Source organism: Ranitomeya variabilis, chromosome 4, assembly GCF_051348905.1.
Source record: "Ranitomeya variabilis isolate aRanVar5 chromosome 4, aRanVar5.hap1, whole genome shotgun sequence".
Taxonomy (NCBI): domain Eukaryota; kingdom Metazoa; phylum Chordata; class Amphibia; order Anura; family Dendrobatidae; genus Ranitomeya; species Ranitomeya variabilis.
Window position 1 is genome coordinate 763,192,983 of NC_135235.1, and position 144,179 is coordinate 763,337,161.

General features: G+C 45.8%; 3 protein-coding genes across 3 annotated transcripts; 2 read left to right on the forward strand and 1 right to left on the reverse strand.

The window, feature by feature from the left end:
* Positions 1-1,947: 1,947 nt before the first annotated feature.
* On the reverse strand, positions 1,948-72,526 carry LOC143766892 (uncharacterized). Its single transcript, XM_077254895.1, has 3 exons — positions 72,516-72,526; positions 4,261-4,318; positions 1,948-3,500 (listed from the first exon to the last, which is right to left on the reverse strand). The coding sequence occupies exons 2-3, from the start codon at positions 4,304-4,306 to the stop codon at positions 2,146-2,148; spliced, it is 1,401 nt and encodes a 466-aa protein (XP_077111010.1). The 5' UTR covers positions 4,307-4,318; positions 72,516-72,526; the 3' UTR covers positions 1,948-2,145.
* Positions 72,527-126,906: 54,380 nt separating this feature from the next.
* LOC143767114 (uncharacterized) lies at positions 126,907-131,594 on the forward strand. Its single transcript, XM_077255136.1, has 3 exons — positions 126,907-126,948; positions 127,461-127,551; positions 129,969-131,594. Exons 1-3 carry the CDS (start codon positions 126,907-126,909, stop codon positions 130,988-130,990), a joined length of 1,155 nt encoding a protein of 384 aa, XP_077111251.1. The 3' UTR covers positions 130,991-131,594.
* Positions 131,595-131,619: 25 nt separating this feature from the next.
* LOC143767115 (uncharacterized) lies at positions 131,620-136,107 on the forward strand. The gene is made up of 4 exons (XM_077255137.1): positions 131,620-131,675; positions 132,428-132,509; positions 132,801-132,891; positions 135,313-136,107. Exons 1-4 carry the CDS (start codon positions 131,620-131,622, stop codon positions 136,020-136,022), a joined length of 939 nt encoding a protein of 312 aa, XP_077111252.1. The 3' UTR covers positions 136,023-136,107.
* Positions 136,108-144,179: the final 8,072 nt, after the last annotated feature.

Sequence of the window (144,179 nt, forward strand, 5' to 3'; positions counted from 1 at the left end):
CTTAGAACTTCATAGCTAGGTGTATGCAATCATGAGAAAAGCTACTTAAAGTGGCCACTTGCAAATTGTTCTCCTGTTTGAATCTACTCCGAAGAGGGGCATCGTGGGCTCCTCAAAACAACTGTCAAATGATCTGAAAACAAAGATTATTCAACATAGTTGTTCAGGGGAAGGATACAAAAAGCTGTCTCAGAGATTTAACCTGTCAATTTCCACTGTGAGGAACATAGTAAGGAAATGGAAGAACACAGGTACAGTTCTTGTTAAGGCCAGAAGTGGCAGGCCAAGAAAAACATCAGAAAGGCAGAGAAGAAGAATGGTGAGATCAGTCAAGGACAATCCTCAGGCCACCTCCAGAGATCTGCAGCATCAACTTGCTGCAGATGGTGTCACTGTGCATCGGTCAACTATACAATGCACTTTGCACAAGGAGAAGCTGTATGGGAGAGTGATGCGAAAGAAGCAGTTTCTGCAAGCATGCCACAAACAGAGTCGGCTGAGGTATGCAAAAGCACATTTGGAGAAGCCAATTTCTTTTTGGGAGAAGGTCCTGTGGACTCATGAAACCAAGATTGAGTTGTTTGGTAATACAAAAAGGCGTTATGCATGGCGGCAAAAAAAACACAGTGCGTTGTATAGTTGATCGATGCACAGTGACACCATCTGCAGCAAGTTGATGCTGCAGCTCTCTGGAGGTGGTCTGAGGATTGTCCTTGACTGATCTCACCATTCTTCTTCTCTGCCTTTCTGATGTTTTTCTTGGCCTGCCACTTCTGGCCTTAACAAGAACTGTACCTGTGTTCTTCCATTTCCTTACTATGTTCCTCACAGTTGAAATTGACAGGTTAAATCTCTGAGACAGCTATTTGTATCCTTCCCCTGAACAACTATGTTGAATAATCTTTGTTTTCAGATCATTTGACAGTTGTTTTGAGGAGTCCATGATGCCACTCTTCAGAGGAGATTCAAACAGGAGAACAACTTGCAAGTGGCCACTTTAAGTAGCTTTTCTCATGATTGCATACACCTAGCTATGAAGTTCAAAGCTCAATGAGGTTACAACAACAAAAAAAGTGCTTTAGTAAGTCAGTAAAAAGTAGGTAGGAGTATTTAAAACAAGAAAATGATAAGGGTGCCCATAATTATGCACCTGTCAAATTGTGTTTGAATGCAGATTACACATTTTCTGTTAGTACAATAAACCTCATTTCAAGGCAGAAACATTACTGTGTCCATCAGTTATTAGATATATGAAACTGAAATAGCTGTTGCAAAACATACATTTTTTATAAAACATTAAGCTTAAGAATAATAGGGGTGCCCAAATTTTTTCATATGACTGTATATAGTTTCTCCCAGTCTGAGGAAAATACGATTTTGCTCTAATTCATTTCTCACCCTCTAGGTATAATAATGACTTTTCCCTGTGTGGGATTTTCGCTGTTTATAAAGGTTGACAACTAGTTGGACAAGCCCTTCTCATTCCTCATGTTTGGTCCTGTTAAAATAGAAATCCTCATACAAACCTCCCATGGTGGCAGTGATGTTGGCGCTTGTGTTCTTGGGGCTCTTTTGAGGTTTTTACGTCATGTGAGCCCTGTGCCCAATCAGCGCTGACGTCACTGTCCCCACCTTCAGACAAATCAAGCATCATGAGGCAGAGAGCAGCTGCGGCCCTGGCTTCCTGTTCATGTTCATTATGTCCGAAGGAAGGAGCAGTGAAGCTGCCGCTGATCGGGTGCAGGGCTCGTGTGGTGTAACAACCTCACATAAGCCCCGGGCCAGTGCGTCTCCAGACCGCTGAAGTGGAGCCGGCCACCAGCGGAGTATGAGTGTTTTTATTTTAATGAGGCCAAACATGAGGAATCAGTTCACTAAGAAAAAAAATTCTAAGATACAATTATATATAAAATGATCCCTTGATTAGAAGATTCACTGACAAAGGGATAAAACTAAACTTTATTAATTCCAAATGTACAAATACCCATAATTCACCCCCTGAAGGTTAGTCAGTAGGTGACTAATAGAAAAAACATGTACCCCACAGTTCAGTATATAGGGTGAGGTGACGTATACACACTCACTCTCCAAGCCTCTCATGTCTACGGGTTTCATCGTCCTCACCAAAGGCGACTCATCAGGAGACTATTTAATATAAGGCTTCTCCCCTGTATGAGTTATTTGGTGTGTAACAAGGTTCCCTTTCAGGTTAAAACATTTCCCACATTCTGAACAAGAAAAAGGCATCTCCCCTGTGTGAACTCTATGGTGCCTAACCAAATTTGATTTCCTCATAAAACATTTCCCACATTCTGAACAAGAAAAAGGCATCTCCCCTGTATGAGTTCTCTGGTGACTAACAAGAAGCCATTTCCAGTTAAAACATTTCCCACATTCTGAACAGGAAAAAGGCTTCTCCCCTGTGTGAGTTATTTGGTGTGTAACAAGGTTCCCTTTCAGGTTAAAACATTTCCCACATTCTGAACAAGAAAAAGGCTTTTCTCCTGTGTGAGTTCTCTGGTGAATAACTAGACTCACTTTATAGTTAAAACATTTCCCACATTCTGAACAAGAAAAAGGCTTTTCTCCTGTGTGAGTTCTCTGGTGAATAACTAGACTCCCTTTCTGGTTAAAACATTTCCCACATTCTGAACAGGAAAAAGGCTTTTTTCCTATGTGAGTTATTTGGTGTATAGCAAGACTCTCTTTGTGGGTAAAACATTTCCCACATTCTGAACAGAAAAAAGGCTTCTCCCCTGTGTGAAGTCTATGGTGATCAACCAAATTTGATTTCATCATAAAACATTTCCCACATTCTGAACAGGAAAAAGGCTTCTCCCCTTTATGAGTTCTCTGGTGACTAACAAGAAGCCATTTCCAGTTAAAACATTTCCCACATTCTGAACAGGAAAAAGGCATGTCCCCTGTATGAGTTCTCTGGTGACTAACAAGATGCCCTTTCTGGTTAAAACATTTCCCACATTCTGAACAGGAAAAGGGCTTCTCCCCTGTATGAGTTCTCTGGTGACTAACTAGATTCCCTTCATGGTTAAAACATTTCCCACATTCTGAACAGGAAAAAGGCATGTCCCCTGTATGAGTTCTCTGGTGACTAACAAGATGCCCTTTCTGGTTAAAACATTTCCCACATTCTGAACAGGAAAAGGGCTTCTCCCCTGTATGAGTTCTCTGGTGACTAACTAGACTCCCTTTCTGGTTAAAACATTTCCCACATTCTGAACATGAAAAAGGCTTCTTTGCTTTAGGAGCAGTTTGTTTTTTACTGCCTCTTTTGTGACTTTGATTTTCCTTAGTAGTCAGTAATGAATCAGAAGATGGAACCTGTTTCATAGGATCAGATGACAGATCTTTGCTGTGAATGGATGTCGATATATCTGGAGTAACAGCAATCACTTTAGTTGTATCTTGTAGTATCTCAAGGTTATCAGATTTAAACATTGAAGATGTCAGCTGTCCCTCTGATCTCCTGGTACAGTCATCTGCCAAGACAAAAACATTTTTTTTTAATAAAATATCCTTTAATATTTTTGAACATTTCTACTTAAACAGTCCATAAAAATGGCAAGCTATGTAAAAAACTTTAAAGGGAACCTGTCACCCCCAAAATGGAAGGTGAGCCAAGCCCAGTCATCAGGGGCTTATCTACAGCATTCTGTAATGCTGTAGATAAGCTCCCGATGTTACCTGAAAGATGATAAAAAGAGGTTAGATTATACTAACCCAGGGGCGGTCCCGCTGCGGTCCGGTCCGAAGGGTGTCGCTTGTCCAGTACGGCGCCTCCTATCTTCATTCCATGACATCCTCTTCTGGTCTTCACGGCGTGGCTCCGGCGCAGGCGTACTTTGTCTGCCCTGTTTAGGGTAGAGCAAAGTACTGCAGTGCGCAGTCGCTGGGACTCTCTGACCTTTCCCGGCGCCTGCACACTGCAGTACTTTGCTCTGCCCTTAACAGGGCAGAGAAAGTATGCCTGCGCCAGAGCCGCGGTGTGAAGACCAGAAGAGGACGTCATGGAATGAAGATAGCAGGCGCCGGACCGGACCAGTGAAGCCCACCGCAGCGGGACCGCCCCTGGGTGAGTATAATCTAACCTCTTTTTATTATCTTTCAGGTAACATCGGGGGCTTATCTACAGCATTACAGAATGCTGTAGATAAGCTCCTGATCACAGTGGACAGCTTACCTTCCATTTTGGGGGTGACAGGTTCCCTTTAATTATTCATCAAGACAATGACAGTCCACCTTGTTGGATGAGCCAGTAGTGCGTGGTGTTCAACTGTTTGTTCATTCTGCCTCCCAACTATCGAATAAAAAGAAACCAATCAATGTTATGTAGGCGAAAATAATACCTATTCTCATCTCACAAAAAGCCAAGTCCCCACTCAGGTCCATCATCTGTCAATGTAGAAACAGAGGTTCCCACACTACTAGTGGCTCAAAGGCTGTTGAAAAGTAACAGAGTTTCTATAAACCAATTCAGCAAAATCCGCTCTCACTTCTGAGTCTTGCAGTGTGCTCAAACAACATTTAGGATCTCTGTATTTAGTAATATTATATAGTGAGATGAATCCACTTAATTTGCGGTGTGTGTCTCCTGGAGCACAATCTGGGCACTATGTGCTGGGTAATAAAATGGCAAATTGTAATTTTCACTCTCCAACAACAACTTCGTGCTGATTTCCAGAAAGTGGTTGTGGAGTCAAAATATTCATTCCTCCTACACACGTGGTCAAAACTGTTGGTATCCCTGGTTTAATGACAGAAAAACCCACAATGGTCACAGAAATAACTTGAATCTGACAAAAATAATAACAAATCAAAAATCTATGAGAATGAACAAATGAAAGTCAGACATTGCTTTTTAACCGTGGTTCCACAGAATTTAAAAAATAAATAAATAAATCATGAAATAGGCCTGGACAGAAATGATGGTACCCTTAACTTAACCACTTCGTGACCGCAAACGATAGATAAACATCGGCGCTAGCTATAACGACGGGATTCCAGCGCACAACCCTTACTGTGACCCCCGACCTTATCGAGACCCGATTGGTTCAGGTCCTGATGACATCAGCATCACACCAGCCAATGAGACAAATCACTATGAAAGTGTGTTGTAGCAATGAACTTTCCCGGGCGATCTGCCTCATAAAAACGCTGTTTCTCCTCAGATGTCAGTGAGACATTAGAGAAGAAATAGAGTTACAAGTGCTGCTGGCAACAGCTGTGTCAGTCAGCCATCTTGTTAAAAAGTAAAAAAAACAGATAAGGCAGGTTAGGGTTAGTGCTATAGTTAGGATTAGTGTTGGGACTAAAGTTAGGCCTCTTTCACACTTCCGTCGGTACAGGGCCGTCGCTAAGCATCGGCCCGACGTACCGACGACGTGCAAATTCGCCACAACGTGGGCAGCGGACACAGTGTTTCAACGCGTCCGCTGCCGACTGTAAAGTCCCGGGGAGGAGGGGGCGGAGTTCCGGCCGCACATGTGGTCGGAAATGCAGGACCCGACGTGCGAAAAAACGTTCTCTTGAACTTTTTTTGCAACGACGGTCCACCATATACCGACGCATCCAGTGCACGACGTATGGAACGTGTGTCCATAGGTCACGGTGCGTCAGTAATACAAGTCTATGTGCAAAAACGCATCCTGCGGGCAACTTTGCAGGATGCGTTTTTTGCACAGAACGACGCATAGCAACGTTCACATTCCGATGGAAATGTGAAAGAGGCCTTAGGGTTACTGTTAGACTAAAGTTAGGGTTACCGTTAGGGTATGTGCACACGTTGCAGATTTGCCTGCAGATTTTTCTGCACTGAATCTGCATCTCTTGGCAGAAAACGCAGGTGCGTTTTTGATGCGTTTTAATTTGTTTTTGAAAGCTAAATAAAGATGTATTATTGAACAAAAAAAAAAAGATTTATATGTCATTTCTTGTCCAACCTCCTCTTTTACATTTGTCCAACCCACACTCCATTATACACACAGATAGATAGATAGATACATGTAGATGATGGATAATAGACATAAACAGGGCCGGACTGGCCATAGGGCTCTTCTGGCAAATGCCAGAAGGGCCGGTGCCAGTGGTGGGCCGCTCAATCCGCTGCCCCCGCCGTCGTATTCAACTATACCGGCGTATAGACGCCGGTACAGTTGAATGCAATGATGGAGGAGAGAGCGTCTACAGACGCTCCTCTCCCATCATTCTCCGCTCTGCCTCTGACACTGCGGGTGCGCGATGACGTCATATCATCGCGCACCTGCTGTGTCCCGGGCAGACTGCAGCTGCTGAGACAGGAGCAGGAACCAGGAAGCAACGCTGGGCACGAGGAGAGGTGAGGAGAGTTTTTTTTTTTTCTGGACTGTGGGGCCATTCTCGGAGGAGGTGAGGGGAGGAAGAGAAGAGATGTGGGCTGTATATAGTTCTCTGTGGGCTGTGCTCTGTGCTGTATACTACTGTGGGCTGTATATAGCTCTCTGTGGGCTGTGCTCTGTGCTGTATACTGCTGTGGGCTGTATATAGCTCTCTGTGGGCTGTGCTCTGTGCTGTATACTGCTGTGGGCTGTATATAGTTCTCTGTGGGCTGTGCTCTGTGCTGTATACTGCTGTGGGCTGTATATAGTACTCTGTGGGCTGTGCTCTGTGCTGTATACTACTGTGGGCTGTATATAGTTCTCTGTGGGCTGTGCTCTGTGCTGTATACTGTGGGCTGTATATAGTTCTCTGTGGGCTGTGCTCTGTGCTGTATACTGCTGTGGGCTGTATATAGTTCTCTGTGGGCTGTGCTCTGTGCTGTATACTACTGTGGGCTGTATATAGTACTCTGTGGGCTGTGCTCTGTGCTGTATACTACTGTGGGCTGTATATAGTTCTCTGTGGGCTGTGCTCTGTGCTGTATACTGTGGGCTGTATATAGTTCTCTGTGGGCTGTGCTCTGTGCTGTATACTGCTGTGGGCTGTATATAGTACTCTGTGGGCTGTGCTCTGTGCTGTATACTACTGTGGGCTGTATATAGTTCTCTGTGGGCTGTTCTCTGTGCTGTATACTGCTGTGGGCTGTATATAGTTCTCTGTGGACTGTGCTCTGTGCTGTATACTGCTGTGGGCTGTATATAGTTCTCTGTGGGCTGTGCTCTGTGCTGTATACTACTGTGGGCTGTATATAGTTCTCTGTGGGCTGTGCTCTGTGCTGTATACTACTGTGGGCTGTATATAGTTCTCTGTGGGCTGTGCTCTGTGCTGTATACTGTGGGCTGTATATAGTTCTCTGTGGGCTGTGCTCTGTGCTGTATACTGCTGTGGGCTGTATATAGTTCTCTGTGGGCTGTGCTCTGTGCTGTATACTACTGTGGGCTGTATATAGTTCTCTGTGGGCTGTTCTCTGTGCTGTATACTGCTGTGGGCTGTATATAGTTCTCTGTGGACTGTGCTCTGTGCTGTATACTGCTGTGGGCTGTATATAGTTCTCTGTGGGCTGTGCTCTGTGCTGTATACTACTGTGGGCTGTATATAGTTCTCTGTGGGCTGTGCTCTGTGCTGTATACTGCTGTGGGCTGTATATAGTTCTCTGTGGGCTGTGCTCTGTGCTGTATACTGCTGTGGGCTGTATATAGTTCTCTGTGGGCTGTGCTGTATACTGCTGTGGGCTGTATATAGTTCTCTGTGGGCTGTGCTCTGTGCTATATACTACTGTGGGCTGTATATAGTTCTCTGTGGGCTGTGCTCTGTGCTGTATACTGCTGTGGGCTGTATATAGTTCTCTGTGGGCTGTGCTCTGTGCTGTATACTACTGTGTGCTCTGTGCTATATATAGTACTCTGTGGGCTGTGCTCTGTGCTGTATACTACCGTGGGCTGTGTGCTATATATAGTACTCTGTGGGCTGTGCTCTGTGCTGTATACTACTGTGGGCTGTATATAGTTCTCTGTGGGCTGTGCTCTGTGCTGTATACTGCTGTGGGCTGTATATAGTTCTCTGTGGGCTGTGCTCTGTGCTGTAGACTACTGTGTGCTGTATATAGTTCTCTGTGGGCTGTGCTGTATATAGTACTCTGTGGGCTGTGCTGTATATAGTACTCTGGGCTGTGCTGTATATAGTACTCTCTGGGCTGTGCTGTATATAGTACTCTCTGGGCTGTGCTGTATATAGTACTCTGTGGGCTGTGCTGTGTATAGTACTCTGTGGGCTGTGCTGTGTATAGTACTCTGTGGGCTGTGCTGTATATAGTACTCTGTGGGCTGTGCTGTATATAGTACTCTCTGGGCTGTGCTGTATATAGTACTCTCTGGGCTGTGCTTTATATAGTACTCTGGGCTGTGCTGTATATAGTTCTCTGTGGGCTGTGCTGTATATAGTTCTCTGTGGGCTGTGCTGTATATAGTACTCTGGGCTGTGCTTTATATAGTTCTCTGTGGGCTGTGCTGTATATAGTTCTCTGTGGGCTGTGCTGTATATAGTTCTCTGTGGGCTGTGCTGTATATATTACTTTGTGGGCTGTGCTGTATATATTACTTTGTGGGCTGTGCTGTATATATTACTCTGGACTGTGCTGTATACTACTGTGTGGACTGTGCTGTATACTTCTACGTGGGCTGTGCTGTATACTACTGTGTGGTCTGTGCTGTATACTACTGTGTGGTCTGTGCTGAATACTGCTGTGTGGGCTGTGTTATCTACTACGCGAGCTGTGCTATAGTATGCAGGCTGTGCTGTATACTATGCGGTTTGTGCTATATAATATGCGGGCTTTGCTATATACTATGGGGAGTATATTATATTCTATGGGGGAGGCCATGTTATGTACTATGTGGCTGTGTTATATACTATTGTGGGGGTATATTATATTCTATGGGGGAGGCTGCGTTATATACTATGGGGGGCTGCATTATATTCTATGGGGGGCTACATTATATATTATGGGGAGGTGGGCTGTATTATATTCTATGGGGGTTACATACTCTGGGGTGGCTGCATTATACTCTGTGGGGTGGCTGCATTATACTCTGGGGTGGCTGCATTATACTCTGGGGTGGCTGCATTATACTCTGGGGTGGCTGAATTATACTCTGGGGTGGCTGAATTATACTGTATCGAGGACTATGGGGACTACGTTATACTATATGAAGAACTATGGGGTGCATTATACTATGGGAAGTGAATTGTACTACATGGATGACTGTGGCGGTGCATTATACTATATGGAGCACTATGAGGATTGTATTATGCTATATGGAGGACTATGAGGATTGTATTATGCTATATGGAGGACTATGAGGAGTGTATTATACTATGTGGAGGACTGAGCAGTGTATTTTAATATATGGAGGACTATAGGGAGTGTATTATACTATATGGAGGACTATGGAGCACATTATAATATATGGAGGACTATGGGGTGTATTTTACTAAACAAGTAAAATGCTGCATATTCGGATTGTTTTTGCTGGAACAAAAAGCCTTGTTGTCAGCAGCACATTGCCAGTGTAAACTGTAGATGTGCTGCTGAAAACATGATACTGTATGGTGATCTGTTAGTGATCTATTAGTGATCGTTCTGTCTCATCATTATTCCTCAGCTGGTGGAAAGAGGCCGGGAAACAAGCGTTGAACAACTTCAGTATTGTCGATCAAACTCATTTAGCGGCCTGAACTCAGCGCACGTAAATACAACAGAAAGGCTTCTGTGTGATGTGCAATATGTTAGCATTTGGGGACCCATTTTAAACTTTGCCTAGGGCCCCACTTTGCCTAAAATCGGCCCTGCCTACAAGTGTACAAAGATATTATACAGTCACCATGTGACAAGTGGGCCTGTGTAACTTCAAATGCCAGGGCTGAATTTTAGTCCCAGTCCGGCCCTGGACATAAATATAGATAGATAAATAATAGATAGAAAGAATGAGATGGATAGATAGATAGATCTATACATAGATAACAAAAATGTATATTCTTCCTACAGGTATGTTGATCCACCCAGCTCTCCTTCTCCTGCTCGGTCTATGAAGTGCATATACTACATCACCCAGCTTTGCACAGACTCGCCCCTGCACCTAGCATTCACATGGTATGTTGATCCACCCAGCTCTCCTGCTGTCTATCTATGAAGTGCAGGTAGTGTCATCCATCTTTCCACACAGACTTGCCTCTACCCCTATCTTCCACTTGGTATGGCTCTCAACCAACCCCAGCTTCACCCAAACAACCCCTCCACCCGTGCTATTTATGACCTTGTTTACTTTGGCTTGATTATATGCATTGGTCCACTCTTAATTCTCTGACCAAGATGAACAGAGACCGCTCCTCTCTGGTTCAGACCTGAATGCACTTTGTGGCAGATATATTGCATAGCTCAAGTCTGCAGAGACTTTAATCTGCAGTGTGATTCCTATAAGTGTGTCCTAGAAGTGTGAAGATTACAGTAGAATTAAAACCAGAATGGAACTAAAGATAACTGCCCAGTCACTGTTTGTTTTCACTCTCACCCCTATAATCCTTAACTTTCTGCTAACTCCCCTAATCCCTACACTAAGTAAGGAACTGTTCATCTCTTCCTCAATCCTCCCCCATCCATCTCACCTCCTTCTCAGAACTGTTCCTCAACATACAATCCTCTGTCTCCAAACACAGACAGCCACCTCATGCCCTCTCCTGCTCCCACCTGCTAACACTTTCTCTGCTCCTTCTCACTGCTGGTGATATCTCTCCAAATCCTGGCCCTTCTCACCACATCCCCAGTCATTTCTACCCCCTATCCACGCTCTATCACAAACTTCCGTAACCTCTCTAACCTTATACCCATTCACAGCCCCTGCTTCCCCAGTCCCACTAACAGGAGCTCTGTGGAACGCTTGCTGTCTGCAACAAGCTTTCTTACATCCATGATCTTTTGTTGCTACCAAACTTTCCTTCCTCGCCATCACCGAAACCTGGCTCACCCCTTCTGACACAGCCTCCCCTGCTGTACTTTCATATGGTGGCTTCCACCTTTCTCACACACCCCGCACTAGCAGCAAACATGGGCGAGGAGTTGGTTTTCTCCTGTCAGATAACTGCTCCTTCACCCCAATGCCACTGCCACCCTCTGTTACCCTCCCTTCCTTTGAGGTGCACTCTGTGCGCATCTACTCCCCCTCCAACTGGCTGTCATTTACCACCCTCAAGGCCAGCCACCACCTTCTTTGACCACTTCACCACCTGGCTATTTAATTTCCTTTCCACAGACATCCCCACTATCATCATGGGCGACTTCAATAACCCCATTGACACTTCCCTCTCAGCTGCCACTAATCTTCTATCTCTCACTTCCTCGTTCGGCCTCACTCAATGGTCTTCTGCAGCCACCCACAAAGACGGTCACACACTGGACCTCATCTTCCCCGCCTCTACTCCCTATCTAACCTCTCTAACTCACCTCTTCCTCTTTCTGACCACAACCTTCTCACATTCTCTTCCCTCTCCACTCCATGTCTACAATCCCCACCCCACAAACTTTCACACCCTCGCAGAAATCTTAAACACCTTGACCTACACTCATTCTCTGAATCCCTCCTCCCTCTCACAGACATAAGTTCCCTACACAATGCGGATGACGCTGCCACTCTATATAACACCACAATACCTATAGCTTTGGAATCTGCTGCCCCACTAACACATACCAAAGCTCGCAAAATCGACAGACAGCCCTGGCACACCAGCCTGACCAAAGAACTGAGGTGAGCTTCCAGGGTTGCTGAGCAGAGATGGAAAAGATCCCGCTCCAACGAGCACTTCATCGCATTCAAACAGTCCCTCACTACTTTCAAGACCACACTCGCCACAGCTAAACAAACCTACTTCTCATCTCTCATATCCTCCCTGTCTCACAACCCTAAACAGTTATTCAACACCTTCAATTCTCTCTTCCGTCCCCCAACACATCGTCCCTTCCCACTCATCTCAGCTGAAGACTTTGCCTTATTTTTCAAGCAGAATATTGATAACATCAGAGACAGTTTTGGTCAACAACAACCAGAGCCCTTCCTCCCGACTTCCCAGCCCTCCACCTCCAAACCAACTTCTCCACCATTACAGAAGATCGACTCTCCACTCTACTCTCAATATCGCATATCACCACCTGTGCACTTGACCCCATCCCACTTCATCCCAAACCTCGCCACAGTCTTCATCCCAACCCTAACCCATCTCTTCAACCTATCACTAGTCTTGAGCGATACCTCCCGATATTCAAAAGTATCGGTATCGGATTGGATCAGCCGATATTCAAAAAATATCGGATATCGCCGATACCGATACCAATGCAAGTCAATGGTAAACAAATATCGGAACGTAAATAAGCCCTTTCTGTCCTTCTATATGCTGTGCTAGAGGGAGGAAGAGTGTGGGCGGTGCATGGGCGGACACTGAGTGTCTGTGGGCGGGGCCTGTGCGGGCCTGCCAGGAATCTGAACGTGCCTTCCGGGGCTGTATGCGGCATGCCGGGGCTGCCCGGGCTCTATGCGGCATGGGGGGAGGGCTCTATGCGGCATGGGGGGAGGGCTCTGTGCGGCGTGTCTCTGTGCGGCGTGTCTCTGTGCGGGGTCTCTGCGGCGTGTCTCTGTGCGGGGTGTCTGCTGCGTGCGGGGGGGTGTCAGTGCGGCGTCTCTGTGCGGCGTGTCTCTGAGGCGTGCGGGGTCTCTGTGCAGTGTGCGGGGTCTCTGTGCGGGGTGTCTGCGGCGTGCGGGGTGTCTGTGCGGTATGCAGGGTGTCTCTGCAGCATGCGGGGTGTCAGTGCGGGCATCGTCCGATGGGACTACAAGTCCCATCGGACGATGCCTGCTACACTGACAGTGATTGACACATTAGCCAATGATGGGACAGTAGTAGTCCCATCATCCGGCTAATGTGTTGAATGAAAAAAAAAAAATACTCCATACATACATTCTACATACATGCTACATACAGGCTACATACAGGCTACATACATATATGCTACATAAATGATACATACATACATGCTACATACATACATGCTACATACATGCTACATACATGCTACATACATACTGCATACATACTACATACATACTACACACATACATGCTTCATACATACTACACACATACATGCTACATACATGCTACATACATACTACATACATTAATACTGCTGTAAGACTATTCCTACTGAGAGTGTTGGGGGACACTCACTTGGCCACGATATTCAAGCACACGGGCACGGGTTCTTTAAAACAAAGCAGTCCATGCGGTTTATTAAGCCTCATAAACCGGGTTACGCACAGTTCATAGTATATCTCATGAAACACAACAGGCACCAACTGGTGATATTAACTTGCATCTTCAAACACTTCAGTGTACGGCTTTGCCTCACGGACACTAACGTGCTGGGCCTCTCACTTCGCCCAGTTACCAGGGTGTCCGTACGCCGTACACTTCACCAATGTCCCAAGTCGCAAACAGCACATACGACTCTGGGTCACAGTCTCTTAATCACGCTGGTCCTCCCTTAACCAGTTCCCAAGGGAGACCACACAGTTCATAGAACTTCACAAGCACTACCGGCCTGTACGATACCTGACGGGAGCTCCGGCTCCACCTGCTGACTCCTTGCCAGTCCACACCTCCGGGTAAGCTGCCTTACAGGGATCACCAACTTGCCTGGCCGGCACACACTAGTCAGTCCAGAGCCACTGAAGGATTGTAGCTTCCCCAGTTCCACTGTGCACTGCTCCGGGATCCGGTCCTCCTCCTAGGACCTCCCACGCCAGCAGGTGCTTTCCAGGAAGCCTCCTCCCAGGCTTCCAACACAGGAACACACCGAGCCCTCAGGAACTCCCTCAGGGATTTTGCACTTGGACCCTTCAGGTCCAAACACTGGAACCACACAGGAACATGTGACCCACACCCTGGTCACGTTATGTACCTGTAACCACACCCACAGTAATGGATCACATGGGCTGGTCACGTGATCCTGACATCACTGCAGGTCAATTCTCACGGCCTCAATACAACTCCGTGCACATCCCGGGGAGACCACGCAGCGCCCCCTACCTGTTACAGGGGTTACTGCATCACATATATCACTTATCCCCCCCTCTGTTCACACCTGTAGGGTTGAACACCTGTCATACACGTGGGATCACGGGATATGTCACGCCCGTTGCCTTGCCCTACCTGTCGAGAGAACCGTCTCAGTTGGTTTTGAGCATCACACAGACCCATCCAGTTGTTGAGTTTACCCCGCCCCCAGCGGTCAACATGTAGGCCTTGAGCTTTGGCCCTTAAGTTACAGTCTGTCCGTGTCACCAAACCTTTAGTCAAGTTTGTCTCTTTACTCGACCTTTCTCTCCAGGGTCGCCACCCACGGTTGGTACGGACATTAGTCCCACTTACAGTCGAGACTAGCAACTGATCAGAGTCTGATCCTCCATCACTACGTCTACTACTGTACATGTCCTTTTTGTTTCCTTTTCCTTGGGAAGAAGACGGCCGCCACCTTATGTTCTGCAGCTGTTTATTGACCTGCCGTCTGTACAGTCTTAGCTGCTCTATTTCTCTCAGGTAGGCCACGCGATACCTCAGGAGCATCCGGATATTCGCTAGACTCTCCTTGGACCCGACAACCAGGAATGACACCATTCCATCTTCACCCACCTGGGCCTCGTCTTCAGCCGGAATCCTCAGTCTCTTCACACCGGACACATCCACCATCTCCTGCATCGCTTTTCCAAATCGGCCAATGAGCTTCGCTACCAGAGCTCTGGGCACTTGGACTGTGTCCTCTACCAAGCCCAGACGACTTTGAGCTTTCCTGGCTTGCTCCAAACAACGAGTGGCCTCACCATTCCCCAACAGGACCCTCTGTTTCGTGCGGAGGCACCGTAGGTGCATGTCCCTCAGGACAGCCACCCTCTTCACTGTGACTTCCTTAGTAGACAGTATCACCAACTGTATCGTCTCCAGTGCACACTACACGCTTCGACTGCCTTTTTAAAGGCCTCATGCACACCCTCGCGGGTACATGCATCTTGCGCCTCTACGGGTACATCTATCACGCACTTGAAGAGCGGAGTCTCACTTTCTTCAAGAACAGATGGCTCCTGCCTTGCCATGGACCTTTCCATCAAGACACCTGTCACACCCGGGTGGCCATCTTGTTCTGCTTTTAGCGCCAACTCCTCTTCAGCTTTACCCTCATTACCACTCTGGTACTGGCACGAGAAGTCCGCGACCACCACCTCTTTTCCTTGTAGAGGGCCTTTTAGTGCTTCTCTAAGCACTACAATGTCTTCCTTTCGGGTCTGATACACACTTTGCCATCTGAACAGGTGACCTCTGAGCTCAGAGACTTCCTTCTCCAGCTCATCCACTCTGCGCTCAGCCGCTTGTCTCAGGACCCTTTCTCGTTCAACATGGTCGTTCACCGTCTCTTTTACCAATTCTATTTCGCTTCTCCCATCCTCTGGATTGGTGAAACATCCATCACTTGAGGAGGTATTTACTTCCGGCACCATTTCCTTGGTGGCCTCCTCCACTTCTGCACCCTCCGACTCTGCACTGTCAGGGTCGGCCCTCTCTTGGGTCTCAGCGGTGACGTCATTAGGTTCGTCCCTTTTCCCTGGGACTTCAGAGTACTTCATACACCCCAGGTCCTCAGCATCTTCCGTCAATTCCTCACACGGAACAACCGGCTCAGCCCCTTTGGCTCTTTTACGTCTCCGGCGACGGGAGGAAAAATTGCCTGAGTCAACCTTATTACACTCTTTTCCACTGGTATCACCGTCTGAATGGGAGTCACCACCAATCGTCACCACAGGTCCTGGACCCCGTCCTCCACCCGTCACCACAGGTCCTGGACCCCGTCCTCCACCCGTTACCACAGGTCCTGGACCCCGTCCTCCACCCGTTACCACAGGTCCTGGACCCCGTCCTCCACCTGTCACCAGGGCATATGCGCTTGTTACTGGCCATGACTTGTCACAGTCACCCCCAGAATCTGTGTCACACCTTACAGTTCGATGACCCTGCAAGTCACTCTCTGTCTGGGTGTCAGCTTCACTTGTTTTATCCAGCAGACCACTACCAGTCATATTGTGGCACCCTTCAAGTGATGTCAGGTCAGTTAGTTGGGCAGTCGAACCTTTCCCTCTGGTCAGGCCTGCCTTCTCAACCTTACTAACTGACATCCACATTATATCCACAAACACTTCAGCCTTTTCCCACAGTGCTACCAAATCTTGTCCTATTACCATAGGAAACGGCAAGATCGGGTCTACAGCCACCTCATAGTATGTGGAAACCTCCGCTGCAACAATGTAGATAGTGGCTACCTGGAGATATTCAGTGTCGCCAGGTGACACAGAATCTCCTGGACGGGTTCTCAGGACAGACGCTTCTCTCCCCGGGTCTATCAACCCCCACACACACTTTCCATCCAGCCAAAAAGGACACAGTCGTGACACCTCACTGATTGCCGCCCCTTTTTTGGCTCCGCCCCCTTTTTGGGCAAGTGCGCCGCTTTTTGACACCACCCCGGTTCGGGATTCAGCCCCCCTTCGGGATTCCACCCCTTTTTGGGCCATTACCCCTATTCGGGTTACCGCCCCTTTTTGGGTCTCCGCCCCCTTTTGGGCAACCATCCCCGTTTGGGCCACCGCTCACTATTAGGGATACTCCCCTCCCTGGGATACACCCGGTGGACTCCCCCACGGCACCCGGGCCCCAGTTCATACAGTACACCCCTTTGTCTCTGGGCTTGTACTGGCCCTTTAAGAGGCTGCACAACCTGAAAGGAAAAAAAAAATTTTTTTTTTTTTTTTTTCCTCTGTCACTTTGCCAGCTCCTGCTGGTACTGCCACAGCTCCCGCTGCAGTCATATACAACCGGCACCTCCGGCTGCCAACCACAAGCCACTGTTGCTGCCGCTGCAGCTCCGCCTGCTGTGGAACCTCTTTGCCGCCACCGCAGCCACGCTCCACAAGGCTCCACCGCCGACTTCGGACCCGCCAATCCACAGGACGCCGCTTGTCCCCTTCGTAACCCCGCCGAGTTACAGCCAGACGCTTGTCAGCTTCGTAACCCCGCCGAGTTACAGCAATCAACTCCACGTGTGCGTGCTGGATCGTTGCCAAAATTCTCCACCAAATGTAAGACTATTCCTACTGAGAGTGTTGGGGGACACTCACTTGGCCGCGATATTCAAGCACACGGGCACGGGTTCTTTAAAACAAAGCAGTCCATGCGGTTTATTAAGCCTCATAAACCGGGTTACGCACAGTTCATAGTATATCTCATGAAACACAACAGGCACCAACTGGTGATATTAACTTGCATCTTCAAACACTTCAGTGTACGGCTTTGCCTCACGGACACTAACGTGCTGGGCCTCTCACTTCGCCCAGTTACCAGGGTGTCCGTACGCCGTACACTTCACCAATGTCCCAAGTCGCAAACAGCACATACGACTCTGGGTCACAGTCTCTTAATCACGCTGGTCCTCCCTTAACCAGTTCCCAAGGGAGACCACACAGTTCATAGAACTTCACAAGCACTACCGGCCTGTACGGTACCTGACGGGAGCTCCGGCTCCACCTGCTGACTCCTTGCCAGTCCACACCTCTGGGTAAGCTGCCTTACAGGGATCACCAACTTGCCTGGCCGGCACGCACTAGTCAGTCCAGAGCCACTGAAGGATTGTAGCTTCCCCAGTTCCACTGTGCACTGCTCCGGGATCCGGTCCTCCTCCTAGGACCTCCCACGCCAGCAGGTGCTTTCCAGGAAGCCTCCTCCCAGGCTTCCAACACAGGAACACACCGAGCCCTCAGGAACTCCCTCAGGGATTTTGCACTTGGACCCTTCAGGTCCAAACACTGGAACCACACAGGAACATGTGACCCACACCCTGGTCACGTTATGTACCTGTAACCACACCCACAGTAATGGATCACATGGGCTGGTCACGTGATCCTGACATCACTGCAGGTCAATTCTCACAGCCTCAATACAACTCCGTGCACATCCCGGGGAGACCACGCAGCGCCCCCTACCTGTTACAGGGGTTACTGCATCACATATATCACACTGCATATATGCTACATACATGCTACATACATACATAATACATACATACTGCATACAGTACATTCATACATTACATACATGACATACATATAGACATACAGTACATAAAACATAGATTACATACTCACCATTACTTGTCATTTTGATCTCCGAAGCCAGTGTCATCTGTAAAAAATATGAAAAAAACAAACAACCAATATACTCCCTGCTCCCTGTCCGCAGAAATCCACGAGTGTCCCACCACGATCTCCCGTGGAGAATGGCAGCAACAGCTGTTGCAACCGCTCTCCAGGGGCCCCAGGAACACAATGACGGGAGGAAAGTATCCTTCCGCCACTGTATTACTCCGCCGCTGAAAAAAAAAAGTCCCTAGTCTCACTTTATGCCATTGCTGTATGAGAAATTTTCCCAGGCAGCAATTGCCATAAAGTGAGACTTTGAACTCAGGTAACCTCAGTGATACACTGACAGGAGACAATGGCTCCTGCAGTGTGTCACTGAGGGTCCTATAGAGCAGTGACATCACCCGATATCACTATTCTATAGGGGAGATCGTCGTGGGACACTCGTTATTAATTGGACTACGGCGGACAGGTAGTATGCGGTTTATTATTTTACGTATTTTGCAGGCGCTGAAGTATGGTAAGTATGGTGAAATGAAGAATATTAAAATACTTTTTTCTAATGTTTGTGTGTTTTATTAACCCTTTCTTACTATTGGATTAATAACGGATAGGCGTCTTATTGACACCTCTCCGTTATTAACCTGGCTTAATGTCACCTTACAATAGCAAGGTGACATTAACCCCTTATTAACCCATATCCCACCGCTACACGGGAGTGGGAAGAGAGGGGCTAAGTGCCGGAATTAGGGGTGGAGCCGCATATTCATTACTGTAATGATCGGTACCAGTGACCGCTGAACAGGGGAAGAAGCTGCCGGCGCTGGAGACCATTTGTTAGGCAGAAGCTGCCAGGGAACGCGCCGGGAGCAGGTGAGTATTTCATATTCACCTTCACTCGTTCCACCGCCGCTCGGTCTTCTGGCTATGACTGTTCAGGTCAGAGGGCACAATGACGTATTAGTGTGCATGAACAGTCACTGCGGAGAGACGGGACGCTGTGGAGCAGCAGGCAGCGACGAAAGGTGAGTATGTCATTTTTTTATTGCAGCAGCATTATATGTCACACATTGTTATATGGAGCATCTATGGGGCCATAATGAACTGTATGGAGCATTATATGGGGCACATTGTTATATGGAGCATCTATGGGGCAATAATGAACTGTATGGAGCATTATATGGGGCACATTGTTATATGGATTATATGGAGCATCTATGGGGCCACAATGAACTGTTTGGAGCATTATATGGGGCACATTGTTATATGGAGCATCTATGGGGCCATAATGAACTGTATGGAGCATTATATGGGGCACATTGTTATATGGATTATATGGAGCATCCCTGGGGCCATAATGAACTGTATGGAGCATTATATGTGGCACATTATTATATGGGGCATCTAAGGGGCCATAATGAAGTGCATGGAGCATTATAAGTGGCACATTGTTATATGGAGCTTCTATGGGGCCATAATGAACTGTATGGAGCATTATATGGGGCACATTGTTATATGGAGCATCTCTGGGGCCAAAATGAACTGTATGGAGCATTATATGGGGCACATTGTTATATGGATTATATGGAGCATCTATGGGGCCATAATGAACTGTATGGAGCATTATATGGGGCACATTATTATATGGAGCATCTATGGGGCCATAATGAACTGTATGGAGCATTATATGGGGCACATTGTTATATGGAGCATCTATGGGGCCATAATGAAGTGCATGGAGCATTATATGTGGCACATTGTTATATGGAGCATCTATGGGGCCATAATGAACTGTATGGAGCATTATATGGGGCACATTGTTATATGGAGCATCTATGGGGCCATAATGAACTGTATGGAGCATTATATGGGGCACATTGTTATATGGAGCATCTATGGGGCCATAATAAACTATGGAGCATTATTATATGTGACACATTGTTATATGGAGCATCTATGGGGCCATAATGAACTGTATGGAGCATTATATGGGACACATTGTTATATGGAGCATCTATGGGGCCATAATGATCTGTATGGAGCATTATATGTGGCACATTATTATATGGAGCATCTATGGGGCCATAATAAACTGTATGGAGCATTATATGGGGCACTGTTATGATCCTGGTGGTTTAGGATCGCAAAAACTGACCTGATGGGTAAACAGTAATATTGGGACGAGCTCTGGGGATGTGGGAAACTTTACTGACCGCAAGCCTGATCCTATCGACACACACTATAGGTAGCCGTGGAACGTGCCTGAAAATCCTAGACGTCTCTTCACAGCCTGAGAAACTAGCTACCCCTAGAGAGAAAGCAAAGCCTCACTTGCCTCAGAGAAATAACCCCAAAGTTTAGATAGCCCCCCACAAATAATAACGGTGAGGCAAGGGGAAAACACAAACGTAGAAATGAAAACAGATTTTAGCAAATGAGGCCCGCTAACACTAAATAGACAGAAGATAGCAAGGGATCTGTGCGGTCAGTATAAAACCCTATCAAAAACCATCCACGCAGAGAATGCAAGAACCCCCACACCGACTACGATGCGAGGGGAGCAACTCTGCGCCCCAGAGCCTCCAGCAAGCAAGGAAAACACATTTAAGCAAGCTAGACTGAACTCATCATATACAAAGAGATGTTTTCAGAAACATAATGAGCAAACACGAACTAGAAAGACTTAGCTTCTCAAGGAGAAAACAGGTCACAAGGAGTCCAAGAGAGAACAGAACCAGTACTGAATACAACGACAGCAGGCACTCAGTAAAGGTCCAGGTGGCCTTAAATAGGAGGCCAGACTAGCAGATTACAAGGCAGCTGAGCCCAGCTACCAGCCAGTCATAACGCTAAAAGCCACCAGAGGGAGCCCAAGAACAGAACTCACACAATACCACTCACGAACACAGGAGGGAGCCCGAGAACGGAATTCACAACAGTACCCCCCCTTGAGGAGGGGTCACCGAACCCTCACTAGGGCTCCCAGGGCGATCAGGATGAGCCGAATGAAAGGCACGCACCAAATCAGCCGAATGGACATCAGAAGCGACAACCCAGGAATTATCCTCCTGACCATAGCCCTTCCATTTAACCAAGTACTGAAGTCTCCTTCTCGAAATACGAGAATCCAAGATCTTCTCCACCACATACTCCAATTCTCCCTCGACCAACACCGGAGCAGGAGGATCCACAGAAGGAACCACAGGCACCACATACCTCCGCAACAATGACCTATGGAACACATTATGAATGGTAAACGATGCTGGGAGGTCCAAACGAAATGACACAGGTGTTATGATCCCAATGGTAGAGGATCTCAGGGTTTTCAGCAAAGTCTGCAAACATAAAAAACCAGCTCATAGGGAGGTGGTAACTGAGCTAACCGCATACCTGATCCTAGCCCACAACTAATAGCAGCCGAGGAACGTACCTACGTTGGTTCTAGACGTCTCGCGCCAGCCGGAGAACTAACTAACCCTTTCAGAGAAAATCAGACCTCACTTGCCTCAAGAGAAAGGTACCCCAAAGTAAATACAAGCCCCCAACAAATAATAACGGTGAGGTAAGAAGAAAGGACAAACGTAAGTATGAACTAGATTCAGCAAAGAGAGGCCCACTATATAATAGCAGAAATATAGAAAGCGGACTTATGCGGTCAGCGAAAAACCCTACAAAAATATCCACGCTGAATATCCAAGAACCCCCGCACCGACTAACGGTGTGGGGGGAGAATATCAGCCCCCTTAGAGCTTCCAGCAAAATCAGGAATCACATTATGAACAAGCTGGACAAAAAACAGAACAATACAAATAAACAAAAATAAGAAAGCAGGACTTAGCTTATCTTGCAAAAATCAGGACCAGTAGACAGGAGCAACCAGACAAGGACTGATTACATTGATGCCAGGCAATGGACTAAGAATCCAGGAAGTTTAAATAGGAACACCCAGGGTCTAACGAACCAGGTGACTACCAACCTGGGGAAAGAATATCCAAGTGCCATACCGCTAGTGACCACAAGAGGGAGCCAAAAAGTATAGTTCACAACAGTACCCCCCCTTTAAGGAGGGGTCACCGAACCCTCACTACGACCACCAGGGCGATCAGGATGGGCAGCGTGAAAGGCACGAACCAAATCGGCCGCATGAACATCAGAGGCGACCACCCAGGAATTATCCTCCTGACCATAGCCCTTCCATTTGACCAGATACTGAAGCCTCCGTCTAGAGAGACGAGAATCTAAGATCTTCTCCACCACGTACTCCAACTCGCCCTCAACCAAGACCGGAGCAGGAGGGTCAACAGCAGGAACCACAGGCACAATGTACCGCCGCAACAAAGACCTATGGAACACATTGTGAATGGCAAACGACACAGGAAGATCCAAACGAAAAGACACCGGATTAAGGACCTCCAAAATTCTATAAGGACCAATAAAGCGAGGCTTAAACTTAGGAGAGGAAACCTTCAGAGGGACATACCGAGAAGACAACCAAACCAAATCCCCAACACAAAGTCGGGGACCCACACCGCGGCGGCGGTTGGCAAAACGCTGAGCCTTCTCCTGTGACAACTTCAAGTTGTCCACCACATGATTCCAAGTCCGCTGCAACCTATCAACCACGGAATCCACCCCAGGACAGTCAGAAAGCTCAACATGACCCGAGGAGAAACGAGAATGAAAACCAGAGTTGCAGAAAAATGGCGAAACCAAAGTAGCGGAACTAGCCCGATTATTGAGGGCAAACTCAGCCAATGGCAAGAAGGTCACCCAATCATCCTGATCCGCAGAAACAAAACATCTCAAATAAGCCTCCAGCGTCTGATTAGTTCGCTCCGTTTGGCCATTAGTCTGAGGATGAAAGGCAGACGAGAACGACAGATCAATGCCCATCTTAGCACAAAAAGATCGCCAGAATCTGGACACAAACTGGGATCCTCTGTCAGACACGATATTCTCAGGAATGCCGTGCAAATGAACCACATTCTGAAAAAACAAAGGAACCAGATCGGAAGAGGAAGGCAACTTAGGCAAGGGCACCAAATGGACCATCTTGGAAAAACGATCACACACCACCCAGATGACAGACATTCCCTGAGACACCGGAAGATCTGAAATGAAATCCATGGAAATGTGTGTCCAAGGCCTCTTCGGGACGGGCAAGGGCAAAAGCAACCCGCTGGCACGAGAACAGCAAGGCTTAGCCCGAGCACAAGTCCCACAGGACTGCACAAAAGAACGCACATCCCGTGACAAGGAAGGCCACCAAAAGGACCTAGCCACCAAATCTCTGGTACCAAAAATCCCAGGATGCCCTGCCAACACCGAGGAATGAACCTCGGAAATAACTCTGCTGGTCCATTTATCAGGAACAAACAGTCTGTCAGGTGGACAAGGGTCAGGTCTACCAGCCTGAAATCTCTGCAACACACGTCGCAAATCAGGAGAAATGGCCGACAAGATTACTCCCTCTTTAAGAATACCAGCCAGCTCTGAGACTCCAGGAGAGTCAGGCACAAAGCTCCTAGAGAGAGCATCAGCCTTCACATTTTTCGAACCAGGCAGGTATGAGACCACAAAGTCAAAACGGGAGAAAAACAATGACCAACGAGCCTGTCTAGGATTCAGGCGTTTAGCAGACTCGAGATACATCAGATTTTTGTGATCAGTCAAGACCACCACACGATGCTTAGCTCCCTCGAGCCAATGACGCCACTCCTCAAATGCCCACTTCATGGCCAACAACTCCCGATTACCAACATCATAGTTCCGCTCAGCAGGCGAAAACTTCCTGGAAAAGAAAGCACATGGTCTCATCACAGAGCAACCAGAGCCTCTCTGCGACAAAACAGCCCCTGCACCGATCTCAGAAGCATCCACTTCAACCTGAAAGGGAAGTGAGACATCAGGCTGGCACAAAACAGGCGCCGAAGTAAACCGGCGCTTCAGCTCCCAGAAGGCCTCCACGGCCGCAGGAGCCCAATTAGCAACATCAGAACCTTTCTTGGTCATATCTGTCAGAGGTTTAACAACGCTAGAAAAGTTAGCAATAAAACAACGGTAGAAATTAGCAAAACCCAAAAACTTCTGAAGACACTTAACAGACGTGGGTTGAGTCCAATCATGAATAGCTCGGACCTTGACTGGGTCCATCTCCACAGCAGAAGGGGAAAAAATAAAACCCAAAAAGGAAACCTTCTGCACTCCAAAGAGACACTTTGAGCCCTTGACAAACAAAGCATTATCGCGCAAAACCTGAAACACCATCCTGACCTGCTTTACATGAGAATCCCAATCATCAGAAAAAACTAAAATGTCATCCAGATAAACAATCACAAATTTATCTAGATACTTCCGGAAGATGTCATGCATAAAGGACTGAAACACTGAGGGGGCATTAGAAAGCCCAAAAGGCATCACCAAGTACTCAAAATGACCTTCGGGCGTATTAAATGCAGTTTTCCATTCATCTCCCTGCTTAATGCGCACAAGGTTGTACGCACCACGAAGATCTATCTTGGTGAACCAACAGGCACCCTTAATCCGAGCAAACAAGTCCGACAATAGTGGCAAAGGATATTGAAATTTAACCGTGATTTTATTCAGAAGCCGATAGTCTATACAAGGTCTCAAAGATCCGTCTTTCTTGGCCACAAAAAAGAATCCCGCACCAAGAGGGGAAGAGGATGGACGAATATGTCCTTTCTCCAAAGACTCCTTTATATAAGAACGCATCGCGGCATGCTCAGGTACCGACAGATTAAATAATCGCCCCTTAGGGAACTTACTACCAGGAATCAAATCTATAGCGCAGTCACAGTCCCTATGAGGAGGAAGAGCACAGGACCTGGACTCACTAAATACATCCTGATAGTCAAACAAATACTCAGGAACTTCTGAAGGAGTGGAGGAAGCAATAGACACCGACGGGGAATCGCAATGAATTCCCTGACAACCCCAACTTGACACAGACATAGCCCTCCAATCCAAAACTGGATTATGGGCCTGTAACCATGGCAGACCCAAAACGACCAAATCATGCATCTTATGCAGAACAAGAAAACGAATCACCTCCCGATGTTCAGGAGTCATGCACATGGTCACTTGTGTCCAATACTGCGGTTTATTCTCCGCCAATGGCATAGCATCAATTCCTCTAAGAGGAATAGGATTTTCTAAAGGCTCCAGGACAAAACCACAGCGCTTGGCAAACGACAAGTCCATAAGACTCAGGGCAGCACCTGAATCCACAAACGCCATAACAGGGTAGGAAGACAATGAGCAAATTAAAGTCACAGACAAAATAAATTTAGGCTGCAAGTTACCAATGGCGACAGGACTAACAAACTTTGTTACGCGTTTAGAGCATGCTGATATAACATGTGTAGAATCACCACAGTAAAAACACAACCCATTCTGACGTCTATGATTTTGCCGTTCAGTTCTAGTCTGAATTCTATCACATTGCATTAAGTCAGGTGTCTGTTAAGACAACACCGCCAGAGGATTAGCGGATTTGCGCTCCCGCAAACGCCGATCAATCTGAATGGCCAGCGTCATAGAATCATTCAGACTTGTAGGAATGGGGAAGCCCACCATCACATTCTTAATGGTTTCAGAAAGGCCATTTCTGAAATTTGCGGCCAGAGCACACTCATTCCACTGAGTAAGCACGGACCATTTCCGAAATTTTTGGCAATACACTTCAGCTTCATCCTGGCCCTGAGAGATAGCCAGCAAAGCCTTCTCTGCCTGAATTTCAAGATTGGGCTCCTCAAAGCAATCCGAGCGCCAGAAAAAACGCATCAATATTTGCCAATGCCGGATCTCCTGGCGCCAATGAGAAAGCCCAATCCTGAGGGTCGCCCCGCAAGAAGGAGATAACAATTTTAACTTGCTGAGCTGAGTCTCCAGACGAACGAGGTCTCAAAGATAGAAACAATTTACAATTATTCCTAAAATTCCTAAATTTAAATCGATCTCCAGAGAACAGCTCAGGAATAGGTATCTCAGGCTCTGACATAGGACTGCTAGTAACAAAATCCTGAATGCCCTGCACTCGTGCAGCAAGCTGATCCACACTAGTAATCAGAGTCTGCACATTCATGTCTGCAGCAGAGTTTCAAGCCACTCAGAGAAAAAGGGGAAGGAAGAGAAAAGAAAAAAAAAAAAAAAAAACTCAGAACTTCTTTTCTTTTAATCCCACTTCTGCGATGCATTAACTATTCACTTGGCCTGGCATACTGTTATGATCCCAATGGTAGAGGATCTCAGGGTTTTCAGCAAAGTCTGCAAACACAAAAAAAAAACAGCTCATAGGGAGGTGGTAACTGAGCTGACCGCATACCTGATCCTAGCCCACAACTAATAGCAGCCGGGGAACGTACCTACGTTGGTTCTAGACGTCTCGCGCCAGCCGGAGAACTAACTAACCCTTTCAGAGAAAATCAGACCTCACTTGCCTCAAGAGAAAGGTACCCCAAAGTAAATACAAGCCCCCAACAAATAATAACGGTGAGGTAAGAAGAAAGGACAAACGTAAGTATGAACTAGATTCAGCAAAGAGAGGCCCACTATATAATAGCAGAAATATAGAAAGCGGACTTATGCGGTCAGCGAAAAACCCTACAAAAATATCCACGCTGAATATCCAAGAACCCCCGCACCGACTAACGGTGTGGGGGGAGAATATCAGCCCCCTTAGAGCTTCCAGCAAAATCAGGAATCACATTATGAACAAGCTGGACAAAAAACAGAACAATACAAATAAACAAAAATAAGAAAGCAGGACTTAGCTTATCTTGCAAAAATCAGGACCAGTAGACAGGAGCAACCAGAGAGGGACTGATTACATTGATGCCAGGCAATGGACTAAGAATCCAGGAAGTTTAAATAGGAACACCCAGGGTCTAACGAACCAGGTGACTACCAAACTGGGGAAAGAATATCCAAGTGCCATACCGCTAGTGACCACAAGAGGGAGCCAAAAAGTATAGTTCACAACACACAGGGTTGAGGATTTCTAAAATCTTATAAGGACCGATGAAACGAGGCTTGAATTTAGGAGAGGAGACCTTCATAGGAACATAACGAGAAGACAACCATACCAAATCCCCCACACGAAGTCGGGGACCCACACAGCGACGGCGGTTAGCAAAGCGCTGAGCCTTCTTCTGTGCCAACGTCAAATTGTCCACTACGTGGTTCCAAATCTGCTGCAACCTATCCACCACCACAGAATCCACCCCAGGACAGTCAGAAGGTTCAACCTGACCCGAGGAAAAACGAGGATGAAAACCAGAATTACAAAAAAAAGGCGAAACCAAAGTAGCTGAACTAGCTCGATTGTTAAGGGCGAACTCAGCCAATGGCAAAAAAGTCACCCAATCATCCTGATCAGCAGAAACAAAACATCTCAGATAGGTTTCCAAGGTCTGATTAGTTCGCTCAGTTTGCCCATTCGTCTGAGGATGGAAGGCCGACGAAAAAGATAAATGCCCATCTTAGCACAAAAGGACCGCCAAAATCTGGACACAAACTGGGATCCTCTGTCAGACACAATGTTCTCAGGAATACCATGCAAACGAACCACATTCTGAAAAAACAGTGGAACCAAATCGGAGGAGGAAGGCAACTTAGGCAGGGGTACCAAATGGACCATTTTAGAAAAACGATCACAAACCACCCAGATGACAGACATCCTCTGAGAGACTGGAAGATCCGAAATAAAATCCATGGAAATATGCGTCCAGGGTCTCTTCGGGACAGGCAAACGCAATCCACTGGCACGAGAACAGCAAGGCTTGGCCCGAGCACAAATCCCACAGGACTGCACAAAGGAACGCACATCCCGCGACAAGGAAGGCCACCAAAAGGACCTAGCCACCAAATCCCTGGTACCAAAGATCCCAGGATGACCTGCCAACACAGAAGAATGAACCTCGGAAATAACTCTACTGGTCCATCTATCCGGGACAAACAGTCTCTCTGGTGGACAACGGTCAGGTCTATTGGCCTGAAATTCCTGCAGCACCCGTCGCAAATCAGGGGAGATGGCAGACAAAATCACCCCCTCTCTGAGGATACCAGCCGGTTCAGAAACTCCCGGAGAGTCCGGCACAAAAGTCCTAGAAAGGGCATCAGCCTTCACGTTTTTCGAACCCGGAAGGTATGAAACCACGAAATCAAAACGGGAGAAAAACAGCGAAACAGCGACCATCGAGCCTGTCTAGGATTTAACCGTTTGGCAGACTCGAGATAAGTCAAATTCTTGTGATCAGTCAAGACCACCACACGATGCTTAGCCCCCTCAAGCCAATGACGCCACTCCTCAAATGCCCATTTCATAGCCAACAACTCTCGATTACCAACATCATAATTCCGCTCAGCAGGCGAAAACTTTCTTGAAAAGAAAGCACCTGGCCTCATCACAGAGCCATCAAAGCTTCTCTGCAACAAGACAGTCCCTGCCCCAATTTCAGAAGCATCAACCTCAACCTGGAAAGGAAGAGACACATCCGGCTGACGTAAAACAGGAGCCGAAGAAAACCGACGTTTCAGCTCCTGAAAGGCTGCCACGGCCGCAGGAGACAAATTCGTCACATCAGCACCCTTCTTGGTCAAATCCGTCAAAGGCTTAACCACACTAGAAAAATTAGTGATGAAACGACGATAAAAATTAGCGAAGCCCAAGAACTTCTGAAGACTCTTTACCGATGTAGGTTGAGTCCAGTCATGAATAGCCTGGACCTTGACTGGGTCCATCTCAATAGTAGACGGAGAAAATATAAAGCCCAAAAAGGAAACCTTCTGGACTCCGAAGAGACATTTAGAGCCCTTCACAAACAAGGCATTGGCACGCAGGACCTGAAATACCATCCTGACCTGCTTCACATGAGATTGCCAATCATCAGAAAAGACCAAAATATCATCCAGGTACACAATCATAAATTTATCCAGATACTCTCGGAAGATGTCGTGCATGAAGGACTGAAACACTGAAGGGGCATTAGAAAGCCCAAAAGGCATCACCAAGTACTCAAAATGGCCTTCGGGCGTATTAAATGCTGTTTTCCATTCATCGCCCTGCTTTATACGCACAAGATTATACGCTCCTCGAAGATCTATCTTGGTGAACCAACTGGCCCCCCTAATTCGAGCAAACAGATCGGACAAAAGTGGCAAAGGATACTGAAATTTGACCGTGATGTTATTTAAAAGGCGATAATCTATACAGGGTCTCAAAGAACCATCCTTCTTAGCCACAAAAAAGAACCCTGCACCCAAAGGGGACGAGGACGGGCGAATATGCCCCTTCTCCAAAGACTCCTTTATATAACTCCGCATAGCGGCATGTTCCGGTACAGACAAATTAAAAAGTCGTCCCTTAGGGAACTTACTACCAGGAATCAAATCTATAGCACAATCACAATCCCTATGAGGAGGTAGGGCACTGGATTTGGGCTCATCAAATACATCCTGGTACTCCGACAAAAACTCAGGGACTTCAGAAGGAGTAGAAGAAGCAATTGACACCAAGGGAGCGTCGCCATGAATTCCCTGGCAACCCCAACTTGACACAGACATCGCTTTCCAATCCAGGACTGGATTATGGGCCTGCAGCCAAGGCAGACCCAACACGACAACATCATGCAAATTATGTAACACAAGAAAGCGAATCACCTCCTGATGTGCAGGAGTCATGCACATGGTCACTTGAGTCCAGTACTGAGGCTTATTCTTGGCCAATGGTGTAGCATCAATTCCCTTTAGTGGAATAGGAAATTGCAAAGGCTCCAAGATAAACCCACAGCGCCTGGCAAATGACAAATCCATCAAATTCAGGGCAGCACCTTTATCCACAAAAGCCATAACTGAGTAGGATGACAGAGAGCAAATCAAAGTAACAGACAAAATGAATTTAGGCTGTACAGTACCAATGGTGACAGACTTAGCGAACCTTTTTGTGCGCTTAGGACAATCTGATATAACATGAGCAGAGTCACCACAGTAAAAGCACAACCCATTCTGACGTCTATGATTTTGCTGTTCAATTCTGGTCAGAATCCTGTCACATTGCATAGACTCAGGTTTCTGTTCAGAAAATACCGCCAGATGGTGCACAGGTTTGTGCTCCCGCAAACGCCGATCAATCTGAATGGCCAAAGACATGGACTCATTCAGACCCTCAGGCGTGGGGAACCCCACCGTAATATCCTTAAGTGCTTCAGAAAGACCCTTTCTGAAAATCGCTGCCAGCGCACACTCATTCCATTGAGTGAGCGCAGACCATTTTCTGAACTTCTGACAGTAAACCTCAGCTTCATTTGTTAACACAATCGTCAGTAAATATATACACATACGGCGACTCAAAATCATATTATTAATTTTTGGAGGACAGAGAGTCAAAATTGGCCCAAAAGGTAATATTAAACCATGTTTATTAATAGTTAAATTTTGCATATAAGCACATACATAGTACATGTGGAAAAACTTCATATAGTAAAATAACAAATTGTGACTATATCCTTAGGTGCAACCAATACATCAGGATCACAGATCAGGGCACAATAATAATAGTAATATAATTTATATGTTGCAGCAAAGAATGGCAGTAAACTCCATATAAATAGGAAGATGCATGGCAGCCAAAACAAGTATTAACAGCTAACAATAAAGCTGGCCGTATAACCATGCATGCATATATACCTTGCAACATATAGAGTATAAAGGAGTAAAGATTAGTTACCCATAAATATTCTGGTGAGCCCGTCTGGATCCTGGATGAGTACCCCTATTAGCTGTTAATACTTGTTTTGGCTGCCATGCATCTTCCTATTTATATGGAGTTTACTGCCATTCTTTGCTGCAACATATAAATTATATTACTATTATTATTGTGCCCTGATCTGTGATCCTGATGTATTGGTTGCACCTAAGGATATAGTCACAATTTGTTATTTTACTATATGAAGTTTTTCCACATGTACTATGTATGTGCTTATATGCAAAATTTAACTATTAATAAACATGGTTTAATATTACCTTTTGGGCCAATTTTGACTCTCTGTCCTCCAAAAATTAATAAACCTCAGCTTCATCCTGACCCTGAGAGAGAGCCAGCAAAAACTTTTCTGCTTGGTCTACCAGATTAGGTTCCTCATAAAGCAATCCAAGCGCCAGAAAAAACGCATCCACATTTAGCAATGCAGGATCTCCTGGCGCCAGGGAGAATGCCCAATCTTGAGGGTCACCACGCAACAAAGAAATAATAATTTTAACTTGCTGAACAGGATCACCAGAGGAATGAGGTCTCAGAGAAAGGAATAACTTGCAATTATTTTTAAAATTCAAAAACCTTGATCTATCTCCAGAGAATAACTCAGGAATTGGTATTTTAGGCTCTGACATAGGACTGCGAACTACATAATCCTGAATGCCCTGCACCCTTGCAGTGAGGTGATTCACACTAGAGGACAGACTCTGAATGTCCATGTCTGCAGCTGAATTCAGAACCACCCAGAGATTAAGGGGAGGAGAGAGGCTAGACACACTGCAGAGGAAAAAAAAAAAAAAGAACTCAGGATTCCTCTTATCCCTCTTTTGCGATGCATTAACTCTTTATTGGCCTGCTGTACTGTTATGATCCTGGTAGTTTAGGATCGCAAAAACTGACCTGATGGGTAAACAGTAATATTAGGACGAGCTCTGGGGATGTGGGAAACTTTACTGACCGCAAGCCTGATCCTATCGACACACACTATAGGTAGCCGTGGAACGTGCCTGAAGATCCTAGACGTCTCTTCACAGCCTGAGAAACTAGCTACCCCTAGAGAGAAAGCAAAGCCTCACTTGCCTCAGAGAAATAACCCCAAAGTTTACATAGCCCCCCACAAATAATAACGGTGAGGTAAGGGGAAAACACAAACGTAGAAATGAAAACAGATTTTAGCAAATGAGGCCCGCTAACACTAAATAGACAGAAGATAGCAAGGGATCTGTGCGGTCAGTATAAAACCCTATCAAAAACCATCCACGCAGAGAATGCAAGAACCCCTACACCGACTACGATGCGAGGGGAGCAACTCTGCGCCCCAGAGCCTCCAGCAAGCAAGCAAATCACATATAAGCAAGCTGGACTGAACTCATCATATACAAAGAGATGTTTTCAGAAACATAATGAGCAAACATGAACTAGAAAGACTTAGCTTCTCAAGGAGAAAACAGGTCACAAGGAGTCCAAGACAGAACAGAACCAGTACTGAATACAACGACAGCAGGCACTCAGTAAAGGTCCAAGTGGCCTTAAATAGGAGGCCAGACTAGCAGATTACAAGGCAGCTGAGCCCAGATACCAGCCAGCCATAACGCTAAAAGCCACCAGAGGGAGCCCAAGAACAGAACTCACACAATACCACTCACGACTAGTGTTGAGCGATACTTTCCGATATCGGAAAGTATCGGTATCGGAAAGTATCGGCCGATACCGTCAAAATATCGGATCTAATCCGATACCGATACCCGATCCCAATGCAAGTCAATGGGACGAAAATATCGGAATTAAAATAAACCCTTTATAAACTTGTAGGTTCATTCTACATGAAGGAAAACAACTAAGAATAATGTAGGATGTATTGGGGGACGTGGCGGAGACATTAAAGGCACAGAGGTTTAGCCCAATGTAATAGAATAGCAGGTTTTTGTTTTTTTTTATGACGTTCGGCGGTAGAAAGATTTTGACTATGTTAATTTTTTTTTATTTTGTCAGATATTGATGTTTCACTACTTCCACACCCTTCACCTTCTTTTTTACTTCTCCCACACTTTCTTCTTCATTATCCTCATCATCAGCTTCTTTGACATCAACTTCTTCACCTTATTCATCTTCTTCTTCATCTTCTACCTATTATTTTTTTTCTTACATTGTTCATATTCTTTTTATTTTACTATTATCTTCATCATATTCTACTTCTTCATCATATTCTTATTTGTGACAGGCATTCCCGTAGTTGTTATCTATAAAAGTTTGAAGATTACACCTTCCGTTCTGCCTGTCACAAAAGAGTTACATTTGTCCGCGTTCAGTTTGGCCTGCAGCATCAGGCTTTATCCAGGGGCACCACGAGGAGGAACGGACTCACCCCCATACACTGCTTAGTCTTCTTCTGCTTATAATTTAGATAATATTTTTTGCTCTGATATTTAGTGTTATGCTTAATGTTCTTCTGCTCTTTGTTCTGCAGCCTCTTGTTCTTCTGCTTCTCGGTCTTCCAGGTCGTCGTCGTCTCCAGGGTCGTCGTCTCCGGGGTCGTCGTCATCGGGGTGGTCTTCAGGGTCGTCGTCTCCGGGGTCGTCGTCATCGGGGTGGTCTTCGGGGTCATCGTCTCCAGGGTCGTCGTCATCACGGTGGTTGTCGTCTCTGGTGTCGTCGTCATCTTAGGGGTGGTCTTCCGGGTCATCGTGTTTAGTCTCTTGAACTTGGAAATGTAGCAGAAGGTACAAGAAGGCTGAGAAAATGCCGAGAACCAGCTGATGGAACTGGAACTCGGATGGCTACCCGAAGGTCCAAGAGCCAATGGAACTACCGAGGACCAGCTGACGTTACTGGAACCCGGTTACTAAGCAGGAGGTACCCGTGCCTGAAAGCACTACCAAGGACCACCTGACGTTGGTGGAACTCGGATACCCAGAGGGAGGCACCTAAGCCAAAGGCTCTGCCCGGAACCAGCTGACGGTACTGGAACCAGGATGGGGAGCAGAAGGTACAAGAGCAAAAGACACTGCCGAGAACCAGCTGACGGTGCTGGAACCCGGATGGGTAGCCGAAGGTCCAAGAGCCAATGGAACTACCGAAGACCAGCTGACGTTACTGGAACCCGGTTACTAAGCAGGAGGTACCCGTGCCTGAAAGCACTACCAAGGACCACCTGACGTTGGTGGAACTCGGATACCCAGAGGGAGGCACCTAAGCCAAAGGCTCTGCCCGGAACCAGCTGACGGTACTGGAACCAGGATGGGGAGCAGAAGGTACAAGAGCAAGTGTCTGCGTGGCTTTTGCAGGACACGATGCCGGCTGCACAGCAGGGGAACAGCTGGCGGTGCTGAACCCCACTGACACATTGGCTGGTGTTTTTCTCTGTGCAGCTAGCAGTACCGGGCCCCAACTGGCGGTGTTAGAGCCCGGGGTCAGCAGGAGGAGGAGATGGAGCAGAGTGTAGGCCGAAGCCTGCACTGGCGGCAGCTTTGGGTCTGTTGTGCCTGCGTGGCTGTTGCAGGACACGTTGCCGGCTGCACAGCAGGGGAACAGCTGGCGGTGCTGAACCCCACTGACACATTGGCTGGTGTTTGGCTCTGTGCAGCTAGCAGTACCGGGCCCCAACTGGCGGTGTTGGAGCCCGGGCTCTGCAGGGGGAGCAGAGTGTAGGCCGAAGCCTACTTGAACCAATTTCAAAGGTAACCTTTAACCCCCCCTCAGGGGTTACAAAATAGAAGAGCCACAGCTTATGCAGCAGTAGTGCTGCACAAGTCAAAGGTTGCTCTTTTAATTTTGCTCCTTGCACACGCTGAATGAAACACGTATAACATTTAGCCCTTTATACAGTCAAACTGTGTTGGAGGCGTGAGTTCCGTTCGTAAAGAGACGCAGTACAGCTGGCAAAAATGCCACCTTGGTGCTTTGCGCGGCCTCCTGAGCATCGTTATTTGTTGCACAGGAGTCTGCGCTGTCGTGTTATCCCTTGGCCTTGCGCTGTTAGTGCTGCCTGTCCTCTGACATCATTTGATGTCGGCCGGTGCGGTTCGCGATGCCCATGAATCCCAGCCCCGCAGTGTCTTGACATAGTTAAAACACTGCGGGGCTGGGATTCATGGCCTGGCGCAGTACATATGTTCGCCTCTCGCTTGGGTTCTTACACCTGCTTCAGACTATGTGGCGTCAGCTGATCCCTTATCGCATGCCGCGGCCATGAAGCCGCACAGTCTGAAGAAGGCGGAAGGAGCTGAGTGACAGCCTGGCGAAGATATGCACTGCTCATGCCCGTCAATCACACCCTCGCAGTCAAAATAAATAAGACACCGAGGGGCGTTGTGTCGGGCAGGGCGGCCGCAGAGGCGCACCCAGCCAAACAATGATGCCAGAAGACGGGCAGCGTTACCAAGGAGCTTGTTGCGTGTCAATACAAAGGAAAATCACACCTGAGGGACGTTTTAATGGTCACAGAGGACACATTTTAGACGTGTTCAGTTCCACGAGTGCAAGGAGAATACGTTTCTGAGCCACCTTGCACACATGCAGCATTACTGCTGTACAAGGTGGCTGTAAAACATAGAAACACCTGGGGGAGGGTGGACAGGTTCCCTTCAATTTCAGTTCTTGTGTCTGCGTGGCGGTCGCAGGACACGTTGCCGGCTACACAGCAGGGGAACAGCTGGCGGTGCTGAACCCCACTGACACATTGGCTGGTGTTTTTCTCTGTGCAGCTAGCAGTACCGGGCCCCAACTGGCGGTGTTAGAGCCCAGGGTCAGCAGGAGGAGGAGATGGAGCAGAGTGTAGGCCGAAGCCTGCACTGGCGGCAGCTTTGGGTCTGTTGTGCCTGCGTGGCTGTTGCAGGACACGTTGCAGGCTGCACAGCAGGGGAACAGCTGGCGGTGCTGAACCCCACTGACACATTGGCTGGTGTTTGGCTCTGTGCAGCTAGCACATCTGGGCCCCAACTGGCGGTGTTAGAGCCCAGGGTCAGCAGGAGGAGGAGAGGGAGCAGAGTGTAGGCCGAAGCCTGCACTGGAGCAAGTTGAAAGGGAAACTTTAACCCCCCCCCAGGCGTTTGTAGCTGAAAGAGCCATCGTGTACAGTACTAATGCTGGAAAAGGTAAACTTAGCTCTTTTAATTATGGTCCTTGCACATGCTGAACCTAACACTTATAAAAAGTGTCCCTTCCTACCGTGATACCGTCCGGTAGGTGGAACTTTCCTTTGTGATGTGACGCAGCACAGCTGTCATTCTTACCCCCTTGGCGCCGTGCGCCGCCTCCTCAGCGTTGTTTGAATCAGTCCCGGAGCCTGCGCTGTTAGGTTAGCCCTTGGCCATGCACACATTTTGCGCTGCCCGTCTTCTGACATCATTTGGTGTCAGGCTGGCTGCGCCTGTGCGGCCGCGCTGGCAGAGAGCCCGCCTCGTACTGTCTTCTGATTAAATCCCACTGGGGGCCTGAGATCCATGGACATGCGCAGTGCATATCTGAACCTCCACCTCTCACTCATCTCCCTACGGCTTCTTCTGACTGTGCGGTGTCACGGCCGTGGCATGCTATTAGGGACCAGCTGACACCGCACAGTTTGAATAAGCCGTAGGGAGATGAGTGAGAGGTGGAGGTTCAGATATGCACTGCGCATGTCCATGGATCTCAGGCCCCCAGTGGGATTTAATCAGAAGACAGTACGAGGCGGGCTCTCGGCCAGCGCGGCCGCACAGGCGCAGCCAGCCTGACACCAAATGATGTCAGAAGACGGGCAGCGCAAAATGTGTGCATGGCCAAGGGCTAACCTAACAGCGCAGGCTCCGGGACTGATTCAAACAACGCTGAGGAGGCGGCGCACGGCGCCAAGGGGGTAAGAATGACGGCTGTGCTGCGTCACATCACAAAGGAAAGTTCCACCAACCGGACGGTATCACGGTAGGAGGGGACACTTTTCATAAGTGTTAGGATCAGCATGTGCAAGGAGCACCACGAAAAGAGGCACTGTAAGGTTTCTCTTACTGAGAGTGTTGGGGGACACTCGCTTGAGCGCGATATTTGAGCACACAGCACGGGTTTATAAAAGAAAGCAGTCCATACGGTTTATTAAGCCAGATAAACCGGGTTAAGCACAGTTCATTACATAGAATACAACAGGCACCAACAGTCTCTTTGGTACCTGACGGGAGCTCCTGCTCCACCTTGCCGACTCTTCCAACAGCCTTTGGGTAAGCTGCCTAACGGGGATCACCAACTCGCCTGGTCAATACACAGTAGTCAGTCCAGATCTCACCGAAGGACTCCAGCTTCCCCACACTCTGTTAACACTCTTCTGGGTAAGCTGCCTAACGGGGATCCCCAACTTGCCTGTCCGGCACACAGTAGTCAGTCCGGACCTCACCGAAGGACTGCAGCTTCCCCACACCGTAACGGACACTGGCTCCGCAGATCCTGGTCGTCACCTCGTTACCACAGGTCCTGGACCCCGTCCTCCACCTATCAGCTTAGGTCCTGGACCCCGTCCTCCACCTATCAGCTTAGGTCCTGGATCCCGTCCTCCACCTATCAGCTTAGGTCCTGGACCCCGTCCTCCACCTGTCACAACAGGTCCTGGACCCCGTCCTCCACCTGTCAGCTTAGGTCCTGGACCCCGTCCTCCACCTATCAGCTTAGGTCCTGGACCCCGTCCTCCACCCGTTACCTCAGGTTACCAGGATCACGCCAGTGGCCTAGTCCACGTTCTCAGGTGCTCTCCGGACCCTAGTCATTCCTAGGCCAATCCAGCACCATTCGGGACCCTAGTCATTCCTAGGACAATCCCGCACCATTCCCAGGTGCTTGCAGGACCCTAGTCATTCCCAGGACGATCCAGCAACTTCATCGGTCAGGTCCATACACAGGTTCCACACAGGAACCACACAGGACCTGCCGGACACACCTCCCATGTGACCCACATCCTGGTCACATTATATACCTGAAACCACACCCCTGGATGTGTGTGTGGATGTGTGGCTAGTCTGACCCTCCCGTCTCTCATGACTAGCCTAGTAAGTCACCCAAACTTAACTATACACATTACAGAAACTCTTGAGGGACTACAGGTCCCAGCATAAACACAAAACATCAGACTTACTACGCAGACTCCCTCTGCGACACATATCGGCCATTCACAACAGTGCCGATTACAGGTTCACCACGAATATCACCACAACAGATACGCCTCCATGCATATCACGCAGAGCGCCCCCTAGCTGCCACAGGGGTCACTACACCATCACATATATCACATATCCTCCCCCTCTGTTCACACCCGTAGGGTTGAACACCTGACAAACACCTGAAATCTCGAAACAGGTCACACACACTTTCTTGTCCCACCAGTCGAGAAGACTGTCTCAAACGGTTTTGAGCAACACTCATAATCATACTCATACTCTGGTTGGATTACCCCACCCCCAGCGGTCCACACGTAGGCCTTGAGTTTTGGCCCCTAAATCACAGTCTGTGTCACCAAACCCTTAGTCACTACATTTTCTCTACCAGGTCTCCCACCTAGGTCACTCAACACTGAGTTAACTGAGGAGTTACTGCCTCTAACTCTTCCTTGGCGATCAGCCATTCCACCAGGCCCAGGCGATTTTGAGCTTCCCTGGCCTGCTCCAAACGTCGAGTTGCTTCATTATCCCTTAACAGGATCATCTGTTTCATGCAGAAGCACCATAGACGCATATTCTTCAGGACCGGTCCTCGCTTCACTGTGACTTCGTTAGTCGACCGTACCACCAACTGCTTCATCTCTAGTGCCCAATGCCCATTATACGCTTTTACTGTCTTTTTAAAGGCTTCATGCACACCCTCACCGGTACATGTATCTTGCGCCTCTTCGGGTACATCTATCACCCACTTGAAGAGTGGATCCTCACTTTCTTCAGGAACGGACGGCCCCTGTTTTGCCATCGACCTTTCCAACAAGACCTCTGCCACAACCGGGTGACTATCTTGTTCGGCTCTTAACGCCCACTCTTCTTCAGTTGTACCCTCTTCCAGACCCCTGGTCAAAATGGGCATTAGCAGATGTGAGTCTTCGACCAGCATCTTCTTCTCTTGAAGAAGACCACTTAATGCTTCTCTGAGCCCTTTCACATCTTCCCTTAAGGCTTTGTTCACACCTTGCCAGGTTAACAGGTGACCTCTGAGCTCCGAGACTTCCTTCTCCAGCTCATTCACCCTGTGCTCAGCCTCTTGTCTCAGGAGTTCAGCATATTCTTTCACTGGCTCTTTCTCACTGGCATCACCGTCTGAATGGGAGTCCCCACCAACCGTCAGCCCGGCACCTGCCTTTGTTACTGGCCATGACTGGTCACAGTCACCCGTAGAGTCTGTGTCACACCCCACAGTACGTTGACCCCGAAAGGCACTCTCTGTCTGGGTGTCAGTTCCACTTGTTTTATCCAACAGACTACTACCAGTCATATTGTGGCACACTTCAAGTGACGTCAGGTCAGTTAGTTAGGCAATTGCACCTTTTCCCTTGGTCAGGCCTACATTAGGACTGTCACCTCTAGGGGGCGCATTCTCTACATTACTAACTGACATCCAAATTACACCCACAAACACGTCACCCTTTTCCCACAGTGCTACCAAATCTTGTCCTATTACCATAGGATACGGCAAGATTGGGTCTACAGCTACCTCACGGTATGTGGAAACCTCCGGTGCGACAATGTAGATAGTGGCTACCTGGAGATATTTAGTGTCTTCAGGTGACACAAAATCCCCTGGATGGGTTCCCAGCACAGACGCTTCTCTCTCTGGGTCTATCAATCCCCGCACACACTTTCCATTCAGCCAAAAAGTACACAGACGTGGCTCCTCACTGATTGCCACCCCTTTTTTGGCTCCACCCCCTTTTTGGGCAAGTGCTCCGCTTTTTAACACCAGCTTGTTTCGGGATTCAGCCCCCCTTCGGGATTCCACCCCTTTTTGGGCCATTACCCCTATTCGGGTTACCGCCCCTTTTTGGGACTCCGCCCCCTTTTGGGCAACTATCTCCATTTGGGTTCCTGCTCACTATTAGGGATACTCCCCTCCCTGGGATACACCCCGTGAACTTTCCCACGGCACTCAGGCCCCAGTTCACACAGTACACCCCAACGTCTCTGGGCTTGTACTGGCCCTTTAAGAGTCTGCACAAAAAGAGAAACATTTTTTTTTTTTTTTTCTCTATGTCACTTTTCACCAGCTCTTGCTGGTACCGCCACAGCTCCTGCTGCAGTCACACACCACCGACACCTCCAGGTGCTGCCAACCACAAGCCACTACAGCTCCGCCTGCTGTGGAACCTCTCGCTGCAACCACGGCTACTCTCCACACGGCTCTGCACGGCTCCACCGCTGCCGCTTGTCACCTTCGTGACCCCGCCGAGTCACCGCAGACGCTTGTCACCTTCGTAACCCCGCCGAGTTACCGCTAGACGCTTGTCACCTTCGTGGCTCTGCCACAGCAATTAACTCCACGTGCTAGCGGGATCGTTGCCAAAATTCTCCACCAATTTGTAAGGTTTCTCTTACTGAGAGTGTTGGGGGACACTCGCTTGAGCGAGATATTTGAGCACACAGCACGGGTTTATAAAAGAAAGCAGTCCATAAGCTTAATAGCCAGATAAACCGGGTTAAGCACAGTTCATTACATAGAATACAACAGGCACCAACAGTCTCTTTGGTACCTGACGGGAGCTCCTGCTCCACCTTGCCGACTCTTCCAACAGCCTTTGGGTAAGCTGCCTAACGGGGATCACCAACTCGCCTGGTCAATACACAGTAGTCAGTCCAGATCTCACCGAAGGACTCCAGCTTCCCCACACTCTGTTAACACTCTTCTGGGTAAGCTGCCTAACGGGGATCCCCAACTTGCCTGTCCGGCACACAGTAGTCAGTCCGGACCTCACCGAAGGACTGCAGCTTCCCCACACCGTAACGGACACTGGCTCCGCAGATCCTGGTCGTCACCTCGTTACCACAGGTCCTGGACCCCGTCCTCCACCTATCAGCTTAGGTCCTGGACCCCGTCCTCCACCTATCAGCTTAGGTCCTGGATCCCGTCCTCCACCTATCAGCTTAGGTCCTGGACCCCGTCCTCCACCTGTCACAACAGGTCCTGGACCCCGTCCTCCACCTGTCAGCTTAGGTCCTGGACCCCGTCCTCCACCCGTTATCTCAGGTTACCAGGATCACGCCAGTGGCCTAGTCCACGTTCTCAGGTGCTCTCCGGACCCTAGTCATTCCTAGGCCAATCCAGCACCATTCGGGACCCTAGTCATTCCTAGGACAATCCCGCACCGTTCCCAGGTGCTTGCAGAACCCTAGTCATTCCCAGGACGATCCAGCAACTTCATCGGTCAGGTCCATACACAGGTTCCACACAGGAACCACACAGGACCTGCCGGACACACCTCCCATGTGACCCACATCCTGGTCACATTATATACCTGAAACCACACCCCTGGATGTGTGTGTGGATGTGTGGCTAGTCTGACCCTCCCGTCTCTCATGACTAGCCTAGTAAGTCACCCAAACTTAACTATACACATTACAGAAACTCTTGAGGGACTACAGGTCCCAGCATAAACACAAAACATCAGACTTACTACGCAGACTCCCTCTGCGACACATATCGGCCATTCACAACAGTGCCGATTACAGGTTCACCACGAATATCACCACAACAGATACGTCTCCATGCATATCACGCAGAGCGCCCAGAGCGCCCCCTAGCTGCCACAGGGGTCACTACACCATCACATATATCACAGCACTTTTTCCCTTTGCATCATTACTGCTGCACAAGGTGGCTCCTTCAGTAACAAACGCCTGGGGGGGGGGGGGACAGGTTCCCTTAAATTTAACTTGTTGTGCCTGCGTGGCGGTCGCAGTACACGTTGCCGGCTGCACAGCAGGGGAACAGCTGGCGGTGCTGAACCCCACTAACACATTGGCGAGGTGTTTTGCTCTGTGCGGACAGCACTTCTGGACGGCAACTAGCGGTGTTGGAGCCCAGGGACAGGTGGAGAAGGAGGAGGTAGGAGGAGGTAGGAGGGATTGCCACACACACAGCAGGGGAACAGCTGACGTTACTGAACCCCAATAACAGAGGAGGGACTGTTGACTGTGCGTACAGCACTTCTGGACGGCAACTGGCGGTGTTGGAGCCCAGGGACAGGAGGGGGAGGTGGAGGAGGTAGGAGGGATTGCCACACACACAGCTGGGGAACAGCTGACGTTACTGAACCCCAATAACAGAGGAGCGACTGTTGGGACTGTGCGGACAGCACTTCTGGACGGCAACTGGCGGTGTTGGAGCCCAGGGACAGGTGGAGGAGGAGGAGGTTGGAGGAGGTAGGAGGGATTGCCACACACACAGCTGGGGAACAGCTGACGTTACTGAACCCCAATAACAGAGGAGGGACTGTTGACTGTGCGTACAGCACTTCTGGACGGCAACTGGCGGTGTTGGAGCCCAGGGACAGGAGGGGGAGGTGGAGGAGGTAGGAGGGATTGCCACACACACAGCTGGGGAACAGCTGACGTTACTGAACCCCAATAACAGAGGAGGGACTGTTGACTGTGCGTACAGCACTTCTGGACGGCAACTGGCGGTGTTGGAGCCCAGGGACAGGAGGGGGAGGTGGAGGAGGTAGGAGGGATTGCCACACACACAGCTGGGGAACAGCTGACGTTACTGAACCCCAATAACAGAGGAGCGACTGTTGGGACTGTGCGGACAGCACTTCTGGACGGCAACTGGCGGTGTTGGAGCCCAGGGACAGGTGGAAAAGCAGAGGAACACAATGTAGGCCGAAGCCTGAGAAAGTCGAAAGGGAACCTTTAACCCCCCCCCAAGGCGTTTGTAGCTGAAAGAGCCAGCTTGTGCAGCACAAAAGATGCAAAAGGAAAAGGTGGCTCTTTTCATCACGCTCCTTGCAAACACAGAACTAAACACTTATAAAATGTGTCCCCTGAAACCGTGAAACCGTCCCGGAGGTGGGACTTTCCTTCGTAATATGACGCAGCACAGCCGTCATTCCTACCCCCCCGGCGCCGCGCCCCGGCTCCTCAGCGTTGTTTGATTCCGTCCCGGAGCCTGCGCTGTTAAATTATCCCTTGGCCAGGCACACTTAGCGCTGCCCATCTTCTGACATCATTTGGTGTCAGTCTGGCTGCGCCTGTGCGGCCGCGCTGGACGAGAGCCCGCCTCGCAGTGTCTTCTGATTTTATCCCACTGGGGGCCTGGGATCCATGGCCATGCGCAGTGCATATCCTCGCCTCTCACTCCCCTCCCTACGGCTTCTTAAGACTGTGCGGTGTCACGACCGTGGCATGCTATTAGGGACCAGCTGACACCGAACAGTCTGAAGAAGCCATAGGGAGATGAGTGAGAGGTGGAGGTTCAGATATGCAATGCGCATGTCCATGGATCCCAGGCCCCCAGTGGGATTAAATCAGAAGACACTGCGAGGCGGGCTCTCGGCCAGCGCGGCCGCACAGGCGCAGCCATCCTGACACCAAATGATGCCAGAAGACGGGCAGCGCTAAGTGTGCCTGGCCACGGGATAACATAACAGCGCAGGCTCCGGGACGGAATCAAACAACGCTGAGGAGCCGGGGCGCAGCGCCGGGGGGGTAGGAATGACGGCTGTGCTGCGTCATATTACGAAGGAAAGTCCCACCTCCGGGACGGTTTTACGGTATCAGTGGACACATTTTATAAGTGTTAAGTTCTGCGTGTGCAAGGAGCTAAACAAAAATAGCTACCTTTTCCTTATGCAGCATTACTGCTGCACAAGGTGGCTCTTTCAGTAACAAACGCCTTGGGGGGGGGGGGGGGGGACAGATTCCCTTACATTTCAGTTGTTGTGTCAGCGTGGCGGTCGCATGACACATTGCCGGCTACACAGCTGGGGATCAGCTGACGTTACTGAAACCCAATAACACTGGGTCGTATGTTTTGACTGTGCAGACGGCACTTCTGAGCCTCAACTGGCGGTGTTGGAGCCCAGGAATTTAAGTTCAGGTGGTAGAAAGATGAACACAACAGGAGACCTGGATAACGTATACAGTGACCTAATTATTTAATCAGGAGGAGGAGTGGCAAATTCCTGCGAGATCCAGGCCTTGTTCATTTTCAGGAAAGTAAGCCGGTCAACGTTATCGGAGGATAGTCGCATGCGACGGTCAGTTAGTACACCACCTGCAGCACTAAAGACACGTTCCGATAATACACTGGCCGCAGGGCAAGACAGCACCTCCAATGCATACTGGCTTAGCTCTGGCCATGTATCCAGCTTTGAGACCCAAAACTTGAAAGGGGAAGAGCCGTCTGGGAGTACAGCAAGAGGGCAAGACATGTAGTCTGTCACCATCTGACGGAACCGTTGCCTCCTGCTGACTGGAGCCGTCTGTGATGGTGTAGACTTTTGTGGGGGGCACAGAAAACTGTGCCACAGTTGGGCCATACTGGTCTTGCCTTGGGCAGAGGCACTGCTTCTGCTCCCTCTTTGTGCAGAGCCTCCACCACTGCCTGGACGCACTGAGCTGCTTTGGAATGCACTAGCAGCACTTCTCTCAGTTGGAATGGAGAAGATGATGGAATTGACCAGTGTGTCTTGGTACTCCCGCATTTTTCGCTCCCGGTTCAACGGTGTGATGAAGCTTTCTACGTTGTCCCGGTAGCGAGGATCGAGGAGGGTGAACACCCAATAATCAGACATGTTGAGAATGTGGGCGATGCGGCGGTCGTTTCTCAGGCACTGCAGCATGTAATCCACCATGTGCTGCAGACTGCCAACTGCCCAAGAAATGCTGTCCCCTGCTGGAGGCGTGATCTCTGCCCGCTCGTCATCACCCCACCCTCGCTGTACACACTGAGTACTGGACAATTCGGGAACTCCCTCCTCTGGACGGATGTCTTCCTCCTCCATTGACTCCTCCTCATCCTCCTCACAAACTGTCCCCTGCCTACGCGTTTGTGAGGAACCACGTGGCGCTGACTGTCCAGAAGATGATGGAAATGGTGAATCCTCATCCTCCACCTCTTCCACAACATCATCCCTTAGCGCTTGCAGTGATTTTTCAAGCAGGCAGATAAGGGGGACAGTCATGCTGACTAGTGCATCATCTGCACTCGCCATCCGCGTGGAATAATCAAAGGGACGCAAAACCTGGCAGACGTCATTCATAGTGGCCCACTCTGTGGTTGTGAAGTCTGTACGGCGCTGACTGCGACTTCTTTGCGCCTGAAGCAGCTGGTACTCCATTACAGCTTGCTGCTGCTCACACAACCGCTCCAACATATGTAACGTGGAATTCCACCTGGTAGGTAGGTCACATATGATGCGATGTTCCGGCAGGCGGTGTCGGCGCTGCAGAGCCGCAATGCGCGCTTTTGCCGTGCTGGAACGCCGCAAGTGAGCACACTCTAGGCGGACCTTGTGCAGCAGTGCATCAAGATCCGGATAGTCCCTCAAAAAGCTCTGCACGACCAAATTGAGCACATGTGCCAGACATGGGATGTGAGTGAGGTTGCCGAGGCCCAGAGCTGCCACCAGATTTCGGCCATTATCACACACTACCATGCCTGGCTGGAGATTCGCTGGCACAAACCACACATCGCTCTCCTGCTTGATGGCATTCCAGAGCTCCTGCGCTGTGTGGCTACGATTCCCCAAAAAAATTAATTTCAACACGGCCTGTTGACGTTTGGCCACGGCTGTGCTCATGTCGGTCGTAACAGGTACACGTTCATCACGGGTCCATGTGGAGGTGGACTGTGACGGCTCCTGCAGCGATGATTCTGAGGAACTGGTGTAAGAGGAGGAGTCAATGCGTACAGAATGGATTCCTGCAATCTTTGGAGTGGGCAGGACACGTCCTGCGCCACTCGCACGGTCTGTACCCGGCTCAACGACATTAACCCAATGGGCAGTGAGGGAAAGGTATCGCCCCTGTCCATGTTGACTGGTCCACGCATCGGTGGTGAGGTGGACCTTGCTACTGACGGCGTTCAGTAGCGCGTGTTTTATGTGTCCCTCCACATGCTTGTGCAGGGCAGGGACGGCTTGCCTGCTGAAGTAAAAGCGGCTGGGCACATTGTACTGTGGGACTGCCAATGACATCAAGTCACGGAAGCTGTCAGTCTCCACCAGCCTGAATGACAGCATTTCCAGTGAAAGAAGTTTGGCAATGCCTGCAGTCAGAGCCTGTGCTCGTGGGTGGTTTGACGAGAAAGGCCGCCTTTTCTCCCATGCCTGTACTACCGATGGCTGTAGACTGGGCTGGGAGTGTGTGGATGACTGGGAAAGTGGTGCAGCGGGTGGAATTACAGCGGGTCTCTGGACAACAGGGCCAGAGGTTCTTCCACGGCGATCCTGGGAGGAAGCCGAACCAGCTGCGTGTGAGCTAGAGGAAGAGGCAACACGAGCTGAAGAGGTGGTAGCTGCCGCTGTTGGTTGGCCTAGCTCTTCAGTGTGTTTTTCTAACTCCGCCGGGTGCCTGTTGCGCACATGTTTCCACATGTTGGAGGTATTGAGGTTGCTGACATTTCGACCTCTTTTGACTTTTTGATGACACACCTTGCATCTGACATAGCAAATGTCATCTGCAACTGTGTCAAAAAAGGACCAGGCACTGCAAGTCTTGGGAGCGCCCTTTTTGGCTTTTGGAAGAGACATGCTCCTAACGGGTGCCAAAGCGGAGGCTGCAGGATCCGCAGTCTTCCCCCTCCCTCTTTGGGCCGTACGGGGAATCTCTTCCTCAGAGCTGCTCCCACCACCTTCCTGTCCCTCACGCCAAGATGGGTCAAGGACCTCATCATCTACACTACCCTCTGCCCCCAACTGCTCCTCCTGGGTAGTCTCAGCAGCAGAGCACGCACCAGTAAGTGGCACCTGAGTGTCATCATCAGCTGATGCGGCCTGCGATGTGGTGACCGGAGCCACTGGCCCACCCGCCTCTTCAGAGGAAGAGAGAAAACGCTGTTGGGCATCACTGCACCCTGCCTCTTCTTCCATTTCTCCAATGCTGCTTGGCTGGCCCCCTGTTTCCAAGCCAAGAGATTCAGAGAACAGAAGTAGAGACGGCTCCTGTCCTGGGCTCTCTGTCTGCCTGGGCAATTTGGCAGGTGGTGAAGAGACAGATGGCTGCTCTCCAGTGCTCTGTGTCTGAGAGGATGTGGCACTAATTGAAGTTGATGCATTAGCTGCCATCCATCCGACAACGGCTTCAATTTGTTCTTCACGCAGCAGCGGTGTACGGCGCTCTGACACAAAGCTGCGCATGAACGACTGTTGCCTGGTGAATGTGGGTGCTGATGAGTCACCGGTGCCCGCAGCAGGCACAGAATCCCCACGTCCCCTCCCTGCTCCGCGCCCACGCCCACGTGCCTTACTCACTGCCTTCTTCATCTTGGTTGACTGATAAAGATAAGCAGAAAAGTACTAACGGCTTTGTGTGCTTATTCCTGAGCAACTCCTCCTAACAGGTATAAGAAACACTAATTTTCTAAAGTGTGGACTAGACTTTAATATGAGCTAATGTGGCCTACACAAATGTAAAGTGGTGTAACTGGTGTGTTTGGTGAACTTTATTATTTATTTATTTTTTGGGGGCTGAACTGACAACGGATAGAGCTGCAGTCACACGGAGACCGTGCAGACAGACGTAAACGGCGCTGCAAGGCCCAAAAACCCTCCTCTACGTTATCCTATGTAGTGTTTTTCCACAAGTTAGCTGGATACGGGTGGAAAGACACTAATAGGAATTTTTTGAAAAAATGTGCAGCAGCCTGCACTACTTAAAACAAAATGAAAATTGATTTGGCGGTATGACGCAGTGAACAACCCTGAGCTGGAGACAACCAGGCTACGGCTGCTCACAGACTACAGGGCGAGCTGCAGTCACACGGAGACCGTGCAGACAGCCGTAAACGGCGCTGCAAGGCCCAAAAACCCTCCTCTACGTTATCCTATGTAGTGTTTTTCCACAAATTAGCTGGAGACGGGTGGAAAGACACTAATAGGATTTTTTTGAAAAAATGTGCAGCAGCCTGCACTACTTAAAACAAAATGAAAATTGATTTGGCGGTATGACGCAGTGAACAACCCTGAGCTGGAGACAACCAGGCTACGGCTGCTCACAGACTACAGGGCGAGCTGCAGTCACACGGAGACCGTGCAGACAGCCGTAAACGGCGCTGCAAGGCCCAAAAACCCTCCTCTACGTTATCCTATCTAGTGTTTTTCCACAAATTAGCTGGAGACGGGTGGAAAGACACTAATAGGATTTTTTTGAATAAATTAGCAGCAGACTACACTACTTGAAAAAAAAAAAAAAAAGAACAGTATGAGGCAATGAACCACCCTCCCTGAACTGAATACAACCAGCTATGGATGGCCTATGTGGCTGCACTCAGACTAGAGAGTGGGCTGCACTCACACACACACACACAGACCTTACAGATCGCTGTGAAAACAGCGCTACAAGGCAAAAGCAAGGTGAATAGTAGGTGAACACAGCGGTTGCTAAATTAGCCTGTGGAAAGCACAAAGAAGCAAATCGCTATCTCTAAACTGTCCCTCAGTCAGCAAACAGCGTCCTGTCACTAACTGAATTCACAGCAGAGTGATCGCAAAATGGCGCCAGCGACTTTTAAACTGCATCATGACATCATTTCAGCAGCCAATCACAGCCTTACCAGTAGTTTCATGCCCTCCATGCTAAACAGGATGTGCCCACACTTGGAATCATTCTCATTGGCTGAATTTCTGCATTTTGAATCTTGGAACTTCCGATTCCGGTATCCGATACGCGGCAAGTATCGGAATCCCGGTATCGGAATTCCGATACCGCAAGTATCGGCCGATACCCGATACTTGCGGTATCGGAATGCTCAACACTACTCACGACCACAGGAGGGAGCCCGAGAACGGAATTCACAACAGGGCACATTGTTATATGGAGCATCTATGGGGCCATAATGAACTGTATGGAGCATTATATGGGGCACATTGTTATATGGAGCATCTATGGGGCCATAATGAACTGTATGGAGCATTATATGGGGCACATTGTTATATGGATCATCTATGGGGCCATAATGAACTGTATGGAGCAGTATATGGGGCACATTGTTATATGGAGCATCTATGGGGCCATAATGAACTGTATGGAGCATTATATGGGGCACATTGTTATATGGAGTATCTATGGGGCTATAATGAACTGTATGGAGCATTATATGGGGCTCCTGATTCAATATGGATATTTAAAAACACTTAACCTACTGAAGTCTCAATTAATTTTACTTTTATTGGTATCTATTTTTACTTTTGACATTTACCGGTAGCTGCTGCATTTCCCACCCTAGGCTTATACTCGAGTCAATACGTTTTCCCAGCTTTTTTTTGCAAAAATAGGGGGGGGGGGGTCGGCTTATACTCGGGTATATACTATTATTATTATTATTTATTGTTATAGCGCCATTTATTCCATGGCGCTTTACATGTGAGGAGGGGTATACATAATAAAAACAAGTATAATAATCTTGAACAATACAAGTCACAACGGGTACAGAAGGAGAGAGGACCATGCCTGCGAAGGCTCACAATCTACAAGGGATGGGTGAGAATACAGTAGGTGAGGATAGAGCTGGTCATGCAGCGGTTTGGTCGATCGGTGGTTACTGCAGGTTGTAGGCTTGTTGGAAGAGGTGGGTCTTCAGGTTCTTTTTGAAGGTTTCGATGGTAGGCGAGAGTCTGATGTGTTGTGGTAGAGGGTTCCAGAGTAGGGGTGATACGCGAGAGAAATCTTGTATACGATTGTGGGAAGAGGAGATAAGAGGGGAGTAGAGAAGGAGATCTTGTGAGGATCGGAGGTTGCGTGTAGGTAAGTACCGGGAGACGCGGTCACAGATGTATGGAGGAGCCAGGTTGTGGATGGCTTTGTACGTCATGGTTAGGGTTTTGTACTGGAGTCTCTCCGCAATGGGGAGCCAGTGAAGGGATTGACAGAGGGGAGAGGCCGGGGAATAGCGGGGGGACAGGTGGATTAGTCGGGCAGCAGAGTTTAGAATAGATTGGAGGGGTGCAAGAGTGTTCAAGGGGAGGCCACAGAGCAGGAGGTTGCAGTAGTCAAGGCGAGAGATGATGAGGGCATGGACTAGGGTTTTTGCAGATTCTTGGTTGAGGAATGAACGGATTCGTGAAATATTTTTGAGTTAAAGTCGGCAGGAAGTGGAAAGGGCTTGGATATGTGGTTTGAAGGAAAGATCAGCGTCAAGGATTACCCCGAGGCAGCGAGCATGTGGGACTGGGGAGAGTGGGCAGCCATTTACAGTAATGGTTAGGTTCGTTGGGGGGGTCGCGTGAGATGGGGGAAAGATGATGAATTCTGTTTTGTCCATGTTAAGTTTGAGAAATCTAGCGGAGAAGAAGGATGAAATAGTGGACAGACATTGAGGGATTCTGGTTAGTAGGGAGGTGATATCTGGTCCAGAGATGTAGATCTGCGTGTCATCAGCATAGAGGTGATACTGAAAGCCATGAGATTCTATAAGCTGTCCCAGGCCACAGGTGTAAATGGAGAAGAGCAGGGGTCCAAGGACTGAACCTTGTGGGACTCCGACAGATAGGGGGCGAGGTGAGGAGGTGGTGTGTGAGTGGGAGATGCTGAATGTCCGGTCTGTTAGGTATGATGAGATCCAGGATAGGGCCAAGTCTGTGATGCCAAGGGATGAGAGGGTCTGTAATAATAGGGAATGGTCCACTGTGTCAAAGGCAGCCGACAGGTCGAGGAGGAGGAGGACAGAGTAGTGTCGCTTGCTCTTGGCGGTTAAGAGGTCGTTGGTAACCGTAGTTAGGGCAGTTTCAGTGGAATGGTGTGACCGGAAGCCAGATTGTAAGCGGTCAAAGAGGGAGCAAGAAGAGAGATGGGAGGACAGTTCAAGGTAAACGTGTTGTTCCAGTAGTTTGGAGGCATAGGGGAGAAGTGATATAGGGCGATAGCTAGATACAGAGGATGGGTCAAGAGAGGGCTTTTTGAGGATAGGTGTGATGGAGGCATATACGGTATATATTCGTTCCAATAAATACATTTATGTAAATGAAAAAAAAACAAAAGTACACATATTTAGTATCCCCGCGTCCGTAACGACCCGACCTATAAATGTGTCCCACTAGTTAACCCCTTCAGTGAACACCGTAAAAAAAAAAAGAGGCAAAAAACAACGCTTTATCACCATACCGCCGAACAAAAAGTGGAATAACACGCGATCAAAAAGACGGATATAAATAACCATAGTATCGCTGAAAACGTCATCTTGTCTGGCAAAAAAAACGAGCTGCCATACAGCATCATCAGCAAAAAAATAAAAAAGGTATAGCCCTCAGAATAAAGCGATGCCAAAATAATTATTTTTTCTGTAAAATAGTTTTTATCGTATAAAAGCGCCAACACATAAAAAATGATAGAAATGAGGTATCGCTGTAATCATACTGACCCGAAGAATAAAACTGCTTTATCAATTTTACCAAACTTGGAATGGTATAAACGCCTCCCCCAAAAGAAATTCATGAATAGCTGGTTTTTGGTCATTCTGCCTCACAAAAATCGGAATAAAAAGTGATCAAAAATTGTCACGTGCCCGAAAATCTTACCAATAAAAACATCAACTCGTCCCGCAAAAAACAAGACCTCACATGACTGTGGGCCAAAATATAGAAAAATTAGAGCTCTGAAAATGTGGTAACGCAAAAAATATTTTTAGAAATAAAAAGCGTCTTTTAGTGTGTGACGGCTGCCAAACATAAAAACCCGCTATAAATAGTAAATCAAACCCCCCCCTTAGTTAGGGAAAAATAATAAAATAAAAAAATGTATTTATTTCCATTTTCCCATTAGGGTTAGGGCTAAAGTTAGGATTTGGATTACATTTACGGCTGGGTTATGGTTGGGATTAGGGCTAGGGGTGTGTTGGGATTAGGGGTGTGTTTGGGTTAGGGTTGGACTTAGAATTTGGAGGTTTCCACTGTTTAGGCACATCAGGGGCTCTGCAATGCAACATGACGTCCAATCTCAATCCATACAATTCTGCGTTGAAAAAGTGAAACGGCGCTCCTTCCCTTCCGAGCTCTACCGTGTGCCCAAACAGGGGTTTACCCCAACATATGGGGTATCAGCGTACTCAGGACAAATTGGACAAGTTTTGGGGTCCAATTTCTCCTGGTACCCTTGGGAAAATACAAAACTGGGGGCTAAAAAATTATTTTTGTGGAAAAAAAAATATTTTTTTATTTTCACGGTTCTGTATTATAACCTGCAGTGAAACACTTGGGGTTTCAAAGTTCTCACAACACATCTAGATAAGTTCCTTTGGGGTTTGGGGGGTCTAGTTTCCAAAATGGTGTCACTTGTGAGGGGTTTCAATGTTTAGGCACATCAGGGGCTCTCCAAACGCGACATGGCGTCCCATCTCAATTCCAGTCAATTTTGCATTGAAAAGTCAAACGGTGCTCCTTCCATTCCGAGCTCTGCCGTGCGCCCAAACAGTGGTTCCCCCCCACATATGGGGTATCAGCGTACTCAGGACAAATTGTCCAACAACATTTGGGGTCCAATTTCTCCTGTTACCATTGGTAATATAAAACAAATTGGATCTGAATTAAATTTTTTGTGAAAAAAAGTTAAATGTTCATTTTTTTTTTTAACATTCCAAAAATTCCTGTGAAGCACCTGAAGGGTTAATAAACTTCTTGAATGTGGTTTTGAGCACCTTGAGGGGTACAGTTTTTAGAATGGTGTCACACTTGGGTATTTTCTATCATATAGACCCCTCAAAGTCACTTCAAGTGTGAGGTGGTCCCTAAAAAAAATGATGTTGTAAAAACGAGATATTGCTGGTCAACTTTTAACCCTTATAACTCCCTAATAAAAAAAAAATGTGGTTTCAAAATTGTGCTGATGTAAAGTAGACATGTGGGAAATGTTACTTATTAAGTTTTTTGTGTGACATATCTCTGTGATTTAAGGGCATGAAAATTAAAAGTTGGAAAAGTGCGAAATTTTCAAAATTTTTGCCAAATTTCCTTTTTTTCCACAAATAAACGCAGGTAATATCAAAGAAATTTTACCACTATCATGAAGTACAACATGTAACGAGAAAACATTGTCAGACTCATCAGGATCCGTTGAAGCGTTCCAGAGTTATAACGTCAACTGGGTGACATGGGTGACAGTTTATTTAATATATTCCTTTATTTGGTTATACATTAAAAGTTATGTTTTAATTCCTGCTTATGCTATGTTCTCTAGAGTTATAACGTCATAAAGGGTCAGTGGTCAGAATTGTAAAAAGTGGCCCGGTCATTAACGTGCAAACCACCCTTGGGGGTAAAGGGGTTAAAAGTCTGGTTGAACATAACATGGGGACTTGTGGGACCATTCGCAAATACCGTCAGGGGTTTCCACAATCATTGGTCAACGAAAAGTCCTGAAAGGGGCAGTCAGGGGCTTTACGCAATGGAGAGATGCTTGCCCTTAAGTATAAGGATATACGTACGCTACTTACCTGGTAGCAGTGTTTTTTCAGGAGCCATGACAGCACAACGAGAGAGGGGATCCGCCCTTCAGGGACAGGAAACCTACAGACATAAAAGGGCGGTACCTCTCCCTCGCATCAGTTAGTTCCAGAGCATGAAAGGACCCCCTTGGTTAGTAACACAGATGCAGCATAAACTTTGGTACTTAATAAATTGTAAGTGAACATATCAAGAGAAAAAACGAAAGTGTATGAGCCATCCAAGAAAGAATAGGGTAGGGAATATAAGGGTGCTGTCATGGCTCCTGAAAAAACACTGCTACCAGGTAAGTAGCGTACGTATTTATTCAGTCGCCATGACAGCACAACGAGAGACTTTCAGAGAAGTACGGAAAAATTAGGGAGGGATAACAGCCTCAAGTACCCTTCTCCCAAACGTGAGGTCTGAGGAGCTACCCAGATCTAATCTGTAGTGTCTAAGAAAGGTAGATGGAGAAGACCATGTGGCCGCCTTACATATGTCTTCAATCGACACTTCGGATCTCTCCACCCAGGACGATGCTACAGCTCGAGTGGAGTGAGCTTTTATACCCTCTGGGATCTCCACGCCACCTGCTGTATAAGCGAGAGAAATCGCCTCCCTGATCCATGTGGCTAAAGTGTTTTTAGATACCCTAAGACCCTTTCTAACCCCCTGATAAGATATAAAAAGGGAGTTATCTTTTTTCCAGGCATCTGTAACTGAAATGTATTTAAGGAGGAATCTTCTCACATCTAGGGAATGAAATTTACGTTCTTTATCATTAGTGGGATTAGAACAGAATGATGGTAGAACTACCTCCTGTAACCTATGAAATTTTGTAGCAACTTTAGGAAGATAAAGGGGATCAGGTTTCATAAAAACTCTATCCTCTCTAAACTGCATGTATGGCGGTTGTCTAGATAACGCTTGCAGATCGCTAACTCTTCTTGCAGAAGTGAGAGCAACTAAGAGGGCTGTTTTAATCGACAGGATTTTGATTGGAATAATATCAATAGGCTCAAACGGGGCTTCCGTTAAAGCTGAAAGAACCAGATTTAGATCCCACGGAACTATCCTTTGCTTAATAATAGGTCTGGATCTAGTAACCGCCTTGAAGAACCTAGAAATCCAGTAATTGCCGGCCAAATTAGAACTGTATAGTGCCCCTAGAGCTGATACTTGGACCCTAAGAGTGCTTGTGGCTAAGCCTAATTCTAAACCTTTTTGCAAAAATTCTAGAATTAATACAAGGTTCTTGGTCAATTTGTGCCCCTGAAACTGACAAGAATTTTTTCCACACCCTAACATAGATGTTTGTTGTAGGTTTTTCTACTTTTAAGAAGTGTATTTACCAGGTGTTTAGAGAACCCCTTCCCCCTTAGCAGCGACCTCTCAAATTCCACGCTGCTAGGTGTAATTTAGCTACTCGTGGATGGAGTATTGGGCCCTGAGAGAGGAGATCCGGTAATTCTGGGAGAATCCATGGCTGAGTGACGGACATTTTCCTCAGCCAAGGAAACCATGATCTCCTGGGCCAGAACGGGGCTATCAAGATTACCTGGGCCCTGTCTTCCCGAATCTTCCTCAGAACTATAGGTATTAAGTTTAGAGGGGGAAAAGCATATGCGAGAGCGAAGCGCCATGGTATTAGGAGAGCGTCCACTGCATACGGGTTGTCTCTTGGATTTAGGGAGCAGAATTGGAGTAGTTTTTTGTTTTCTTGGCTGGCAAAGAGGTCTATATCTGGACATCCCCATAAGTGCACGATCTGATTGAAGACGGTCGGGTTTAAAGACCAATCCCCCTGTCTGAGCTGGTTGCGGCTTAGATAGTCGGCCATGGTGTTGAACTTCCCTTTTATATGGAGTGCCGTGAGAGAAAGTAGGTGATTCTCGGCCACCTGGAAAATACGATCCGCGACCTCCATTAATGAACTGGACCGCGTACCCCCTTGGTGATTAATGTAGGCCACGGTTACCTGGTTGTCCGAGAACAGCCTGACATGCCGACCCTGTAGGGGTATAAGAAAACTGTTTAAAGCACGTTCTACTGCTAGAAGTTCTTTTAGGTTGGAAGACGAGTTTTGTTCTGATTGGGACCATAGCCCCTGTGCCCAATTGTTTTCCAAGTGCGCCCCCCATCCCTTGGGGCTAGCATCAGTAGTCATTATTCTAGTAATATGGTTAGTCCAAGGAACTCCTCTACGTAAGTTTGAAACGCGAGTCCACCAATTTAGTGAATTAATGGATTCAATGGATAATAAGAAATTGCTGTCAAGATGGACCCCCGGTCGGCGCGAGTTATGTAGGACATCCCACTGCAGTGTTCTGGTGTGGTATTGGGCCCAAAGAACCGCCGGAATACAGGATGTGAGAGAACCCAAGAGTGACATGGCACTTCTTACAGAGACTAAAGGATTATTAATCACCCTCGTGGCAAGCTGATATACACTATCCACCTTTGAATCTGGGAGGTGACATTCCTGCCGACTAGATTCTATAACTAGACCCAAAAATTGCTGCGTTTTCAAGGGCTGTAAACGGGATTTTTTACGGTTAATAACCCATCCTAATTTGTGCAATACTGCAATCACTTTTTCTAGTTGGACATTACAATGTGATTCTGAATGACCCACAATCAAAAGCTCATCCAGATAGGGAATGATTAATATGTTCTGTTCATGCAGGTGCGCCATAACCTCTACCATGATTTTAGTAAATACACGGGGTGCGACTGTGACGCCAAAGGGGAGTGCCAGATATTGAAAGTGTTCTACTGTGCCAGCAAGTGAAACCGCCACCCTAAGAAATTTTTGATGGTCTACGTGTATTGGGACATGGTAGTAAGCGTCTTTAAGGTCCAAGACAACCATGAAGAAGTTTTCAAAAAGAAGCTTTATTGCCGTCTTCACAGATTCCATCTTGAAGGACGGAACTAACAAAAATTCGTTGAGGCCTTTCAAGTTGATTATGGTGCGAAAGGATCCATCAGGTTTCCTGACCAGGAACAAAGGGGAAGAGAACCCCTTACCTCTTTCCTTCAGGGGCACCTTGATTAGAACCTTCTTCTGCTGAAGTTCCTGAACTTCTGATTCCAAAGCCAATTGTTCTGCAGAGGAAGAACGGATGGGTGTCAGCTTGAATTTGTCCCGAGGGACCTGATGGAATTCGAACCTTAGACCTGCTTCAATGATGCTTAGGATCCAGGGACTACTGGTGATCTGTATCCAGGCAGGGTAAAAGGCTAAAAGCCTACCCCCCACCTGGTCCGCCAGTCATTGGGGCTTTTTAAAATCTCGGGAGGAGTTAAACATGTATCTTCTACCTCTTCTCCTGGTGTTGTCATATCTGGTAGTTTCTCTATTTGACTCCCTGTTAGATCTCCTGCGGTTAGACCACCCTCTATTATAGTCCCGTCTATAAAAGGGTCTTTTAAAGGAAAGGAAAATGTTTCTTATTATCTCCGGCTTTATCCAGTAGATCGTCCAGTACTGGTCCAAACAAGTGAGACCCTTCGCAGGGGATGCTACACAGCTTCGACCTGGCCTGTAAATCTCCTGGCCAGCATTTAATCCACAGCGCTCTTCGGGCTGCGTTGGACAAGGCAGAGGATCTGGCGGCAAGTTTAACGGAATCTGCCGACGCATCTGAAAGGAAAGCAGCCGCGTCCTGTATAATAGGCAAAGAGGCTAAGATCTCATTTCTGGGAACCTTGTCCTTGAGCTGATCTTCTAAGTGGCCGAGCCACACCATCAATGACCGAGCTGTGCAAGTGGCTGCGACTGCTGGTCTTAGGGAACCTGCTGATGTTTCCCAAGCACCCTTAAGGAAAACGTCAGCTTTCCTATCCAGAGGATCCTTCAGATTTCCCAAATCCTCAAACGGAAGAGATGTTTTCTTGCATGCCCTGGCCACTGCCGCATCCAGCTTCGGAACTTTGTCCCACCAGGATGATACTTCTTCCTCGAAGGGATACCTCCTTTTGAAGGCTGGAGGAAGTGACCCTTTCCTTTCGGCTTTCTTCCATTCCCTTAAGATTAATGATTTGATCTTATCCACTACAGGAAAAGATCTCCGGGATTTCTGATCCAGACCTCTGAACATAATATCCTGAATGGAACATTTTGACTGAGGCTCCTCAATCCCCATCGTGTTGTTGACTGCTTTAACCAAATTGTTGACTCTGTCGAGCGATAAACAGGCTCGACTGGACTCCATGTCCTCTGATGAAGCAGATGATGGAAGAGAGTCAGAACGTAGATCATCTGAGTCCGAATCCATCACAGAGACTGGGGATGCCACCTCTTTTTTGCCTCCACTTTATGCGATCTCATGGAACCTCTCACTTCTTCCCTAACCATCTGTCTTAGCGTAGAAGTGAGGTTAGGGGCCTCCTCCTCAATAAGGTGTTGTATACAGGATCTACATAAAGTTTTCTTATGGCCATCAGGGAGTGGTTCAGCACACTCGGCACATTGCCTATGCTTCGTTTTAGTAAAGCATTTCCTCCCTTAGTAAGGAGAGAGGGAATATAAGGAGGGACAATAATCAGTAAGCGAACTTTCAGGTAGATCACTTACCCAGCCCTGCAGCGAATGGTACCGTAGATGGGGGGTCCTTTCTAGCCGGGGGTTTCTTTACGGCCTGAGGACTTATCTGGCTTTAACTTTTGAGCCCTTTTAGCACCACCAGCGCGACTGCTGCCACTGGATCGACGCTGGGAAATCACCACGGGCTCCTCCGAATCCTGCCGCTGTTGCTGCTGCTGCGAAGTTCCATCTGGCGATTCCATTATGAAGGGAAAATGGCCAGGAACATAATGTGGCCCATATGCAGCGCTTAAATAATGCCCCCAAAGGTACCGCCCCCCGGATGGGGGTCAGCAGGGTGAAGAGGTGGTGAGACCGGTACCTCCGATAGGGTCCGCTCTACCCCCGGGCTCCGCCCCCGCCGCCGACCGCCGCAATCGCTGACTCCCCCGGGACTTTAGCCGGCAGAGACGCCGGAGCGTCGCCATCGGCCGGAAGGACGCAACTGCGCATGCCCCGACGCGTCATCAGACCGCGCCACCCAGCCAAATCACTTCCGGTCACGGCTGCAGCTAACACAGTGAGACGCGACCGAGGATGCCAGCGGCCCCCAACCGATGCACACGCCTCCCGGGAGAAGCGGACAGAACGCAGAGTCCCAGCAGACGCGGCTACCCAGGAGGAGCCCCCCATACTTACCAGGTATGCGTGACTCTGTAGACCACAATAGAAGCCAGCCCCCCGACATGCAGGCTGCTTCCTCCTGCTGCCACAGACACTTACAGTTCCCCTGCCGTGTGGTGCTTCCAGCCTCCTGACTAAGCCGAGGTAGGGGACCCCCGCCACCTGTATCGGCCTGTCAGGAGTGGGATTTCCTTGCAATCTTTGACCTTCTTCTTAAGGCCTGCCTGAAGAGGTTCCGCTGTCAGGGACAGGAAACCAACTGATGCGAGGGAGAGTTGTCTGTAGGTTTCCTGTCCCTGAAGGGCGGATCCCCTCTCTCGTTGTGCTCTCATGGCGACTGAATAAAAATATATTTTTATCCTGAGCTCGATCCACACAGATGCCACAAGGGCCACTGCAGACCAACAGGGATCCACTACTTCAAAACCTGTGTCTGTCATTGACTACAACAAATATATGGGCAGTGTGGACCTTGCAGATCAGGTCCTACAGCTATACCGGGTATCAAAAAAATTATATACCTGGTATAAAAAGTTAGTCATTTATTTGTTTCAGGTGGCCACACATAGTTCTTTTGTGTCATACAAAAAAGCCGGAAATGCAGAAACTTTCCTTGATTATCAGGAAAAGGTCATTGAAAATCTTGTTTTTGAAAATGTCCCCGCCAATCCTTTACAATCTGAAGATGTCAGAAGACTCACTGAGCGACATTTCCACACAGAATCACGTTTTTAATCTGTTTTGACATTCAAGCATTTGGTTTATTTAGTGACAGACACATCTGAGTAGAGCTGACTTAACAATTTCTGGGGGTAGGTGGGGGGATGTCTCCAGAGACACAAGCTGGGCACAATATATTGGGCACTACAATGACATTTTTGCAATTTTTGCTCTAAAACTTCCACTACGTGTTTCTGGAAGTCATCCGTGTAGTGAAAATGGTCACTATATCCATAGATGAATTCCCAGAGGGGTGTCATTTCCAAAATGGGGTCACTTCAGGGGGATTCTGTTTTTCTGGCACTTTGCGGCTCTCCAAAGTTCCATAACAGCAGAATACCCCCTGAAGTGACCCCATTTTAGAAATGACACCCCTCTGCGAATTCATCTATTGGTGTAGTGACCATTTATAATATAATAATAATAATAATCTTTATTTTTATATAGCGCTAACATATTACGCAGCACTTTACAGTTTGTACACATTATCATTGCTGTCCCCGATGGGGCTCACAATCTAAATTCCCTATCAGTATGTCTTTGGAGTGTGGGAGGAAACCGGAGAACCCGGAGGAAACCCACGCAAACACGGAGAGAACATACAAACTCTTTGCAGATGTTGTCCAAGGTGGGATTAGAACCCAGGACTCCAGCGCTGCAAGGCTACTGTGCTAACCACTGCGCCACCGTGCTGCCCTTTACCATTTACCTATCTACGTATTTTCCAATGTAAAATCTGGGGTTAAAACAACATTTTAGTGGTAAAAATGTAATTTTTTCTTCACTGCCCAATGGTGTAATTTTCTGTGGAACAGCTGTGGTGTCAGTATGCTCACTGCACCACTAGAAGAATTCATTCAGGGAAGTATTTTGTAAAATGCAGTCACTTTTGGGGGCTTATGCTGTTCTGGCACCCCAGTGGCTCTGACAATGTAACATGTCATCCACAAAAAAACTCCAGCAAAATCTGCTCTCCAATATGGCGCTCCTTCCCTCCTTAGCCCTGCCATGCCCCTAAACAGTGGTTTACCCCCACATATGGCGTATCGGCATGCTCAAGAGAAATTTCACAATAACTTTTGGCATCCAATTTCTCCGGTTACCCTTTGGAAAAAAATTGAGGGCAAAAAGATCATTTTTTTTAGAAAAATATATGATTTTTTATTTTCACGGCTCTACGTAATTAACTTCTGTGAAGCACTTGGGGATTCAAAGTGCCCACCACACATCTAGATAAGTTTCTTGGGGGGTCTAGTTTCCAAAATCGGGTCACTTGTTGGGGGTGTTTCCACTGTTTAGACACATCAGGGGCTCAGACAATGTGACATGTCACCCACAAACAATTCAAGCAAAATCTGCTCTCCAATATGGTGCTCCTTCCCTTCCAAGCTCTGCCGTGCGCCCAAACAGTAGTATTCCCCCACATATGGGATATCGCTGTGCTCAGGAGAAACTGCACAACAAATTGCATGGAGCAATTTCACCTATTACCCTTACAATAATGCAAAATACGGAGCTAAAAAGATTTATTTGTGAAAAATGTCTCTACATTATAAACTTCTGTGGAGCATCTGTGGGTTCAAGGTGCTCAATACACATCCAGATAAGTTCCCTAAGGGGTCTATTTTACAAAATGGTGTCACTTGTGGGGTGTTTCAATGTTTAGGCACATCAGGGGCTCTCCAAATGCGACATGGCGACCACTAATTATTCCAACATATTTTACATTCAAACAGCTAAATGGCGCTCCTTCCCTTCTGAACACTGCCATGTGCCCAGAGAGTAGTGTACAATCGTATGTAGGGTATTGTGAGAAGTTGGAAAATAATTTGTAAGATCCATTTGTTTTCTATTATCCTTTGTGAATAATTCCAAAGTTATCACCACCACATAAAGTGACACACGTCAGATTGTAAAAATGGGGCCTGATTAAGCACACAAAACTGGCTGCGGGAAGAGGATAAATCAGAGTATTGTGGACACTACTGTAATCAAAAACTGACTATAGACAATAACATCTACTGAAATGCTCAAACTGAACAGTCTCCATCAGTAATAAATGAGGAGCTAGTGGTGAAACCTCTCTGGGGTAATTAGAGCACGGGGCTCGGTGACTTCACAATCTAAACTATCGGAAGCTCCAATATTTTCTGTCAGATGAGTTTCAAGAAGAAATATTACACATTTAACCCCTTAACGACCGCCGATATGTCTTTTAACGGCGGCAGTTAAGGGTACTTAAACCACAGCGCCGTTAATTAACGGCGCTGTGGAAAAAGTGAATAGCGCCCCCCAGTCGGATTTTCTCTGGGGTCTCGGTTGCCGAGGGTAGCCGAGACCCCAGAGAACATGATTCGGGGGGTTTTACCAACCCCCGAGTTGCGATCGCTGGTAATTAACGTTTACCGGCGGTCGCAACAACAACAAAAAACCGCGATTTGCCATTTAGTTTCTCTGTCCTCCGATGTGATCGCACATCAAAGAACAGAGAAATGGGGTCCCCGATCGCCCTCCGATACTCACCTGTCTCCCCCCAGTGCTCCTCGTGGCTCCCGATGGGCGCCACCATCTTGTTACAGGAAAAAAATGGCGGGCGCATGCGCAGTGCGCCCACTGCCCGGGACCTGGCAGATCTTTGGGGTCTCGGCTGCCGGGGGTAGCAGAGACGCCAAAGAACATGATCGGGGTCGGTTTTTACTGACCCCTGTTTTGCGATCGCCGGTAATTAACCGTTTACCGGCGGCCGCAAAAAACAAACAAAAAAAGCGATCTGTCATTCTCTGTCCTCTGATGTGATCGCACACAATAGGGGGATCGGGGACCCTGTTATACTTACCGCTGTCCCTGGGTCCTCCTGCTTCCTCTCCTGGCCGTCGGCTTCTTTGCTCTGGTAAGAAAATGGCGGGCGCATGAGCAGTGTGCCCGTCGTGATCTGCCGGCCAGCAGAGGAAGATTCTTCCTCTTGTTTTATTTTGGTCACTGTGAGATCCTATCACAGTGATCAAAATAAAAAAAATAGTAAATAACCCCCCCCCCCCTTTATCACCCCCTTACTTAGGAAAAAATAATAAAATAAAAAAATTGTATGTATTTCTATTTTCCAATTAGGGTTACGGTTAGGGTTAAGGCTAGGGTTACGGTTAGGGTCAGAGCTAGGATTAGGGTTAGGGCTAGGGTTAGAGCTAGGGTTAGGGTTGTGGTTAGGGTTGGGGCTAAAGTTAGGGTTAGGGTTGGGGCTAAAGTTAGGGTTAGGGCTAAAGTTAGGGTTAGAGTTAAGATTAGGGTTTGGATTAGGGTTGGCATTAGGGTTACGTTTGGGATTAGGGTTAAGGTTAGGATTAGGGTTAGGGGTGTTTTGGGATTAGGGTTAGGTTTTGAGGTTAGGGTTGAGATTAGGATTAGGGTTGTGTTGGGTTTAGGGTTTTGATTAGGGTTATGGTTGGGATTAGGGTTAGGGGTGTTTTGGGGGTTAGGGTTGTGATTAGGATTATGGATCGGGTTGGGATTAGGGTTGTGTTGGGGTTACGGTTGGAGTAAGAATTGGGGGGTTTCAACTGCTTGGGTACATCAGGGGGTTTCCAAACGAGACAGCCAATTTTGCGCTCAAAAAGTCAAATTATGCTCCCTCCCTTCTGAACTCTGCCGTGCGCCCAAACAGTGGTTTACCCCACATATGGAGCATCAGCATACTAAGTACTAGTTGGACAACAACTTTTGGGGTCCAGTTTCTCCTGTTACCCTTGCGAAAATAAAAAAAATTGGGGGCTAAAAAATGATTTTTGTGGAAAAAAGCCGGATTACTCACCGGTAATGCTCTTTTAATGAGTCCACGACAGCACCCCACATGAGAGAGAGGGATCCGCCCCATAGGAACAGGAAACCTACAGAATAAAAGGAGGCGGTCCCCTCTCCTCCTCAGTTTAGTTTACAGAGTACAAAAAGGGAACCGCAAAAGCTTTAGTATTAATTCTTATTCAGCAAAATATCTTAAACTCTATACAACCATTATTTGTGAATTTAAAAGGAAGAGCTGTGCATAATTTAGGGAGGGTAGTAAATGGGTGCTGTCGTGGACTCATTAAAAGAGCATTACCGGTGAGTAATCCGGCTTTTTACCCTTCGCCACGACAGCACCCCACATGAGAGATTTTCAGAGAGTCATTATCTGGGTGGGATTACTGTACTAAGAACAGCTCTACCAAAGGTCAGATCAGAAGATGCAGATAGATCAAGTCTATAATGGTTGTAAAAGGTAGAAGGTGTAGACCAAGTTGCGGCCTTACATATTAAATGGATCGGTACATCCGCTTGTTCCGCCCAGGAGGAAGCCATGGCTCGTGTTGAGTGCGCTTTAATACCCGCTGGAGGAATCTCGCCTTTTGACGTATAGGCCAAGCAGATAGCATCTCTGATCCATCGAGATATGGTAGCTCTCGTGACCCCATGTCCTTTCTTGTGGCCCTGAAAGGAGATAAACAGAGCCCTACTCTCCCTCCATGTCTGACACCTTTCTATATAGGTCAGGATGGCTCTTCTGACATCTAAGGTGTGGAATTTATGCTGTTCTGGAGTTACAGGTGAATCAAAAAAGGAAGGGAGAAATATCTCTTGGGACCTGTGGTAGGTGGACGCTACCTTAGGGAGGTATGAGGGGTCTGGTTTTAGGACTATCCGATCATGGAATATCAGTAAGAAGGGTGGGTCTACTGATAGGGCCTGGATGTCGCTAACCCGTCTAGCTGAGGTTAGGGCTACCAAGAGGGCTACTTTATATGTCAGGATTTTTAAAGGTATTGAATCTAGTGGCTCAAATGGGGAGCTGGTTAAGGCCTCTAGCACTAGATTTAAATCCCACGGAGGTAGACGGGGAATATGGACCGGTTTACTACGTTCACAAGATTTTATGAATCTGGAGATCCACCTATTAGCTGCTATATTGCATCCATATAGGGCTCCTAATGCCGAGACCTGAACTCTTAAGGTGTTTACAGATAACCCCAACTCTCGGCCTTTTTGCAAGAACTCTAGAATAGGTGTGACTGGAACTTGCTTAGTGAACGGTACCGTGTAAAAGTCTAAGAATTTATTCCATACCCTACTATATATTAGGGTGGTAGATCTTTTCCTGCTCAATAAGAGGGTGTTTACTAGTTCTGCTGAGAACCCTCTTGATCTTAGTAGTTGCCTCTCAAATTCCACGCCGTCAAGTGAAGACCTTTCACTTGCGGGTGGAAAAAGGGGCCTTGGGACAGCAGTTTCTTGTCTGATGGGAGAATCCATGGATCGCATAGGCACATGGTCTGGAGACAAGAGAACCATGGTCTTTTCGGCCAGAATGGTGCAATGAGGATCACTCTTGCTTGTTCCCTCCTGATTTTTCTGATCACTAGAGGAATCAGAGACATCGGAGGAAAGGCGTATGCCAGCTGGAACCTCCAAGGATGGTGGAGAGAGTCTAACATATCTGGGTGATCCATGGCGTTCAGGGAAGCGAACCTTCTTACTTGCCGGTTGTCTCTTGTGGCAAATAGGTCGATTTGTGGTATCCCCCATGATTCTGTTATCATACTGAATATGGATCTCAGATTGGCCTACCGCCTCAACGCATTAACCTAATTATCCCTGTGTGGCCTATTAATAAAAAAACAACAACATAATCACGTTCCTCCATCATGTTCTCATACACTTTATGCAGTTAATAGCCTCTGTGTCTGTACTGTTACATACTTAGGTAGTTAACTGGTTCATGCAGCTTTACATGAACACCCGAGCCTTACACTATGGCTGGTCCAAATAACTAAAGCAATTGTTACCATCCACCTCTCGTGTCTCCCCTTTTCCTCATAGATTGTAAGCTTGCGAGCAGGGCCCTCATTCCTACTGGTATCTGTTTTGAACTGTGATTTCTGTTATGCTGTAATGTCTATTGTCTGTATAAGTCCCCTCTATAAGTTGTAAAGCGCTGCGGAATATGTTGTCGCTATATAAATAAAATTATTATTATTATTATTATTAGTATTATTGGATCTGTTTAAGGTCCATTCCCCTTGACGTAACTCGTTTCGGCTGAGGTAGTCTGCCCTGATGTTCTCTACACCTCTGATGTGCAGGGCTGTTAGGGATGTTAGATGAGTCTCTGCCAGCTGGAAGATGTCTGCAGCTATGGTCATTAGACTTCCTGATCTTGTACCACCCTGACGGTTCACATATGCCACTGTGGTGGAATTGTCCGAGTAAATTCTTACATTTGCTCCTTGAATCTGCGGAAGAAAGTGATTTAAGGCATATTCTACCGCTCTTAACTCCTTCCAATTGGAGGAACATGACAATTCTGCCTGGTCCCAAGTATCTTGGGCCAGACTGTCTTTCATATGTGCTCCCCACCCAATAGGGCTGGCGTCGGTGGTAATTATTTTAGATGGGTCTATTATCCATGGCACACCCTCTGAGAGGTGGTCCATGTCTAGCCACCAGGATAGTGATTCTAAGACATCTTTGGAAAGAGTTATTCTGCTTTCTAGATGTCCGTCTTTTCCCTGAGCCGACAATACCTCATACTGTAATTGACGAGTATGAAATTGTGCCCATGGTACAGCAGGGATACATGATGATAATGACCCCAGTAAAGACATGCCCTTCCTTAGTGTCATGTAGGGGTTGCGTATTGCGTCTGATACCCTTGATTGTATAGTCAGTTTCTTTGCCTGGGGGAGGAAGCATCTCTGACTTACGGAGTCTAGCTGGATTCCTAGAAATGTCTGGACGGTTTCTGGATTCAGCCGGGATTTTTCGAAGTTGACGATCCAACCTAACTCCTGTAGGGACGAGATCGTATTAGATAGACGGGTTTTACACTGGAGCATAGAGTTTCCCACCACTAGAAAGTCATCTAGGTAGGGTATTATCAAGGTATCTCGTTGACGTAGATGAGCCATCACTTCTAATATCACTTTAGTGAAGATTCGGGGAGCCATAGAAAGCCCAAATGGCATTGCAACATACTGAAAGTGACGAACCTGTCCTTCCAGGATGACTGCTACCCTTAGATACTTTTGATGTTCGGCATGTATGGGAAGATGATAATAGGCATCCTTTAAGTCTATTCCGGCCATGACACACCTAGGAAACAAGAGTTTTATGGTTGAACTAATGGATTCCATTTTGAAGGTATGATTACGCAGGAAGGCGTTTAATCTCTTGAGGTTTATGATGGTTCTAAATGAACCATCAGGCTTATTGATCAAGAATAAAGGGGAATAAAACCCCTTCCCTTCTTGATCCTGGGGAACTTCTATCAGGACTTTTTTAGACAGAAGAGATAGGATCTCTGATTCCAGAGCCCTTTGTTGGTCTTGACCTTTTGGAGATGTTACTATAAAGGAATCCCAAGGGATTCGGTCAAAATCCAATTTTAGGCCGTATTGTACAATGTCCAGAATCCACTGGCTGGATGTTATTTGTTCCCATCTGGGGAGGAAGAATTTTAATCTGCCGCCTACCTCCTGGTTAGCGGTATTTGCGTTTCGGGTTATGGGACCTGCTAAAAAAGGCACCTTTTTGCTTCGGGTCCTTCGACTCCCATCGCTCCCTTTGTTCAAACGGCTTGTTCCTGGTATAGGGACGTCTTTTGAAGGCTCTCCTGTAGGATGGAAGATACTGGTTAGGGAAGCCTTTTTTCCTTTCTCCTGCTTTACTCAGGAGCTCATCCAGTGCTTTTCCGAAAAGAAACTCACCCTGGCAGGGGATCGCACAAAGTTTTGCTTTGGCCTGTGCGTCCCCTTTCCAGTTCTTTAGCCAGAGTGCTCGCCGGGCTGTGTTCACTAGGCCGGCTGACCTGGCTGCTAGGCGTAGCGAATCCACAGAGGCATCAGCCAGGAATGCTACTGCTTCTTTGATTAGAGGGAATTTCGGCAGGATTGACTCTCTCGAAGTTCTACCTCTAATCTGTTCCTCCAATTGCTCCATCCACACTAGTAGTGACCTTGCAGTGCAGGTGCTAGATATGGCGGGCCTGAATGCCCCCGTGTTGGCTTCCCACGACCTTTTTAGTAAAGCTTCCGCTTTACGGTCCAGCGGGTCTGTCAGGACTCCTGAATCCTCCACCGGTAAGACCGACTGTTTGGTTGTGGAGGCTACAGCAGCATCCACTTTTGGCACCTTCGACCAGGTATTTAGCTCCTCGTCGCTGAAGGGATAGCGTCTTTTAGAGGCTGATGGTAGAAAACCTCTATTTTGCTTATCCCACTCTTTTTTTACTATTTCTTTAATAGTTTTTATGACGGGGAAGGACCTACGTTTCCTCTGTCCTAACCCCGCGAACATGATGTCCTGAGCCGATTTACTTTCTTTTTCATCTGAGCACCCCATCGTGCTTCTGACAGATTTTATTAAATTGTCCACACTGCTGTTGGGAAGACAAAGTCCCCCTTCAGTCTCGGATGAGCTCGGCTGGGATTCCGCTTCGCCTGAGGATATACATACGTCCTCTGACTGTGAACTGACCGGAGATTTGGACCTACTAAGCTGACGGGTACTGGTGGTACTAGTCTGCGCCAACCCCTGCATTTCTTCCCGGATCATAGCTCTGACATCTGATGGAGTCATTATGTTTTCCTGCCGTAAGGTTTGCATGATACACTCCGAACACAGTTTTTTAACATAATCATCCGGGAGGGGCTGCGTACATAAAGCACATTCCTTGTGCTTGGACTTGTGTGTCCTTTTCTTAGTCTAGGAAAGATACAGGAGGAACATATATCAGCATATAGGAAGAGACTCTTTCAAAAACTCACCCAGTGAAGCTGACAGGTACCGGTTCTGGAGGCGGATTTCGTTTGGTGGTAGAACCCTTCTCTGGAGGTCGACCACCACTCTTTGTGCTGCTCCTAGCGCTTCTCTCCTTGCTAGGAGAACGCTGTTGCACTGCGGGCAAGTGCGCATCGTCGGCCGGTGAAGCCATCTTACACACACCGGCCCGACGCTAGCGCTGCATTTTTGAATCTGCCGCTCATTCTCCTGCCTCCCCGGACCAACCCGGAAGTGCTCCAGCGACTTCCGGGTTAGACGCGCCGCTCTCACTCACCATGCGGCGGCTAGGGATATCAAGCCAGCCGCAGCAGCGCGCGCGTCCTCACGGTGCCGGGCGGACCCACGGTGACCGGACCCGGACCGTGGATGCTTGGCCAGACGAGGGGGGAGGCTGCAAGCAGGGGCTCCCCCGCCGCTGCTTCTGGAACCGCAGCCCCTGCCGTTCCCTTAGATACCGACGCAGGCGGGTGCATGGCCCAGGGATCCTCTTCATCTGTAGGTAAGCTGGGTCCCTGTAGGAACAGGAAACCTAAACTGAGGAGGAGAGGGGACCGCCTCCTTTTATTCTGTAGGTTTCCTGTTCCTATGGGGCGGATCCCTCTCTCTCATGTGGGGTGCTGTCGTGGCGAAGGGTAAAAAATGATTTTTTATTTTCACGGCTCTGCGTTATAAACTGTAATGAAACACTTGGGGGTTCAAAGTTCTCACAACACATCTAGATCAGTTCCTTGGGGGTCTAGTTTCCAATATGGGGTCACTTGTGGGGAGTTTCTACTGTTTAGGTACATCAGGGGCTCTGCAAATGCAACATGACGCCTGCAGGCCAATCAATCTAAGTCTGCATTCCAAACAGCGCTCCTTCCCTTCCGAGCCCCAATGTGTGCCCAAACAGTGGTCCCCCCCTCACATGGGGTATCAGCGTACTCAGGACAAATTGTACAACAACTTTTGGGGTCCACTGTCTCCTGTTACCCTTGGGAAAAGAAAAAATTGGGGGCTAAAAAAATCATTTTTGTGGAAATTTTTTTTTTTTATTTTCACGACTCTGCATTATAAACTTCTGTGAAGCAGTTGGGGTTCATAGTGCTCACCACACATCTAGATAAGCTCTTTGGGGGGTCTAGTTTCCAAATTGGGGTCACTTGTGGCAGGGTGTCTACTGTTTAGGTACATCAGGAGCTCTGCAAATGCAACATTATGCCCGCAGACCATTCCATCAAAGTCTGCATTTTAAAACATCACTACTTCCCTTCCGAGCCCCGATGTGTGCCCAAACAGTGGACCCCCCACATATGGAGTATCAGCGTACTCAGGACAAACCGGACAACAAATTTTTGGGGTCCAATTTCTCCTGTTACTCTTGAGAAAATAAAAAATTGCGAACTAAAAAATAATTTTTGAGGGAAAAAAAGGATTTTTTATTTTCACGGCTCTACGTTATAAATTTCTGTGAAGCACTTGGGGGTTCAAAGTGCTCACCACACATCTAGATAAGTTCCTTAATAGGTCTAGTTTCCAAAATGGGGTCACTTGTGGGGGATTTCCACTGTTTAGGCACATCAGGGGCTCTCCAAACGCGACATGGCGTCCGATCTCAATTCCAGCCAATTCAGCATTGAAAAAGTCAAATGGCACTCCTCCTCTTCCAAGCTCTGCCATGCGCCCAAACTGTGGTTTACCCCCACATATGGGGTATCGACGTACTCAGGATAAATTGCACAACAACTTTCATGGTCTAATTTCTCCTGTTTCCCTTGTGAAAATAAAAATTTGGGGGCAAAAAGATAATTTTTGTAGAAAAAAAAATGTGATTTTTTTATTTTCACAGCTCTACGTTATAAACTTCTGTGAAGCACCTGGGGGTTCAAAGTGCTCACCACACATCTAGATAAGTTCTTAAGGGGTCTAGATTCCAAAATGGTGTCACTTGTGGGAAGTTTCCACTATTTAGGCACATCAGGGGCTCTCGAAACGCGAAACATGGCGTCCGATCTCAATTCCAGCCAATTCTGCATTGTCAAGTCAAACAGTGCTCTTTCTCTTCCAAGCTCTGCAGTGCGCCAAAACAGTGGTTTACCCCCACATATGGGGTATTGGCATATTCAGGAGATATTGCGCAATAAATTTTGTGGTTCGTTTTCTCTTTTTACACTTGTGAAAATAAAAAAAAAATGGTTCTGAAGTAAAACGTTTGAAAAAAAAAAGCTAAATGTTAATTTTTTCTTCAAAATTGTTCCAGTTCCTGTGAAGCACGTAAAGGGTTAATAAACTTCTTGAATGTGGTTTTGAGCACCTTGAGGGGTGCAGTTTTTAGAATGGTGTCACACTTGGTTATTTTCTGTCATGCACACTCTTTAAAGTGACTTTACATGTGAGATGGTCCCTAAAAAAAATGGTTTTGTATATTTTTTTGTAAAAATGAGAAATTGCTGGTCAATTTTTAACCCTTATAACTTCCTAACTAAAAAAACATTTGGTTTCCAAAATTGTGCTGATGTAAAGTAGACATGTGGGAAATGTTACTTATTAACTATTTTGTGTGACATATCTCTCAGATTTAAGGGCATAAAAATTAAAAGTTTGAAAATTGCAAAATTTTTAATTTTTTTGCCATATTTCCGTTTTTTTTTCATAAATAATCGCAAGTAATATCGAAGAAATGTTACCACTAACATGAAGTACAATATGTCATGAAAAAACAGTCTGAGAAACAGCAGGATCTGTTAAAGCGTTCCAGAGTTATAACCTCAAAGTGACAGTGGTCAGAATTGTAAAAATTGGCTCGGTCATTAAAGGGAACCTGTCACCACGTTTTTGGAAGATGGGATAAAAATAGCGTTAAATAGGGGCAGAGGTGGGCGTTACATTAGTGTGTGTTATGCGTTTATTACCCACCTAAGTTGCCGAAATAACTTTGCAAAGTCTCCGTTTTCGCCTGTCAATCAGGCTGGTCAGGTCGCATGGGCGTGGTGTCTTCACCCAGATTTGGCGTAGTTTTCCGTTGGTGGCGTAGTGGTGTGCGCATGCCCAAGGTCCCGAATCCTCTTCCAGGGGATTTAAAATAGCGCGGTGTTCGTTATTGCATTGGTGATCGGTGGGCGCGGCCATCTTCCTTTGGCCGCGCGTGCGCAGAAGCGGCGCTCTGCTGGCCGCGGCTTCAGGAAAATGGCCGCCGCGATGCCGCGCGTGCGCAGATGGATATCGCGGCGGCCATTTTCCTGAAGCCGCGGCCAGCAGAGCGCCGCTTCTGCGCACGCGCGGCCAAAGGAAGATGGCCGCGCCCACCGATCACCAATGCAATAACGAACACCGCGCTATTTTAAATCCCCTGGAAGAGGATTCGGGACCTTGGGCATGCGCACACCACTACGCCACCAACGGAAAACTACGCCAAATCTGGGTGAAGACACCACGCCCATGCGACCTGACCAGCCTGATTGACAGGCGAAAACGGAGACTTTGCAAAGTTATTTCGGCAACTTAGGTGGGTAATAAACGCATAACACACACACTAATGTAACGCCCACCTCTGCCCCTATTTAACGCTATTTTTATCCCATCTTCCAAAAACGTGGTGACAGGTTCCCTTTAAGTACCAAATTGGCTCTGTCACTAAGGGGTTAAAGAGAACTGTGTATAATAGTGCAGAGCGGAGAGGTCTTAAAGGGAACCTGTCAGCAGGATTGTGCTCAGTGACTACAGACACTGTCAGGTCGGTGCCGTTATACTGATTACACCGATACCTGGTGATGAAATCCGTCTTGTGGTTGTTGTTTAATCTGTATTTGTAGTTTTTAGTTGATGAGGTTCTCGTGCTCTGGGGCGGGGCGGGGCTGTGGGCGGGGCTTTCTGTGGTGTTCTGATTACATATGCATCTGTATTGGCTTATGACAGGTCGCTGATCCCTCACTACATGGGCCGACATCCCCTCTGACTTTGGATCCTAGACCCCGTGGCATGACGCTGGTTCCGATCACTGCCATGGAGACCCGATGTCGTCACGACGACATCAGGGTCTCCAGACTTGAGAGGCTTCCTGTCATGCACAGTGATGATCAGGAAGTCTCTCAGGTCAGTGTATAGAAGGAGAATGTTGTCGTCTAGAGGCAAAATGGTGATCATGGTAATACGGCCGGACTACACCACCGATAAAGCAGCCACAGCCGGTGACTGAGAAGAATCTGTGACTTCTCTGCATTTAGTGGTCACTACTCACCTGGGTAGTCATATGTGGGAACCTCCTCTTTACACCACTCGTCCCCCCTCACATATGTCCCCGTAGTATTAATATGGGTCAGATCTTCACCCTGAAACAAATATTGTAGAAGTCACCGACAGATGGAGAAGTCCCATCTATGATCAGCTCTAATCCTGCCATCTCCACCGTTCTCATTACACAAGTATAAAACCTATAATACTGGTGGATAAAACAAGACTGAGCACAAGACCTTCACCGGCGTCTACACATCATAGGGGAGATCTCCTGACACCTTCTCTCCATCTACCTGATGGTCCTGAGGAGCATTGGGATCTTCTTGCTTACAGTCCTGTGGAAGAAGAGGACGGGGACATCTCTCTGGTGTTGTTGTCTTACTGGATAGATCTGGAGGAAACACATACAGGGAGTGAATTCATTCTTTACATACAGATAATTATAGGCCGTGTGTATTTAGTCCTGTCTATTACCTGGAGATGTGAGGGTCTTGGGAACCTCCATTATGACGTTCTTGTACAGATCTCTGTGTCCTTCTAAATACTCCCACTCCTCCATGGAGAAATAGACAGCGACATCCTGACACCTTATAGGAACCTGACACATACAATGATACCGTCATCCCCCCGATTCCTTCATAGTGTTACTGTATAATGTCCCAGCATTCCCAGCAGTGTCACCTCTCCAGTCAGCAGCTCAATCATCTTGTAGATGAGTTCTAGGATCTTCTGGTCATTAATGTCCTCATGGATCAGGGGGTGAGGTGGAGGCCCCGTGATTGGGCTCAGGGGTCTTCCCCATCCCTCAGACACAGCGTCCCGACAGCGATCACTAGAGGTCTTCTTCACCACTGTGTAATCCTGGTAATGGAGAGATGCATTAATAAATCTCACTACAGACATTTCCAGAGTCCTCACCTCTCCAGTTCTGTCCATCTGTTATTCCCATAGATAAGAATGATGTAATGTGACGTCATCAGTCTCTCACCTCTCCAGTAAGCCGGAAGAGGATCTCTAGGGTGAGGTGTAATATCCTCTCCACCATCTTGTCTCTGTCCATATCCATCTGTGATGGGTAAATCAGGAAAATTCTCTTGTGTAGAAGATCTTCACTGAGAGGATCCGATATTGTAGAGACCTGAATGAGAAGATGAGCCGATGTAACATCATAAGAATCCTGTAATAATACAATTACTGGAGATAATAAGGGAAACATATGAGGAGATTTATTATTTTACAGTATTTAGTTTCCTTCTTTACATCTACTAATAAATCCTATATATTTAGGCCACAGACAACAAGCAGTTTCTTCCTCGGAGTCGGCAGCTGAATATGTTTCTCATAGACTCATCTTCCATAACGCTAATTCTCGTCTCATTTACCGACCCTGGAATGGGCATTAGCAATACTGCACGAGATATTCATTACACGCGACATGAGAAATAACTACTTCATGATGAGGACGACATCTTCATCTTCTACTACGGCTCATGACCGCGTATGCCGAGTACGGTTTTTCCTTCGGGTGTAATCCTAAATACCGCCAAACCCTGACCCACTGTCCCAACCCATTCCTTAAATAAAAACACAACCATTTATATTCTTTTGGATATTTTGGCCACAGCGGCCAACTTTTATTAACAAAAATAACAAACAGTAATACAATCAGTATATATAAATTCGAGGGGAGGGTTCTTGGAGCTAAAAGATCTGGCAAAACCCCAAAAAGAAGATCGACCACCATATTACCCTCAGCCGTACATCACCAGCTCAAGGGCACCGTACATCCCGTTCCGGGAAGAGAAAAACCACCAACAGCAAACAGGGTAAAAACCCCGTCCAGAGCCCATACCAAAATGCCAGATCAAACCCCACACCATTTTAAATTGCCTGTAATTATGTTCCAATTCCTTCCCCCTACCAATCAGCGTCAACTCCAAGAACCCCCACCGCCCCACCACACACGAACAGCCCTGACCACCTCAGGCTCGTGAGTGCCCCAACGCCACCAACGCCCTTTCCACCCCTTCTTGCAATGCCAAAGTCCACAAATCAATTCCAATCGCATTTAAGTGAACTCCGTCCTCCAACCAGTAATTACCAACCCCCGATTCCAATTTAAAATGCCTGACGCTAATACCCCCATTTCTGGAAACGAAACCTGATACTGCCCTGTTTAACTTTACCCTAGCTCTGTTAATACCCTTCAAAGATCTAGCTACCCTCCACCGCTTCCTAGGCACAATATCCTACCACATGATCAACACACCCGGAAACGATACCTGCAACCTCAAAAAAAATCGAACCGTATGTCTCTGATTAATTCTCTGACCGACCATACCCCCAAATCATTCCCCCCAAATGCACAATCAAAATGTCAGGCTGTCTATCCAAACGAACAACGCTGGAAAATTCAGAAAGGGCCCTACTCCAAACCATCCCCCTAAATCCCAACCAATGAATGACCACTTGCCGCCTACTAAAACCCAGTTGCCTACCGTCCGGCCTGACATCGGCACGCAGCGCCCCCCAATGCACGAACGAATGTCCGAAGATCCAGGCTAAATAGGGGAAACCACCTGCAACAAGATACACGAAGAAACACTCAAATTCGAATACAATATCATAACACGCCACCTAAAAATTAATGACGAACGTAACTTAAATAGCGATCCGAAGTCCACCTGCCAATTCTCCGTATGTCCTCCACGCCTAAACCCAAACTATCAGCCTCCGATGCAGCCCCGATCCTAAAGGAATGCGACCCGAACAAATCGGGGAAAGGCCCAACTCCTGCAAACCCCTTTTCAATACCGCAATAAACTGAAAACGAGACAGAAATGACCCCTCCGCGTGACACAACAAAGGGCCTGCTCTGCCTGACCACAATGGACAATACGCTTCCAGACATCCTCTAGGGCACATCAATGACCTGTTAACCCTCCCCAACACCACGTGTCGTCCTCTCCCAAACTGGTCAGTCTTCGAACGCCGAATCCAAAAAACGATACCCCCGTCTAAAAATCCACATCCTCTGCCAACAAACCCCCTGCCCTGTCCCTGGAGCTTGACACAAGCTCACCAACACGCATTGCCCCAAAAAATGCTAAAGAAAAAGCAAGTCGAAACAACGCCGACTCAAAATTAGAACAACAAATAGTGTCCAAAAATCCACCCAACCGTTCCAAAAGGCTGAAAGAAATGGGACGGCGCCGATCAAGCGTCTGATTACCTCTCCTAAAACCCCTTAGTGCATGTCTAACCAAAAATGTTTTGTAGCATCCGCCAACCCCTGCAACTTAAAAGCAAAAGCCAGTCCAGCAACGAATTTATTCACTTTAGAAATCGACCAACCTACCTCGGCCGCATTGCCAATTAAAAATAAAACCGCCAACATCGTATCTTCTTCGGACACAAAATTGCCCCAACAAGACACGAAACTTTGCCATACTCACCGCGAGACTTCGTATGATGACCAGGTTTGGCTTGTAACAGACTCTTGAATCAACAGTCCCGCTCGTCCATAATCACGTTCCATAGATGCAAAGGGCATTCCTCTCCCGAAATCTCCGCGTCCGGCGCCAATTCCCAAAAACGCTGCCACTGAAAACGAGACAACGCAACCACAATTGAATTCTGGACACCTGGCACATGAACCGCCGAAATACAAGCATTCAGCTCCAAGCATCTGAAAACCAGCTCCCTCACCAACTTAATCACAGGGGGGGACGAGTCCGATAAACTGTTAATCACTGACACGACGCTCATATTGTCGCAATGAAAACGAACCCTCCTATTAGCGAACATTCCCCCCCAAATGGAAACTGCCACGACAATAGGAAACAATTCTAACAAAGCAAGGTTTCTCGTAAGGCCCAACTCCCTCCAATGGTCCGGCCAACGTCCCGCACAGCACCATCCCTTGCAATAGGCCCCGAAACCAGCCGCGTCCGTGTATCTCGCAGTCAAAATTGGTTAAAACCTCCTGTTGAATCAATGACCGCTGTTGTGATTCGGTTCGTGGGCTCCCCCGGTGGTCTCTTGTGGTACTGGTGTCCTGCAAGCTTTGCCTTCAGTTCACCTGTTCCTATCAGGATGTGGGAGTATCCTATTTAACCTTGCTCCTCAGTCATTCTAATGCTGGCCATCAATGTATCCAGAGTGATTCTGTTGCATGTTCCTGCTCCCAGTTTTCTGCTCAGCTAAGTTGGACACTTTAGTCCTTAAGTCTATTTTTGTATGTTTTGTCCAGTTTGCACTTATGTGAATCTCTGCAGCTGGAAGCTCTTGTTGGGCTGAAATTACCACTCCAGTGGCATGAGTTGTCACATGAGTTAAAGTAATTTCAGGATGGTGTTTTGAAGGGTTTTGCAGCTGACCGCGAAGTCCTCTGTTGTATCTTTCTGCTATTTAGTTAGCGGGCCTCTCTGTGCTAAATCTGCTTTCATACTACGTGTGTCTTTTCATCTGCTCTCACCGTTATTATATGTGGGGGGCTGCTATCTCCTGTGGGGACATTCTCTGGAGGCAAGCCAGGACTGTGTTTTCTTCTACCAGGGGTAGTTAGTTCTCCGGCTGGCGCGCGGCATCTAGAGACAACGCAGGAATGCCCCCTGGCTACTTCTAGTGTGGTGTGTAGGTTTAGCATCGCGGTCAGCTCTAGTTTCCATCACCCGAGAGCTCTATTCTATGCTTCTGATGTTTCCTTGCCATTGGAAACCATAACAGACCGCCCATTGTAATTGTTCAAAAAACGTTGCCACACTAGCAAATCCTCCCTGTGCTCCTTGTTCAAAGGAATAAAATGGTGAGGCGCCTTCCCCCCGCCGTCTCGACCGACAACCTGTGACAAAATATCCTACCCATGGGTATGATCCTGCACGCGAAATTCAACCTACCCAACAAAGACTGCAACTCTTTCAAAGTCAGCTTCCGCATCCTCCTAGCTCTATCCACCTCTTGTTGCAGGAGGGCCAGCTTGTCTTCTGGCAACCGACACTCCATTCTCTCGGAATCAATTAGAATGCCCAGAAAACTCAAAACGGTACTGGGACCTTCCGTCTTTTCCGCCGCTAACGGAACCCCAAAACGCTCAGGAACCCAAAACATAGCCTTTAACGCATTCTGGCACACTGCTGAATCAGGCGGACCAATAAACAAAAAATCATCCAAATAATGAATAACTGATTGAACTCCCGCAACTTCCCTAACCACCCACTCCAAGAAAGTACTGAACGTCTCGAACAAGGAACAAGAAATTGCGCAACCCACTGGCAAACATCTATCCAAATTATAACCACCATTCCAAAAACAACCTAACAACGGAACACTGTCCGGGTGCACCGGAAGCAAACGGAAGGCAGATTCAATATCCGTCTTCGCCAATAAAGCCCCGGGGCCGTGTCTCCTCACCCACTGTACCGCCGCATCAAGCGATGTATATTCAACAGAGCACAACTCTTGGGCGATGCCATCGTTCACCGACCGGCCTTTTGGATATGACAAATGCTGAATCAACCGAAATTTATTCTGCTCTATTTTAGGCACTACCCCCAAAGGGGAAAAAACCATCCCTTCCGTCGGGGGATGCAAAAACGGACCCGCCATCCTACCCAGCTCCACTTCTTTTTTGAGCTTAACATCAACCACCTCGGCATGCAACATTGCCGACCGCAAATTCTTAATCGAGAAAGGGACCTCGTAACCCGGGGGGGGAATCCTAAAACCATCCGCAAAACCATGAAAAATAATACCGGCCTTCACTTGATCAGGGTACCTATTTAGAAAGGGGGCCATCTCTTGAAGTATCACTGGGCTCTCCCCCTTGACCGGCACCCAATGCTGGCTTTCCTTTCCCTTTCTTGAAACATTTCGCAGCCCCATGGGAGCTTCAATTACAATGGGAACACACATGTTTAAACTTACAGGTATTCCCGTATTTACACTGGCCGTCATTAAACTGCCAGCTGGTTCCGGATTTCTCCTTTGATCCCTGTGCTCCCTGACTACCGCTTCCGTGTCCCGCCTGCTGGTTGCCACCACCTCCACCCCCGTGAAAGGACTGCCCATGCCTAGCTGGGGCCATAACCTTCAACCAAAGGCCTATATCCTTCTGGTCCCACCTAATTTCCGGCCTCATCGCCTTTCTCTGCCTAAACTGCTCATCATACCGCAGCCACGTCTGACCGCCGTATGTACGATGCGCTTCCCCAATCGAGTCTAAATAACAAAACAATCCAGAGCAATTCTCAGGCGACTTCTCCCCCACTACACTCGCCAATATTGCAAATGCCTGCAACCAATTCACAAATGTCTGTGGAATTAATCTCCACCTCCGCTTTTCTTCCTCCTCCTTTTTGCTATAGTCTTTTTTTCCTTTACCTAAGTTAAACTTTTTCAAACGAAGCAGGGAAAAAATTTCCACGTACTCATCCCACCAAATTTTCTCTTTGACCTCCTTCTTCAAATGAGCTCCCAAAGGCCCTTCAAAGCACACATAAACTTCCCCTTTTGCTCTGTCATCTAATTTAACAGTATCACCTTTCTCCTTCTCTGTCTGAACAGAAACCGATACACCTGACGATGCTACCTCCAACACCCGACCAGGACTCAACAATACACTCCCCGACTGGGGCTCCACCCCCTGCCCTGAAATCCACGCCCCAACTGGCGACGTAGCGACCCCAGTTGCCACCCCACCATCTAATCTCTGCAAAATATGCGACATACCTTGCAATAAATCCTGCAGGCCTGGCACCTCAGCCACAATCGGCCCACCCCTCTGCCGCTCCTCACTCCCTACCACCTGCCCCCCCCCAGCCTCCTGCAACCCGGCCCCTGTGGGCAACAAACAAGACATGGAATCATACTCACACCGCTGCGCAGGTGCTGTGTCCCCGACAGCCGAACCTCCGGATCCCTGTCGCTCCGTCCCTCCGTGACGATCGCTGCCGGACGCCGACACCTCCTCATTACATTGCTGCCCCAGGCCCGCGCCCCTGACTTCCTCGTTACTAGGGGGGACCCGAGAGTGTTGGGACCGCTGCACTGCTAGCCCTCTCTGCCACAGGCCCACGCCCCTGGCCTCCTCGTCACCAGGGGGGACCCGAGCATGCTGTAGCTGCTGGACCGACCCACTACTCCGTCCATGGCTGTACCCCTGGCCACCTCATCGCCCAATGGGTTCTGGGTACGTGCAGTTCTTCGCGCTGGAGACCTCACAGGTGACCTTGACCGATCTTGATGCGCACACCCGGACGGGCCAGCCCGGTCATATCCCCTTCCTCGCTGACCGGCAGGCAGCTCGACACTGCTGCCCGCCTCTCTCTCCTCACTTCGCTGCACCCTGGATGCAGGCAGCAGGGGGCTCCCAGCTGCTGCCTGCTGCTTGCCGGCGCCTGGTGGTGGGCCCAGCAGGCACCCTGGAAGAAGCTGCGCTGGGGGTGCCTGCCACAGGTGGAGGATCCGTACTCCTCACTGTCGCAGCTGACAGTCCCTGCTGCGTTCCTCTTCGTGCTGCTGCTGACCGCCCCCTGAGCGCCGGGGACCGACTGGAATCCAGGGAGGCGTCGGCTGCACGCTGCCTGGCTTGTACTGGCCGCACTTCCAGTCCGGCGCTCACAGCAGCAGCAGCGGTGTCCTGTGCTTGACGCCGGACACATGCAGACCGGGTGAGTGGATTCCTGCCGGAGCGTGAGCGGCGGGAGGGGGCAGCGCCGCTGGACTCACCGCCCGCAGGGTCCCTGGAGGGGCTCCGGAGCCTGCGCCTGCCACGCGCCGCAACTTCGGGGGAAAGTCTTTCCTGCCCCTTATGCTCACTCCGGATCGCTCTGCATCTCCTAGGATCGAGGACAGCTGGGCTTCAAGCCAACCTCCCCTCCTGGACCGAGCCACCTCCTGCAGCCGAGACATCAGTGATTCTGCTGACTCCATCAGGTACGTCTTCTTCACTCTGGAATATGGGATGGAATGGAGCTTTTCCCGCACTTTTCCTCCCAAATCCCCCCTCCTTATAGCTCCTCCCCCGCTGCAATCCTCCTATCACAACCCCATGGCATTATTCAAAAACCTCCCGGCCAAATGCAGTCATGGGGGCCTCCGTCTAGCTGCGACCTACTCCTGCCCCTGTCTAGAAACAGATTTGTCCAGAGTCGGTCACTGACTCCATCACCACCAGCCGTCTATATGAAGGTTTCCCGTCTTCCCCGCACTGTAATCTTCTGTCACGTTAAATCTCAGGTCTGATTCACACACAGAAGTTTGTTTATAGTCTGGAAAGGGGGTAATACCCATGGAGCTTCCCTGGCTAGTAATATCAGCTCACAACTGTATACTTAGCCTTTAGTAGCTATTAGAATGGGGGACTCCTCTAAAAAAGTGACGTAGTTTGCCCTTATATTTAATAACCACCACTATGCAGACAGTTGCGGGTTGATATTAATAGCCTAGGAAGGGGCCATAGATACTGTGCCCCCAGGCTAAAAATATCAGCTTTCAGTCGCCCGGAAAAGGCACATCTCTAAGATGCACCAATTCTGGCACTTAGCCTCTCTCTTCCTACTTGCCCTTTAGCTGAAATTATTATGATGGGAAGGAGAGGGTGACCAATACCACACCCCACCGAGCCCTGTCAATTCATAGGCATCATAGCAACCGAGTGGGCTATCGTTTTGGATGATACACTCCTGCCTATCCAACTATCGTATGGTAAATATCTTATAGATCCTGGGTTCATTAGTATTTGCACCAAGAATGAGGCTAATTGAGAATTTGTTAATTAACTGTCGGAGGTAGTCAGTGAGGTGGATGGTACCATATTGTGCATGAAGGGGGCAGTACTGTGGGAACATTAGAAAGTGGAGGGATGGTATTACTGTGGGGACATTATACTGTGTGTGAGGGGGGATGCCAGTCCTGTGGAAACATTATCCTGTGTGTGGGGGTATGGCGGTACTGTGGGAACATTATACTATGTGTGGTGGGGTATGGTGGTAGTGTGTGAACATTATACTATTTGTTTGGAGGTATGGCGGTACTATGAGAACATTATACTGTGTGTGGGGGTATAGTGGTACTATGAGAACATTATACTGTGTGTGGGGGTATGGCGTTACTATGAGAACATTATACTGTGTGTGGGGGTATGGCGCTACTATGAGAACATTATACTGTGTGTGGGGGTATGGCGGTACTATGAGAAGATTATACTGTGTGTGGGGGTATGGCGGTACTATGAGAACATTATACTATGTGGGGGGGTATGGCGGTAGTGTGAAAATACCTTTTTTACGAGAAATGCCAGTACTATGAGAACATTATACTGTGTGAGCGGCATCATATATATTACATAAGGGGTGTAATAAGGAGAGTCATAAAAAAGACTCCTCAGGGCTGTGCTGCATTTGTACAGACTGCTATCTGCCGTCCAGACGGGACCATGTGACACCAATGGGAAGAGGGAGGGTTTCCGGAGGGAAGAGTCTAGAGGGTGCACCTGGTCAGGAGACCTTGATGGCGCAGTTACTGATATTATAAAGGCCGGAGCCCCAAAGGCAGAACAGATTTGGCGCCAACAAAGAAAAGGGGTGCGGGGAAGAATCTGAGGTACCAGCTCCTGGTAAAGTGCCCGAGGCAGCTGGGTGTGGGGCAGAACCCTGCTTACAGGGCATAATGGGGGCATTACACTGTGTGGGGCCAAGAAAGGGGCCCTGTACTAGGAGAACACTCCGCTCCTCACTTCCTGTCCTCCATAGTTGGCTCGTATGTATCTATTACAGGAAACAGAACAACAACGTTATGGTTCTTATAAAGAGTCTCCTCCGTGCAGAAGGGGTTAATGTCCCCGGCTGCGCTCAGTACTGGGGAATCTCCACATACCTCCACCTGCAGAGCCGCACTCCACAGATATGGCTGCTCTGTGCGCACAGGACCTGTGATGAGGTCACAGGGGAGGAGTCAGGGGTCACGTGATCCGCAGTGAAGACGCTACATGGAGACTTCTCCTCAGTCAGTGACATTCCCGCCATTATTCGCCCTCACTACTGGCACAATCACCTCGCGCCGCCTTTTCTACACAATGTTCTGTGTGGAATGTAACGTGTGATTTCTCTGGAGACAAATAGACCCCACACATGAGGGGATTATCACCGGTTACCGGACGTCTAGTATATGGCGGCATATGATTGTGCTATCGCCTCCACACCAGGAGCTAAAATGCAGAAATCTCGCTTATTTACCCCCTTCCAGTGTCCGGCTAAGGCTTAGGTCAGACCTAAAGTATAAAAATACGGTCCGTTTTTTACAGCCGAGATACATAGAAAAGTTCCTGAATATTGATCCGTATTTAATGCGAGGATGCGATTTTTTTCTCCAAAAAATATCCGTGTGTCATCCGTATGGCGAGATTTTCTCACTGGCTTGCAAAATGGACATAGAATGGATCCATGGGCTCAAATATTTGCAAACCCATATATACAGTCTATATGTATATATATGTCAGTGAGACACATACACAGCACAGACCAAAAGTTTGGACACACCTCCTCATTTAAAGATTTTTCTGTATTTTCATGACTATGAAAATTGTACATTCACTCTGAAGGCATCAAAACTATGAATTAACACATGTGGAATTATATACTTAACAAAAAAGTGTGAAACAACTGAAAATATGTCTTATATTCTAGGTTCTTCAAAGTAGACACCTTTTGCTTTGATCACTGCTTTGCACACTCTTGGCATACTATTGATAAGCTTCAATGTAGATATGCAGCGCCCCAGAGTCCTGGTCGTTGCAGTAATGTCATTCTTCCACCAGGGGGAGTGATATTACGTCTGAAGATAACAAAGGAGATCTTCCTACCAGGTATCACACCCATACACCACACTTCACACTCCAGACCACCAGGGGGAGCCTTGCTCCTATCTATTAGGACACTCCTCACAGAAGGGTAAAACTGGTGGGCTGGATAGAAAATTAGAGAGACGCTGGCTGGGCTTTGCCCAGTCAACACCTGTCAGGCAGACAGGGGGAAAGGAGGAACATCGGAGCTGCAGACAGAAGGTCCCTGTCAGGGCTGGGATCCTGACAGAGGCCTAGCGGGATAGAAAGCTACGGAGCTGCGCCTGCCCCACGTGCGGCAGCATCCTAAGAAAGGACACGAAGAGAATTGTATTGTAGAGGGTGAGAAACAAAGTCACAGCACAAGGAGAAAACACTGGGAGGAGTTCTGCCCTGAAATAGGCTGCCTCCTTCTGAGGCGCGTAGCCGGTGGCCGGAACACCGAGGGAGTAATTGACTCTATGCTTTACTTCAGAGACCGGCAGGACAGTCAATTCCAAGTTGGCTGCCCGACCTTAATACCTAAGAAGACACGGTGGCCTTTGTGTACAGTAACAGTCACCATTTATGCATCAGCCACTAGTATTAATGATTGCATGCCCCTGCGTTAGTTCCTTGTTTACATCTTCATATAGATGCGGCTTACATATTTGCACTATACACTATGCACTTTTAAACATGAATTGTTTGTCAGCTAATTACACAGCATAAGGCATTCATTTGTCTTTATTTTGAATTATATATGACATCTTACACAGAGGGCATGTCCTTCTCATTTCACTGAATTAGAACTTTTATCAGGCTGAAATTCATTCATTTGTTACTAGTTACATGCATTTGCCCTCTATGTAATATGTACTATCTGACATCCATTTTATAGCTCTAATCGATGGTTTAGTATTCATGTTATACCTGTGGTGCAATACTTCATTGGCACCAACCACGTGTCCGTTTGCCATTGTGTTCTCCTTTGTGTGGTTCCAGCAGCTTGATTCTGCATCTCATTTACCTTTTTTTTAACCCCTTCACCCCCAACGGTGGTTTGCACGTTAATGACCAGGCCAATTTTTACAATTCTGACCACTGTCCCTTTATGAGGTTATAACTCTGGAACGCTTCAACGGATCCCGGTGATTCTGACAATGTTTTCTTGAGACATGTTGTACTTCATGATAGTGGTAAAATTTATTTGATATTACCTGCGTTTATTTGTGAAAAAAATGGAAATTTGGCGAAAATTTAGAAATTTTCGCAATTTTCCAAATTTGAATTTTTATGCAATTAAATCACAGAGATATGTCGCATAAAATACTTAATAAGTAACATTTCCCACATGTCTACTTTACATCAGCACAATTTTGGAACCAATTTTTTTTTTTTGTTAGGGAGTTATAAGGGTTAAAATTGACCAGCAATTTCTCATTTTTACAACACCATTTTTTTTTTAGGGACCACATCTCATTTGAAGTCATTTTGAGGGGTCTATATGATAGAAAATACCCAAGTGTGACACCATTCTAAAAACTGCACCCCTCAAGGGTGCAAAACCACAGTCAAGAAGTTTATTAACCCTTCAGGTGTTTCACAGGAATTTTTGGAATGTTTAAATTAAAATGAACATTTAACTTTTTTCACACAAAATTTACTTCAGCTCCAATTTGTTTTATTTTACCAAGGGTAACAGGAGAAAATGAACCCCAAAAGATGTTGTACAATTTGTCCTGAGTACGCCGATACCCCATATGTGGGGGTAAACCACTGTTTGGGCGCATGACAGAGTTCGGAAGCGAAGGAGCGCCATTTGACTTTTCAATGCAAAATTTACTGGAATTGAGATGGGACGCCATGTTGCGTTTGGAGAGCCCCTGATATGCCTAAACATTGAAACCCCCCACAAGTGACACCATTTTGGAAAGTAGACCCCCTAAGGAGCTTATCTAGAGGTGTGGTGAGCACTTTGACCCACCAAGTGCTTCACAGAAGTTTATAATGCAGAACCGTAAAAATAAAAAATCATATTGTTTTCACAAAAATTATATTTTCACCCCCAATTTTTTATTTTTCCAAGGGTAAGAGAAGAAATTAGACCACAAAAGTTGTTGTACAATTTGTCCTGAGTATGCTGATACCCCATATGTGGGGGTAAACCACTGTTTGGGCGCATGGGAGAGCTCGGAAGGGAATGAGCGCCATTTGACTTTTCACTGCAAAATTGACAGGAATTGAGATGGGACGCCATGTTGCGTTTGGAGAGCCACTGATGTGCCTAAACATTGAAACCTCCCCCAAGTGACACCATTTTGGAAAGTAGACCCCTAAGGAACTTATCTAGAGGTGTAGTGAGCACTTTGAGCCACCAAGTGCTTCACAGAAGTTTATAATGCAGAGCCGTAAAAATAAAACAAAAATTTTTTCCCACAAAAATTATTTTGTAGCCCCCAGTTTTGTATTTTCCCAAGGGTAACAGGAGAAATTGGACCCCAAAAGTTGTTGTCCAATTTGTCCTGAGTACGCTGATACCCCATATGTGGGGGGAACCACTGTATGTGCGCATGGGAGGGCTCGGAAGGGATGGAGCGCCATTTGGAATGCAGACTTAGATGGAATGGTCTGCAGGCGTCACATTGCGTTTGCAGAGCCCCTAATGTACCTAAACAGTAAAAAAAAAACACAAGTGACACCATTTTGGAAAGTAGACCCCCTAAGCAACTCATCTAGATGTGTTGTGAGAGTTTTGAACCCTCAAGTGTTTCACTACAGTTTATAACGCATAGCCATGAAAATAAAAATAAAAAATTTCCCCCCAAAATTATTTTTTAGCCCCCAGTTTTGTATTTTCCCAAGGGTAACAGGAGAAATTGGACCCCAAAAGTTGTTGTCCAAGTTGTCTTGAGTACGCTGATACCCCATATGTGGGGGGAACCACCGTTTGGGCGCATGGGAGCGCTCGGAAGGGAAGGAGCGCCATTTGGAATGCAGACTTAGATGGAATGGTCTGCAGCCATCACATTGCATTTGCAGAGGCCCTAATGTACCTAAACAGTAGAAACCCCCCACAAGTGACCCCATTTTGGAAAGTAGACCCCCTAAGGAACTCATCTAGATGTGTTGTGAGAGCTTTGAACCCCCAAGTGTTTCACTACAGTTTATAACGCAGAGCCGTGCAAATAAAAAATATTTTTTTTCCACAAAAATTATATTTTAGCCCCCAGTTTTGTATTTTCCCAAGGGTAACAGGAGAAATTGGACCCCAAAAGTTGTTCTCCAATGTGTTCCGAGTACGCTGATACCCCATATGTTGGGGTAAACCCTTGTTTGGGCGCACTGGAGAGCTCGGAAGGGAAGGAGCACTGTTTTACTTTTTCAACGCAGAATTGGCTGAAATTGAGATCAGACGCCATGTCGCGTTTGGAGAGCCCCTGATGTGCCTAAACAGTGGAAACCCCCAATTATAACTGAAACCCTAATCCAAACACAACCCTAACCCTAATCCCAATGGTAACCCTAACCACACCTCTAACCCAGACACACCCCTAACCCTAATCTCAACCCTATTCCCAACCATAAATGTAATCCAAACCCTAACCCTAACTTTAGCCCCAACCCTAACCCTAACTTTAGCCCCAACCCTAACTGTAGCCTTAACAATAGCCCCAACCCTAGCCCTAATCCTTGCTCTAACCCTAGCCCCAACCCTAACCCTAGCCCCAACCCTAACCCTAGCCCCAACCCTAGCCCCAACCCTAGCCCTAACCCTAGCCCTAACCCTAGCCCTAACCCTAATGGTAAAATGGAACTAAATACATTTTTTAAATGTTTTTATTTTTCCCTAACTAAGGGGGTGATGAAGGGGGGTTTGATTTACTTTTATAGCGGGTTTTTTAGCAGATTTTTATGATTGGCAGCTGTCACACACTGAAAGAAGCTTTTTATTGCAAAAAATATTTTTTGCATTACCACATTTTGAGAGCTATAATTTTTCCATATTTGAGTCCACAGAGTCATGTGAGGTCTTGTTTTTTGTGGGACGAGTTGATGTTTTTATTGGTAACATGCTCGGGCACGGGAGATTTTTTGATCGCTTTTTATTCCGATTTTTGTGAGGCAGAATGACCAAAAACCAGCTATTCATTAGTTTCTTTTGGGGGAGGCGTTTATACCGTTCCGCGTTTGGTAAAATTGATAAAGCAGTTTTATTCTTCGGGTCAGTACGATTACAGCGATACCTCATTTCTATCATTTTTTTTATGTTTTGGCGCTTTTATACGATAAAAACTATTTTATAGAAAAAATAATTAGTTTGGCATTGCTTTATTCTGAGGACTATAACTTTTTTATTTTTTTGCTGATGATGCTGTATGGTGGCTCGTTTTTTTGTGGGACAAGATGATGTTTGCAGTGGTACCATGGTTATTTATATCCGTCTTTTTGATCGCGCGTTATTCCACTTTTTGTTCGGCAGTATGATAATAAAGCGTTGTTTTTTGCCTCGTTTTTTTTTTTTTTTTTTACGGTGTTCACTGAAGGGGTTAACTAGTGATATAGTTTTATAGGTGGGGTCGTTACGGACGCGGCGATACTAAATATGTGTACTTTTATTGCTTGATTTTTTTATTTAGATATAGAAATGTATTTATGGGAATAATATATATATTTATTTTCTTTATCTAGGATTTTTTTTTTCTTTTTTTTTTTTTACACATGTGGGAATTTTTTTTTTTACTTTTTACTTTGTCCCAGGGGGGGAAATCACAGATCGGTGATCTGACAGTTTGCATAGCACTCTGTCAGATCACCGATCTGATATACAGCCGTGCAGGCTTACCAGCGCCTGCAAGGCACCCGGAAGTAATCCCTGCAGGACCCGGATGCAGCCCCGCGGCCATTTTGGATCCGGGGCCTGCAGGGATAGGAGGTAAGAGACCCTCGCAGCAACGCGATCACATCGTGTTGCTCCGGGGGTCTCAGGGAAGCCCGCAGGGAGCCCCCTCCCTGCGCGATGCTTCCCTGTACCGCCGGCACACCGCGATCATGTTTGATCGTGGTGTGCCGGGGGTTAATGTGCCGGGGGCGGTCCGTGACCACTCCTGGCACATAGTGCCGGATGTCAGCTGCGATAGGCAGCTGACACCCGGCCGCGATTGGCCGCACTCCCCCCTGTGAGCGCAGCCGATCGTGCTGGACGTACTATTCCATCCTTGGGAATTAGGGCCCACCCCACATGGACGGAATAGTACGTCCAATGGCAGAAAGGGGTTAATATTTAATAAAATGTATCATGTTTTAAGTACACATCTGCATTCATCGTCTTCTTCCACTTTATACCAGTGGGAGTGTGTAATGAAGTTGAATATTCCATACCGCCGTACAGTCATGTCCCACGATGTAAATCCATCTGAAGGGGTAAATAATTTTACTACCAGGAGCCTGCTAATGCAGCTGCCCCTGGTTGTAAAAACTGGGGAATGAATGGAATGCAGCTTCGTTGACTTGCGATGCAGCGCCCCTGGTGGCATAAACTCATATGAACTCTAGCGTGGGAATTGTTCTGAATATTTTGTCACGCTAGAGTTCATATGAGTTTATGCCACCAGGGGGCGCAGCATCGCAAGTCAACGGAGCTGCATTCCATTCATTCCCTAGTTTCTACAGCCAGGGGCGGCTGCATTAGCAGACTCCTGGATGTAAATTTATTTAACCCCTTTACCCCAAGGGTGGTTTGCATGTTAAAGAACCGGCCAATTTTTTCAATTTTGACCACTGTCCCTTTATGAGGTTATAACTCTGGAACGCTTCAACGGATCCTGGTGATTCTGACACTAAAAATTGGTGAAAATGTTGAAAATTTCGCAATTTTTCAAATTTGAATTTTCATGCCCTTAAATCACAGAGATATGTCACACAAAATACTTAATAAGTAACATTACCCACATGTCTACTTTACATCAGCACAATTTTGGAACCAAAATTTTGTTAGGGAGTTATAAGGGTTAAAAGTTGGCCAGCGATTTCTCATTTTTACAACACCGTTTCTTTTTAGGGACCACGTCACATTTGAAGTCATTTTGAGGGGTCTATATGATGGAAAATACCCAAGTGTGACACCATTCTAAAAATTGTACATCTCAAGGTGCTCAAAACCACATTCAAGAAGTTTATTAACCCTTCAGGTGTTTCATAGGAATTTTTGGAATGTTTAAAAAAAATGAACATTTAACTTTTTTTCACAAATAATTTATTCTGATCCAATTTGTTTTATTTTACCAAGGGTAGCAGGAGAAATTGGACCCCAAAGGTTGTTGTACAATTTGTCCTGAGTACGCCGATACCCCATATGTGGGGGTAAACCACTGTTTGGGCGCATGGCAGAGCTCGGAAGGGAAGGAGCGCCATTTGACTTTTCAATGCAAAATTAGCTGGAATTGAGATGTTGCCATGTCGCATTTGGAGAGCCCCTGATGTGCCTAAACAGTGGAAACCCCCAAAAGTGACACCATTTTGGAAAGTAGACCCCCTAAGGAACTTATGTAGATGTGTGGTGAGCACTTTGAACCCCCAAGTGCTTCACAGAAGTTTATAATGTAGAGCCGTAAAAATAAAAAATGATTTTTCGCCCCCAATTTTTTATTTTCCCAAGGGTAACAGGAGAAATTGGACCCCAAAAGTAGTTGTCCAATTTGTCCTGAGTATGCTGATACCCCATATGTTGGGGTAAACCACTGTTTGGGCGGACGGCAGAGCTCGAAAGGGAAAGAGCACAGTTTTACTTTTTCAACGCAGAATTGTTTGAATTGAGATCGGACGTCATGTTGAGTTTGCAGAGCCCCTGGTGTGCCTAAACAGTGGAAACCCCCAATTCTCACTCCATCGCTAAAGGTACCTTCACACTAAACGATATCGCTAGCGATCCGTGACGTTGCAGTGTCCTGGATAGCGATATCGTTGAGTTTGACACGCAGCAGTGATCTGGATCCTGCTGTGATATCGCTGGTCGTTGCTGAAAGTTCAGAACTTTATTTGGTCGTCAGATCGCCGTGTATCGTTGTGTTTGACAGCAAAAGCAACGATGCCAGCGATGTTTTACAATGGTAACCAGGGTAAATATCGGGTTACTAAGCGCAGGGCCGCGCTTAGTAACCCGATATTTACCCTGGTTACCATCGTAAAAGTAAAAAAAACAAACAGTACATACTCACCTTCTGCTGTCCCTCGCCGTCCGCTTCCTGCACTGACTGTGAGATCCGGCCGTAAAGTACAGCACAGCGGTGACATCACCGCTCTGCTGTTAGGGCCGGCATTTACACAGTGCAGGGAAGCGGACGCCGGGGGACGCGAATGTAAGTACAGTGGGGCAAAAAAGTATTTAGTCAGTCAGCAATAGTGCAAGTTCCACCACTTAAAAAGATGAGAGGCGTCTGTAATTTACATCATAGGTAGACCTCAACTATGGGAGACAAACTGAGAAAAAAAAATCCAGAAAATCACATTTTCTGTTTTTTTGTCATTTTATTTGCATATTATGGTGGAAAATAAGTATTTGGTCAGAAACAAAATTTCATCTCAATACTTTGTAATATATCCTTTGTTGGCAATGACAGAGGTCAAACGTTTTCTGTAAGTCTTCACAAGGTTGCCACACACTGTTGTTGGTATGTTGGCCCATTCCTCCATGCAGATCTCCTCTAGAGCAGTGATGTTTTTGGCTTTTCGCTTGGCAACACGGACTTTCAACTCCCTCCAAAGGTTTTCTATAGGGTTGAGATCTGGAGACTGGCTAGGCCACTCCAGGACCTTGAAATGCTTCTTACGAAGCCACTCCTTCGTTGCCCTGGCGGTGTGCTTTGGATCATTGTCATGTTGAAAGACCCAGCCACGTTTCATCTTCAATGCCCTTGCTGATGGAAGGAGGTTTGCACTCAAAATCTCACGATACATGGCCCCATTCATTCTTTCATGTACCCGGATCAGTCGTCCTGGCCCCTTTGCAGAGAAACAGCCCCAAAGCATGATGTTTCCACCACCATGCTTTACAGTAGGTATGGTGTTTGATGGATGCAACTCAGTATTCTTTTTCCTCCAAACACGACAAGTTGTGTTTCTACCAAACAGTTCCAGTTTGGTTTCATCAGACCATAGGACATTCTCCCAAAACTCCTCTGGATCATCCAAATGCTCTCTAGCAAACTTCAGACGGGCCCGGACATGTACTGGCTTAAGCAGTGGGACACGTCTGGCACTGCAGGATCTGAGTCCATGGTGGCATAGTGTGTTACTTATGGTAGGCCTTGTTACATTGGTCCCAGCTCTCTGCAGTTCATTCACTAGGTCCCCCCGCGTGGTTCTGGGATTTTTGCTCACCGTTCTTGTGATCATTCTGACCCCACGGGGTGGGATTTTGTGTGGAGCCCCAGATCGAGGGAGATTATCAGTGGTCTTGTATGTCTTCCATTTTCTAATTATTGCTCCCACTGTTGATTTCTTCACTCCAAGCTGGTTGGCTATTGCAGATTCAGTCTTCCCAGCCTGGTGCAGGGCTACAATTTTGTTTCTGGTGTCCTTTGACAGCTCTTTGGTCTTCACCATAGTGGAGTTTGGAGTCAGACTGTTTGAGGGTGTGCACATGTGTCTTTTTATACTGATAACAAGTATAAACAGGAGCCATCACTACAGGTAATGAGTGGAGGACAGAGGAGACTCTTAAAGAAGAAGTTACAGGTCTGTGAGAGCCAGAAATCTTGATTGTTTGTTTCTGACCAAATACTTATTTTCCACCATAATATGCAAATAAAATGATAAAAAAACAGACAATGTGATTTTCTGGATTTTTTTTCTCAGTTTGTCTCCCATAGTTGAGGTCTACCTATGATGTAAATTACAGACGCCTCTCATCTTTTTAAGTGGTGGAACTTGCACTATTGCTGACTGACTAAATACTTTTTTGCCCCACTGTATGTACTGTTTTTTTTTTTTACATTTTACACTGGTAACCAGGGTAAACATCGGGTTACTAAGCGCGGCCCTGCACTTAGCAACCCGATGTTTACCCTGGTTACCCGGGGACTTCGGCATCGTTGGTCGCTGGAGAGCGGTTTGTGTGACAGCTCTCCAGCGACCACACAGCGACGCTGCAGTGATCAGCATCGTTGTCTGTATTGCTGCAGCGTCGCTTAGTGTGAAGGTACCTTAACCCTACTGTGTATATATAATCCCACTCCTGCTAACCTATCAATTATAAAAAAGGCGGTGAGTTTTGCTTTAAACTATCCAGATGCGCATGTTATGTGTATGGGAGACTTCAATCTGGTGATGGATGACTGCCTAGTTAGGCTCAGATTGGATGGCGCGGTTCCAGGGCTGGCCTCCCCTTCATCTCATCTGTCAATATTTATGGAAGGATGTGGCTGGTTGGATCTGTGGAGAATGCGTCATCCTGATGTAAGAGAATACACCTGTCACTCATCCGTTAGACGTACTCTCTCCCGCTTGGACTACATATTTGGATCTAGTAATTTAGCAATGTAGGTGGGAGAGGTGGAGCATGGGAATAGGAGTATTTCAGACCATAGCCTGGTAATACTTACACTTAGGTTTGGTCAGGCAAGGCACAACGTAGTGTGGAAGTTAAACCCATTTTGGCTAAAGCTAATAGACCCCAAAGGCAGAACTACTGTATAGATGAGCTAGAATGTTTTATAACATCTGATCCAGAGCCGCAAAATATTAATATGTTCTGGGATGCTCTCAAGGCGTATCTGCGAGGTTGTTTATCCTCTACAATATCTCATATTAAACGTGTGACCTCACAAGAAGAGGATAATATGGAAAAACGTTTAAAAGACTCAGAAGCAGCTTATATAGCTACCCAAACCAGTGCGAATAGGGCTGAGTGGTTACACTCCCATAGATTATATACCCAGTATGTAGACACTAAATGTAAGCGTAAACTGTTCTTCCCTAAGCAAGCATATTTTGAATTGGGGACCCCCTGGATTGTGGATCATATCGCCCTATTTTATTAGTTAATGTTGATTATAAAATTTTTACTAAAATATTAGCTACTAGGTTAAACATGGTAATTTTGGACATAATACACCTAGACCAGACAGGATTTATGCCAGGTAAAAGTACATCCATTAATATTAGGAGAGTTCAATCAATAGCCCAGTATAGCTCATTGGTAACGGAGAATAGATGGGCCTTGGCCTCGCTGGACGCGGCCAAGGCATTTGACTCTCTAGAGTGGCCCTTTTTATCTGCCTGCTTACACAGATACCAATTCAGTCCTAAATTTCAAAGATGGATTAGTGCAATTTATCTGAAACCCAAAGCCCGGATAATTATTAATAACTCCATGTCAGAAACATTTTCCCTGAAAAGGGGAACTCATCAGGGGTGCCCGCTCTCATTTGCTCTTGCGATTGAAGCACTAGCAATACATATGAGATCCACTCCATCTATTAAGGGTATCGAGATAGCTGATCGAACGGATGTCATTGGTTTATATGCGGATGATATGGTAATATTTATGGATAATGTAGAAGAGACCTTACCGCATGTGATCACTATTATAATCGGATTTAGTAAGCATTCCGGGTTATATATTCATTGGAATAAATCTGCTTTGATGCCTCTTACTCATGATTCAACAGATCACCTTGAAGGGCTCTCCTCATTACCGGTGGTATCTAGCTTTAAATACTTAGGAATAATTATACCAAAATATAGTAGACTTGACTTACAATTATTATTATTATTATTTATTGTTATAGCGCCATTTATTCCATGGCGCTTTACAAGTGAGGAGGGGTATACATAATAAAAACAAGTACAATAATCTTAAACAATACAAGTCATAACTGGTACAGGAGGAGAGAGGACCCTGCCCGTGAAGGCTCACAATCTACAAGGGATGGGTGAGAATACAGTAGGTGAGGATGAGCTGATCGTGCAGCGGTTGGTTGATCGGTGGTTACTGCAGGTTGTAGGCTTGTCGGAAGAGGTGGGTCTTAAGATTCTTTTTGAAGGTTTCGATGGTAGGCAAGAGTCTGATGTGTTGTGGTAGAGGGTTCCAGAGTAGGGGTGATACGCGAGAGAAATCTTGTATACGATTGTGGGAAGAGGAGATAAGAGGGGAGTAGAGAAGGAGATCTTGTGAGGATCGGAGGTTGCGTGTAGGAAAGTACCGGGAGATGAGGTCACAGATGTAAGGAGGAGACAGGTTGTGGATGGCTTTGTACGTCATGGTTAGGGTTTTGTACTGGAGTCTCTGGGCAATGGGGAGCCAGTGAAGGGATTGACAGAGGGGAGAGGCCGGAGAATAGTGGGGGGACAGGTGGATTAGTCGGGCAGCAGAGTTTAGAATAGATTGGAGGGGTGCGAGAGTGTTTGAGGGGAGGCCACAGAGCAGGAGGTTGCAGTAGTCAAGGCGAGAGATGATGAGGGCATGGACTAGGGTTTTTGCAGATTCTTGGTTGAGGAATGAACGGATTCGTGCAATATTTTTGAGTTGAAGTCGGCAGGAAGTGGAAAGGGCTTGGATATGTGATTTGAAGGAGAGATCAGCGTCAAGGATAACCCCGAGGCAGCGAGCTTGTGGGACTGGGGAGAGTGGGCAGCCATTTACTGTAATGAATAGGTTCGTTGGGGGGGTCACGTGAGATGGGGGAAAGATGATGAATTCTGTTTTGTCCATGTTAAGTTTCAGAAATCTAGCGGAGAAGAAGGATGAAATAGTGGACAGACATTGAGGGATTCTGGTTAGTAGGGAGGTGATATCTGGTCCAGAGATGTAGATCTGTGTGTCATCAGCATAGAGGTGATACTGAAAGCCATGAGATTCTATGAGCTGTCCCAGGCCAAAGGTGTAAATGGAGAAGAGCAGGGGCCCAAGGACTGAAATTTGTGGGACTCCGACAGATAGGGGGCGAGGTGAGGAGGTGGTGTGTGAGTGGGAGACGCTGAATGTCCGGTCTGTTAGGTATGATGAGATCCAGTTCAATTCAATATTCTCCCATTACTAGACTTGGTTAAACATAAATTTGCAGTCTGGAGTAAGTTACCATTATCTGTCTCTGGGTGCATAAATTTGATTAAGATGATATTGCTCCCGAAGCTTAATTACTCCCTTCAACATAGTGCAGTTCCTGTTCCTAAACCCTTCTTTTCAAATTTGAACTCTTTCATTTCATCATTTATTTGGGGGAAAGCCAGGCCTAAACTCAAATTATCTACTTTACATAGATCTAAGCAAATGTTAGGGGCGGCATTGCCTGATTTTTTCCTATACTATTTAGCTGGACAGCTTAGGGCATTGAGTAAATGGATGCCAGAAAACTTTTTACCAAATTCGAAGAGCCATTTAATCCAGGCTGCAAGATCTGATTGTCCCATGGGTTTTTTGGAAATAGACCCACTACTCCTAGATTACTACCATTACTCCGGCTAGCGAGGCTGGTTTGGAAACAGGTAAAGAAGGTGACCCACTTTGATGGTATTATAGCCGAAATGCCACTATGGAATAATATGTACTTTCCAGGGCTATTGAATCACCCATCTACACAACTTTGGATTTCACATGGTGCTGTTTCAGTTAATGATTTATTTGAACAAGGCACTTTAATGTCTTTTGAACAATTACAAATTAAATACAACATTCCGAGACCCCAATTTTTTCAATATTTACAACTCAGATTGGCAATACAATCACATATGCGCGGGATCGGGACCAGTCAAATAATATCATCTTCCCCATTAATAGGGATCCTTAAATCTCAGGGACCCCGTGGTCTTATCTCTGCAATATACACACATATGTTGTCTGTAGGTACTGATTCCGTTGTTTTGGCAGTTAAAGGAAAATGGAAATTCCTAATTCCTGATCTTCAAGAAGAGGATTGGGAAAGGTTTCTTGAATCCCCAATGGGAGTGTCTCCTTCGGCTAATAATAAAATGATCCAAATGTATATCTTACATGAAGTATATCTAACCCCAATACGGTTATTTAAAAAGGGATGGTCTAACTCCTCAGAATGTCTACGATGCCACGCAATGGAGGCGGACTGTATTCATATGATTTGGGGATGTCCAATTAAACAATCATTTTGGAGTGAGGTAACTACGATACTGACTTCCCTTGTGCATATTCCCGTTCCGTTGAATCCTTTAGTTTGTTTGTTTGGGGTACTGGAGGAAGAGACATGGGATATCATACTCAAATTTTCTCGAGGGAGACACTTTTTCTGGCACGGAAAGTAATAGCTCTTCACTGGATGGGAAATACTCATCCATCTCTCAGGGCCTGGATTAATTTGGTAAATTCTATTATACCCTACGAACGAACGTTATACCAAAATAAAGGCCGCTTGGGGAAATTTAGAAAAATATGGGAAGTATGGAATTAATCACCTCTCACTGTGTCGACTCATGGTGGATAGCCTAACTCCACTATAATAAGATGTAATGAACATTGGATCACGCCTAGTTTCAATATTAAACAATCGATATGATGGGGATGGTTCTGGCAGCAGGATAGGGTTATGTTTTGTTCCTTTTGTTTTTTCTGAGGTTTTAGTATAGGTATCCTAGACAATTTGTGATACTTTTAAGATTTGTATGACCTGTTCCATACACTATGATCTGCATTGCCCAAAAAAAAAAAAACTTATTGTATACATTTGTGATTTTCTTGCTAACTGTGACAAATATGTTTATGGTGATTCGGTCATACGCAAAATATGTATATCTTATACTTATCCTTTTTCTTGTTTAATAGACAAATTTAAAAAAAAAATTGTATTTAATCTGCTGTCCTGAGTGCGATGATCAGGGAAGATGGGTTTGGGTCACCATAGAGCATGGAGGAGAAGTCTATTCAATCTACAATGTATATGGACCTAATGGTCCAAACAAAGTCTTCTTTAATGACCTGTAGAGGGAAATTATATTGAACAACTCGCCTCTGATAATTACTGGGGGAGACTTGAATACAGTCCACAATGGGGAGGAGGACAGAAAGAGTCAGAGTCTGATCCCTTCAAAAAAGATTATTCTCCCCTCCTTCCTTGAACAAACTGGATTGAGAGATATTTGGCGTTGGCTCCATCCAGAGGATAGACAGCTTACCCACTTCTCTCATGCCCACCAATCCTGGTCAAGGATAGACTATCTGTTGATCTTGGAGAGACTATTAAATAGAACGAAGTCAGTGGAGATCTGACCATGCTCCCGTGGGTATGGAATTGGTGGATAACCAGATAAAAGGAACACATTACATATGGAAATTTCCAGCTTATCTTACAAAAGATGAGGTATTTAATGACAAACTATGTGGCTGGTGGGAGGAATTTGACTGGGACAACAAGGAACATGCAAACCAACATGCTTTGTACTGGAATACAAAAGCGGTACTGAGAGGCAAAATTATGATGTTTGTGGCATCACTCAAGAAAAGAGTAGCAGAAAAATACTCTAGTGCGAAACTTAGAAATATATATACAGAATTCTTGCAGAGCCCCACAACCCAAAACAGGGAACAATGGAAGCTGGTCAAACAAGAGTTTGAAACCTGGATTGATAGGAGGGAGCAGATGTTTCGCTCTAGGCAGGAGGCTGAATTGCTGAGATATGCGAATAAAGCGGGGAAATTGCTGGCAAGACTGGCAAAAGGGAGACTGCAGGCGAATCCAATAGGTAGATTACGAGATGGCCAGAGAAATATAACCTCCGACCCCAGGAAAATCAATGAAACACTACTAAATTTTTACAAAGAAGTGTATAAACCCTCACATACTAATTTGGCAGAGGGTAAAAAATTCCTCCAACAAGTCACTCTTCCAAAACTAACACAAGAACAACAAGATGCAATTAATGCAGAAATAACAGGAGAAGAGAGACAAACCATAAGTCATCTTCAAAATGGGAAAGCACCAGGCCCAGATGGATTTGGCAGGGAGTTTTATTACAACACCATTCTCTTAACGGGGGGCCATACCAGAAAGATCTAAAGAAACACATATTAAAGTCATACCCAAACCAGGCAAGGACCCCCTTGAGGCCTGCTCTTACAGATCCATTTCCCTTATTGATGAGGACCAGAAAATTATGTCAAAAATAATGGTGGACAGATTGGCAGTAGTATTACCCCAACTGGTGAACCCTGAGCAAGTGGGATTTGTTAAGGGAAGGGCGGCGGTGAAAAACATACGAAAGGTACTAACTATGTTGGACGGGCTGGGTTGCCGCAGCCAGTCGGGAGAGAACCCGGCTTTGCTGGCTCTGGATGCAGAAAAAGCTTTTGATAATGTTAGCTGGGACTGGCTGGGGCCAACTCTAGACTCGTTCAACATAAAGGGCAATTTTAGAATGTACCTGGAGGGGGTGTATAGGGACCCAACAGCCAGAATACACACGCCAGGCTTCCTCTCTGAGCCATTTCATTTATATAAAGGGACCAGGCAGGGATGCCCGATGTCACCACTACTGATCAACTTGGCACTGGAACCCTTTGCTCGGTATATGGAAGAGTCAGACTTATTTGAGGGAATCAGGGTGGTTGCTAGCAGCACTAAAATAGCATTATTTGCAGATGATATCATCTTGTTTTTGTCCCGGCCACTGGAACAATAAGGAAATATCTTTCAGTTTATCCAGAAATTTGGTGAATACGCGGGCTATAAGGTCAATATCGCCAAGAGCGAACTGTTGGAATTGGGGGACAAAACGCCTGCAGAACAATGGAAGAACCTAGGGTTAGAACTACATATCGCAAAGACACATATCACCTATCTGGGAATCAAGATAGGCAGGCTCCCGACACAACTATATTCTCTAAATTATACACTTCTCATCAAAAAAATGCTAGAACTTCGGAGATGGCAGAATCTACCGCTATCTCTTCTGGGAAGATGCTATTTAATTAAAATGATCAGCTTTGCCAGACTACTATACCCACCACAGACATTACCCCTGATACTCAAACATCTAGATTTAAACAAAATAAATAGAGCTTTTACCCATTTTATATGGGTGGGCATTGGGAAAACTGATGCTAACTAGGAGTGAAGGTGGGATCAATTTTCCAAATGTCAGAGCCTACAACATAGCAAGTCTTTTTAGACATGTGATAGATTGGCTACAGGAGACTAACTGCTACTCTAATACCCAATTGGAAAGACAGCTGGCGGCGCCGTGGGAATTAAATGCCCTCTTACATACAAAACAGGCCAAACTCCCGCAAAATGTAAAATCCTTCCTATTGCTTCGGGATACGATCGTATGCTTTAAGATAGTAAGGAAGGCATTCGGCCTTCCCTTCCAGATCTCTAAACATATGCCACCATTTGGTCACCCGGAATTTCCCCAGGGAACAGAAATAAAAGAGAGATAGGACAAGCAGGTGATAACATGAAGAAAGCAGGGGATATTATGCATACGGAGGTTAAACGATAGCTGAGCCCACTAGAAATCATGGACAAATTCCATACAGAAAGCAGGTGTCTAAGGGGTAGCGTTTCTCCTTATGGAGAGTGACATACCAGCTGGCTTGTCAAGGTAAGGAGGCTTATTCGTCGTGCAATGCTCCTCTGGGAAATTAAATATTCAAATTGCCTCTTCTGCCTTTTCTCAGAAGAGGCAATTTGAATATAGAAAGCAGACACTTTCTACAGGTCATGCAGGTCCATTCTTTCTGCTTATCTAGAGTTTGTAGGCTGTTTAATGAAGTGGAACTACATATTCTAGAGAATAGAGTGGGTATGAACACTCAGAATGCGAGCATATCCTCAATATACAACACTGTAAGACCTAAATTCCTGAAACTAAAGCAGAACAAGCTGTTTAAGACTTGGGAGAAATGGATCGGGGATAAGGATATCGCAGAGACAACTCTACAGGGGGGGGGGGACAGGTAAAAAATCCATTTTATGTGAAACATGGGGGGAAACCTATTTTAAGCTCATGCATACAGCGTTATATGGTTTCAATATCCCATCCTCTCCTAGATTCCCCAACAGGATTACTGCGTGCCCTAAGTGCAGAACGCCTTCAAAGAATCTCTGGCAAGGGGTGTGGGAATGCAGGGCAGTTACAGATTACTGGAGACAGGTAGGGGAGCAGGTTCCATTGTGCTGGGGAATCCATCTCCCACAAACCCCACAAACTATGCTATTCCACAAGTTAAGATCCCCGTAGGCGCAACCCACAGGAGTTAAAGCAAAGATCCCTATAAACATCCAACATTCTTGTTTGTAGCCTTACGGGGTTTATTTGGCGAATGGCTTAAAGGCTTAAACCAAGCACCCCATCGACGGTGATGATAATAGCCCAGATGAAACACTTAGGGTATGTGCACACGTCAGGATTTCTTGCAGAAATTTCCTGAAGAAAACCGGAAATTTTCTGCAAGAAATCCGCATTTTTTTTTGCGTTTTTTTCTTGTTTTTTTGTGTTTTTTTTTTAGCATTTTGGAAGCGTAATTAGCTTGCAGAATGCTAAAGTTTTCCAAGCGATCTGTAGCATCGCTTGGAAAACTGATTGACAGGTTGGTCACACTTGTCAAACATAGTGTTTGACGAGTGTGACCAACTTTTTACTATAGATGCTGCTTATGCAGCATCAATAGTAAAAGATAGAATGTTAAAAATAATAAAAAAAATAAAAAAAATGTTTATACTCACCTGCAGACAGCCGATCTCCGTTCCTATAGATGGTGTGCGTGTGCAGGACCTTCGATGACATCGCGGCTTGTGATTGGTCGCGTGAGCGGTCACATGAGCGGTCACGCGACCAATCACAAGACCACGACGTCATCGCAGGTCCTGAACCACACCATCTATAGGAACGGAAGCGGCAGCGTGCACAGGGGAGAGGCGGGAAGACTGCAGGGGCCATCAGAGGGTGAGTATATGACTATTTTTTAATTTTAATTCTTTTTTTTTTACCAATTATATGGTGCCCAGTCCATGGAGGAGAGTCTCCTCTCCTCCACCCTGGGTACCAACCGCACATAATCTGCTTACTTCCCGCATGGTGTGCACAGCCCCATGCGGGAAGTAAGCAGATCAATGCACTCCTAGGTGTGCGCAATCCCCGCAATTCCGCAAATTTAATGAACATGTTGATTTTTTTTCGCGATGCGAGTTTTTCGCGGAACAAAATGCAACATTTGCACAAAAAATGCGGAATACCCTGTAAATAATAGGAGGCATATGTAAGCGGTTTTTTTTCGAGTTTTTATCACGTTTTTATAGCGAAAAAACGTGAAAAATCCTGAACGTGTGCACATGGCCTTACTGGGAATTGAATTAATATAGGCGGTTGTGAAGGAACAAATTATGAAAGGTTCTCCATTTTGTGCTAGATTCTCCATTTTGTGTTTTTGACTCCATTTTCTTGTTGCTTAAAGATAAATTCTGTTATTTAATTAGGTAAAAGGTTACAGCTGCCATGAAGTAACTTTATCTTTTTGTTCACAAGCCTGGTATGCAACTAGGCTATGGTTTATAATTGGTATAAAGACCTTGAGTTTTCTGTCTCGAGCCAGATAATAGATTTGGGGGTGTATCACTATACAAGACTGAGGCATCTGTTAGAAAAACATATACTATGCCAAAAAGACATGACTATATCTGTAGTTTCCATTTTTTCTGTATCCTCATGGGTTAAGTTTTTCCTGCATTCTTACAGGTTAAGAACTGTGAGCGTGTTCTTATGCTGATTGGTTGAAGTATAATTTCTGTGACAATGAAAACTCATATACAAAATAAACGGGGGCCAGAGATCAGCTCGATCCCCCATACAGAGACACACGTCTCCGTCTGGTCATTTTCAGTTGCCGGCAACACCTTGTATATTAATTTGGAAATCACTGGGTTAACCGTGAAGGATCAATTTAAATCCTCCCTCAACAGTTGGCGCTTAACGTGGGGCTCCAAGCAGGAACGCCTCTGCCGCCCGGAGGACAACAAGACAAAGGACCCTCGGACCGGACACAGGCACTGAAAAATTGGGACTGATCATCCCCCACAACACCCACGGTAAGTTGGCAGTTATACTGTCCAGACTGACCGTTTGGTGTGGTTTTCCTGTGTTTGTTGCTGCAAAGAGGATCTGAGGTTTGTCCCCGAAGGTGGGATGATTTTTGGGTGGAATCATATAGAGGTGTAGTTCCGTTGGAAGCCCAGTGCTCGAACCGTACCTCATAAGGGACGGACACCCCAGATTGACCAGTGATGTAATTCTCTTTACAGTCAAAATATCCTGAATTCCTGATCACTGTTAGAATCAGGCGCGGTGAGGTGATCGAAGATTGGGTAGGATGCGTAACTCAGGAATCATATATTTATGTATTTCCAGGGGTGTCCCGAGGGTTAAGTCTAAGACGCCCTCCTCCTTTCACTGAGTACCGCGTTTTTGGGTTGTCCCAGCGGGGGACAGAGAGAGACCCAGTGGAATAAAACCGTAAGGCCGTCGGTATTATGCACAACTAAGAAGGATATTTAGCTCTAAAGGAGAATCCGTTTTTTGTGGAAGGAAAAGAAGTCTTTGAAGTTGTATTATGAATCTGATATTGTTAGCCCAAAAAATGGGGAAAATATTCTCAATTATAGGTTTTTCTAAGGTGTTCTGGTATGTGAATTGTGTGATGAAGGTTTCGTAGAAATTAATTAAGTCTAAGAACTGCTATATTTTGTGTCTGTGTTTGTCTTTGGAATATCCGATGGGAGGGGTCGCGTAGCTGCGCTATTGCTTGTCTCTTTTCTCTGTGTAGAGGAATGCTGTGATCTCTCTTATCTCTGTGTCCTTGGAATGGAGAGAGCACATACTGTAACGGTGTTCTCTGTATTTTCTCTGGTAGATCTGTGTCTTGTTTAAAGCGACAACATTGTTTTTAAGTATAAAGAAATATTATAATCTGGAATTTGAAAGTGAAATCTAGTGTCTAGTTTTAGAAGGAAATTTGTAAGTGATTGGTAAAAGCAAGTTGAGTGGTTGATATATAGCAAATTGAGGATCAACAGAGGAAGTGAATTCTGATGAATAATGTGTCAGAAAGACAAACAATTAAAAATGATGATCTGGAACAGGGGGTCTCCCTGCTTGATGATAAGGTCCCTCCCCAGGAAATCAAGCCTCTTCTCCCGACTGTAAGCTCTGTGCCCCTCAATCCCAAAGCACCAATATATACTGGGGGCAGATTTATTATCACAGTTCCGCTCCAGAATACAATTCCAAGATGATGGTCAGATGGTCCTTACGTTATATAACCCCTATGCAGATGAATATAATGAGATCTGTATCCTACATGCCCTTCCCACAGTTATGATGGTCCTGATAGACCCAGATTCTCCCCCAATAATGCCTGTAGAACCAGTAAAAGTGTTTCTCAAACCTGGTGCCCCTTTTCCCAAAGTCCATCAGTACCCTTTGAAACATGATCAGGAGCAGTGCCTCAAGGGGCAAATACAAACATTACTCGATAATGGTGTCCTGGTACCCTGTGTTTCCCCATGTAACACGCCCTTGTTTCCCGTTAAGAAAAAGACCCCACCCGGCCAACCCCCTGTGTACCGGCTGGTACAAGATCTACAGGCATTTAATGCAGTTACTGTTCCAGAAACTCCGGTGGTGCCTAAGCCACATACTCTTTTGTCCCAGATATCTCAGGATGCCGCTTGGTTCATGGTTATCGATCTTGCCAATGTCTTCTTCAGCATTCCATTACACCCAGATTGCCAGTTTCTGTTTGCATTCACTTATCAGGGATGACAATTGACGCGGACAGTTATGCCACAGGGGGCCCAAAAAAAAGAAGTCCCAATCAGTTTGCAAAAAATATGGGAGAGTGTCTTTTACCCTGGCAGTTAGAACACCCCTATGTCACGCTGCTTCAGTATGTGGATAATCTTTTGTTGTGTGCACAGACAGAGCAGGAAGCCATTGTTGCCACTGTTAGTTTTCTCAAGTATCTGGCAGATCTGAACTGTCGGGTTTCGGCCTCGAGATTTCGGTTCTGCCTTGGTCAAGTGATATTTTTGGGTCACTGTCTCCTTCAGGGTGCCAGACACCTCACAAAAGAAAGAAAAATAGCCGTCAGCTCCCTTCCTTTACCAAAAGATGAGACTGAACTCCAGCGTTTTCTTGGACTATGTACTTATTGTTGTCAGTGGATACTGGACGCATCCCGTATAATGCAACCTTTCTACAATGCCCTGAAAGACGGTTTAAGATATGCTGATGATTTTGGCAGATTCCACCCGGATACGCTGTTACTACGGAAGATACTGTAGTGCACGGAGCTGCACTCCCTCCCTCACTGTCAGCACAAGAAGTAGAACTTCAGGCTCTGCCTACTGCATGTGTTCTGGCCAAAGACAGGCGGGCTAATATATACACGGACTCACAGTATGCATTTGGTATTGCTCATGATTTAGGAGCCCTATGGGCCAATCGAGGGTTTATTACCACCGCCGGGACTCCAGTGAAGAATGCTGAAGCTGTTAAAACCCTCATGGACTCAATCAAATTACCCACTGATGGTCCATACCCCACACGATGTATATAGTATCCCTAACCAAGTATAATCTAGCCACATGTCCATGACCAGACAGCTGCGACTTCGGTGTGCTATTCTCATGCCTACTAATTTGACTTTGAAAAGGTGCACTGTCCTAAACCCCGCTACTCTTCTCCTAGTACCTATGGATCCAAAGGGGGGAGGAGTAGGTGACATGAAAAAGGACACTCTTTTTCTTTTTCTTTCTAAAATGGATCCAGGGGAACAAGATTAGGTTTCCAAACCATATGATTGTCTAGAATTGATGTCTCAGGAAACGGCTGGTCTCTAGTGTGTCTATTCTAATGCTGATTTTGAGCTTTTTGTAGATGGATCCCGTCACCAAGATGACCAAGGATGCTTCTGTACCGGATATGCTGTGGTCTCAGAACATGAGGTAATCAAGGCAGAGTCAATGCCAGCTCATATGTCTGCACAAGAAGCAGAAGCTCAAGGCGCTTACAGAAGCGTGCAAACTAGCAGAAGGTAAGACTGTAAATATCTACACTGATTCCAGGTAGGCTTTTGGCATTGCACACGGTTATGGGCCTATCTGGAGAGCCAGGGCTTTCCTGACAGCAAATGGCCACCCCATTAAACATGCTGAGGCAGTCCAGCAACTTATGAATGCACTACAGTTTCCCACCCAAGCAGGCATCATAAAGGTAAAGGCACATACCAAAGGCACTGATGGACGGACAAAAGGGTAACGCACTGGCAGACCAGGCTGCCAAGAAAGCAGCAAGCACTCCTGTGGCCTCTAGAGTACATCACCTAGACACCCCACCATCTCCACTTGTGTTGAAAGACACCTTAGCCCGGTTACAAGAACAGGCAAGTAAGGAGGAGAAAAATAGGTGGCAAAGGATAGGGGCTTGCTCTGATACCGTCACTGGGCTATGGGGGAGGGGTGAAAAGGTCTGCCTACCACAGGTACTGTACCCAATGATGGCACAGGTTCTGCACGGGAATGTGCACCACTCGAAGACGGCCATGTGTGACACCCTACAGAAACAATGGATTGCCCCCGAGTTTTCCACCTGCGCAGAAAGGCAGGTACAGAGCTGCATGATATGTGCCACACATAATCAGGGTAGGACAGTGAAAACCCCATCCAAGCACACTCCCCGGCCCTTTAACCAATTCCAGAGACTGCAGATTGATTATATTCAGTTACCCAGGGTAGGGACGTATGAGTATGTGTTGGTCTGCATTGATTTATTTTCAGGTTGGCCAGAAGCCTACCCAGTTGCCAAAGCTACGGCTAAGACAACGGCGAAGAAACTGATGGCTGAGATCATATGCAGGTATGGAATTCCTGAAGTAATTGAAAGCGATCAGGGTTCCCATTTTACTGGAGAGATCATGTCAGAGGTAATGGCAGCACTGGGGGTAAGTCAAGCATTGCATACTCCATCCGCAGAGTAGTGGAAGAGTGGAGAGACTAAATGGAATTTTTAAGCTTAAAATCCAGAAGGCAATGACAGAGACTGGTAAACCATGGACAGAATGCCTTCCTCTAGCTTTGTTTTCAGTAAGATATACCCCAAACAGGAAGACAGGACTGTCACCGTATGAGATTCTGTTTGGCAGGAGCCCCAATCTTGAATGTTTCTTTCCACAACAGTTGCAGCTCAAGTACGAGGACTTGACTAGCTATGTGCAGGCCTTACATGGACACTTTGCCAAAGTGCATTTAACTGTCTTCAGTTCTCTTCCAGACCCAGACAAGGTTCCTGGACACCATCCCTTTGTGCCAGGAGACCTGGTGTATGTGAAAAGGTTTGTGTGCAGAGATTGTCTCCAGACAAGATTTGAAGGACTCCACACGGTGATCCTGGTTACCCCCACTGCAGTAAAATTTGAAGGAAAGAGCACCTGGATCCATGCCTCACACTGTAAAAGAGACCGAACCAGTGTTTAGTCACAGTAGTGACTGAAGGGAAATGTTGCTGTTGTTTTTGATCCTGGAACTGAGGGCCATCCTTGCCCCTACCTCTTCGGCCCCTATTGTAAATAAGAATTCTGGCCCCACTATTCTCTGGGTAAACCAAACAGCCCCAGTGAATATCTGGCGATTTGATTTCTGTGATGTAGTCAAGTGCCTTGAGACTGGACGGGTGGTAGAGGGAATCATCCAGTTTTATATATGTGTTACCAGAAATGACAACAATAACTGTTATTATTGGGCAGATGCTGCCTGGAATACGGGAGATGATTGGGGATATAAATCTAGTGAAGCCATGTTCCCAAGGATGGGACGGGTAGGAGTCTTCGTGAGAGAATGCATCTAACAGCCCTTCTGCAACCACTTAGGGGCTGTAAATGGGGTAAAAGTTGTCACCCCCTCCTCCTAAATCTCGAAAGCCCCCAATCTGCTGACCTGCAGACATTTGTACTGGCAAGGCATTATAATTATGTATTTAGTAGTGGATACCATGGGAATTTAGGCCCAGGTGACCGTTTGCAAAATGTAGTCAATGAAGTGATCCCCATTCCAGGTCTCAGTTGGCAAGAGGTTTTCTCCATAGAAACACAAACAGCCCCAAGGAAAAACCTGTGGTTAGAATGGGTGAGATACAATGTAAGAGTCCAGAATATCTCTGTAGGATGTATTGCTTGTGCTGCTGCGAATACACATCTCTACACACATGCATTGCTTTTCCCTGATGACAACATCACTGCCTGTGTCATGAATTTGTTGAAAGGTTTGAAGTCCACTGATTGCCCAGATTATGTCCCACTAATTCATAAGGAACCTAGACTAAAGGTCCCAGGAGGAGTAACCGTATTAGCTGACAATTACACCTGCTATAATTCCCACGACACCACAGGTATACCAGTAGGGATCTTCAAGACAAGTTTCTGCAAAGAGAACAGTTCTCTAGATACTGATTTGCTAATTAAACATACACAATATATGTACACCAAAGATACCTGATGAACCTACCAGAAAGAGGAGAAGTCTCGATCAGCTCCACATGAGTTATGAAGAAGATCCACTAGTATATATATTGATGCCATTGGAGTGCCAAGGGGGGTGCCTGACCAGTTTAAAGCCCAGAACCAGATTTATGCCGGCATTGCTTCTATAATCCCACAGGTGCAGATTAATAAAAATGTTGAATGGATCAAATATATATATTACAGTGAACAAAGATTTGTCAATTATAGCTGTGATGCCTTCCAGGGTATAGTTAAGGATTTGGGCCCTAACACTTGTATGACCCGTGCTGCAACCCGACCTAAGAGAATTACACTGAATCCTGTCCAGACAAGATCACATGTAGTGATATAAGAAGCTGACACAGGATTGTGGTTGGTGGATAGTGGAGACATTAACTTTTGGGAGTAGGCTGACAGTAATCCTTTTGGGAAGGAGCTGTAGACCAGTATGTCATGTCGCTCCCACCACCAGGGAACCAACCACATCAGGTAGGGTAAGACAGATACAGGAATATTATCCCTGGAGGCCCTCTGACTAGCTAGCTATGCAAAAACAATTGGCTGACCCTGAGAACCAACCTTTCTCATTTTACAAACAAATAATGACAATATGATAGATGTATAAGTACACCTGGGCAGGCCTAGGCAGTTAGTGAAAGCAATCCCGACTGGCACCTTCCTCAATCAAAAAGTAGACCCACCAGAGTACGATGGTACTGATCCAGGGGAGATCCCTAAGTATGTCCCCCTCAAGAGAGTAGACAGAAACCCCCATTCTCAGATGATGCTAAGAGATTTAGTTTAGGGACAGTGGGAGAACTCCATGTGAGGTTAGTGAAGGGTTCAGCTGCCTGGAGGCCTCTCGCTAGGGGAGAGTTTCTGAGGTGTCTGGATGAAGAAATCCACCTCCCCTTTTCCCATCACATGGACAGTCTCGAAGGATCTTTCTTTAAGGGAAAAAAACTTAGTGTTTAGGGGGGATTGTCAAGGTGAAAATATATTTTCTTATATATTTTTTGTACTGCTATATCTTAGACTGTGAAATAATAAGATTTTTCCCTCGCTTGTAGATATTAATGAAACTGTATTTAAAATGGCTGGTAACATGGCACCAGTCATGTGAAGACCAGTACCCCTCGAGCTTAGAGCTCGGGATAGTATCTCTGATGCTGGACATTAATTAACAAAATTTATCTAGGGGGGAATGTGAAGGAACAAATTATGAAAGGTTCTCCATTTTGTGCTAGATTCTCCATTTTGTGTTTTTGACTCCATTTTCTTGTTGCTTAAAGATAAATTCTGTTATTTAATTAGGTAAAAGGTTACAGCTGCCATGAAGTAACTTTATCTTTTTGTTCACCAGCCTGGTATGCAACTAGGCTATGTTTCATAATTGGTATAAAGACCTTGAGTCTTCTGTCTCGAGCCAGATAATAGATTCGGGGGTGTATCACTATACAAGACTGAGGCATCTGTTAGAAAAACATATACTATGCCAAAAAGACATGACTATATCTGTAGTTTCCATTTTTTCTGTATCCTCATGGGTTAAGTTTTTCCTGCATTCTTATAGGTTAAGAACTGTGAGCGTGTTCTTATGCTGATTGGTTGAAGTATAATTTCTGTGACAATGAAAACTCATATACAAAATAAACGGGGGCCAGAGATCAGCTCGATCCCCCATACAGAGACACACGTCTCCGTCTGGTCATTTTCAGTTGCCGGCAACACCTTGTATATTAATTTGGAAATCACTGGGTTAACCGTGAAGGATCAATTTAAATCCTCCCTCAACACGGTAAGGAGTAAAGAAAAATCTGCAGGGAACGTATTTCCGCTGTGGAAAACGTTCATTGGTTTCCACTATAGCCCTCATGAAATATCGAGAATGATTAGTCCCTTCTGCCACTCCGAATGGTACTGTCTGGAGGATCTGAGCGGGACGTTAGGGGTCTTGGGATCTATGCCAGATGTATAATGTCTATTAAAGACACAACATATATTACCATAGAACGACACTGTTGACAATGCAAAATACAGTAAAAGAGATTCTCTTCCTTCCCCTATTACCCTTCTATGTAGTCAGTCTGTCCTTTCTTTCTGTTTCCCAAACATTTGTGTTACAAGGCATTAACAGAGATCTATCTATGTATCTATATACTATTTTAAGTTATGCGGACCTGTTGTCTGACAAGTAAGATTTGTATATGGACTTTTGGTAATTTACAGTGTCATTGCTGATGCTATATCCTATGTTACTTTATCCTATCCGATGTTATGTTCAAACAAATCAATAAAAATTATGCTTTAAAAAATACTTATACAAACCTCCCATGGTGGCGCCGTTTCAGTGGTGTTGGCACTTGCACTCTTTTGAGGTCATGTGAGCCCTGTGCCCAATCAGCGCTGGCATCACTGTCCCCACCTTCCGACAAATCAAGCATCATGAGGCAGTCAGAGCAGCCACGGCCCTGGCTTCCTGTTCATGTTCAATATGTCTGAAGGAAGGAGCAGTGAAGCTGCTGCTGAATGGGTACAGGGCTCGTATGATGTAACAACCTCACATAAGCCCCGGGACAGCGAGTCTCGACAACACTGAAGTGGAGCCAACACGCCAGCGGAGTATGAGTGTTTTTATTTTAATGAGGCCAAACATTAAGAATGAGTTCACTGAGAAAAAAAATAGTCTCCTGATGAGTCGCTTTTGGTGAGGACGATGAAACCCATAGAAATGAGAGGCTTGGAGATTGAGTGCGTATACTTCACGTCACCCTACACCATGTTCCAAATTATTTTTTTCCTAAATGGTCGGTGCAAATGACAGTCAGCCTAATAAAAGTCATCACCCGTTAGAGTATACATCGAATTTTATTGAAGAAACCTCCCAATGATAACAGTATAATCTCCAAAATGAATACAAACTCAAAATGCACTGTTCCAAATTATTAGGCACAGTAGAATTTCTAAACATTTGATATGTTTTAAAGAACTGAAAATGCTCATTTGTGGAATTTGCAGCATTAGGAGGTCACATTCACTGAACAAAAAAGCTATTTAACTCCAAAACCTCCTAACAGGCCAAGTTACATGTTAACATAGGACCCCTTCTTTGATGTCACCTTCACAATTCTTGCATCCATTGAACTTGTGAGTATTTGGAGAGTTTCTGCTTGTATTTCTTTGCATGAAGTCAGAATAGCCTCCCAGAGCTGCTGTTTTGATGTGAACTGCCTCCCACCCTCAGATCTTTTGCTTGATGATACTCCAAATGTTCTCTATAGGGTTGAGGTCAGGGGAAGTTAGTGGCCACACCGTGAGTTTATCTCCTTTTATGCCCATAGCAGCCAATGACTCAGAGGTATTATTTGCAGCATGAGATGCTGCATTGTCATGCATGAAGATGATTTTGCTCCTGAAGGCACGTTTCTGCTTTTAATACCATAGAAGAAAGTTGTCAGTCAGAAACTCTATATACTTTGCAGAGGTCATTTTCACACCTTCAGGACCCTTAAAGGGCCCTAGCAGCTGTTTCCCCATGATTCCGGCCCTAAACATGAATCCGCCACCTCCTTGCTGACGTCGCAGCCTTGTTGGGACATGGTGGCCATCCACCAACCATCCACTACTCCATCCATCTGGACCATCTAGGGTTGCTCGACACTCATCAGTAAACGAGACTGTTTGAAAATTAGTCTTCATGTATGTCTGGGCCCACTGCAACTGTTTCTGCTTGTGAACACTGTTTAGGGTTGGCCGAATAGTAGGTTTATGCACCACAGCAAGCCTTTGAAGGATCCTACACCTTGAGGTTCAAGGGACTCCAGAGGCACCAGCAGCTTCAAATAACTGTTTGCTGCTTTGTAATGGTATTTTGGCAGCTGCTCTCTTAATCCAATGAATTTGTCTGGCAGAAACCTTCCTCATTATGCCTTTCTCTGCATGAACTCTGTCTGTGCTCTGTTTCAGTCACAAATCTCTTCACAGTATGATGATCACTCTTAAGTTTTCGTGAAATATCTAATGTTTTAATACCTTGTCCAAGGCATTACACTATTTAACGCTTTTCAGCAGCAGAGAGATGCTTTTTATTTCCCATATTGCTTGTAATCTGTGGCCTGCTTAATAATGTGGAACATCATTTTTAAGTAGTTTTCCTTTAATTAGAAATCACCTGGAAAACTAATTATCACTAGTGATGAGCGAGTATACTCGGTACTAGAGATTTCCCGAGAACGCTTTGGTGTCTTCCGAGTATTTGTAAGTACTCGGAGATTTAGTTTTCTGTGCCGCAGCTGAATGATTTACATCTGTTAGCCAGCATAAGTACATGTGGGGATTCCCTAGCAACCAGGCAACCCCCACATGTACGTATGCTGGCTAACAGATGTAAATCATACAGCTGCCGTGCAGAAAACTAAATCTCCGAGTACTTACCAATACTCGGAGGACACCCAAGCATGCTCGGGAAATTTCAAGTACCGAGTAAACTCGCTCATTACTAATTATCACATGTGTTTAAGATTGATTTCAGTGAACCATTGAGCCCTGAGACACAATACCATCCATGAGTTTATTTGAAAAACAAAACAATTAAATCTTTATGACACTTAAATCCAATTTCCATAATAATTTGGAACATGGTGTATATACTGAACTGTGGGCACAGGTTTTTTCTATAAGTCACCTACTGACTAACCTTCAAGGGGTGAATTATGGGTATAGTTTTAAATTTGGAATTAATAAAGTTTAGTTTTATCCTTTTATCAGCAAATATGAGGAATGACAAGAAACAACACATTTAAGAAGATTCAATTTTGGTTACAACTATTCCAACATTATGAACATAAAAAAGGCTTCTCACCTATATGACGTCTCTGATGTTTATTAACAGTTGTTTTCCAAGTAAAATATTTCCCACAATATGAAAATGAAAAAGGCTTCTTCTCTGTGTGACTGCTCTGATGTCTAACAAGAAGCGCTTTCCATTTAAAACATTTCCCACATTCTGAACAGGAAAAAGGCTTCTCCCCTGTGTGAGTTCTCTGGTGACTAATAAGATTCCCTTTCTGGTTAAAACATTTCCCACATTCTGAACAGGAAAAAGCCTTCGCCTATGTGTTGGTTCTTTGAAGGCCATCAAGATTTATTTTCCATTTAAAACATTTCCCACATTCTGAACATGAATATGGCTTCTCTGCTGTGTGAGTTCTCTGGTGAGGTGGCTCAGTGGTTAGCACTGCAGCCTTGCAGCACTGGAATCCTGGGTTCAACTCCCACAAAGGACAACATCTGCAAAGAGTTTGTATTTGTTAGGTGTCGAATTCCCGCCGCTGCACAGGGGGAATCTCGAACCACCTTCACTGCAGTCTCTCAGTCTCCTCCAGCCGCAGTGGAGCCTGCTCAGCAGAGACGTCAGTCCCAGCGCCTGGCTCGGGCAGATAATGTGCGTTTGGTTACTGCTGCCTTTCCAGGTTCAGCCATTACAACCAGTACTGATCTGCGGCGAGCAGGCGCTCCTGGGACTAAGTCCTGCTTTTCTTCTGAGCATGCCCAAGGGAAGACCTCTCATTGGAGGTCGGGGGTCTCATGCTCAGGTCTTGTGGCAGCCATAGAAAATGAAACAAGAAAAAAGATATGCATAACAAAGGGATCAACCATAAAAAATATAGTAATTTTATTGATACAAAAAGCACAGCAAGGCAAGACAGACATTTAAAAACATATTAAAAACCAAGAAACAAGCACATGGCTGGTAGGCTACATGCAACCCCCCCAAAAGCAAACAGGAACAAATACCAACCAGCACCCAATGTTTGATAATATATCAGATGATAAATATGCATACACACATGTAATAAATGCCCGTCTGCTACCGGCTATACCCCACCAGCATCAGACAATCTACACCACACAATAGTGATAGGAACGGGATACAAATTCCGCAACTCAGACTATTTACCAAATCATACCATGTAAGGATAGGTGCCACAGGGTTGCGGTAATTATCACCCAAAAACCTAGGACTAAGGCAGATACTGAAGTCCAAAGTCCTAAGAAAGCCTAAAGGAAAGGGCGCCAGACAGAGATGCAGCAGCCAAACATAAGGTGCTAGTGCTGGGAGGGGACTTGAGCCCCACACGTATCGACGCTACAGAAGCGTCTTCATCAGGGGAAGTATGAAGTAAAACCACCTTACCTCACTCTTATATAATGGAATAATAAGATACAATATTCACCACCTGTGAGGCTGAGGCAGCGTGTAGTCTCCTCAAGGCAAGTGCAGACCGGCATCTGCTTCCGGATCAAAGGGATCCCCCTCATTGCGCCTGCATAGTGGATTTTACCAACCAGGTTGCCAAGACTGCGCACTGATGAGCGCAGTCCTGGTATAAGGATTAACATGGTTAGGGAAGCGCTGAACTGATCGAGTACTGCGCCTGCGCATTTATCATGGTTAGAAAGGCGCTGAACTAATAGAAGGCTGCGCCTGCGTATTTACATTGGAAAAGCTCCTTCAAATCATGAATCACAATGGTTGACGCATTACTATTGCATAGTCTGTTTACAGCTAAGTCGCCAAACCTACACGTGCGCCGCTACTATAGAAGAATTACCATAAATACAATGACACTGAACTTATCAAAAAAGCTGCACCCGTACAAATGTACTAAGGAAAGCTCCTTCTGATAGCGAACAATGTCCGCGCAGTATAGTAGCTTGAAGAAATACAGTATAAGTGCAGGAACAGCAGTACAAGGCCAGCCATACCAACCCTATAATCCCACCACCCAGCCAAGTGTTAAAAGTTATCCGAGTTAGGTCACCTGGACTAACTGTCCCGGTACCAATATTACCATGGTTTCAAGTAACGCTGGAATGGTTGAGAAATGTACCTGCGCATAAACATCATACAAGCCTCCTTATAATAAGGAAGCATAGTAATAAGTGCCTGCGCAGTATAATAGCCTAGCCAGAGGACTCGGCCAGTAACATAGATGTGGAGACGAAAAAGAACAGAGAGACGCTCAGCTAGATGAGCCAAGTATATCCCCTTAGTCAACAAAACGTTGGCCCCTAAAGGGGAATGCATATTGAGAGCAGGGATACATATCCACAATAAGGGGACTGTCCCCTGATCCTAAAGAATAATCATATAGACGCTCTTACATCTGCACAATAAAACATTCAAAACAATTTGCTGAGGCTGCACACTAAGCACAGTCCCCCGGTACAGAAGATGTTAGAATAGGGATGCCAAATTAAAGAAGGCTTTTATGTACATACGATGGAAAAGACACAATTTGTATGAGATAATCCAAAAAAACAAGCATGGACGACCAATAATGTAAACCCGACGAGTGGTTTTTAACCCCAACCAATGGACCCCAATGCCTGAAGGGCATAATCCACATCAAATACTGTAGTATAACATCGAAATACAGACATTGTGTATGGCGAAACCACCAAACATACACATATATTTATTTATCCATAAGGTAATGCAAAAAAATCTCCCATAAATAAAACAATAAATTACACAACGGAAGGAGTTCAGACAGCGATGCACATTGTACAGTACAGCCGGCAGCAGACAAAGCTTGGCAGGATGTGACATAAACAAATAGATTGGTTATAGAAAGAGCCGACGAGCCAGGAGTCGAAGGACAAGCAATCCCGAGAGTCCGTAGTAATTTCTCATATAACACCTAGAAGAGGGTCAAGGAAGGTAAGTGTGTCCACAGGATCTAAAGGTACCGTCACACTCAGCGACGCTGCAGCGATATAGACGAGTGTCATGGTTCCCAATGGCAAGGGAACATAAAAAACACATAAGTAACGAACGAGCTCTCGGGTGATGGAAACTCGAGTTGACCGTGAGCTAAATCTACCACACAACTAACAGTAGCCAGGGAGCATACCTACGGCTTCCTATATGCCACGCGCCAGCCGGAGGACTAACTACGCCTGGTAGAGGAAGAAACAGACCTGGCTTACCTCTAGGGAAATACCCAAAAGATGATAGCAGCCCCCCACATGTAATAACGGTGAATTAAGAGGAAAAGACATACACAGTATGAAAGTAGATTTAGCAAAGAGAGGTCCACTTACTAGATAGCAGAAGGATACAAAAGAGGACTTCACGGTCAACTGAAAACCCTTTCAAAAACCATCCTGAAATTACTTTAAGACTCCTGTGTCAACTCATGACACAGGAGTGGCAATTTCAGCCCGCAAGAGCTTCCAGCTACAGAGAATTACAAAAACTGCAAACTGGACAAAAGGTACAAAACAAAAGGACAAAGTCCACTTAGCTGATCAGCAGACTAGTAGCAGGAACATGCAACCGAAGGCTCTGGTTACAATGATGACCGGCAAGGAAATGACTGGAGAGCAAGGCTAAATAGGAAACTCCCAAACACTGATGGAAGCAGGTGAACAGAAGAAGCAAAGTGCAAACAAGTCACCAGTACCACCAGCAACCACCAGGGGAGCCCAAAAAGCGGATACACAACAGTACCATCCCCTTAAGGAGGGGGCACCGAACCCTCACAAGAACCGCCAGGGCGATCTGGATGAGCCCTATGAAAGGCACGAACCAAATCCGAGGCATGAACATCAGAGGCAGTTACCCAAGAATTATCTTCCTGACCATAGCCTTTCCATTTAACCAGATATTGAAGTCTCCATCTGGAAATACGGGAGTCCAAGATCTTCTCCACGACGTACTCCAATTCACCCTCCACCAGCACAGGAGCAGGAGGTTCAGTAGAAGGAACCACCGGTACCTCATATCTCCGCAACAACGACCGATGGAACACATTATGGATAGCGAAAGATGCCGGGAGGTCCAAACGAAAGGAAACTGGGTTAAGAATCTCCAAAATCCTATAAGGACCGATGAACCGAGGCTTAAATTTGGGAGAAGAAACCCTCATAGGGACAAAACGGGAAGACAACCACACCAAGTCCCCAACGCGAAGGTGGGGACCAACACGACGACGACGGTTAGCAAACTGCTGAGTCCTCTCCTGGGACAATTCCAAATTATCCACCACTTGTCCCCAAATCTGATGCAACCGACCCACTACCGCATCCACTCCAGGACAATCCGAAGATTCAACCTGACCAGATGAAAAACGCGGATGAAACCCTGAATTGCAAAAGAAAGGAGAAACCAAAGTGGCAGAACTAGCCCGATTATTAAGAGCAAACTCCGCCAACGGCAGAAAGGCAACCCAATCATCCTGATCCGCAGACACAAAACACCTCAATTAAGTCTCCAAAGTTTGATTAGTTCGTTCCGTCTGGCCATTGGTCTGAGGATGGAATGCAGACGAAAAAGACAAATCAATGCCCAACCTGGCACAGACTGCCCGCCAAAATCTAGACACGAACTGGGTACCCCTGTCAGAAACTATGTTTTCCGGAATACCATGCAGGCGAACCACATTTTGAAAAAACAGAGGGACCAACTCAGATGAGGAAGGCAACTTAGGCAATGGCACCAAATGAACCATTTTAGAAAAACGGTCACACACCACCCAGATGACAGACATCTTCTGAGAAACAGGGAGGTCCGAGATAAAGTCCATAGAGATGTGCGTCCAAGGCCTCTTCGGAATAGGCAAGGGCAACAACAACCCACTAGCCCTAGAACAACAAGGCTTGGCCCGAGCACACACATCGCAAGACTGCACAAAAACACGCACATCTCGAGACAGGGAAGGCCACCAGAAGGATCTAGCCACCAAATCTCTGGTGCCAAAAATTCCCGGATGACCTGCCAGAGTAGAAGAATGAACTTCCGAGATGACTCTAGTGGTCCACTCGTCAGGAACAAACAGTCTACCAGACGGACAACGATCAGGTCTATCCGCCTGAAATTCTTGCAAAGCACGTCGCAAATCAGGAGAGACAGCAGACAAAACCACTCCATCCTTAAGGACACCAGCAGGTTCAGAATTCCCAGGAGAGTCAGGCTCAAAACTCCTAGAAAGAGCATCTGCCTTCACATTCCTAGAACCCGGTAAGTACGAGACCACAAAATTAAACCGGGAAAAGAACAACGACCAGCGTGCCTGTCTAGGATTCAGGCGCCTGGCAGACTCCAAATAAATTAAATTCTTGTGATCAGTCAAAACTACCACCTGATGTTTGGCACCCTCAAGCCAATGACGCCACTCCTCAAATGCCCACATGGCCAAAAGCTCCCGATTACCAACATCATAGTTTCGCTCGGCGGCCGAAAATTTTCGCGAAAAGAACGCACAAGGTCTCATCACTGAGCAGTCGGGACTTTTCTGCGACAAAACCGCCCCCGCTCCAATCTCGGAAGCATCGACCTCAACCTGAAAGGGAAGAGAAACATCAGGCTGGCGCAACACAGGGGCAGACAAAAAGCGGCGCTTAAGCTCCCGAAAGGCCTCCACGGCAGCAGGGGACCAATTGGCAACATCAGCACCCTTTTTAGTCAAATCCGTCAGAGGTTTAGCAACGCCAGAAAAACCAGCTATAAATCGACGATAAAAATTAGCAAAGCCCAAGAATTTCTGGAGACTCTTCAGAGAAGTAGGCTGCGTCCAGTCGTAAATAGCCCGAACCTTGACAGGGTCCATCTCAATAGCAGAAGGGGAAAAAATGTACCCCAAAAAGGAAATTTTTTGAACCCCAAAAACACACTTTGAACCCTTTACACACAAAGAATTCTCCCGCAAAACCTGAAAAACCCTCCTGACCTGCTGAACATAAGACTCCCAGTCATCAGAAAAAATCAAAATATCATCCAAGTACACTATCATAAATTTATCCAAATATTCACGGAAAATATCATGCATTAAGGACTGAAAGACAGAAGGTGCATTAGAAAGTCCGAAAGGCATTACCAAATACTCAAAATGGCCCTCAGGCGTATTAAATGCGGTTTTCCACTCATCCCCCTGCTTAATTCGCACCAAATTATACGCCCCACGAAGATCAATCTTAGAGAACCACTTAGCCCCCCTTATGCGAGCAAACAAATCAGTCAGCAAAGGCAACGGATACTGATATTTGACTGTAATTTTATTCAGGAGTCGATAATCAATACAAGGCCTCAGAGAGCCATCCTTTTTAGAGACAAAGAAAAAACCGGCTCCTAAAGGTGATGAAGAAGGACGAATATGTCCCTTTTCCAGGGACTCCTTAATATACTCGCACATAGCAGCATGTTCAGGTACAGATAGGTTAAACAAACGACCCTTTGGAAATTTACTGCCAGGAATCAGATCTATGGCGCAATCACAATCCCTGTGAGGAGGGAGTGAACCAATCTTAGGCTCTTCAAAAATATCACGATAATCAGACAAAAATGCCGGAATCTCAGATGGAATAGATGACGAAATGGACACCAAAGGAGTGTCCCCATGAGCCCCCCGACATCCCCAGCTTACCACAGACATAGCTTTCCAGTCAAGGACTGGGTTATGAGACTGTAACCATGGTAATCCAAGCACCAAAACATCATGTAAATTGTACAACACAAGGAAGCGAATCACCTCCTGATGGTCTGGAGTCATACGCATAGTCACTTGCGTCCAGAACTGTGGTTTATTACAAGCCAAAGGTGTAGAATCAATACCCTTCAGAGGTATAGGGACTTTCAGAGGCTCTAAATCAAACCCACAGCGCCTGGCAAAGGACCAGTCCATAAGACTCAGAGCGGCACCAGAGTCCACATAGGCATCCACGGTAATAACTGATAATGAACAAATCAAGGTTACAGACAAAATAAATTTGGACTGTAAAGTGCCAATTGAAATAGACTTGTCAACCTTCCTAGTACGTTTAGAGCATGCCGATATAACATGAGCAGAATCACCACAATAGAAGCATAACCCATTTTTACGCCTATAATTCTGCCGCTCGCTTCTGGACATAATTCTGTCACATTGCATTTTCTCTGGCGTCTCTTCAGAAGATACCGCCAAATGGTGCACGGGTATGCGCTCCCGCAAACGCCGATCAATCTGAATTGCCATTGTCATGGACTCATTCAGACCTGTAGGCGCAGGGAACCCGACCATAACATCTTTAACGGCATCAGAAAGGCCCTCTCTGAAATTTGCCGCTAAGGCGCACTCATTCCACTGAGTAAGCACAGACCATTTACGAAATTTTTGGCAGTATATCTCAGCTTCATCTTGCCCTTGAGATAGGGCTATCAAAGCTTTTTCAGCCTGAATCTCCAAATTAGGTTCCTCATAAAGCAACCCTAAAGCCAGGAAAAACGCATCCACATTGAGCCACGCAGGATCCCCTGGTGCCAATGAAAATGCCCAATTTTGAGGGTCACCTCGCAGCAAAGAAATTACAATCTTAACCTGCTGGACAGGATCTCCTGAGGAGTGAGGTCTGAGAGAAAGGAATAATTTACAATTATATTTGAAATTCAGAAACCGAGATCTATCTCCGGAAAACACCTCTGGTGTAGGGATTTTAGGTTCAGAAATAGGAGTATGCATAACAAAATCTTGTAAATTTTGAACCTTCGTAGCAAGATTATTTAAACCTGCAGCCAAACTCTGAGGATCCATCTTTAAACAGGTGAGCTCAGAGCCATTCAAGGATTATAAGGAGAGAAAGGCAAAGGCAGTAATTAGAGCTGAAATACAACTGATCCAACTATGGAGCAAGCATAGGGGAAACGAAAAAAAAAAAAAAAATTTACAGACTTCTTTTTTCTCTCCTTTCTTCTGCCAATAAGTTTAACACTGGCCGGTCATACTGTCATGGTTCCCAATGGCAAGGGAACGTAGGAAACATATAAATCACGAACGAGCTCTCGGGTGATGGAAACTCGAGTTGACCGTGAGCTAAATCTACCACACAACTAACAGTAGCCAGGGAGCATACCTACGGCTTCCTAAATGCCACGCGCCAGCCGGAGGACTAACTACGCCTGGTAGAGGAAGAAACAGACCTGGCTTACCTCTAGGGAAATACCCCAAAAGATGATAGCAGCCCCCCACATGTAATAACGGTGAATTAAGAGGAAAAGACATACACAGTATGAAAGTAGATTTAGCAAAGAGAGGTCCACTTACTAGATAGCAGAAGGATACAAAAGAGGACTTCACGGTCAACTGAAAACCCTTTCAAAAAACCATCCTGAAATTACTTTAAGACTCCTGTGTCAACTCATGACACAGGAGTGGCAATTTCAGCCCGCAAGAGCTTCCAGCTACAGAGAAATACAAAAACTGCAAACTGGACAAAAGGTACAAAACAAAAGGACAAAGTCCACTTAGCTGATCAGCAGACTAGTAGCAGGAACATGCAACCGAAGGCTCTGGTTACAATGATGACCGGCAAGGAAATGACTGGAGAGCAAGGCTAAATAGGAAACTCCCAAACACTGATGGAAGCAGGTGAACAGAAGTAGCAAAGTGCAAACAAGTCACCAGTACCACCAGCAACCACCAGGGGAGCCCAAAAAGCGGATACACAACAGTCTTGGACACGATCACATCATATGGTATATTCCTGCATTCTCAGTCCTACATCTCGGGCACTCAGAGTCAGCACGCAGTCCCGCTTTATAAAGAATTTCCGGAGATTTATAGACTCTATGCAAAATGTAAAGCTGCGACAGCCTGTACGGTTCGCTTAGTGAAACTCGTGGAACCCACTCCAGCACCGACTCCCAGGTTTCATTCTCCATTGGGCCTAGATCTCTTTCCCATTTAGCTCTCGCTTTTATAGGAAAGTCCAACAAATGTGTATGCAATAGGTCTTTATACAGGGTGGAGATAACTCTCCTTGTAGTCCCGTCACCACATACATATTCCAATACAATGTCTTCTTGAATTCTAAGTCCAGCGTCCCTGTTTTGAGCTCCAAAAGCGTGTCTCATCTGAGTATATTGATATTCCCCAGAGGGTTTTAGCCCGAATTCTGCCTGCAACTGGGAAAATGATTTTAATACTCGTTGTTGAACTATCTGACTAACATAACAGATTCCTTTTGCCTGCCACTCCGTCAGCACCCCCAGAGCCGCAAATTCCACTAAATTTTTATTAAGCCATAGCGGTGTAAATCTAGTCAAGTCCGTAACTCCCCGAATATGCTTCAGTCTGTTCCACAACTTACTTATCAGGAACATGGTTGGATATAATTTTCCCAAAGCTCCCAAGGAGCCATCCTCCAAACACTGCACCACCGGGCGTCTGCTTGTCACCCCCTCCATCAATTTTTGTACCGCATTTGAAGACGCCACCCGCTCCCAGCCCTTCAAATGCTGACTCTGATCTGCAATAAAATATAGTTCCGGGTTGGGCAGAGCCAAACCACCATCTTCCTTGGGTCGCTGAAGTGTCACCAGGCTAATACGTGAGTATTTCTTCCCCCATATCAAACTTCTAAAAAGGCCATTAATCTGACGAAATTTCCCACGTGGGATCCAAACTGGCGCGTTATGAAGAACATATAGTATTTTGGGCATTAGAACCATTTTAATAAGATTAACCCTTCCTACCACCGACAAGTGTAACTTATTCCACGCATCCACTTTCGCCTTTAGCACTCCCATAACAGGAGTCAAATTACTTTGTAAATATTCCGTAACTGGCACCGAAATCCATATCCCAAGATATTTAAAATGAGATGCCACCTTAAACCTCCCCTCTCCCAATAACTCATTCTCTCCCACACCATCTACCTTGAATAAAACCGATTTGTCCCAGTTTATCGTCAGTCCCGACCATGAACCAAATCTCTCAATAATCTCAATGGCTCCTTTCAAAGATTCATCCGGGTCAGCCAAAAACAATAAAACATCATCCGCATACAACGCTATCTTTTCCTCAACTTTCCCATATTTAAACCCAGGGACCCCCTCAGATTGCCTAATCTTGGTTGCCAATGGCTCCACAGCCAGAGCAAACAAAAGAGGTGAAAGCGGGCACCACTGTCTTGTACCCCTAGCCAGCTTTATAGGTTGAGACAGTTCCCCGTTTACTCTAATTCTAGCTGTCGGTGATGAATATAGGAGCTGGATCCAAGACACAAATTGCGGCCCAATACCCATACACTTCAGCACCTGCCATAGATATTCCCACTCCACACTGTCAAACGCCTTATGGGCATCCAAAGACGCAATAACTCTCCGGCCACAGTTGTCAGAACTCAGCTGGAGATTCATATACAGCCTCCGCAGGTTAACCGCTGTAGATCTATCAGGCATAAAGCCAGACTGATCCGGATGCACAAGATTAGTGATGACACTAGACAGACGAGAGGCTAATACCTTAGCCAGAAGTTTGACATCCATGGTTAACAAAGAGATTGGACGATATGACTCAGGTTTTCCCAGATCTTTATCTTCCTTCGGAATAACCACTATAATGGCCTCCCTCATAGAGGCCGGCAGGCACCCATGACACCTAGCTTCCTCCAGAACCAACTTTAATCTAGGAATCAACACCTCTCCCAAACTTTTATAGATTTCGGCGGGCAACCCATCAACCCCCGGCGCCTTCCCATTGGCCAAGGACTTCAGTGCCCGACTCAGTTCCTCCTCAGTGATAGGGGCTTCCAAGCTCTCCCTATCCACTTCACTCAATGTCGGTAATTCCAGACTCTCCAAGAAAGTCACTGCTTCTCCAACCGACCCTCGACTCGGGAGGAATAGAAGTCCGCATAGAAGTCTGCAAAAACCTTTAAAATCTCAGATGTCTCAGTAACCCCGTTTCCATCGGCAGATGCTATTGAATGGACAAATGAGGAGCCTCTCTGAGCAGAGGCCACCAACGACAACATATGGCCCACCGTCTCTCCCTCCTGATAATAAGTCACCTTTTGAAATTCCCACTTCCTTTCAGCTTTACTCAAAAGAATTTTTTCCATTTGATTTTGCGCTGTTTTCAATTTCTTCCCAGCCTCAGGAGTTCCTAACACTACCATCTCATCTTCTGCAGCCTTCAACTCATCAACCGCCACCCTCTCTGCCTCCCTCGTCCTCCGCTTACACCTACTAATGTCTCTAAATAGTAACCCTCTCAGATACGCCTTCATTGCATCCCAAACAATAATAGCCTCTGTACTCCCTTCGTTTAAAACAAAGAATTCCGTTACCTCCTGTCCTATACATTCCAAATCAATACTATGTAACCAATTAGGATGGATCTTCCATTCTCTCCTGCTTACGGCCTGCGCCCTTGACAACCCAAGCTCCACCTCAATTGGACTGTGATCCGAAAGGGCCCTCGGCAGGTACCGCACCTCCCCCACCATTGTGTCTAACAAATGATTACCCAGCGCAATATCAATTCTGGATAGCATAGCATGAGCTGGAGAGTAACATGAATACCCTCTCTCTCCAACATGTCTAACTCTCCACAGGTCAATCATACCATTTTCACCGACATAGGTTCCAAATGGTGTCGTGTGCCCCCCCGACCTATTCTGGGTGTTCTTATTTTTATCCCAAAAGTCATCGCAAATATTATTCAGGTCTCCAATAATTAACAGTGGCATCGGTCCCCATCATTCCACTCTTTCCAATACCTCTCTAATCTTCCTGCTTGAATAGGGAGGTGGAATATACATTGCCGCAACACACACCCTCACTCCATACAATAAACAGTGTATTACCACATATTGACCATCCACATCCACACATACCTTCACCTCTTCGTACTGCACTCCCACGGTACTAAGATTGACACACCCCGCGAGTACGTCGAAAAGGTAGAATGATATCCCTTCTGAATCCATCGTCTATTTAGTACATCCACCCTCTCCCGTACCAAATGCGTCTCCAGCAAGCATATCATAGAAGCCCGTTGGTCTCTTGCATACTGTAAACTCGCAGCTCGCCTAGACGTATCCGCCAGACCTCTCACATTCCAGCTAAGTATCTTAAAGCGGCCTCCCATCATGTGACTCATCATCTAAATTTTTGTCATAACACTTGATCGTGAGCTGTCTAACTTCCCTCCCCTCCCCTGCCCAAGCCCCCCCTCACCCCTATCCCCCCCAAAACAAAACATTTTAACTCTTTTCAAGAGTGGGGCGCCATCACCCCTTGCGAACACTCTTGCTAACGATATCATCTCAACCCGCCTCCAGCTACTGTTTATAACCAGATTCGGCGCCATTTTCAACAGAACAAAGGATTCCAACTTATATTAAAGTGCAACAGCAAAGGAACTAAACAAATTTTAGTACACCGCAAACCCTTCCTCCCCCTAACCCAGCAGCCCTGTTAACAAACCCCGGCCATTTATGTATAAATGCCCATCTCCACCCACAAACTTTCACATCCCTATAGCAAATATACCGTCAATCACAATTCACTTTCCTTTTGACAGTAAAATATCTCCTAACCGGATCCCACCCCTAATTTCAATCTCCCTTTCCTTTAAGTCTCTTAGCATTGATATCGATCCACTGGGTAGCGTCCTCCGGCTTCTGGAAAAAGTGAACTTTGTCAAACGCGACCACTCTCAGACATGCTGGAAACATCATGGAGTATTGCACCCCCAGTTCCCTCAACCGTCTCTTGATACCCGTGAACATCATTCGTTGTTTCTGGACCAGAGCGGAATAGTCAGGGTAGATAGCAATTCGTTGACGTTCAACTGTCAAATCCGTCATATCTCTAGCCTTCCTCAGGATAATGTCTCTGTCTCTATAATTAAGAATTTTGGCAAGCATGGTGCGAGGATTCGCTCCAGGGATAGGTGGTTTCGGCGGGATCCTATGAGCTCTCTCCACTGCAAAAACTTTTGTCAGCACTGCCTCTCCAAAGGTCTCCAGCAGCCAGCTTTCAATATATTCAGTGGGGTTCCTTCCCTCAGCTTTTTCAGGGATACCCACTATACGTATGTTATTTCTTCTGGACCTATTCTCCAGATCCTCGTTCTTTGCAGCCAGCTCTGATATTGCTTGAGCAAACTTTTTCTCAGCTTTTTGCAGCTGCACTATATGATCTTCCGCAGTGCTCACTCTTTCCTCAACCACCCACACACGCTTGTCTATCTTCTGCAGTGCAGCGTTTATTTGAGCAGTGTCCCCCTTAACATCCTGTATCTGCTGGGTCAGGGACTGTTTGCATGAAGACACCAACACAAAAACGTCTCTTAGAGTGGGCTCTGCACCTGGCACACCGTCTCCAGATCCCTCTTCTACCACCGCCATGTTACTATCTCCGCTCCCCTGTTGTACCTCTTGTTCTTCTGCTGGGCTCTCCTCCTCCGTGTCAGCTCCCCCTTCCTCCTCTGCCTCCTCTGCAGCTTCAACTCTCGCATATTGCTGGAGCTTCGCCGCTGCCGTCATTCGTCTCTGGCATGCAGTGTTCTCCTTATCCGCCTTCTCCCTTGCATCGGCGCCATCTTGGCCAGCTCCTGCCTCTCCAGCTCTGGCGTCCTTCTGCCTTTTTCTGGTAATAATTACTGACCCCGGGGCTGCCGCCGCTCACCGCTGCACTTCCTGGATCCTCCAACAGCCGGTAAGCACCGTTCGAAGCCGAACACTGGCCTTAAGCAGGATTTTATAAAACTCAGCAGCCGGAGCGCTCAGCCACACGACCGCTCACATGGACATTCAGGCCATGCCCCCACCCACCATCTTTATACACCGGAAGCCCTGGGGACCCATCTTCACCTGTGGGAAGCCATACCATCACTGCTGCCACAACATCTCCTCAGAGGACCCCTTTAAGCAGCGTCGGTCACCCTGACCGAATACCACAGGTGGCATCACGAGCACAAACTTTATTCAATGACCCTTTAAGGACATTCCCTTTTACTTGGGTGCCCAGGGCCATGGACCGGGTTGCTGCCATCGTGACATCCCCTTTAAGTACCAGACCCAGTACCGAGTACCCCACGGCCCTGGCGGGTGTTCCACACTCACGTGGAGGCACACAGAGGTGGGAAAAATGGGAACACTGTCGCTTTAAATCCTCGTTGGTTTATTGTAAGGCAGCATAAACCAACTTGTGGGGAAAATAAACTTAGAATTTTTGGCTAAAACTGGAGCAAAATAACAAAAGAAAAAAAAAACTGCAGCACAGTCCGTATGTTGCGGGTGGCAGCCCGCTCTTTGGGCAGGACAGGTTCAGTCTGTGCTAGACAAGCCACAAAGCCTCTGGAGTCCTCTCTCCAGGCTAGCTGAGCCCAGACTGCCTGTAGAGCTCGGATATTTCACCCCAAGCCTGTAACTTCCCGTCATGTGATTGATCACATGATCATGTCCTCAGGCAGGTCCTGGCAGGTCTGCCAGGGGAGATAAGGTGGACCGTCTCCCACCCGCTCTGTGAAGGTCCACAGAAAACCGGCCCTGTTTATGCAACTTAACCCTCACAACACATCGTGTGCTGGAGAAAAAAATGCTCTGGCTTCACATCACTGACGCCGTTACGCGCAGTGACACATATCTCCCCTCTATCACCTTACCAGCGACTGTGTCACAATGTGTAGACGGCGGTGAAGGTCTTGTGCTCAGTCTTGTTTTATCCACCAGTATTATATGTTTTATACTTGTGTAATGAGAACGGTGGAGATGGCAGGATTAGAGCTGATCATAGATGGGACTTCTCCATCTGTCGGTGACCTTTATAATATTTGTTTCAGGGTGAAGATCTGACCCATATTAATACTACAGAGACATATGTGAGGGGTGATGAGTGGTGTAAAGAGGAGATTCCTACATATGACTACCCAGGTGAGTAGTAACCACTAAATGCAGAGAGGTCACAGATTCTTCTCATCACCGGCTGTGGCTGCTTTATCGGTGGTGTAGTCCGGCCGTATTACCATGATCACCATTTTACCTCTAGACCACAACATTCTCCTACACCCAAAACTGTTCTAATGACTTTGGGCATTGAAAGCCCTTTTCTATAGAACTTACAACCTGGTAGATCCACCTACCCCCTGGGTTTAGGAGATGCTGTTACCTGCCCAGATCTGTAAACTATAAAGCCAAATGACAGCGTACGTAGAATGTGCTGACAAGATAGAAAAATATTATGATGAGAAAACGGAGGGTAATGATGCTGTTGGCTTCCGAAATCCCTGATATGGGAAGAAGGAAAAAATCAGGACTTTGGAAAGCGCTACCAAGTGCTGAGCCATACAGTTGGCTATCAAAACAAATGAACGTAAAAAACAACTTTTCATGTTAATATTCTACTCATTTCCGATGTGAACCAGCTTGTTATCGTTAATACAAATTTATCTGATTGAAAAATGTTTCGTGCTTTCCAATTGGCAGATGGTACTAGAGATGCCAGGCACCCTAATCTTAGTGGCTGGGAAAAGCCTGCACCGCCAAGAGCTTCTGGTTCCAACCCCACCTCTGTTACCAGCATCGCCTGCAGATTGAGTAAGCCGTGTCTGGTGTCCAAAGCAGACATTGCAGGAGCAGATCCCAGAGGAGATGGGACGCACCATTTGCAGAATTCCTAATATGACAAAATTGCAGAAAACCAGAGCAGATGAAATCCCTTTAACCCCTTTCTGACCTCGAACGGGATAGTACATCCAAGGTCAGAACCCCCGCTTTGATGTGGCCTCCGGCCTGTTCAAAACAGCTGACATGTGCTCGCAATAGCGGGGGGTGGATTCACGATCCACCCGCCACTAGTGACTAGTTAAATGCTACTGTCAAACGCTGACAGCAGCATTTAACTAGCGCTTCCGGCCGTCGGGCCAAAAATGCGTGCATTGCTGACCCCCGTTACATGATCGGGGGTCAGCGATGCATCGGCATGACAACCAGAGGTCTATTGAAGACCTCTATGGTTGTTGATGCCTGATTGCTGTGAGCGGCACCCTGTGCTCAGCACTCATAGCAATGCAGTAAACCTACTACATAGGAGCAATCTGAGCATCGTTCCTATGTAGCAGAGCCGATCAGGCTATGCTAGCTTCTAGCCTCCCATGGAGGCTATTGAAGCATGGCAAAAGTAAAAAAAAATGTATTAAAAAAATATGAAAAAAAATATAAAAGTTTTAAATCACCCCCTTTCGCCCCATTCAAAATAAAACAAAAAAATCAAATATACACATATTTCGTATCGCTGCGTTCAGAATTGCCCAATCTATCAATAAAAAAATGAACCTGAAAGCTAAACGGCGTAGCGAGAAAAAAATTGAAACGTCAGAATTACGATTTTTTTGGTCACTGCGACATTGCATTAAAATGCAATAACGGGCGAATAAAAAGAATGTATCTGCACCAAAATGGTATCATTAAAAACGTCAGCTCAGCACACAAAAAATAAGCCATCACCCGACCCTAGATCACGAAAATTGGAGACGCTACAGGTATCGGAAAAGTGCGCAATTTTTTTTTTTTTTTAGCAAAGTTTGGAATTTTTTTTTACCACTTAGATAAAAAGTAACCTAGACATGTTTGGTGTCTATGAACTCATAATGTCCTGGAAAATAATGGCAGGTCAGTTTTAGCATTTAGTGAACCTAGCAAAAAGAGCCAAACTAAAACAAGTGTGGGATTGCACTTTCACCACACTTGGAATTTTTTTCCCGTTTTCTAGTACACGACATGCTAAAACCAATAATGTCGTTCAAAAGTGCAACGCGTCCTGCAAAAAAATAAGCCCTCACATAGCCATATTGACGGAAAAATAAAAAAAAGTATGGCTCTGGGAAGGAGGAGAGCGGAAAACGAAAACGTAAAACAAAAAAAAGCTGGGGTCATGAAGGGGTTAAAATGACTCCATTTTGTAAATTATAACCCTCAATAAATTATAGGAATAGTGACTGTTTTGACTCCACTTGCAGTTTCCAGATATCAGCACGCGCAGTGAATGTTGGAAAGTGAAAATTGCAAATATCCCAAGTTATTACCCAACACATAGTGCCCAGATTGTACTCCAGGAGATACACATGCCATAAAATAAGTGATTTCTTCTCACTATAGTAATGCCAAAAGCATGGATGCTTCATGTGGCTTGAGCACAGTCTAGTAAACTGTAAACTGTCATTGTCTTGGGGAATAATTCAACAATTTTGGATAACTTGCCATTTTTACAGACCGTTTAAGTAGAAATGGTCAAAAATATAGAATTCAAGGATATTTTATTCTAAAATAATAATTGGTTTTATTCTTGGCAGATAACTGTACCAGGAGATCAGCAGGACAGCTGACATCTTCAATGTTTAAATCAGATAATCTTGAGATCCCACAGGATACAATTGAAGTGAATGCCATTACTCCAAATATACCATCATCCCTTCACAGCAAAGATCTGTCATCTGATCCTGTGGAACAGATCCTGTCTTCTGATTCATTACCGACTACTAAAGAAAATAAAAATCACAAAATAAGCATTAAAAAACGAACTGCTCCTAAAGCAATGAAGACATTTTCATTTTCAGAATATGGAAATAGTTTTCCCCTAGAAAAGTCCTTTCTCAAACAACAAAGCCTTCACAAAGCAGACAATAGAATTTCTTGTTCCAAGTGTGGGAGATGTTTTAACCATAAATCAGATTTTGTCAGTCACCAGAGAATTCACACAGAGAAGAAGCCATTTTCATGTTCAGAATGTGGAAAATGTTTTATTCGGAAAGCGCAGCTTGTTACCCACCAAAGAACTCACACAGGAGAGAAGCCTTTTTCTTGTTCAGAATGTGGGAAATGTTTTACATATAAAAAAGTTCTTATCAGACATCATATGTCTCACACAGGGGAGAAGCCTTTTTCCTGTTTAGAATGTGGGAAATGTTTTAACCACAAAGCGAATCTTGTTAGCCACCAGAAAACCCACACAGGAGAGAAGCCTTTTTCTTGTTCAGAATGTGGGAAATGTTTTACAGTTAAAAATGTTCTTATCAGACATCATAGATCTCATACAGGGGAGATGCCTTTTTCCTGTTCAGAATGTGGGAAATGTTTTAACCACAAAGCGAATCTTGTTAGCCACCAGAAAACCCACACAGGGGAGAAGCCTTTTTCCTGTTCAGAATGTGGAAAATGTTTTAGCAGGAAGACGAATCTTGATAGCCACCAGAAAACCCACACAGGGGAGATGCGTTTTTCCTGTTCAGAATGTGGGCAATGTTTTAACCAGAAAACACATCTTGTTACCCACCAAAGAACACACACAGGGGTGAAGCCATTTTCATGTTCATAATGTGGAAAATGTTTTGTGAAGAAACCATCTCTTTCTAGCCACCAAAGAATTCACACAGGGGAGAAGCTTTTTTTTATGTTCTTAATTGTGTTTACATAGTCACATACAAGTACTTCTCACTAAATTAGAATATTATCAAAACGTTAATTTATTTCAGTTCTTAAATGCAAAAAGTGAAACTCTTATATTATATAGAATCATTACAGAGTGATATATCTCAAGTGTTTATTTCTGTTGATGACTAGATCCTACAGCCAATGAAAACCCAAAAGTCATTAAGTCAGTAAATTAGAGAAAAAACCCTGGAATGGCTTCCTAAGCGTTTTAAAAAGGTCCCTTGGTCTGTTTCAGTAGGCTCCACAATCATGAGGAAGACTGCAGACTGGACATGTCTAGAAGGCAGTCATTGACACACTCTAGAAGGAGGGTAAGCCACTGTAAAATATTAGTATTTCAATCATAATAAAAAAATATAGATTACTTTACATATGCAGGTTCTAACTAGCAAATAGATACTCTGGATAGTGAGGGACTGAGTTATTCTGAGGATTGTGGCCTCTACATCTGTTCTCTGTTTGTCAGACCTATAGGGCTTTTGTCAGAACTGTGGCTATTTTTGGAGATAAACAATGGTTCTTAAAGGTCACAGGCTCGCCGCTGCACTTCCTGGATCCTCCAACAGCCGGTAAGCACCGTTCGAAGCCGAACACTGGCCTTAAGCAGGATTTTATAAAACTCAGCAGCCGGAGCGCTCAGCCACACGACCGCTCACATGGACATTCAGGCCATGCCCCCACCCACCATCTTTATACACCGGAAGCCCTGGGGACCCATCTTCACCTGTGGGAAGCCATACCATAACTGCTGCCACAACATCTCCTCAGAGGATCCCTTTAAGCAGCGTCGGTCACCCTGACCGAATACCACAGGTGGCATCACGAGCACAAACTTTATTCAATGACCCTTTAAGGACATTCCCTTTTACTTGGGTGCCCAGGGCCATGGACCGGGTTGCTGCCATCGTGACATCCCCTTTAAGTACCAGACCCAGTACCGAGTACCCCACGGCCCTGGCGGGTGTTCCACACTCACGTGGAGGCACACAGAGGTGGGAAAAATGGGAACACTGTCGCTTTAAATCCTCGTTGGTTTATTGTAAGGCAGCATAAACCAACTTGTGGGGAAAATAAACTTAGAATTTTTGGCTAAAACTGGAGCAAAATAACAAAAGAAAAAAAAACTGCAGCACAGTCCGTATGTTGCGGGTGGCAGCCCGCTCTTTGGGCAGGACAGGTTCAGTCTGTGCTAGACAAGCCACAAAGCCTCTGGAGTCCTCTCTCCAGGCTAGCTGAGCCCAGACTGCCTGTAGAGCTCGGATATTTCACCCTAAGCCTGTAACTTCCCGTCATGTGATTGATCACATGATCATGTCCTCAGGCAGGTCCTGGCAGGTCTGCCAGGGGAGATAAGGTGGACCGTCTCCCACCCGCTCTGTGAAGGTCCACAGAAAACCGGCCCTGTTTATGCAACTTAACCCTCACAACACATCGTGTGCTGGAGAAAAAAATGCTCTGGCTTCACATCACTGACGCCGTTACGCGCAGTGACACATATCTCCCCTCTATCACCTTACCAGCGACTGTGTCACAATGTGTAGACGGCGGTGAAGGTCTTGTGCTCAGTCTTGTTTTATCCACCAGTATTATATGTTTTATACTTGTGTAATGAGAACGGTGGAGATGGCAGGATTAGAGCTGATCATAGATGGGACTTCTCCATCTGTCGGTGACCTTTATAATATTTGTTTCAGGGTGAAGATCTGACCCATATTAATACTACAGAGACATATGTGAGGGGTGATGAGTGGTGTAAAGAGGAGATTCCTACATATGACTACCCAGGTGAGTAGTGACCACTAAATGCAGAGAGGTCACAGATTCTTCTCATCACCGGCTGTGGCTGCTTTATCGGTGGTGTAGTCCGGCCGTATTACCATGATCACCATTTTACCTCTAGACCACAACATTCTCCTACACCCAAAACTGTTCTAATGACTTTGGGCATTGAAAGCCCTTTTCTATAGAACTTACAACCTGGTAGATCCACCTACCCCCTGGGTTTAGGAGATGCTGTTACCTGCCCAGATCTGTAAACTATAAAGCCAAATGACAGCGTACGTAGAATGTGCTGACAAGATAGAAAAATATTATGATGAGAAAACGGAGGGTAATGATGCTGTTGGCTTCCGAAATCCCTGATATGGGAAGAAGGAAAAAATCAGGACTTTGGAAAGCGCTACCAAGTGCTGAGCCATACAGTTGGCTATCAAAACAAATGAACGTAAAAAACAACTTTTCATGTTAATATTCTACTCATTTCCGATGTGAACCAGCTTGTTATCGTTAATACAAATTTATCTGATTGAAAAATGTTTCGTGCTTTCCAATTGGCAGATGGTACTAGAGATGCCAGGCACCCTAATCTTAGTGGCTGGGAAAAGCCTGCACCGCCAAGAGCTTCTGGTTCCAACCGCACCTCTGTTACCAGCATCGCCTGCAGATTGAGTAAGCCGCGTCTGGTGTCCAAAGCAGACATTGCAGGAGCAGATCCCAGAGGAGATGGGACACACCATTTGCAGAATTCCTAATATGACAAAATTGCAGAAAACCAGAGCAGATGAAATCCCTTTAACCCCTTTCTGACCTCGAACGGGATAGTACATCCGAGGTCAGAACCCCCGCTTTGATGTGGCCTCCGGCCTGTTCAAAACAGCTGACATGTGCTCGCAATAGCGGGGGGTGGATTCACGATCCACCCGCCACTAGTGACTAGTTAAATGCTACTGTCAAACGCTGACAGCAGCATTTAACTAGCGCTTCCGGCCGTCGGGCCAAAAATGCGTGCATTGCTGACCCCCGTTACATGATCGGGGGTCAGCGATGCATCGGCATGACAACCAGAGGTCTATTGAAGACCTCTATGGTTGTTGATGCCTGATTGCTGTGTGCGCCACCCTGTGCTCAGCACTCATAGCAATGCAGTAAACCTACTACATAGGAGCAATCTGAGCATCGCTCCTATGTAGCAGAGCCGATCAGGCTATGCTAGCTTCTAGCCTCCCATGGAGGCTATTGAAGCATGGCAAAAGTAAAAAAAAATGTATTAAAAAAATATGAAAAAAAATATAAAAGTTTTAAATCACCCCCTTTCGCCCCATTCAAAATAAAACAAAAAAATCAAATATACACATATTTCGTATCGCTGCGTTCAGAATTGCCCAATCTATCAATAAAAAAATGAACCTGAAAGCTAAACGGCGTAGCGAGAAAAAAATTGAAACGTCAGAATTACGATTTTTTTGGTCACTGCGACATTGCATTAAAATGCAATAACGGGCGAATAAAAAGAATGTATCTGCACCAAAATGGTATCATTAAAAACGTCAGCTCAGCACACAAAAAATAAGCCATCACCCGACCCTAGATCACGAAAATTGGAGACGCTACAGGTATCGGAAAAGTGCGCAATTTTTTTTTTTTTTTTAGCAAAGTTTGGAATTTTTTTTTACCACTTAGATAAAAAGTAACCTAGACATGTTTGGTGTCTATGAACTCATAATGTCCTGGAAAATCATAATGGCAGGTCAGTTTTAGCATTTAGTGAACCTAGCAAAAAGAGCCAAACTAAAACAAGTGTGGGATTGCACTTTCACCACACTTGGAATTTTTTTCCCGTTTTCTAGTACACGACATGCTAAAACCAATAATGTCGTTCAAAAGTGCAACGCGTCCTGCAAAAAAATAAGCCCTCACATAGCCATATTGACGGAAAAATAAAAAAAAGTATGGCTCTGGGAAGGAGGAGAGCGGAAAACGAAAACGTAAAACAAAAAAAAGCTGGGGTCATGAAGGGGTTAAAATGACTCCATTTTGTAAATTATAACCCTCAATAAATTATAGGAATAGTGACTGTTTTGACTCCACTTGCAGTTTCCAGATATCAGCACGCGCAGTGAATGTTGGAAAGTGAAAATTGCAAATATCCCAAGTTATTACCCAACACATAGTGCCCAGATTGTGCTCCAGGAGATACACATGCCATAAAATAAGTGATTTCTTCTCACTATAGTAATGCCAAAAGCATGGATGCTTCATGTGGCTTGAGCACAGTCTAGTAAACTGTAAACTGTCATTGTCTTGGGGAATAATTCAACAATTTTGGATAACTTGCCATTTTTACAGACCGTTTAAGTAGAAATGGTCAAAAATATAGAATTCAAGGATATTTTATTCTAAAATAATAATTGGTTTTATTCTTGGCAGATAACTGTACCAGGAGATCAGCAGGACAGCTGACATCTTCAATGTTTAAATCAGATAATCTTGAGATCCCACAGGATACAATTGAAGTGAATGCCATTACTCCAAATATACCATCATCCCTTCACAGCAAAGATCTGTCATCTGATCCTGTGGAACAGATCCTGTCTTCTGATTCATTACCGACTACTAAAGAAAATAAAAATCACAAAATAAGCATTAAAAAACGAACTGCTCCTAAAGCAATGAAGACATTTTCATTTTCAGAATATGGAAATAGTTTTCCCCTAGAAAAGTCCTTTCTCAAACAACAAAGCCTTCACAAAGCAGACAATAGAATTTCTTGTTCCAAGTGTGGGAGATGTTTTAACCATAAATCAGATTTTGTCAGTCACCAGAGAATTCACACAGAGAAGAAGCCATTTTCATGTTCAGAATGTGGAAAATGTTTTATTCGGAAAGCGCAGCTTGTTACCCACCAAAGAACTCACACAGGAGAGAAGCCTTTTTCTTGTTCAGAATGTGGGAAATGTTTTACATATAAAAAAGTTCTTATCAGACATCATATGTCTCACACAGGGGAGAAGCCTTTTTCCTGTTTAGAATGTGGGAAATGTTTTAACCACAAAGCGAATCTTGTTAGCCACCAGAAAACCCACACAGGAGAGAAGCCTTTTTCTTGTTCAGAATGTGGGAAATGTTTTAACAGGTAAGCGCCTCTTGTTAGCCTCCAGAAAACCCACACAGGAGAGAAGCCTTTTTCTTGTTCAGAATGTGGGAAATGTTTTACAGTTAAAAATGTTCTTATCAGACATCATAGATCTCATACAGGGGAGATGCCTTTTTCCTGTTCAGAATGTGGGAAATGTTTTAACCACAAAGCGAATCTTGTTAACCACCAGAAAACCCACACAGGGGAGAAGCCTTTTTCCTGTTCAGAATGTGGAAAATGTTTTAGCAGGAAGACGAATCTTGATAGCCACCAGAAAACCCACACAGGGGAGATGCGTTTTTCCTGTTCAGAATGTGGGCAATGTTTTAACCAGAAAACACATCTTGTTACCCACCAAAGAACACACACAGGGGTGAAGCCATTTTCATGTTCATAATGTGGAAAATGTTTTGTGAAGAAACCATCTCTTTCTAGCCACCAAAGAATTCACACAGGGGAGAAGCTTTTTTTTATGTTCTTAATTGTGTTTACATAGTCACATACAAGTACTTCTCACTAAATTAGAATATTATCAAAACGTTAATTTATTTCAGTTCTTAAATGCAAAAAGTGAAACTCTTATATTATATAGAATCATTACAGAGTGATATATCTCAAGTGTTTATTTCTGTTGATGACTAGATCCTACAGCCAATGAAAACCCAAAAGTCATTAAGTCAGTAAATTAGAGAAAAAACCCTGGAATGGCTTCCTAAGCGTTTTAAAAAGGTCCCTTGGTCTGTTTCAGTAGGCTCCACAATCATGAGGAAGACTGCAGACTGGACATGTCTAGAAGGCAGTCATTGACACACTCTAGAAGGAGGGTAAGCCACTGTAAAATATTAGTATTTCAATCATAATAAAAAAATATAGATTACTTTACATATGCAGGTTCTAACTAGCAAATAGATACTCTGGATAGTGAGGGACTGAGTTATTCTGAGGATTGTGGCCTCTACATCTGTTCTCTGTTTGTCAGATCTATAGGGCTTTTGTCAGAACTGTGGCTATTTGGAGATAAACAATGGTTCTTAAAGGTCACAGGCTATATGCTGAAGCATTTCAAAATTTATTATTATTTATTGTTATAGCGCCATTTATTCCATGGCGCTTTACAAGTGAGGTTACAAATGAGGTAATGTACAAAAAACTAATATTCATATTCCGCAAGTTACTAGTGTTCTTCTAATATGGTAGAGGCTATGAACATAGCAGCAGATCACCATATGTGGTTATGAGACAGGAACAATAGATCCAATGTAAGCCTATGGGTCAATATAGTATATAAGCTGACCTAACTCCTGTTCAGACAGATCTCTCATACTTTGAGAATCTCCAACCCAGACCACATCATACTTCAAAACCATATGTAAGAACCAATGAATGCTTGTTTTCTCTTCTATAATCTAATACTACGTGCTATGAACTTACTTTTCTTCATTTTTGTCATCACTTTTTGAATGAACATTAAACAAGATTTGTTTTATCCACACAATTCAATATTGCTTTCCTTTCTATCTTCACTGTGCTCTTACTTAAAAAAGTAAGAAACTGTTATTTTCTCTAACATTTTGGCGAGCCCTGCCAAATCTGATTTTTGTGCTATTTTTGTGAAATCCTTTCCCTTGCACACGGAGGTGGAGAGCTCTGCTAAACACCTGTTGTTCAAGGTGTAGGAATTCTGCTATTTCACTTCACAAGGATCAGACAGAGCCTACAGACAGTGAGGATTCGTGTCTCCAACCATAAAGAGCTGGATGTGTCCCATGACGGAGGTCTGAGGATTTCAGTAAAGACACAGAGGACCATCCATTGACGGTTGGATCAATCCAGGAGAGGAAAAGATATTCCACAGGTGAGAAAATGGATTTCGTTCACGATTATTCTAAGAAAAGTAATATAGAGTTTAAGTTTGTTCATAGCCAAACAGATTCACAATTATGGTCTAGTTTGTATAGTCAATGTGATAGGGATTACTTTGATTGTCCAAATTGTTTTGTATTTGTCAGAACATAATGAAAAATTGGAAGATCAAATCGATGCTTGAACAGAATTATTGTCCAAATTGCACCAAGATATAAAAAAGTTTTCTGTTCTTACAAGAGCAAACAAACATGAGGACAATGCCGCCACATCATTTGTACCAAACACACAAAATCCAGATGTTTCAGTAGAAGATTTACAGGCAGATGAACTACAATGGAAGAAATTACATGACAGAGCAGCACAAATTGAAAATACACGATCAGTTAATGAAAATTGTAAAAGACATTCCAAACTACAATGACAAGATGGATGCCTTTTATAATGCGGGAAAGATATATATCTTGGTACCGTGTTAGCCAGTAGATAGAAAAATATTTAGAACTAGATGGTGGCCCGATTCTAACGCATCGGGTATTCTAGAATATGTATATAGTTTATTTATGAAGATTTCAGAATTATATATATATATATATATATATATATATATATATATATATATATATATATATTATTATTATCATTGAATTGTATTGCTCATAGAACTTAATACAATTGAATGAAATTATGAAACAGATCATCAAAATGCATAAGCCATTACATGAATATCTAACTGTATTTAAGTACATCGATACTAATATACAGTTAGGTCCATATATATTTGGACAGAGACAACATTTTTCTAATTTTGGTTATAGACATTACCACAATGAATTTTAAACAAAACAATTCAGATGCAGTTGAAGTTCAGACTTTCAGCTTTCATTTGAGGGTATCCACATTAAAATTGGATGAAGGGTTTAGGAGTTTCAGCTCCTTAACATGTGCCACCCTGTTTTTAAAGGGACCAAAAGTAATTGTACAATTGACTCCAAGGCTATTTCATGGACAGGTGTGGGCAATCCCTTCATGATGTCATTCTCAATTAAGCAGATAAAAGGCTTGGAGTTGATTAGAGGTGTGGTGCTTGCATTTGGAAGGTTTTGCTGTGAGGTAAACATGTGGTCAAAGGAGGTCTCTATGCAGGTGAAACAAGCCATCCTTAAGCTGCGGAAAAAAAAAAAACCATCCGAGAAATTGCTACATTATTAGGAGTGGCAAAATCTACAGTTTGGTACATCCTGAGAAAGAAAGAAAGCACTGGTGAACTCATCAATGCAAAAAGACCTGGGCGCCCACGGAAGACAACAGTGGTGGATGATCACAGAATAATCTCCATGGTGAAGAGAAACCCCTTCACAACAGCTAACCAAGTGAACAACACTCTCCAGGAGGTCGGCGTATCAATATCCAAATCTACCATAAAGAGAAGACTGCATGAAAGTAAATACAGAGGGTTCACTGCACGGTGCAAGCCACTCATAAGCATCAAGAATAAAAAGGCTAGACTGGACTTTGCTAAAAAACATCTAAAAAAGCCAGCACAGTTCTGGAACATTCTTTGAACAGATGAAACCAAGATCAACTTCTACCAGAATGATGGAAAGAGAAAAGTATGGCGAAGGCGTGGTACAGCTCATGATCCAAAGCATACCACATCATCTGTAAAACACGCCGGAGGCAGCGGGATGGCTTGGGCTTGCATGGCTGCCAGTGGCACTGGGTCACTAGTGTTTATTGATGATGTGACACAGGACAGAAGCAGCCGAATGAATTCTGAGGTATTCAGAGCCATACTGTGTGCTCAGATCCAGCCAAATGCAGCAAAACTGATTGGTCGTCGTTTCATACTACAGATCGACAATGACCCAAAACATAAAGCCAAAGCAACCCAGGAGTTTATTAAAGCAAAGAAGTGGAATATTCTTGAATGACCAAGTCAGTCACCTGATCTCAACCTAATTAAGCATGCATTTCACTTGTTAAAGACTAAACTTCAGACAGAAAGGCCCACAAACAAACAGCAATTGAAAACCACCACAGTGAAGGCCTGGCAGAGCATCAAAAAGGAGGAAACACAGCGTCTGGTGATGTCCATGAGTTCAAGACTTCAGGCAGTCATTGCCAACAAAGGGTTTTCAACCAAGTACTAAAATTAACATTTTATTTAAAATTATTGAATCTGTCCAATTACTTTTGGTCCCTTTAAAAACAAGGTGGCACATGTTAAGGCGCTGAAACTCCTAAACCCTTCATCCAATTTTAATGTGGATACGCTCAAATGAAAGCTGAAAGGCTGAACTTCAACTGCATCTGAATTGTTTTGTTTAAAATTCATTATGATAATGTCTATAACCAAAATTTGAAAAATGTTGCCTCTGTCCAAATATATATGGACCTAACTGTATTTGTTAACAATATCAACCCAAAATATTTTTGTACACCACATTTTTTGTGAATACCTTTTCACTACCAATAAGCAACTTTCCTTGTAACGGGGTAGGAAGAACTTGCACCTTGACGTTAGATCTCATTTTAACTCTTGAAAATGCAACATAGAGTTGTCCATGACCAAAAACAGGCTCCGGTAGATATATGCCAACACGGTGTAGAGTTTGACCTTGTGACTTGTTTATTGTCATTGCGAAAGCTGGCTTAACTGGAAACTGTCGACGCCAAAGCCTAAATGGAAGACCGGTGTCTGAAGGACATAAATCAATCCGTGGAATGAACACTTCATCTCCTTTTCCTGATCTAGTGATCACTCTTGCTTGAATGATGTTAGAATGGAGTCCAGTAACAATAAGGCGAGTTCCATTACATAGCCCATTTTTGGTACTTAGATTCCGCAGCAACATTATGATTGTTCCAACTTTGAGTTGTAGTCTGTAGGATGGCATTCCTGATGGCGTAAGACTATTTAAAAATTCAACTGGATAATGCTCTCGCTCATCTTCATTATCTACATCCACTGAATCATCACTTTTGTACAACTTATACTCTCCAGGCATTCTATCCATCACACGGGAATTTAGCAGAGCCACGTCATCGTTCTTAGGACAGAGAATTGCATGAGAAGAGGCCCTCTCAACACTACTTTGGTCGTTCACATCAATTTCAATGCATTGTCCAAAAACATCACTTACGATGCATTCAGTGCACAGCATGTCTTCTGGTATTTCAATAATGTCTTCTCCAAGGTTATATTAGTTGTGAAGTTCACCGTTACCAAGTTTAAGAAGCCAGTTGCTATACTCCGGGTCAGAAGATCGCATATTGTTAATTAGTTGGAGCTTATTAAACTGTTTCCAAAGGTCAGCCATTTTTAAGCTGGACTCGATAACATCTGTTCGTGTTCCGTTTGGTATGACTGGAAGGCATTGCCTAAAATCTCCGCCAATAACAAAAACTTTACCCCCAAATGGAATTTCATTTTTTTCAGCAACATTTGTAGTCATTACGTCACGCAAAAGTCTGTCAATTAAGCTCAAAGCGTATTTGGGTGCCATGGTGCACTCGTCAAGTATGAAAAGATTTGCGTTCTTTAACAGTCTTCCTGCAAATGTGTCTTGTTTTATTCTGGAAACAGATATTTCGTTGACTGGAACTGGTATCCCAAAGAGTGAATGGATAGTTCGACCTCCTCGTAAAAGGTTTGCTGCAATACCTGTTGTAGCCGATGGCAATACGACTTTTCCCAACCCTCTAACATGGTGCATTAAAACTTCATAGAGGTATGTTTTACCGCTCCCTCCTGGACCATCAATAAAGAAACATTTTGCCCTTGCATCTGCTTGGTTTTCTATAGCGCTCACAATAGTGTCATATGCAATCCGTTGTTGTTCATTGAAGGAGTTTCTTTTCTCTGTTGCCAACAATAATTCGTAAGCTTCGTCATACTCTGGAACTTGTGGAACTTGAATTGCAGGCTGTGGCAAATTAAAGTCTGAAAACATTTTTCCATGCAGTAGTAAGACATTTTGGACATCTTGCATGGCATAAGATTCACAATTTTGACAATTTCCACTTCTGTTGTGAAAATGTAAGCAGTAATCCTCGATTAGATCTTTAAAATTTGCCCAAAGTTGAGCCGGATTTGTAGGTGGTCCAAATACACAGACGTAGGCAAACAATTCACGAAGTTGCTTAGGCATATGTAGGGCAACTGCGTCTTCTAAAGTAACGCAAAAACAGCAATATATAATAGTTTGATTGTATCACATGATCCTACCAAAATCTTGAGAACATAGCATAAGCAGGAATTAAAATTAAAACATAACTTTTAATGTATAACCAAATAAAGGAATATATTAAATAAACTGTCACCCAAAAAAAAGTGTATCGATAAAAAAGTACTACTGGGTATATCCTGTCAGGGGACGTGCCATAAAAAATTTAGTACTTATACAAGATTTTATTGCAGACGCTGGCAGTGGTCCAGTGTCCTATCACTCAATCCAAGGTACCTGATTAAATGGTGATAATGCCTGTAGAAGAAGCATTTATCAAGTGCCAATACAAATAAACAGATAGCCTTGGTTGCATTTAACCCCTTTCTGCCAGCTGACGGAATAGTACGTCAGCTGGCAGAACCCCCGCTTTAAGGTGGGCTCCGGCGGCGAGCCCACCTTGAAGTCGCGACATGTCAGCTGTTTTGTACAGCTGACATGTGCGCGCAATGAGCGCGAGCGGAATCGCGATCCGCCCACGCCCATTAACTAGTTAAATGCCGCTGTCAAACGCAGACAGCGGCATTTAACTACCGCATCCGGACGGAAATTACGTCATCGCCGACCCCCATCACATGATCGGGGGTCGGCGATGTGTCAGGAAGGTAACCATAGAGGTCCTTGAGACCTCTATGGTTACTGATCCTAGGTAGCAGTGAGCGCCCCCCTGTGGTCGGCGCTCAGAGCACACCTGCAATTCTGCTGTGTAGCAGCGATCTTATGATCGCTGCTACATAGCAGAGCCGATCGGGTTGTGCCTGCTTCTAGCCTCCCATGGAGGCTATAGAAGCATGGCAAAAGTGAAAAAAAAAAAGTAAAAAAAAATGTGAAAAAAATAAAAAATATATAAAAGTTTAAATCACCCCCCTTTCGCCCCAATCAAAATAAATCAATAAAAAAAATCAAACATACACATATTTGGTATCGCGGCGTTCAGAATCGCCCGATCTATCAATTAAAAAAAAGCGTTAATCTGATCGCTAAATGGCGTAATGAGAAAAAAAATCGAAACGCCAGAATTACGTTTTTTTGGTCGCCGCAATATTGCATTAAAATGCAATAACGGGCGATCAAAAGAACGTATCTGCACCAAAATGCTATCATTAAAAACGCCAGCTCGGCACGCAAAAAATAAGCCCTCATCTGACCCCAGAACACGAAAAATGGAGACGCTACGAGTATCGGAAAATGGCACAATTTTTTATTTTTTTTTGCAAAGTTTGGAATTTTTTTTCACCACTTAGGTGAAAAATAACCTAGTCATGTTAGGTTTCTATGAACTCGTACTGACCTGGAGAATCATAATGGCGGGTCAGTTTTAGCATTTAGTGAACCTAGCAAAATAGCCAAGCAAAAAACAAGTGTGGGATTGCACTTTTTTTGCAATTTCACTGCACTTGGAATTTTTTTCCCGTTTTTTAGTACACGACATGGTAAAACCAATGATGTCGTTCAAAAGTACAACTCGTCCCGCAAAAAATAAGCCATCACATGGCCAAATTGACGGAAAAATAAAAAAGTTATGGCTCTGGGAAGGAGGGGAGCGAAAAACGAAAATGAAAAAACGGAAAAAGCTCCGGGGGTGAAGGGGTTAATATTAGCAGTTATCACAAAGCAAAGGTTAGGGGTAAGATCAATTGGAAAAGACATGTACACAAAAGTAATATTGGAACAATCTCACCAATTGCTGAGGATAGGTACGGTGGAGCCCCAATTCGCTTAGGTGGAGAGATTCTTCAAGCCACTAGTGTTGAGCATTCCGATACCGCAAGTATCGGGTATCGGTCGATACTTGCGGTATCCGAATTCCGATACCGAGATCCGATACTTTTGTTGTATCGGGAATCGGTATCGGGATTAATATCAATGTGTAAAAGAAAGAATTAAAATAAAAAATAGGGATATACTCACCTCTCCGGCGGCCCCTGGACTTTACCGCCGTAACCGGGAGCCGTTGTACCTAAGAATGCGCGCTTGAAGGGCCTTAGATGACGTCACGGCGCTCTGATTGGTCCGTAGTGGTCGCGTGACCGCTACGCGACCAATCACAAAGCCGTGACGTCACC

What these genes read in the sequence shown, in the direction of transcription:
- LOC143767115 (XM_077255137.1), top strand. Translation starts at nt 131,620, where the DNA reads ATGGTTCTTAAAGGTCACAGGCTCGCCGCTGCACTTCCTGGATCCTCC. An exon ending in CCTGGATCCTCCAACAGCCG is followed by an intron (nt 131,676 to 132,427) that starts GTAAGCACCGTT and finishes TCATGTCCTCAG; the next exon opens with GCAGGTCCTGGCAGGTCTGC. An exon ending in GTCCACAGAAAACCGGCCCT is followed by an intron (nt 132,510 to 132,800) that starts GTTTATGCAACT and finishes TATTTGTTTCAG; the next exon opens with GGTGAAGATCTGACCCATAT.
- LOC143766892 (XM_077254895.1), bottom strand. Translation starts at nt 4,306, where the DNA reads ATGAACAAACAGTTGAACACCACGCACTACTGGCTCATCCAACAAG. An exon ending in CTACTGGCTCATCCAACAAG is followed by an intron (nt 3,501 to 4,260) that starts GTGGACTGTCAT and finishes TTGTCTTGGCAG; the next exon opens with ATGACTGTACCAGGAGATCA.
- LOC143767114 (XM_077255136.1), top strand. Translation starts at nt 126,907, where the DNA reads ATGTTGCGGGTGGCAGCCCGCTCTTTGGGCAGGACAGGTTCA. An exon ending in CTTTGGGCAGGACAGGTTCA is followed by an intron (nt 126,949 to 127,460) that starts GTCTGTGCTAGA and finishes TATTTGTTTCAG; the next exon opens with GGTGAAGATCTGACCCATAT. An exon ending in TCCTACATATGACTACCCAG is followed by an intron (nt 127,552 to 129,968) that starts GTGAGTAGTAAC and finishes TATTCTTGGCAG; the next exon opens with ATAACTGTACCAGGAGATCA.